General features: G+C 37.8%; 6 protein-coding genes across 8 annotated transcripts; 4 read left to right on the top strand and 2 right to left on the bottom strand.

Moving 5' to 3' along the window:
* The first annotated feature begins 623 nt into the window (after window positions 1-623).
* chn1 (chimerin 1) lies at window positions 624-11,078 on the top strand. The gene is made up of 7 exons (XM_044132007.1): window positions 624-1,403; window positions 3,377-3,461; window positions 6,228-6,401; window positions 7,746-7,823; window positions 8,494-8,631; window positions 9,782-9,887; window positions 10,048-11,078. Exons 1-7 carry the CDS (start codon window positions 1,152-1,154, stop codon window positions 10,217-10,219), a joined length of 1,005 nt encoding a protein of 334 aa, XP_043987942.1. The 5' UTR covers window positions 624-1,151; the 3' UTR covers window positions 10,220-11,078.
* A 10,437-nt stretch (window positions 11,079-21,515) lies between these two features.
* On the top strand, window positions 21,516-36,035 carry gpr155a (G protein-coupled receptor 155a). The gene is made up of 16 exons (XM_044131305.1): window positions 21,516-21,762; window positions 21,953-22,438; window positions 24,308-24,707; window positions 24,969-25,134; window positions 25,232-25,387; window positions 27,295-27,378; window positions 27,498-27,618; window positions 27,717-27,801; window positions 28,457-28,547; window positions 28,665-28,863; window positions 30,367-30,456; window positions 30,664-30,794; window positions 32,217-32,312; window positions 32,403-32,464; window positions 33,209-33,346; window positions 33,510-36,035. The coding sequence occupies exons 2-16, from the start codon at window positions 22,024-22,026 to the stop codon at window positions 33,709-33,711; spliced, it is 2,436 nt and encodes an 811-aa protein (XP_043987240.1). The 5' UTR covers window positions 21,516-21,762; window positions 21,953-22,023; the 3' UTR covers window positions 33,712-36,035.
* Window positions 36,036-36,307: 272 nt separating this feature from the next.
* Window positions 36,308-41,298, bottom strand: scrn3 (secernin 3). Of its 2 annotated transcripts, none has more exons than XM_044131309.1 (8): window positions 41,228-41,298; window positions 38,671-38,821; window positions 38,394-38,575; window positions 37,844-38,043; window positions 37,100-37,312; window positions 36,832-36,994; window positions 36,569-36,749; window positions 36,308-36,483 (listed from the first exon to the last, which is right to left on the bottom strand). In XM_044131309.1, the coding sequence occupies exons 1-8, from the start codon at window positions 41,296-41,298 to the stop codon at window positions 36,322-36,324; spliced, it is 1,323 nt and encodes a 440-aa protein (XP_043987244.1). In that variant the 3' UTR covers window positions 36,308-36,321. The 2 variants fall into 2 exon arrangements, with proteins under 2 accessions (XP_043987244.1, XP_043987243.1); XM_044131308.1 differs by lacking the exon at window positions 41,228-41,298 and adding an exon at window positions 38,969-39,081 and having other exon boundaries at window positions 38,671-38,838.
* Window positions 39,586-47,021, top strand: cir1 (corepressor interacting with RBPJ, CIR1). Its single transcript, XM_044131306.1, has 10 exons — window positions 39,586-39,778; window positions 40,431-40,525; window positions 40,629-40,702; window positions 40,839-40,852; window positions 41,225-41,277; window positions 41,354-41,402; window positions 43,481-43,601; window positions 44,239-44,345; window positions 45,514-45,599; window positions 45,918-47,021. Exons 1-10 carry the CDS (start codon window positions 39,707-39,709, stop codon window positions 46,624-46,626), a joined length of 1,380 nt encoding a protein of 459 aa, XP_043987241.1. The 5' UTR covers window positions 39,586-39,706; the 3' UTR covers window positions 46,627-47,021.
* A 1,382-nt stretch (window positions 47,022-48,403) lies between these two features.
* Window positions 48,404-51,064, bottom strand: sp9 (sp9 transcription factor). Its single transcript, XM_044132395.1, has 2 exons — window positions 50,898-51,064; window positions 48,404-50,354 (listed from the first exon to the last, which is right to left on the bottom strand). The coding sequence occupies exons 1-2, from the start codon at window positions 50,916-50,918 to the stop codon at window positions 49,056-49,058; spliced, it is 1,320 nt and encodes a 439-aa protein (XP_043988330.1). The 5' UTR covers window positions 50,919-51,064; the 3' UTR covers window positions 48,404-49,055.
* Window positions 51,065-53,877: 2,813 nt separating this feature from the next.
* On the top strand, window positions 53,878-106,148 carry LOC122840229 (obg-like ATPase 1). Of its 2 annotated transcripts, none has more exons than XM_044132484.1 (11): window positions 53,878-54,025; window positions 54,114-54,205; window positions 57,156-57,299; window positions 58,720-58,847; window positions 73,759-73,934; window positions 78,146-78,226; window positions 78,520-78,617; window positions 94,964-95,104; window positions 95,661-95,757; window positions 101,448-101,570; window positions 104,642-106,148. In XM_044132484.1, exons 1-11 carry the CDS (start codon window positions 54,011-54,013, stop codon window positions 104,870-104,872), a joined length of 1,326 nt encoding a protein of 441 aa, XP_043988419.1. In that variant the 5' UTR covers window positions 53,878-54,010; the 3' UTR covers window positions 104,873-106,148. The 2 variants fall into 2 exon arrangements, with proteins under 2 accessions (XP_043988419.1, XP_043988420.1); XM_044132485.1 differs by having other exon boundaries at window positions 104,638-106,148.
* The last annotated feature ends 914 nt before the right edge of the window (window positions 106,149-107,062 follow it).

The following is a 107,062-nucleotide window of genomic DNA, read 5'->3' as shown; positions in this document are numbered from 1 at the left end:
TTTTTAAAAATGTTAAAGTAGCAAATAAACACCAGTCATTTGTAGATGACTTGGAGAGGTATCCATACAAAATTAGACAAAACATTTGGATTGTAACAACAAAGCAAGATTATATTTTAAAGACCTTGAGGCATCACCTAAATGGAGGAGTTCCTGTAGGTGGGCATTAAAATTTGGGAGGCCTTGCTACAAATGATTTGAAAAGTAATGACTGTGTAATTTACAGAAGTTACTTTATGTGGACATATATATGCGATGGTAAATTTTAGCCTGTCTTGTTTGAATTTCAAACTTTTGTTGCATCACTCGGCATGATGGCACGCAACCATGTATTTCCTGTTTCTGTCTGATGCTTTGTGCTTGTGCATCTTTGCCCTTGAAGGCTCCAGTCGTCACTGGTTTCTGTGGCAACCCGGTTTTGAAAATAGCTTCGCCTCTAACGGCCCACATGCTGTCGCAAGTTCTCCAGGCTGGAGCCCACTCTGGATGCATGACTCATTCATTGCTCATTATCGTCCCACTCTCATTTCATGTCATCCTGCTCGAATGGCGTGCGGGGGGGGGGGAGGGGGGGGCGGAGTAGCGGCTACTACAAAGCTGGGGTAGCCACGCTGCGATTGGCTGGTGGGATCCATTTAATCTTCTGCCACTACTAGAGGGTCCACCTCCATCCTCCTCCCCCTCTCTCCCTTTCAGCCCGCCCCTGTCAACATCCACACACAACAGTGTGCTGTCTCTGTTCCAGAGGAGAATATCAGCTCTGCGCAGGGAGGAGAGGATTAGCTCAGCCACTCATCTCATCTGCATTTACGTTTCTAGGGAAGCACATGAACATCCAAGGCTGCACCCCTTTTGTATAAAACCTGGCACTCCAATCATAGAGGCTGCACTTGATCTGCTGTCTTGACTGTGTGAAGATTCAAAGACTACAGTATTTTTTTTTTTCTTATTTGTAGGTGTCTTGTATACTTTTTCGTCATACTCTAAAAGGACATTTATGTTGGAGATGCGCTTATTTAGCTGGAAAAATGCAAGTCATATTGTTTGACAGTCACTTCTTTTAAAAAAAATCAAGGAGACTATCCTCATTTTTGGGACTTTTTTTCCCACTTCTTTTATCTTTTTACCTTTTTGTGGACTGAAGCTTCAGAATGCCATCTCGAGAGGCCTACGATGTACAAAAGAAAGACAAGCCTCTGGTGCAAAAGGCCAAGAGAGAAGCCAATCAGGAGGACATTCTGGCCGCCGCGCTGGGAATGAGGATGGGGCCACAGAAACCTTCAGCCACTTTTTGGCAACCACTTAAACTGTTAGCCTACTCTCAGCTCACCTCACTGGTCCGCAGAGCCTCACTGAAGGAGGTTGTCCAGTCGCCCAGGTCTGAAAAAGTCCATAACTTTAAGGTAAGATGCCTCTGCAAAACTGTGTCTTCATGTCACCATGTGTGGCCGGAGGACTGCTGCTTGTGGGGGATGAGGGGTTTTGGCGATGGGGGGTGAAAAACAGAGCTGTTTTGGTCTGTCCAGAGAGATTTTATCAAAAGAAAATCTGTTGGTCGAGCTGTAGAGCGCTGCTGTCAGTTGGAGCACCAGATGGGGAGATTATGATGCTGGACGAGGGTGAAACAGTGGAGGACAGCATCCCTGTTTGCCTTCAGTTTGGTTTTTAATGGGACACAGAGTAGCAGCAGAATGTGACTATGTTTTTTTGTGCTGGTCTCTTCCTGCTGCTTTGCCCTTTCAGTTTGCTGATTGCTGCATTTTATCCTTTTGCATGTGTGAAGTTTGTAATTATGCACAGTATTGATGGTGTTTCGCTGCCATAATGGAAAAAACATAAAATTGTGCAACAAAGCTGAGTTTTTTTTTTTTTTTTACTGTTATCATTTAAACCTAATTAGGCATCTTGACATTTAATTAAACTAAAAATATTTTGGATTTGCAGAAAAAAAACAATGTGTTGCTGGTTGAAACATAAAGTTAAATCCTTTTGATTTCATGATTTCTAACACCAACAGATACATTTAAAACAAAAATTATTGCTTGAAGTTCTTGTCTTAATTCATTCTTTGTGATTATGATTTCTGCTTGCATTTTAAAGGGTGTTTACACATTAGACTGCAGTTAAATCTGGTTCAACTCACCTCTAATCCATCAATTAAATCTCTGTTTGTGGAGTGGTTTTCATGCACATCGAGGGAAACACAAAGTCCTTTGCATCAGTTAGAAAAAGGAAGCAATAGTAAAGAAACAGACAATGGCAAAAAAAACAAATAAACAAATAAATAAGGGTAAAGAATAAGAAGAAACATAATATTAACAATGGAAGAAACACATTGTTGTTGATGCAATTGTAATAATGAGCAAACATAAGAAGCACAAGATTGCAAGAAGCATAGAGAGAAGAGAAAACAACAAATCTCTAGAAGCAATAAATTATTATGTGTTTATGAAAGTTTTTTTTTTCTCAAAGCCTCTGACAAATACAAAAACACATTTCCGGCTGTGTCTTTTATTAACTTGCTGCGGGAAAACTGGCAGAGCACTGTTTTTTTTCTTGTTTGGCTCAGGGACCTCTCTGATTGGTTGGACTGTTGTTACCCGCTGGAGTGTGGGAGCAATCTTTGCTCTGTCTCCACTGAAAAGTCTCTCAGCAACTTATTATACATCCACTGTGTGAACATCTCACAAAGATGCAAGATTGCCCATCACTTATCCACAAACGCCTTCACCTTCTTCTTTAAGACATTTACAATATGCCCTTCATACTTGTTGTTGCAATGAAACTGAAATACTTTTACTAAATGCTGCCCTGGGGAAATGCCAGGTATGCAAAACATTTTTTTAGCATTATCCTTATTAAGTATCCAACTTGTAATTTTTGTGCTGGTGACAATAAAAGATGATCCTGATTTCAATGATAAACATTTTTTTTTAAAGCTCTATTTTAGACAAATAAAAGAAAAATGGTTAAATAAAGTATGTTTAAAATAGTTTATTTTATTTTTGAATAATCCAGATTAGGTTTGCTGTATTTACTACAAATGATCAAATTTAATCCAAATTCCTTAAAAAAACAATAAAACAATATTTAATTGCCTCATTCTCTTACAATTTCCTGTCCCCAGTGACATGAAATCACAAAAGCAACTGAAAACCCATTTGGACTCAAATGATAGATATAGATTTTCCTCCCAAATTCACTCCTTCATAGATTGTCACTCTGAGTAGTGGGCCATGTACAAAAACAAACAAAAAAAAAACCTGGTTCAGGGATGAGAAGAAGGGGAAGGAGAGGAAAGAGGTCAAATGTTTTTTTTGTAAATAAGATAGATCAAATGGCTGGACTCGTCTGACTGTCCTCCTTCCTGCTGCAGGTCCACACCTTCCGGGGGCCTCACTGGTGCGAACACTGTGCCAGATTTATGTGGGGGCTGATGGCTCAGGGGGTCAAATGTGCAGGTATGTTCAATTCATCACAATAAAGTACCACATTTCTTTGTTACTGGTGTTGCTCAAAATGAGCATTATGCTATATAGGTTACATGGTTTATAGTACATCTAGAGCTGGATTATTGAATTTTAATCCCAAACTCTGAACTCTTGTTTGGGGATTATTGATGGTTCAACAAAGCTGTGATGCAACATATATGCAATGGGATCTAAAACCTTATTTTTGACCTACTTTTGTTTGCACTAAGTAGTATGGTTATCAGTCATGTGGAAAATGTACTTTCTGGGATACAAATTCACAGTTTTCTGGGGCTGAAGATACAAAATAAGTCAAATGGACTTGATGCATTTTACAGCTCTCCTCATCATCTCTGTTGATGGGTTATGCTGCCCAGGCTGAGCACATTTGAAGAACATTCACTGGAGAGGCACGGATCCGTGACCAGCCAGTTGGAAACTCAAAAATCCCATATTTTTCCAATCAGTGGAGGCACCAGACTGAACACTACCAGGTCATGCTGACAACCACCTTTGGTGTAGAAGTTGTTGCTGAGGAATAAATATGATTAACTATGTAATAATTTGATCTTACTTTAAAAAATAGCTTCAAAGGTGGTTGCTCCAAATGTAAAATTATGATCTTTCAAGCTACAAAAAGATCTTTAAACAGCCTGCCATGCAATCCATATGAGGAAGTCAAAGCTTTAAAAGAAAAAAAAAACGTGAATAAGAAAACGGCCACAAAATTCTGATCAACTCGTTTTACATACTCACCCACTTTGTGCAGTAATTTTCTGTCTTTCTGAATTTGCTCAGTCCTTTAGTTGCGAGTAAAATTCCTTGAGTGTGTTTCATCTCCAACATGTCAAATACTCCAGGTGAGATTTCTATCTCAGCACTACAACCCAGTCTGGTGTGTGTCTTTGATGTTTTATTGATGCAACAAAGTGTGTCACATAAGTCTGCAAGAGATCTGATATTAATTATTAACAACTTGATGCTGAGCGCTGACAACAATCTATATAAAGCCTCATATGGTGGAAGCTAATCTTTATCAGCCACTCACATACAGACACATCATTCCTTCAGACTCAACCCCAGCTTGCTGAATCTGGGGCAGCAATGTCTCCCATGATTCTCACATTTGCATACCAAAAAAAAAACCCCTCACTGTTCTTCCAGCCCCTCTTTTTCCTTTTTTGTATGTGTGAACTGTTTTTGGCCCAGAGCCAGAAAGCGAGGCTCTGCTTGTGGTTGTTGTGGCACATTTTCTCATCAGAGTAAAAGTCCCCCAACCCGCCGACCCACCCAGCCTTATCCCATCATGCCTGTGAAGGAAAACAAAGCTGGCATATCTCTTTAATGAGGTGCAGAGTTGGGACTGTGTGGAAAGGAGCTTTTTCTTTCCCACTCTCTCTCTTTCACACACACACACACACACACACACACACATTAAAATTCAGCCCCTTTCAATCATAGAGCTGGGTCAAGCCCTATTTAACCCAAACACTTGAAATAATATATATAAAAATGAGACCTGCCTCAAAAATCTTTCCAGACAGAAAGGCATCCCATACATTTTCTAGACTGGGATGATAATGTGCTGATAAGAAAATTCACAACCCATTCTCAAATGGGAGAATAGCAAGAGTCAGCTTCTGGACTCCCTTGGGATCAGCCTCCCCCACCTGAGACCCCGGACCACCACCGTCCTCACATGGACAAGGGTAGCTCCGCAGGCTTGCAGCCGATGACACGCACATCCCTGTTATACGGCCTGTCTCGTGTCTTTAAGAGAATCATCTCTTAGGGTAATTACATTTCTGCATCAATGCATATAAAAGCAGGCGGTGCGAATTTCTCCGGGGACCCGTATTAATCAAAATATCCTCAAATGCTAAAAGCTTCCAACGCTGTCACAGCTTTTTTTCTTTACAACACAGAAAATGCAACATTTCTCTCCTGGTTCTCGAATGTATATTTCTTAATAGCTTTTTGTTTAAAACGGCTGACTGCATTTATGAAACATACCCCCCATTACAACTTGAAGACACAAGCTCATCTAAGATCTAAAGTGCTGGAGAGGTGGCCCATTTTAAGCTGGGAAAGTAGGTCTTCTGTAGCCCGCAGCGCCTCGATCGCTGCTTCCACTTACAATGAGCGCAAGCTTAGATTTGGAAAAGAATAGAGCCCTGCGCTGACTGGCCTTCCTCTGGGCACCAGCATTTTCACAGAGCCTCTAACTCCCTACATGTGTCCCTGTTAAAGAGCAGAGCTGCAGCCTCTCTCTCTCCCTGCTGATGCTCTGTTCTCAACACAATGAAAGAAGCTGCGCCTCAAGGCCTCATATGCTGTGACTGAGAGAAAAACACAATATGTTCTGCTTTTCCTGATATTCTCCTCAAACACTAGTCAAAGAGTGTATTGTGTCTTGTAGATATTTTTGGGCAACCAGAACATTGCACTGCACATTCCCGTCTTGTTTTTTTGGTTTTTTTTAGCTTATCTTTCTTTAATTGGTTCATCTGAATTCATCTAAAGCCATCTGGAAGGGAATGGATCTATTCTGTACTCAAGGTTACTCCAATGCTGTGAGGAGATGAAACAAATTCTCCAGAGGTGCTGTGACATTTTAGAAGCTAATATGAAAAAATAAACAGTCACAAATCATCCAGTGAGATTTGGATTATATTTGTTGCCAAGTGAATTCAAGCAAGCAAGAAAGTTATGTCAAAGCATCTGCTTATTAATGATTTGACTCTTCTTTTTTTACAGACTGTGGTATGAATGTTCACAAAGAGTGCTCGGCTCAGGTGCCCAACGACTGCAAGCCTGACCTGAGACACGTCCGTAAGGTTTACAGCTGCGACCTCACGACCCTGGTGAAGGCCTACAACACAGCCCGACCCATGGTGGTGGACATGTGCATACGAGAAATCGAGTCCAGAGGTTAGTTTTCATGCATTTTATACACAAGCAAAAACTAGAAGGACATTTCCCCTTGACATTTCTCACAGTTAGTCACATTACATCCATAAGTCATTATTGGGATTTTATGTAATGGACCAACACAAAGTGTTGATTTAATCATAAAACTGATCAATTAAATGGCTAAAATGATGCGACAGTTTCAATTAAAATCCAATAATTGTGACTCAACATGTTTGTCTTGGAGTATCTTTACAAATAATGCTGGTGGAACAAAACAATTAAAAAGGGGCTTCTTAAAGGGGCCACCAAACCCCTTAGGTCTTCTGGTCTTATTTAACCAGAAGAGCTTCGTCCTTGTGTTTGGAGTGTCCCCTACATGGGCTGTGGCTAATTTTAAACATGATATGGCTTTCTTTTAACACCAGGTTAAAGTGAATATCTGATAACTGCTAATACTTGGTGTTTTTGCACTTAGATTGAATAATTATAGACTCTAAAGGCTGGACTGGATTTTATTTGTCAGAGTAACGGCGGCTACAAATGCACATCAAACTTGTCAGATTTCTATCAAAAAAATTAAAATAATGCTTCATTTCCTTCTGCTGCAAGAGCGAGCACAATTGTTTGTTTCATAAAATCACAACAAAATCCATTGAGCCTGTGGTTGCAACATGGCAAAATGTGGAAAAAAAAGTTCAAGTGGTATGAATATCTTTGGAAGGGAGTATAATGGGTAAAACATATACGGTAGTAAAAGCTTAAATAACAGAAACGTTAAAGGTTCTTTGATCATTGTACTTGAATACCAACTCTCCTTTTTTTTGCTAATTTCTTAACAGATAAAAGTCTTTGAGTGGCTTTAAGACTTTTGTTTCCTATATTTTTAAAACAGTTTTCTTTCAACTCATCTTCAATGTGTACCCTTTTGGTTGTCGTGCTTAAAGTCGGATTCAATTACAGACTAATTTAATGTTTTTGTTTGCAAGCAGAGGCTGAGTGGAGTGATGACATTGCTGGTAATTGTAAATGTGTAATGAGGAAAACATTACTCTGTTTCCTGCTGTCTTAGCTGATTGCATTTCAGTTAAATCATTCAGAGAACTCTCATTGTCTCCCCTCTAATGTCTGTCTGTACCTAAGTTTGATTAATGGCTTTATTATTTTGCCCAGTGATGCAGAAAACTGTTTCCACAGACCCATGTTTCCTTTATTGCATGATACTGAGAATGGTTTGACTTTAATTTCCTCTGAATATTTCTGATTTATTCCTAAATTAGATGTTGCTAAATGCAGGTGAAAATGGTCTAAATCTCTCCTAGGAACTCGTTTGATATTTGAAAATTTGCTTGTTTTTTCTTAAAGGACTGAAGTCAGAGGGCCTCTACAGAATATCCGGATTCAGCGATTCGGTAGAAGAAGTCAAGTCGGGATTTGATAAAGGTTTGTCTTCTTTGTTTTATAGATTATCAAGTCAAGGATGACACTTGAAGCCTGCTTGCATGCGTCCACAAGACATTCAGATCTCTTCAGATTAATGGAAAATTGAGAGGATTAGAGTCCACCTGGGAGTGCAGATTCTGACATCTCCAACTTCTGTCGAATTTCACTGTGTGGACAGACAGGGAGGGCCCTCCGAGGGGTCACACCGTCTTAAACGTGACTGTGTTGGGATTCAGTAGTCAACTTAGTGAGAATAAACCTGTCGTGGCCGAGTGCTGTATGAATTTTAACTGTAAGAAAAACCCCACAGCAGCGGACTGAATCCTGAGCCAGATCCGCATGCAGGAGATCATCCATGACAGAGTGTCATTCCAGCTCACAGCGCTGTGATGTTCAGTCTGCCAGCACAAGTAGGCCACGCTCTCCTCTGGAAAGCATGCATAAATGAACCAAAGTCAGAATTAAACAGGCCAAAGGCATGATATCTGATACTCTGGGAAAAAAATAAGAGAGAGCGCAAAATTGAATTATTTTTTTCCAACACCATAACACAGTGTCTTTACTCCTCAGTTCACACCGTGATGTGAAAGTGCTGATGTGAGCCATTTTCAGTACAAGCACTCTCATTTTCCCACTCTTGTCTCCCTTATCCTACCACATATCTCTGCAGATGGAGAGAAGACAGACATCTCAGTGAACGCCTACGAAGACATCAATATCATCACAAGCGCACTGAAGCTGTACCTCAGGGATTTGCCAGTTCCTGTAATCTCCTATGATGCTTACCCCAGGTTCATCGAGGCCACAAGTAGGTTTAAGAAGTCATTTAAAGCATGCAAATGTTATTGATGAAGAAAAACGTTGCTTTTCACTTCACATTTCTTTTGCACAAGATCTCTAGATGGAGCAAATGTGGCATATCACATCTTTGATAAGTAAAGATGTGATATGCCATCAGTTTACAGTTTACAGTCCTGTAAACTGTAAACAAAGGAAATCCACCTGCAGACAGTGATAATGTGGACCTCAGATTTATATAAATTTATGACATCGGATCACTTTGCTGAAATACTTGTTGAAGTTATTTAAAATACAATACAATAGAATAGACATTAATAATGCACAAAATAATGCACACAAATTCTGTACTGCACATCAGCTGTGCTGTACAGAATTATCCAGACACAAGGAAACCCATCTGAAGCACATTATCAAGTTCTACCTTGTCCTTTTTATTTCCAATAATTTACCTATTGTAACTATATATGTTGTTGGTGCAGATTGTGCCTTTTACTTAATTATGTTTTCCCCCAAAAAATACAGTCTTGCCTTGTTTTAAACCACTAATCTCCAACAATATTGTCCATTGCTCTGATAAAAATGGCTTTTAGCCAACAACAGGAAGTACTTTTATCCCTGACTGCTTCCTCTGAGGCTAGAGTGATGCCTGACCACTTCTAAAGGGATGAATAATTTAAAATGCCAGATACCTCAGTAGGCAGTTTTATCTAGCTTTAGCTATTTATTCATTCCAAAAGATGTAAACATTTGGAAAACGGTAAGGTTTGCTGTTTGTTTTGACAATAACTACTATTATTAGCAAAATAAGCCAGTGACATGATGTTTCTCTGCACAAGACGAATATGACCATTAAATGCATATATTTTCTTTTTTGAAATTACATATTTTCTAGATTTGTTCTATAGACTACCATTAAATGTAAAATGTGCTGTAGTATGAGTATTTTCCTTCTTTACTTTTTTGGATAGGTTTTGCTTTTCCCTGTGGTTGACTTTCTCTGGGTATTTCCTAGACTTTCCAACAAGATATCTCTTAAATAGAAACTCTTTCATGTCGATGTTTTGAGCCACTTTACCCCTTGGGCCCCTGAGCCTGTGCCCCTCTGTCCCTTTCAGTGATCTTTTCATGCTGATCACGTCATCCTCTCTGTTTGGCAGAGCTAACAGATCCTGAGAAGAAGCTGGAAGCTTTCCGGGAGGCTCTCGCTCTGCTGCCGCCATCACACAAGGAAACTCTCAAGTACCTCATGGCCCATTTAAAAAGGTGAGTAATGCAAACAAGCCCTGTAAGAGCTAATGGATGGAATGACATTTAAAACAACTTAAGAGAATGGAAGAGGAATGAACACAACACCAATGTTATTTTCACTCCTCTCACACTGGCAAGGAGTTGTTTGTATGTCTAATTGTAATAAATATTTCAGGGTAACACAGAACGAGAAATTCAATCTGATGAGTGCGGAGAACCTCGGCATTGTATTTGGGCCCACCCTCATGCGTGCGCCCAACCAGGACGCCATGACAGCACTGAACGACATCCGCTACCAGAGGCAGGTGGTGGAGGTGCTCATCAAAAACGAAGACGTGCTCTTTTAAGCTCTGATCAAGGCTGTTTTTCTGTTTTCCAGCTGTTCCCTTATGTGAATACTTTTTTGTATTATAACGATGGATACTTTTTTTAACGCCTTCCATCTGGACTAACATCTGTTCTAGGTGCACATGATGCACCTTACACCTATTTACTGACTCCCCATTTTTGTCGGGGGGTTTTTAGAAGCTGATAGGCCCGCATGCATGGTGCAAGGTCTCTTTTGATTTGTTGTTGTACCTTAGCTCGTGTTAAGATTGTGATTTTGCGTTAGTCTGTCCTGTAGGTAGTAGTTGTCATCCACATTCCTTTCTGCTGGCTCTACAGTTACTTCTGTGAAACTTTGTACACCAAGATGGAAATAAGCTACTAAATTTTCTTAGGTGATTTTTATGACGCTGTATTTTTTTACCTCCTTGATCGTTTGTAAGTGACCCACAGTTTTTGGTTGAATCAACTTTGTGTAGGTAAACGCTGGTGCATTTGCCTGATGGTAACATTTTTAATGTGCTATAAAACGGCATTATTTGTGAAATTAATTTTGTACTGTATTGGTTTTTTTCTATACAACCTGTGCATGATCACTTTAATTTATTAAACCCTACTTTGACAAACTCTTTATGAATTATTGCCTTAATAAAGAATCAACATCATATTGTTGATTAAAAAAAAAACATTTCTTGTTTATGCATTTCTGTCTTGTTAGTCTTGCGCTTCTGTCTTTTGACTGGGAAACGACAGAAAAAACTGCAAGCTCAGTCTTGTGGTTTTGGCTTATGTTCATGCGACGACAAAGACAAACTGCTTCCAGTAAATAATACTTGATTATTGTTCATACATCAGGAAAATATTACTTGTCCTGACATGATGAAGTTGCAGACTGAACTTTACGCCTGTCTAACCAACAGGATACGTGTGTAAAGATGCAAGGAAGGAGCATCATAAAATAAATAACTAATCCAATCATGTGATGGTACACATGACTGAAATATGCACCCTCCCCCCTTGCTTTCTGCTGCTGTGCTACTGCTCCTCCCCCACAGCAGAGTCTGCTTTGAATCCGCAACTTTATGTTGATCCTTCGCCATTTGCACAGCAACAATCTTGAGTTCGTATGCTCAAGATTATACATTCCATATTATACCTTGAGATCATAGGGACAGTTTTAACAATCGTGTGAAAAACATATTTTTATAAAAGCTTTCTACTGCAGCTTTAATGGTGGTATTTCAAACATGCATACACACAGTGCAACTATAAACTAACCCACAAATCAATAAAGATTTGGCCTCTTTTTCCCTGACTCTACACTGAATCAAATTCTGCTTAGAGCCTTACGCATGAATAAATCATTCAGTTGGAAAGCTACCAGTGGTTTGTTAGTCCAATATAATAAGAAAATAATATTCCAAGTCTTTTGTTCTGTATCCCCCATTTGGGAAGAACTTTCTGTAAAGATGTGCCTCCAGTGTTGCCATGTTTCAAAGCAGAGAAGCTGAAAGTAAATAAGGCTGCAGTCACCTGGAAAATGAGATAAGATGCATGAAAACGTTCCTGTGTAAGACTAAGACAATAAATGATAGAAAAATGTTTAAATTTGTGAAAAAAGTGCATCTAAAACCCCTCACACATCAGATGACTTTCCCAAAAGACACCCTCAAAACATCACTCGTATAGATTCCCTGTGTGATTAAAACCTGATCCTTGTTACCTGAAGCTACACTCCTGTGCTCAGCAGAGGGCTTTAATTACTGGATAAATATGTAAACACTGTCACACAGAATTAATAATGTCTATCCAAACAATTTACAAAAACTTGTCGTGTTCATGATCTGGGCTTCATTGTACAATTTCTATTCATGCTATTGAGATTCAGAACACATGCGAAAACTGGTAGAGAGTACTATTTCTAGTTTATTTGGACATGTGGATATTTGATGTACATTTTAATAACACTGTAAAATGTAAAGAAATGTGTAATATGACAAAAATGTGTATGCATACAGTCATTTGAATCAAATATTATAAACAGCTTGGAAGTAAGCAACACAAATATCAATTTGATACTAATTATAAAACAATGCACTCAAATGGAGTTTATTTAAATAAATGGGTAAAATCTCTTCTTTAAGGCAGCCAGATGACTGCATAAAGTCACAAACGCTGCAGCAACTTCTCTCTCCTAAGGAGCTGTCTGAAGCCTTTAGGAAGAAGATTATAGCAGCTAATGAACCTGGAAATTGGTTTGCATTGGTCTTACAAGAGTTTGAAAAAATTAACTTTGACTGTATGGGAAATGATCTATAAGTGAAGGACATTCAAAATAAATACCCCCATGCTCTAGCAGTCTAGAGCATGGGATTAAAAACAAATGAAAAGTCCAGGGGGAGAGTCAAAGCAAAAATCTTTTAATATAAAGATGCCTGTGTCCATTCACTGGTTAATCAGTATTCCTGGTAACCACTGGAGCATGAAGACAAAGGAACACAAATTAGAGAGGAATTTACTGAAAAGGAAAACTCAGGAGATGAATACAAGAAAATCTCAAAATCACTGAATCTGGAGTTCAGTTAAATCCATCATCAAGGAATGGAAGGAATATGCCACATGTGTAAATCTGTCTGGATCGGATCGTCCTCACAAACTGAGTGACCGTTTCCCAAGGAGACCCATGAGAGAGACCATCAGATCCCCACTGATCCCACTGAAGAAGTTACAAGCTACATAAGCTGAAATAGGGGAGACTCTGCAGGCAATAACTGTTTCATCGATTCTTCACGATTCTTCATTTGAAAGCCACCATTGAACAAAACTTAAATTAAGACTTGACCAGAGTTTGTGGGAAACTGATCACATGGAAAAAAGTTCTTTGATAACAAGAACTTTCTTCAACTATCTTTCTTCCTCCATTTTGATGAGACCAAAATGGAGGTTTTTGGTCAACAAATAAGATTCTTTGTTTGGCAGACATCAAACTCTGCTCATCAACAAAATACGCCACCCCACTGTGAAGCATGGTGGTGTCAGCATCATGCTGTGGGGCGCTTCTTGATAGCTGACCCTGGAAGACCTGTGAAGGTAGAAGATAAAATGAATGCATCCAGCTAAAGCTACGCAGAAATGGTCTGAAGACAACAAGGTTGATTTTATAGAGTGGCCTAGTCAAAGTCACTTTGACATGAAAGAGGTTTCGTTGTTGTTGGTTTTGATAAAAAATAATGTGTTGATCATGACTGATTTCTGAAAACATGCATGTGAATAAATGTATGTATGTATCTCTATAGATAGATAGATAGATAGATAGATAGATAGATAGATAGATAGATAGATAGATAGATAGATAGATAGATAGATAGATAGATAGATAGATAGATAGATAGATAGATAGATAGATAGATAGATAGATAGATAGATAGATAGATAGATGAATGAATAGATAGATAGATAGATAGATAGATAGATAGATAGATAGATAGATAGATAGATAGATAGATAGATAGATAGATAGATAGATAGATAGATAGATAGATAGATAGATAGATAGATAGATAGATAGAGAGATAGAGAGACAGAGAGAGAGAGATGATGAATATATGATCTGTCATGTCAAATTTTCTTTTTGGCAGCTGTTTTTTTTAATTTTCTTTTTTTTTCTTCCTTAATTTTATTTTATTTTATTACTTCTTTTTGCAGCATTTCAGCAGCAATCAAGACTTGACATTTAATCACTTGGCTGTTGGGACCACATCACATTGAGTTAACATAAGCCAAGCCCAGGCGTGTCTGTTTACCCTGCCCTTTCTAGTTTGAATATATCCTACCTTCATCCATGATCTGCACTGACTGCAAAAAGAAGCAAATCGCAGCAATAAAGCTATCAGGGTCTTTATCTCCCAGGCAGATAATGCCATGCAAGAGTGGTGTCTCTTCAATGCGCTGTTCATTGGATGTGCATCATTCAAGGCAACATGGCAATGAAAGTAAATTTAAAAGGCTGTGATCCATGAGAAAACTAACCTTTCTCTTCGAACTTGATGTTAATTTCTCCTCCCTGTAAAATCCTGACTTGAAAATATGCAAATGTTTTTAATTTTACAGATTGTATTCTTATTCTGTTAAATTATGTTGCCATCATATTACAATTATTCATACTTATAAACAAAGCACATTGGAAATGCATGCAGTGTCGCCTTTATGGTCTGGCAGCTGATTCCACTAGAGCCGTCATATTTTTGTCATAAGTTGTCTTATGTCCCCATCTCATCAGTCTCAAGTCAATCCATCTCTTAAAGCCAACATTAATTTTATTTATTTATTTATTTATTTATTTATTTATTTATTTATTTATTTATTTATTTATTTATTTATTTATTTATTTATTTTTTGCAGTGGGTTAGTAAAAATCCAGTTTCTTTACAAAATTACTTTTAAAGAAGTCATTTGCTTTCTTTAAAGGACCAGATGGCAACATATAAGTGCTCACAATTTTTTTGTGTTAATACAATAAAACAACCATTTGGCATATTCTCTATAGCTACAAAGTTTATTTCTGTTTACACCAACAGAAACGAACTACAGGTCTAAAGGAGCCTTTAGACACGTCCTCATCCTGATCCATGGCAGTGCTTTTCTGTTTTAAGGAGGTGTGGCTCCAAACGTGCTGTTTTTGTCAAAGCAGAACATTTCAAATGATCTATCTGCTTTGAAAAACAGTGGAAAGCCCAAGTGTATATTATGTCTCTTTTCTACATTGGAGATTTTTAGATTTTCTGGCTCTAAAGCACACAGTCAGTCCTCAGAGGCCGGGGTTCTGCATGTTTCAGATTTTACCCTTTTTTCACACATCTCAATTAAATGAATGGCTCATTCGTTGGACTCTTTAGAATTAAGGTAAATGTTGGTGAGGTAATTGTTGGAATGAGCTGAATGCATCTAAACATGCAATGCGTTGACCATTGAGGGCTGGAGTTGGACACCCCTCGCTAAAATATCTATCACATAAGTAACAAAGATGTTGTTTCTTTATTTATATAAGAACACTGTGTCCTTTGCATTGTTTGACGAACATTATTATCTCTCCAACAAAAGCTCTTTAATCCTCTTAATCTCCATCCAGGCCTAAAACTCTAATGTGTGTAGTTTTCATCAACCCCCTGCAGATTGATGCGTCTATTCAGATTCAGTGAACGTTTAATCACTTACAGAGCAGATGTAAACACATGAGGTACAGTCCTCCAGAGGGCGGAAACAGAGAGGGAGCTATAATCAGAGCACCAAGCATGTCAAACATCTGAACACAATAAAACGTGAGACATGAGGCGGGCTTGGATAACTGGAGCTTAAATGCTGTGAATTCAGGTGACCAGAGAGGTTGGATGGAGAGGAGGAGGGGGAAGGGTTAAGCCAAGTCTTTTTAATTCAAATGTTGCCAAAATGGTCATTTGTCACTAAGTGAGATGAATGAGGCCTGTGGATGAGTGACTGGCTGATTGAACAGATCGAGGATGTGTGGAAATTGAGTTGCTTGACCCATCACAGGCCTGACGGAGCGGGCGGGGCAAAGCAGAGAAGAGACACACAAGCAAACCTCCTGGCCTCTTGGAGACACGGAGATTGATAACTAAATGAATTATATTGTTTATTATACTCATGTATAAATATTGTTAGGTGCTGTAGGAATACTTTTAGAAATAAAAGAAAGTAAGCCTTCATCTGTAATTAATAGTTGCAACTTGCAGACCACCTGTAGAGATTTTCCCCAGTCTTTGATTTATTTAAAAGTGAAACCCTGCCTATATATTATTCTAGACACATAGATGAACCTCTTCTAATGTAAAAATAAATCCTCATCTAGATGCGACGGTCGAGCTTCTCATATAGTTAATCAAAACATGAACACTGCCATGTTTGTTTAAACTACTCATGTTCTGAATGCCTATTAATCATCATACATTACCATGCAAAAACAAAAAAAAAGAAAGAAAAAGAAAAAAGAAAGAAAATTTTAAATCTGTATTTTGTTTGACTACTTTTCCATTAAAGCTTCATCAGTTCTTCTGCTAACACTCAGATATATATTTTTTTAACAATTAGATTTAGGTTGTTTCTACATATATTTGGAAAAAATATATCAAAGTCTGATTTTCTGCAAATGCAGGTTTCCTCACAAACTTCTGTCTTTTCTTGCAATCCGAGACATGAACAGTGATGCTGGTCATCATGAGGCTGGGCAGAGGTTCATTACTGGGTATCTGCAGGCAACATCAAACCACGGAGGAGGTTCCTTGTGAATTTCAGAGTGCTTTTCTGCAAACTAAGCTCAAAATTTAAAAGAAAATAGTGTTTTTTCCTCATTCATGAAAACTACAAGGAGTGTGATTGGTCTAAATATATTCTGCAGCAGGTCAACAACCCAAAACGTTTCTGTATTATTTTTATTTATTTATTTAATTTTTTGAGGTGGGGGGGGATGGAGGGGTAGGTAGGAAGGTTTGATGTCATATTTAAATATTAGATGTTTTCATTGACTGTAAGTGAAAATGTAACGCTTTATACAGAAATGTCCGCTTAAAATCATCAGTCTGTGTGTAATTAATTTACATATTGTGTTTCGCTCAGTGAATTGAGTAGCAGAAATATATTAGATTTTCAATAATATTCTAATTTATTTAATATGACTGTTCCCTATACATATTTTTTCACACCAGCCTAAAATCTTTGCACAGTGCTGTATCTCCACATGCTAAATAGTAATCCTTTCTCAACAAGTTTTCGCCAGAAAGCAGCTTCCTATATTGAAGTGTTGAACCAACTGCTTACAAAACTGTGTCCAGCAGAATTCACCTCAAGTCCTTTATTGGAACAATAATAACAACCTTGCAGTGGAGGGAAGAGGATTATTATGGCATTAAAAGGATCTCAGTTCTATCATTTGACATTTGATGACCAGATCTGGTTCTCCACAAGAAGCATGCTGTCAGGCTACATTTAATCCAGATAATGTCAACACTTCTCTCAAAGCTTATTGTTTTCATTTTCATCAGCTTCATCTGGCCTGCAAATCGTAACCTTTATAAACAATAAGTATGTGTGTATGTATGTATGTATGTATGTATGTATGTATGTATGTATGTATGTATGTATGTATGTATGTATGTATGTATGTATGTATGTATGTATGTATGTATGTATGTATGTATGTATGTATGTATGTATGTATGTATGTATGTATGTATGTATGTATGTATGTATGTATGTATGTATGTATGTATGTATGTATGTATGTATGTATGTATGTATGTATGTATGTATGTATGTATGTGTATGTATGTATGTATGTATGTATGTTATTTTATTTTATTTTATTTTTTTTTTGTCTGGGCTATATAATCCCACCAGTCCTACAAAACAACTAAATCCATATATAATCACTTTCTTGCTATTAGTCTGAGTCATGCATGTTTGTAAACATGATGCTCAATCCAGCTTTTCATAAATAGGTTAAAACAGAAGAGTGAAAATCCAGTGCTGGTGAAGCTTTTTGGTTTAATAATTACATCTCATTTCATCAACATGAAGTTTTGTGGTCTTTTATTGTCTTTGTTGCTTCATATGAAGAGGTACACTGAACAGGTTCACAGTTCCTGCTGGAAGTAGAACTACTGGCTTGATTTGTATATCTAATAAATCTGTGTAATATGCACGTCTCACTCATATGTTATATATATTTATAACATGCACGGTGATGTATTTTAAGGATTTATTTTTGTGAATTTTGAGGATTATAGTTTGCAGTTGATGAAAACCCAAACTTTAGTTTGGCTGAAATTTAGAATCATAAGACATACAATCTAAAAACTGAACAAGTTAAAAGTGGGGTATGCTTATGAAAAATAAAGCTTAAAAGGATTTTTGTATATCTGTGCACATTCCTGCTGATAGTGCTGTAAGTTTTCTGCCAGATGGCAATGACTTAAACAGTGAGTGAAGAGGATGAAAAATGTCTTTTCAGACCTGAGCAGCTTTCCTCTGCATGATTCATCATATAATTACTGAAATGAGAGCTGTTTTAACTGATTGAAAATATAGAAAACATGGGCCACTTTAACTGTTTACATTTATAATGCAAATTTGTCTTTTAGTGATTTCTCTCGACTTTTGTCAGTAATCATAAAAACGTTCTCCAATGTTGAGTACTGCTAGATACAATGAGAACTTACCCTTATTTTCTAGGTTTTGTTTTTATTACAAACTCTATACATTTGACTCATCCTTATATTTAATCCTGTTTATCAGACTAACTGCCCCTGCATCTGCTGCTGCAGTAACTTCCCAGCTTATGTGCACATCTGGCAGTGTTCCCAGTGTATAAGGCCTGCCTCATTACCCAGTGTCCCTCTGTGCTGTCATGTCTGAAAGCAGGCCTTAGCTTTAATGTATAATACATCACTCGATCCCAGTCTCTGATATGGCTGCTGACAGGAACGTGTGGAGGAGAAACCAGCTCAAGAAGATTATCTCAATAGGATAACAGCAAAATAAGAAACAACATGAACAAAACATTTCTGTGTAATATGCCAAAATAAGCCATTCATTTATAATTTTAGAGCTTATAAATTAAAATGGACTTCTTACTTTGTAATTATAATTTGCTATGCGATAAGCAAAGCACTGATTTTGGTGTGTTAATTGTAGAGGGTTTATTTATTTATTTATTTATGATTGGATGCGGGAAAAGCTCCCCCTTTTTGGCGATTCAGAGACATCGCCTGCAATATCCTCAGATCTCCACATTTTTCTTAGAAAAAGAAATATGATTTAAAATATTTACAATTTTTTTTTACTTTTTAATATAAATCTGCTATTATCTCCCCATGTGTATTTAATATATAAACATCGGAACCTTCTAAAGATTAGATAATGGTATCTTTATTTAAACATTTCACAAAATGACAATAAATTACTGAGAAAGACTGCTGTCAGCTAAAAGGAGGACTTTGAAATCAGCTTAGCAATTCCTTTCTGCTTCCTCTTTAACATGAACCTTTTGCTTGGGAACAACCATTAATCTCCTGTTGTGTAACTGCACACAAGTGCAGCTTAATACTCTGGACATCTTAGAAATAATTTTTATTTATTTCAATAACTCAATTCAGAAAAGGGAATCTGTTTATATTATCCATTTATTACGCATTTCAATATATACTTTTAAAAAGTTATTTTATAATCATGTAATAGCCTTACACAATCAAGAAATACTGCTGACATGTATACTTTCCATGTCAATACCAAAAAAAAAAAAAAAAAAAACTCGGTTAACTTTTCTATGTTCTGGACCACATGTTCAGTTTGTGATAGAAAAGATTAATATCGGACAAACGTAACAGGGAGATAGAAAAAAAGAAGAGGTAGAGGTACACTTTAATGCAATTTTGATTTCTTGAAGCTTTGCAGTCCTATTTTCTGTATTATTCTGCCATCTAGTGGCAGCCTACAGAACAGATGAGTTGCTATGTTCTGTTTTTCTCTTCCATCTGTTCAATAGTTTTTGTTATGCTACTCTCGTCACTTGAAAAATAATTGAATAAAATAAAATATCTGCGGCTCCTGTCAATTGACCCTGCCTTATTTTTTTGACATTTTGGTTCTTCTTAGATATTGTTGATATTTAATAAGTTGTAATTTTTCTTAAAGTAAGTGCACAGGTCTATGTATTCAAAGATTATAGGGGAGGTCTACATATAGCCATATGCGGCTTTGGAGTCGCAAGTTGCAGGCCCCTATCTACAGTATGCATATTGATTCACTCAGCTACACAGCTTTGTAGAAGTCCAAAGAAGTTCTTCATTGCTTACATGTTTCTACATATTGCTTACAATCTTCAAAACAGATCTCAATATTGATTGTACATTTTTTGTTCCGTTTTTGCATGAGTTTATTTTTTTTTGTTGGTTTGTTTGCTTCTGGGTTAAACCCTTATATTTGACCTAGAGTCACATAGCAGAAAAATTTTTGTAAACTCAATGGTGCAAGACAGTGCAGCATATAATAGACAGTTTAGCAAGTAAATAACCAGCTTTTTAAATCTCTTGCCACTTTGTTAACCAAAATCTGTCATAAAAACATTAATTAAGCCAATTTTCTATTTATTTGTATTTGGCTTGATCAATGATCATAAATATGTGATAAGATTCTTTAACAGACTTCAAATAATATTTTAGCATCAGCAAGATGGTTCCTATTCAGCTCATAACATTTGTCACAGAGGATTAAATGAAGGATGATGTAGCAGTTGCTTTGTCAAGTCGTTGCTACATTTCTTCCCTCTTTTGTTAAGAAACGACTTTCTAACGCTCTTTCAAAATGTTTTTTTTTTTTTACAGCTTTGACACTTCTTCTTTTGTCTTCCACTTCACCACTTCCCTTTTTAGGCACTGCACCAACTGCTGGAGTTTGACTTAGACCAATGTTTTCCAACCCTTGTCTTCAAAGGCCGTCAGGGAACAGGGTTGGGAAACACTAACTTTTAGACAGTCTGTCATCTTATAGTTAGCTATTTCAGGCCTGAGCACCCACACAAAATGGAAAAATGTTTTCCATCATTTTCAACATTATGGAAAACTGTGGAATTTTGTGTTTCTTCTGAATAAATCACTGATAGTAATCGTGAAGAAATTCAAAGCGCTCAAAGTGTTTCAGGTACTCCACATCAGACTGTCAAGAAAAGTGTTTGATATGCTGAACAACGTGTGATTGAAAAGATAAAATACATTATTGTTTTAACAAAACACAGCATCAATTTTGCAGAAGTGTTTCAATGTTAAATGTACAAGTCTTAAGTCTAGCCAATTGTTTGATTATTGGTAGAAAATTGTTCCAAATTGGAGGCCTGTTAAATGAGAAAGATTGTTGACCAAAATATGGCATCTGACTGCAATCTGTTTCCAGCTCTCCCTATCTTCCTGGAGAATACATTTAAACAGTTGAATCAAAGTCTGTGCTTTAATAAGGCAAACACAGAAAGGTTGTAAAAAAAATGTTTGTCTTGCAGATATGGTTCTGCAAATAATTCTCTACCAATGCAGTGGTTAATTGAGAACCTCGTTGACTGCAGTGTTACATATTCTACTCTTTAGAGTATTTTCTAACTAATAAAGTATTTGTCTGTAACTCTCCATGTTTGTTTTTCAGTTCAGGTTATCGCTAGTTTTATAACCAAGTGTGATAACACTTGAGAGGTTGCGCTGTTAAGCCCCGCCTCTTCGCTCTCTCTGATGAACGTGATTGGTCGGGTTGTGTGACAAATCAAGATTAAGAAAAGCACAGGCAGTGACGTTAACCAGTGACTCCGTATGTAACAAGGAACATAAACAAGCTAGATTAATTGTTTCTTAACCACTTTAACGACTCTTTTTTCGTAATTTAGCTCTATTTTGTACTTTTTGTTACTCCAGTTAAAGATTAGCTGGCTGTTTTAACTCTCAACGACTGCTTCTAGTGAACAAAAGCCGACACATGGGGCAAATAGGAGGGGAAATCGGCTGTTACAACGGTAAGAGTAGATATTTTTAAAGACATAGCAGTTTAAATTAGGTTACATAGTTTATACATCGCTTTATTTGTTGATATTACGGTGTATATTTGAGGAATTATTTAAAATATGTTTTTTGGTTGCAAAATAGTAATCATAAAATTAAATCAGAAGTTTAAAGTACCCTCCTCTCTCTGTCTTCCGCCATCAGTGTCAGGTCGGTGAGCCTCTCCACTTAGCATGATAACAGATCACTTTCGATAGAAAACACACGGAGAGAGCATGGAGACAGCAGGCGGCTACAACGAGGAGGGAAGCCCCAGCCCCCCTGCTTTGCCCTCCACCATGTCCATAGACAGGCTGCTACCTGCTCTCCTGGAGTGCTTTGGGATCATCCTGTGTGGATACATAGCAGGAAGGACCAACATCATCACCTCCACTCAGGCCAAAGGTTTGGGCAACTTTGTATCAAAGTTTGCTCTCCCTGCTCTCCTTTTTAAGAACATGGTGTTACTGGACTTTGGAAACGTCATCTGGCCCTTCCTGTGGGGGATCCTCATCGCTAAAGTGTGTGTATTTTGCATCGTTTGCTTCCTCACTCTAATAGTGTCCAGTCCTGACAGCCGCTACAGTAAGGCTGGCATCTTCTCAATATTTGCAACCCAAAGCAATGACTTTGCTTTGGGCTATCCAATAGGTAAGTGTAATCGCGTGTAAACATCTGCATCATATATTATTTTGGGACTTTAGATGCATTCTAAAAAGTACACATTTTGATTCATCAGGCATTTTCAAAATGGTATAAATTTCCAATTGGAACAACTAGTTGATGATTGCAACTATCTGGTGATTTGAGGGGAAGTTGAAAAATTTGGAAAAAATACCCTCAGCATGATTTTACCACCATTACTGTGAAAACAGTTGTGTTATATTTGAAAGCTTCACCATGATTTCTTCTAACATACTTCAGTGTTGTGGCCAAATAGCTCAGTCTTTATCTGATATGAGCTTAAATTTCTCTACACAACTGCTAAGTTGCAAATTCCAGTCGTGCTTTAAAGTGTTAATTTTGGAGGAGGAAATTCAAATTGTTGTGGTTTTCTCTGAAACAGTGTTTCTCAACCCTGGTCCTCAAGGCACACTGTCCTACATGTTTTACAGGTTTCCCTGCCTTAATGTGCCTGACTCAACTGATTGCAGTTGAACAAATGCCTGTTAATCAGTGATCAATTGAAATCAGCTGGGCAGCTAAAACATGCAGGGCAGTGTGCCTCGAGGACCAGGGTTGGGAAACACAGCTCTAAAACACACAAATTTTACTATTTGTGCATTACCAATATTTTTTCTACTCTATTTAAAATAGAGTTTAGGACTTCATTATATCAGAAAAACTTTTAATTCTCATACTTTTACGGAATATTGCAATAGCAATGTTCTCTGTTTTTGTTCCTTCATCACAATCTTTATTGTGTAACTCTAGCAGCATCGTACTGGGATTGCTTATCTGCCATTACAAGTGCATTTCGCAAAATGGCGGAACTAATGAAGATGAAAGGCTACTTTTAAAGTCTTCCCCTCAAACCAACAGCTACACTTTTGCAACTTTTCAACTAGATATTCAGTAAAGAGAATCAAATAAAGTAGACAAATTCTAGTCTTAACCAACATCTGTAGTTTTTTTTATTGTCATGTAATCATTCCACCTAGACAAATGAATAGTTATACATCTTGAAAGCCCATTTATATGAACCTCTCACCATCACTACAGATGTAACAACAAGAATCAAGGATTGATTATTTCAATCAGCCCTTGATTGAAATAATTTAAGCATATATTCAGAAAGACTCCTTCATGTTCATGACAGGTGTTATGTCATGTTTATGACTGAGTCATGGCAGTCTTACTCACAACCCGTCAAATAAAGTGTTACCACAAAGGGTAGTCTAACCTAATAGATTAAACAAGTGAATGCACGTGTGATAGAAAAACAGAAAATGCCTGGCCCCTTTTCTGTAGGCTGTGTTTAGCAGTTGGAACAGGGTGAACCTGTTTCAAATTCATTGTCAGAGTAGCAAGATTTTTGCCTACAGTATATCTTTGTGTTGCTGCCAGTGAGTACCACTTCAGTTTCATTTGCTCAAGTAAACATTTTTGAAATAACTCTGGAGCTTTTGGTCTGACAAAAATATTTCATAAACAATTTAGGGAAGTCATCAAATATTTACTGGGGAGATAATTTTATGCATTTAGTTCATTTGACTGGATTAGGTATCCATATCCTCCACTTTAAGAAATACTGCTTCATATATTTATATTATTTGCACAATATAATTTTTTTTTTTTAGGATTCACAGTTTCTGTAACTTGCTTTTCTTGTACCAGAATTAGTGGATTTACATTTGTCAACCTGATTTTTCTAAAAGTATTTATTGTAAATGCTGCTTGCATGTGTCTAGAATGATTTCACTTCAACATTTTAGACTAAAACTATAGACTAATTAGATCTTAGATTTACCTGTTTTTGTTATTTTTCTTTGACTCTCTTGCCTTCATCTCTGTCCACAGTTGAAGCCCTCTATCAAAGCACATACCCAGAGTACCTCCAGTACATCTACCTGGTTGCACCCGTGTCCCTGATGCTCCTGAATCCCATCGGGTTTGCACTGTGCGAGATCCAAAAGTGGAAGAATCAGGGAAACCACCAGCAGAGAAAACTGCTGATTGTGGGACATGTAGTCCTGCAAGTCCTGAAGAACCCCATTGTATTCATGGTTATCGTAGGCATCATTGCCCACTTTGCCCTGCACCAGAGAATCCCTGCTTTCATGGCTGAGTTTATAGACGGCTTGGCCAACTCTTTTGGTGGAGCAGCTTTGTTCTATTTGGGTCTGACCATGGTGGGCCAGTTGAGGAAACTGACCAGATCCACTGTTGTGACACTGATTTTGCTCATTACAGCCAAACTGTGAGTGGAATTTCATTGCACCTTATGGGTACTACTAATAAATGCCTTGGTATTACAATTACTGATGCATGGTGTTAGAGACTGAGTAAAGTTAAGGGCTCCCAATGTGTTTTGTGCTAATGGTTTAGATGACTCAGACCTTCTCAGACCATAGGTCATTTCAGAATTACATGTCTGCATTTTAACCACAGTTATCTAAGTGTTTCAGTTCCTCCGGTTTGGACTTTTAACTATTTCATATCTTGTTTTTTGGACTTCAAGGCTGGTAATGCCACTTCTCTGTAAGGATATGGTGGATATTTTGGATAACAGCAGCAATACCACAAACCACTCCAGCCTCTCAGATTATGCCTTTCTTTACGGAGTCTTCCCCACTGCACCAAGCGTGGCCATCTATGCTGTTTACTATAACGCAGAACTAGAAGTTGTGAGTTACTACATGAACTACAGCTCAACTTTCTTATTTGCTTGGAATGTTTTTTTTTTTTTTTAAACTTTCCTGAACATGTTTTTCATTGTGACAGGTGACCTCTGGGATGGTGATCAGCACTTTTCTCTCGGCTCCAATAATATATGTCTCAGCCTGGCTACTTACCATCCACTTAATGGATCCCCAGTGTCTGATGAATTCACTTGAGAGTGTCAGCTTTAATATAAGCATAGTGAGCTTAGTGGCTCTGGTAAGTAACTGTGTAACATGCACAGACTCATTCATAACTGGCTGTACACCAGATTGTTCCTTACTTTCTTTGTTTAGTTTTTATTCTCCCAAGAAGTGGATTGGCAACTTCTGGAACTACCAGTCAATCATGGCTTAATCATGGCAGTTTAGTGTTTGGATTACATTTCTCTCACTCGCCCACAGTTGCTTTTTTTTAAAGGAAGTGATGTATACTTATAAAGTCTTATATTTTCATGTTTTAAAATACTAAACCATCTGTCTTTGAGAGGCTCAGCTGTTCAGAGGATGAGTTGCCTCACTGATTCGTCACTCACTCAGGCCCGCTTCCTCATTCTCACTTTCTGTGCCACTTTAAGAAACATGTAGCCCTATCAGTAACTAACTGCTTCTGGTTCTGCATTTTGGCATTCTCGCACCGTAAATGGACAGCAGAGTGAAACCGCTTCACTCTGAAACAGTGAAGCGGTTTCCGAAAACCGCTTCACTGTTTTCTGAAAGACAATGCTTCCTTCTTTCAATCCTGTGAAAGAAGGATTGTGGCTTGAGGTTCAAGATGGATATTTTATTTAGAGGCCCAACATAAAAAAAAAAAATCTATACAAGTAAGAAAGGCAGCACAAGAAACAGATGCTAAAGCCAAAGGAGTGATGTATGTAACACTAAACTTGAGCAAATATGCATAACAAAATGGCCACCCTAGAGGAACATTATAATAATAAAGCTGCGAGTTGGAATGTGACAACCATTATAATGATTTGTCCAGTGAAGAGGGGAAAGTCAGGAGAAACACCAGAAAGCAGTAGATTAGAGATCTAATAGACCAGAACCCTACCAGGAATAAAGTACTCTTTGATGGATCCAATTTACCCGTAATTTACCACAGTCGAGAATGCCTGCTTGAAATAAAAATAAAATAATCGAAAAATCTGACGTCATTCAGTTAGGAAAGTTTTACTTTTGCGGATTTAATTGGACTAAAGCAATAGCTGTCAAAATAATGACACCATCAAGTTATCTTTGGTACAACAATATGGTATTTGACCCCATAAAATAATTTCCAACCATTTTTATGCATGTAAAGTGTAAATGTGCATTTGTGCTGATGAAATTAAGTCAAAGCACTGCCATGTCCTTTGTTGATTTAGCTCAAGCATTGAGGGGAAAAGGCTTAATCTAATTTTTGTAGTTAAGCATTGAAGTGCAATGTACCAAACCAATTCACTTTCACTCATTGCCATAGGTACTTGCGTCATCATCTCAAAATAATTTACAAAACATCCCAATCATGCATACATTCCAGCTGATCCAAACAGTCAAGTTCAATTCATGTTTAAAAAGTGTTTTAAAGTTTCTATGTAAGGAAATACTGCAGATTGCCTTAACAGCAAACTATCATACTGTAGCACATGTATATGTAAAGATAGTGGAGAAGAAAAACTCCCCTTTAACATGAACGGTTATTTGTATCCTTAAGGACAAAATAGAGGTGTTTCAGACAGAAATGCTGTTTATGTTGGGTGAGCAGAAATCTACCGTCTTCACATAGTAACTCACAAATCTCAGCCACCTTCCTTTAACCAGGAAGGTGGCCGAGGGCAAACAGTTTGTTCTTCATTCTCTGATGTTTACAGCCAACATGACATCATCTATTTATGGCTGTGTTTTTCCATTTTAGCAAGGCATGTCTCGAAAGGATATTATCGAATCTGCCTTAGAAAACCAATGTCAACTGTGATTCAGCCATGTGTCATATTTTCATGATTTTTGCTGTAAATTTTAAAATGCTGTCAAATTTTTCCACGTTTTTTAAATAAAGTGCATTGATGTTTAGTTTTAGCAAACAGAAGAGTTTCATAAGTAAAATGTTTGTGTAACTAATTTAAAAATGTTTTTATTTTCTGCCAGCTGTGGACAGTTGCTGTCATGTTTTTAAGTAAAAAGTTTAAGAGACTTCCTCACATGTTTACAGTCAACCTGTTCTTGGCGCAGGTAAGCGGGCAGTCCTAGTTTCAATTGTATTTTCGTCTGAAAAAAAAGAACTGTAGCTCCAACTAACTTTTATCTTCAGCAAAACCTTTAATTGTGTGTTTGGTGATGTGGTTTTCTAGCTGTTCAGCTGCATTGGGATGATTCTGTGGAACTTTGTGGTGAAGGAAGACAACTTTGTTGCGCAAGTCCTCATCTTCACGTTGCTGTCTACTTCACTCTACAGTAGTTTTTTGTGGCCAGGTAAGCCGACAACGCATTTATCCATATGTGGAGTTAGTGCTACTCCAGAATCTGAATTTTATTGTTATTTTTGTGAATAAAATGTCTTTTTTTTTTAGGATTAATAGCACTCTCAATTGTGCTTATGAAAAAGTATGAGGATCTTAGAGGAGCACCAGGTGCGCTGGTCATTGCAGGCTGGGGGTAAGTCACCTCTAATTCACAGAAAATTCACAGGTTATATCTGAAAATATAACCTGGATTGATATAACAAACATCTGGTTTCTTTAAGTGTATTGTATTAGTTTGTGTTTTCTCAGCCTCTAATCTATGCTTGTATATTTGTTTTAATGGACTTAGAACTAAAAGCTAAAATGCATTTATCATTTTTTTGGCTGCTTCAGTGACTATTAACAACATTGTCTGTGTATTGTTTTGTCTTTTTTTATTTCTCTGAATCATGGTTTCTTATTTTTATAGGTAACTTGTTATTTATGCATGAGTATATAAAGAAAAAAAGCCTAAATACATTTAAAGACACAGAAAAGACAAGAAAAACATGTGGCAAAAATAAAAATAAGTTAGAGAAAATTATCTAAGTCATCCAATTAAAAAAAAAAAAAAAGAAATGTAAAGAAAATGCAAAGAAGCAAGATAAAGTAATCCATTTTATGGTTTTATGTGTCAGTTTAATAGTGTTGCATTTTTGTGTTTAACTGTGTGTTCTGTTGTTCTAGTCCTCCAATCTTCCTGCAGGTTTTTAATCCAGAACAGTGCCACAGCCCCATGTTTTATGGCAGTGTTGCTAAGTTGTTCCTGTTTGACATTTTAATTACATGAACAAACTCATGTTTTACAGAATCCCCTCTTTGGTAACTTCTATTCTGCTCATCTTTGGCGAAAAAAGGTCTGACGCTATTGATTTTTTGTTCTTCTATGGCAATCTACAGGTATAAAACACACAAAGCAAGAATAATGCTAATAATTTTTGCTATTTATAGTAAACCTTCAAAGCTCCAAATTTTGACAAATTTTTATTGTTTTTTTTTTTTATTATTGTTTTTTAGATAATTTGCACCACAGTAGTGGTCAGCTTCAGTATACTTCTCGGAGGAGGCTCTTTGGTGTGTCTTAGTAGAGGAAGTTGGGAGCAAGATGAAGAAAACGAAGACACACGAAGTTCATTTGAACCTTACCAGGATCAGGTGACTGAGGTTGAACCAGAAACTCAGACTCTCATAGAGCCAGGAAATGGAACAGGAGGAGGTACTCTCTACTCTGAAAATGTTTTAGATTTGATTTCTTTTGTCAAATAGCATTATTTGAATGGTTGAATGAATACTTTTATTGCCATTGCACCAGCAGTGAAATTAATTGCTATGGCTGGAAAGGTGTAAACAGTTCTCACGCCATAAATGGAAAGCAAATTATCTAACAACCAGGCTGGTCATTTCACTTCGTTTCCATTTTATAGTTCTGCAGTCTAATTCTTTTCTACTCTACTTCCATGGATATTTGCAGCATGTGTATTAATGTTACTTTCGGGTTGAGCTGCACAAGCTATCAAATTACAGCCACTGCCGACGGCTTTGATGCAATATTTGCTTGTAACATTTCAGGAGTCATGTAGGAAACCCAAGATCAGAAAGCTAAAGGAAACAGTTGAGTGCATTATTATGATAGGAAAAAAAGAGCAGATAGGAAAATATGTTAATCACAATCAATAACATTTAACAATGATGTCAAATTGTCATGTTTTTCTAATATATGCAGCCTCACTTTTATGTATCAAAACCTATCTTGCCAAAATATCCACAGTTGATTATTAAAACACTTGAGTACTAGCAATAAGGGCAAGAATCAGTAATACCAATTAAGATTTATCATGAGCTGCCATTGGCAAACAATTATGGACTGTTTTGCATTTTTTCTTTAATATACGCATTATGTTGCGTGTGTTTGAAACCCTTAAACAGAAAGTAAAATGTGAGTCATTGTAGCAGAATCATAAGATTATTTCACCACAGAGTGCATCATCATGTTCAACTGTACTTACACTGACTTGCAAAAATATTTCTGTCTTAAATCTGTCACATTTTAGCATAAAACAACCACAACCTTCTATGTATTATATTAGTTTTTTCATTATAGATTAGAATACTAATCTGGAAGGAATGGAGAGATATTGTGTTCAGCCCTCATTACTCTGAACTTCCTAAATAAAATGTTAGGAATGTTCTTCAGAATTTTCCTAATATACTTTACAACAATATTCTGTTGGTTGAAAAATAGATGAAGTTAAATTAAAGATCCTGATAGAAAACTTGCATAAAGCATGAGATCAGTTCAGAGGGTCACCTTCCAGAAGGACAACAAGCATTACACTAAGAATGTTTGGCGAGTCTTTAAAACTTATGTTCAAATGGAATTTGCAGAAAAATAGGAAGCTACTTCCGCTTCACAATCACCTTCTGATATGTTGGTTCATCATATGCAATCCCTATAAAATGCATTGAATATAAGACATGTAATCGATAAATTGATTCTGTTTGATCATGGCAATAGTATAAACTTAAATCAGATCAAAAGCAACAGAATATTGTTGTTATTGTCATTGGATAAATGTTTTTTGTAATTTTACATCAAGCTGTCAAATAGGAAACATCAGATGTTGGATTAATGTAATTACAAAAAAACCAAAAACAAACACTGTAAATAATACAGACACAAAATGTAATTGTATATTAAGATAATTATTCTTCATATCAGAGTGTTTCAGATGTGCCTGTGCTCCAGCCACGCCCATGCCTGACATGATCATCAGCACAAACACGAACAACAGCCTAAACTCCCTCCCAGGTATTTCGACTGACTGCCGACTTTCACACATTCTATCTTGCATAAATATGTTAAACTCACTAAAACCCACAGTGGACGTCCCAGACCTGAATCATCTTCCTTAGTTTTTAACATTTTGCTTTGAGGACTGCAAAGCCACATTTGGTCTGTCAGCCCTTTCTCTTGTGAGCCGTTTGTTCATTTTCTGTGCGCTGCCGCCCTCTGCAGTTCATTGTGAGAATGGTTGCGAGTCGACAGACTGTCTCCTTGCTCAGATGGATGAGCTCCAGCAGGTGAAGGACAGACAAGTGGTCCGTCATGTGCTCCTGTGTCTCCTCCTGACTGTCTTCCTTCTGGCTGTGAGTAAAAGACTGCAGTCATCACAAACCATACAAATTAATGGTTCATTTCCAGCTCATTTCAGTGAAATACTCCTGTTTTAAAACCACAATAGAACACCTCATTTTTCTATATTTTTTTCAGTTAAAGGTTTTATTAGTTCCTGTATATCTAATAATAGAATAACAAAAAAACAAAAAAACTTGTTTTAAGAAATTAAATTATATAATTATTTATACAAGCTTGAGCTAAAGCAGGACTGACCTATTTTTCAAATATACAGATGTGGACAAAATTGTTTCCTCTCCTGAAAAATATGTGTAAACTGAGGGGAAAAAAAATTATTCTTTTATTTCGGTGGCATAATCTGAAACTGTAAATTTTAGACAAAATCCAGCCTTTAATTCATGTGTTTATATTTAAAAAAAAGAAAATGTTTCAACCTTAACAACTGATTTTTTTGCACAATCTATAGTGGCACAATTATAGTTTCTCCTCCTGTTAATACTTTTTAAAACCCTGCCTTGCTATTAGGCCAGCACTTGTTCTCTTCCTGTAACATTTCACATGGTTGGACTAGAAAGAAAGACTTTTGACCTGTTTACAGGAATGAGATCATCCCGGGTTCTCTCTTACAATGTCTTCCCTTCAGCTTGCAGGTTTTCCTTGGGTTTTAGGCCTGGAGAGTAAAATTCCCATTGAAAATGGTGGATTTTATGTCTTTTGAACCATTTCTTTGTCATAGAATTTGCATCATTACTTCGTTGAAACGCCTACTCATGACCTTTTTTTCAGTTCATTTATTTAAAATCTTCTGATATTTTTGAAAACCTCCTGATTCTGCACACGTTAACAAGGATTTAAGTGAATTTAGAAGCTAAACGAGCCCACAATATCATAGATTCTCTACCATGACAACGGTGGCCATAAAGTGATTTTTCATGCCTGTTTGTTGCTGAAAAGCACAATATTTGTCTAATCTGAGCAAAGCACATGGTTACAGTTCAAGTTCAGAAAGAGTTGAGCAATTACCACCTTTGCGTTTGTGGCACTAACAGAAAATGTTTTTCCCAGACATGCCATGCAAATGACTATATCTGGACATGGAAATATCTGGGGGGGGTTTACCTTAGTTGTTATCCTTATCATTAGTTCCTTGTCTAGCCTTGTAGCCACTGGTCCAAAGACACAGACCTCTGTATCTTGACATATATTTTTGAATGAAATAGTGGATTATTAGTTGGAAGTTTTTTTTTCAGTTTAAAAAAAGTTCAATCTAAATTAAGTAAAATTTAAAAAAATGTTCTCAAATGTAAGACTTTTGTTTCTAGTCTTCAGTGATGCTATGCAACTGAAATTACTTTTAGATTTGATGCACATCTTTACCAGAGCCACCAGTGAATCTGCAGAGTATAACCTATCTCATGTTCTTCTAACCACAGAACTTTTCCAGTGGTCTGTGGTTGCTTTACAACCACCTTCATGGGAGACTCTACTTGGAGCTGCAGTTCTTCTGTGCTATAGCTAACTACGGACAGGTCAGTCTAATAAATAAAGAAGTCCCCAAATCATGTAAATTTACTCCCACACAGAAGCACAGCAATAATACCCCTTCTTCCTGTTGGCAGGGATTTATCTCCTTTGCTCTTTTCGGGTTGGACAAGCATTTTATTTTACTGCCATTGAAGAGGTAATGTAATAAATACACAAATAAATGCACATTTTTAAAGAAATTTACTTACACTCCCCTGGGGTGATGGTGGTGGTCAATCTGCCCTGGAGCAGCTGTGGCTACTATCCAGTAGCTTGCCACCATCAGTGTGTGAATGAGTGAATGTGTAAAACTACAGCTTTGAGGTCCTATAGACTTGATAAAGGGCTATACAAACACAAGACATTTACCATTAGCAGGAATGTCATACTAACTTCAGATTTTTACAAATTTATTTGACGTATTATTGAATCAAGTTGGATTGATTTTGCTACATACCACTTCAGTGATTTTTAAAAACAAGAACTGTAATGTTATTGTGAATATAAAATGTAAAGACAGCCCCACAAATTATTGATAACTTGTCTCTTTAGTTGGAGAGAACCCAAAAGCTTCTTTTAGCTGTCCACAGTGTACTGGAATCAGTCCCGTTGTTGTTTTGTATCAGAATTGCTAGAACTTATTTAAATAGGTTGGTTTAAAATTTTCAGACATTTTTAATGAGATTCACATCTTGGCCTGTTTTATCTATTCTAAAAGCAGCTATGATGGATGTTTGAAACCTCAGCATAGCTTAATGTTTGTCTCATTTAACCACACAAAATTGTAAGTAATATGACTTTCTTGCCAATGTAAACTTCTGATCAGAACTGTATTGTACCATGTATATCGTATTAAGAACCTACATTTATTTCTTTTTTTATCCTTTCATGTGTTTTTCAGGTTATATAGTCGCTGGTTTGGAAAGAAGAAAAAAGAAGAACCAGATCTGGATTTACCAGATGACATCAGGATGACCTGCCTTCAGTTCACCAAATACCACAAACAGCAGTGTTTCCATGACATTGTGAAAAAGAGAAGGTGAGAGCTGCCCTGGTCTGAAGTTGATTGGAATCCATCTTGAATAAATGTGCTCCTAGGTTTATGTTTGTAAGACATTCTTGCAGGTTATCTGAAAATACCTGTGAAAATATTCTCTAAATTTTGACTCACACTGTACCTCGAATGCGTTTATGTCTTACAGGTGTGGTATGAGGACCATGCTGGACTGTTTCCGCGGCTGTGAGCTGGTGGATTGGCTTCAGCAGGTGGGCTTGGCGCAGGACCGCGGCGAGGCGGTCCTCTACGCGACACGGCTGCAGCAGGGCGACGTGCTTCAGCACATCAAGCAGGAGTACAGCTTCGAAGACAGTCAGCTTCATTACTACTTTACTGCACCAAACTAAGGCATCAAAGTTCACCATCATTTTCTTCTCAAAGGGACACATTTCAGTTTAGACATGAACGACACAGTTGGCACACTGTACAGAGCAGCTCTCTGTGAAGGATGCTACGTGACATTAAAGTCTAGTAGAGTAACAACAAACTCTTACTCTGCAGTTTATTCCTATTAAAAAAGGGAAAACAATATACATATTAGGGTACTTTTAGAACCACCTCCGGCATTTTATCTAACATTCATAAAATAATTGCTTTGCTTAACTGTGACTTGGTTCAGAAGCATATTCTTTCAGATGGTCATGCATGTTCAGTGAATCCTTATTAAGCCACACAACCAGAGCCAAATACTTGAAGATAAAACTGAATGTGCATATACTGCAATTATTTATCCTTGGTTGTGTGGGGAAAAAATGGCATAAGAGTTTTTACATTACTGAATGGGATTGTTGATCCTGTGCGATAAAACAAAAACTCTCATATAAGTAAATTTTTATGCAGTAATTGCACAAGTCGTATCACTGTATGATTGAAGCACAAAGAGGCCAAGCTGATATTGCAGGGAAAAAGTGCTACCCATCTACTGAATGTATTTATTTTTTAAATCTGTACACACATTATAATTCATCGACCTAAAGCCAGCCCCCTAAATCCGGGGTCTGCAACCTGCAGCTCTACACTTGTAGGTCATCAGACCCTTTAGCGTGGCTCTTTATGGCTTAAAATGCATGAAGTGACACAGAAACAAGCAAAAATGTTGTACTTGAATAAAAACCAATAGAAAATGCACATTTTTGGAGGCATTTAAAATATTTCCTTTGAATTTATAAAGAAGAATGACACAATACGAAAGCTTAATTTTCTTCTTCTTCTTAGTCCTGTTATGTCATTCAGCTGCAAATTGTGCTTTATTTTAGTTTTAAGTGACCTATCATTTCTAAATATAGTAAAAAAATATATATAACTTTCCTGCAAAAATCTAATGTTTTTGTTCTAAGACCTGAAATTAGAATTGAAATATATAGTGGTTCTTTAGTTTAAAAAATATTTTTTTAACAAAATCAATTAATTAAATGTTTATTTCACTTAACACATATTTTTTAAAGGTGAGGTAGGTTTTAAAGCTGTAGAAAAAAATATTTAGAAGGAAGAACGTTGAAAATGTCTGGATCGTAAAGGCTAATAAACCCTGACCTAAAGTGATAAAGGGAAGACAGGATTATATGTTCAGCATTTATTAAAGTAAGCACGGGTATTGTTATTTAGAAGTTTACAGTTTTCTGAGCATTGAGTGGAAGGGTTAAATTTTACAGATAAGGCTACCAGTAAAAAATGGTCATAAACTGGGTTTTGCCTGCTTTACTGAATGCACTGAAAGTCTGTCATGTTACACAATTTGATTTAGAGATCAGTAAACTGGGTTTTGCCTGCCTTACTGAATGCACTGAAAGTCTGTCATGTTTTACTCATTTTCAATATTTATAGAACTGCTGTCCCATATTCTGTTAACTAAAAGCATTTAATTAATAGCGATATTGAAACATTGTTTTCGTTTACACATTCATGTGTACTATTAGGGCCGTTGTAGATAAAAGAAGAAAATTATTGGCCAAAGGGGAGTACATTTCTGACAAAAAAATCTCAGAAATTTCAAGATTAATTTCACATATTTACAAGAAAAAAAAAGTTGATATTTTATGATGTTGAATAGTTTTAAATTCATAAGAAAAATGTAGTTTTCAGTAATTAAAGGCAGAAATTTCTGCCTTTAATTATGGATTTATTTTTTTTAATCTGCACCTTTTTGACATCAGAATATCTATTTTCTTGTACATATGCAAAATTAATCTAAAAATTGTTGTTTTTTTTGGGCAGAAACATACTCCTCCAAGAAGTGCATCTAGATAGAAATAATTAATCTACCATCTCCCTAATGCACCGGTACTACTGTATTTCTTTCAGCATATAATACTGAAATCTTCATATTTGTTATGTTAAAATATTTGTTCTTGAAGGGAAATGGGGAGCTTCTTGTCCATGTTTGTGGAAGACACATTTAAAAAACAAATGAAAACCTGGATTGATTTGCAGCTGAAGACCAAGACGATCAATATGTCCAAGTAGTCAATCTGATGATTGAATGGTAGAAAAATGTTCCGTTGTTGACTTGAAAATGCTCATCTTGACTAACCTCTAATGCATAAATCTTGTTAAATAAAGTTTAATGCTGCTATTTTAATTATTTTCAATAAAGAGATGAATTGTCTGTTTTTTTTAAAAATTGTTTTATTAATTTTGTTGCAAGTTTTTAATAAATCCTTCTTTAATAAACTTCCATTGAAATTTGTAGTGTGTTCTGCCAAATACTCCACGTCTGTTTAACTATAATATAAATTAAATATACATAAAGGTTTTTTTCTGTACTTTTACAGTCAATGGTTCACTTAATAAAAGTAACAATTTTATGATGGATTCATGTGCAGTTCTGTGCAATGATTTCATTAAGTTCAGTTATGTTTGTTTACTGGTTCCTTCAATATGCATGTTGGTAATGAAATCTGGCTCCAAGCAGCACATTAGGAAACACACTGCTGCACTTTTTTAATCTCACACAGCTCTTAACCTTTGCTGTGAACACTCAGCTCCATCTGGACACACTCAGAGAACAGGTTCACATAGTCATCAGGCTGTTGCACACCCACTGCGAGAATATTCTCCATCTTTTTTATTGTCTCTTTCTCAAGCTGCCTCAGATTTTCTGTGATTTTCTGTCCTTTTTCCTGAAAATAAAAGAATATATTAACACCAAACCTCTCTACAGTAAATGATGAGGCAAGAGCATTTTGTGACTTTAGAATGACAAACCTTGTAAGATTCAATCTTGGCGGCGATAACCTCGTGCTTCACAAACAATGGATGTCTGCGGTCCGGTTTGCTCTGGAAGCGAGGTTTCTTCTTCACGGGATCATCTGGACCAAAGCTGGGGGAGGATGTCTCCTTCAAGTCACGTGCGTTTTTCACAAACACAAATGGTTTGAAAACAGACCTGTTGAACAAAGAAAGACTGTTATAAATCTTCGGTAGCTGCATTTGTTGCGCATGAACTGAAAGGCTTGCAATCGAAGAACCTCTCTGGATCTGGAGTTGCTGTGAAGTAGTGAACTCCTGGCAGAGTCGGATTCGTGGGCACCACAGACACCATGCTTCCTGTTGTCATGAACATGCCCTCCATGTTGATGCCACTGTCTTTATCTCGCAGAATATCCATCATTGCCTCTGCAGTAATGTGGCCTTGAGAAAAAAATAAAATATGACCATGAAGCCTCTGTCAACGTTTCCGAAATTCTTTCTGTAGAGATTCTATCTTTCTGCAGAGACTCGTTGGAGAAAACCAACCGTTTCTCTTTTCCAACAAGCTCTTCCCCTCGCAGTACCGAGTCCCAGCAGACTCTATTCTGGCTGTCGTCAGAAAGGAGTAGACCGTGGCAAAGTTGAACTCTGACTTTCCGTCCCACCATCCTTTGCTCAGAGCGTATTCCCTCATTCCTGGATGCTCCTTGTCTATCTTTGTTGTTATTCCATACTGGTTGGAGATGTTCCGATATCCCTCTGGAACAAGGCGTGAAATTATGAGATTCATCAGTAACTGAAGCAACATGTTAAAGCTGGACATAGATAAGGATTTGGACATTTTAAAGGCTGAAAATACATTTAACATATTACTGGCATTGGTCAAGTAACAACACTGTACTCCTAGAAAACAATTTGATTTTTTTCAGATAAATTCAGGTGTTTTTTTTTTTTTTGCAACACTTTTTATTTAGCTTTCATATAACCTTAACATAATGACTAGCAGTTTTTGTGCTTTCCATTAAGGGTGTACCTTTTCAAACATTTTTCATGTCTCAGTCACAAACTTTATACTAACAAGATTTTATTGAATAAACCAGCCCAATAACAAAAATAATCTTAACAAAACTACATCGGAATCTGTGATTGTAACATAAAAAATTAGAATATTTTTAAGGGGTCTGATGACCTTTGCCAGATGTTGTAAATGATTATGACTAGAAGTGTGGCAGATCCGTTGGGATGCAAATTAAACATTTTCTTTATTTCCAATTGCAGTTTTCTGATTACCTTCCACTCTCTCTGCTGCCCAGTACTTCCCAGATGTTTCCAGTACCCACGCTTCCTTTCGGTCTGAGATGAGGAAGCTGTTGTGGTAGGTGAACTCACTCTGATCTTCCATGCATGAGCCTCCTTGACCGTACATCTCCAACAAAGCAGCGATAACATCAACAGCTTTCTCAGCCGTGTCAGCTCGCTCAAGACCAAGTCTAAAATTGAAGAATCACATTTTCCTGTTATTTCACAAACTTGATCAGAAATCATTACAAAGCCTGCACTCAGATGAAAATGTCATTGTAATAGTTGTCAAATCTATTTTCCAGATTTGTCAGATAGCTGTAAATGCCACTACAGATCAATTCATAAAATACTTTATTTATACTGCAGTGCATGGCTGAATACAAATGGACACCACAGATTTTCTTAGGTAAAAAAGGAAAAACTAAACTTATAATTAATTTTTCCTTCAACTGCACTATTATGAACAATTATTTCCATAAAATCCATGACAAAAGTGAAAAGATTCAAGGGTTACCAACATGTCTGCGTGGCATATTACCTGACAAGGTCCATTCCAAGCAGAGCCTCCTCTCCATCAGCGCTCTCTCTGCCCCATACTGCCTCATTCCCAATGCACACTTGATGCTCATTTGCACCCATCTCAGCCCCCCACAGCCATGCTGGCTTGCTCAGCACAATTGCATAGGTGTGGGCAATCTGCTCGATCTGTATGTATGTGCACTTTTTCACAAAAAGAAAGGGAGATTTTAAAAAGTTATGAAGTTTCATACTTAGCAAGGAGCAGTCATGAAAAACTAAATGAATGTGACACCTACCTCAACCTTCTCCTCTGGACTATAGTCTCTGGCAGGAAAATACACAACCTCTTGGACTTCATCGCAGGGTCTGTCCGAGTTTTTCCCAAAGATGATGCGCTGTCCCTCAGAGGAAGGAGGCAGAGCCACAAAGGTGTCACAGGAGGATGGAAACATTTCAAACACAGACTAGTAGGTGGGAGAAAGTAGTAAAGTTTGTCAACCCGTTTACTTTATGACAATCCCAACAAATGCAGTCACTTATACACAACAAAGAAACGATGTACTTTTAAAAGGGTATACAAGAAGGCCATACTACCTGAGGAGTCGTCTAGCAGCTGTCAGTATCGGTTTCTATTCTTGCTTGCTTGCAGGATTTCAGCAGTCAATCCAGCTCTAAGTACTGATACGGAAGCAGGAAGACACGTGACAAAAAGATGAAGTCAGGCTTAGATTCGTAGTAAAAAGAAACATCTCCTATTTTATTCGGAGAAAAATTAAATATTAGAAAAAGAAGACAGAACGATAAAATATTAGAATACAATCACTAATCATGATTTGATAATCATCCCTAATAATTATTCACTCAAAAATGGACTCAATAACATTTGATTAAAACAAACCAGAAGGAAATGTTCCATTAAATAGTAATTATGTGGTGTATATAATGGAAAGACAAACTTCATATAATATAATATAATATAATATAATATAATATAATATAATATAATATAATATAATATAATATAACACAACACAACACAACACAACACAACACAACACAACACAACACAACACAACACAACACAACACAACACAACACAACACAACACAACACAACACAACACAACACAACACAATATAATATAATATAATACTGCTAGTGCGCGTTTGATGACGAGTTTTACACGTGACCTTATTTATACCATCAGGAAACCAACTTCATCTCCCTCATTAGGTTTTATTTACAAGCGAAGGGAAGTTAAGCTACTAGTGGCTCCTTTAGCTCAACGTAACCGAACAACTTACTGTCTTTTGACAGTGCTTAACAGCCGCCATGGGGAAGTCATTTGCTAATTTTATGTGTAAGAAGGATTTCCATCCTGCTTCGAAATCTAATATTAAAAAGGTAAGAGTTTTTTCACCGTAAACGTTAGCATACTTGAGGCTAGAGAGCTTTAGCTTAGCCATTTAGCTGTAGACGTGCTACTCACGATCAGAAACAAAAGCCAACACTTCACTAATCACAAAATATCAGGAAATACACAGCAGCAGTTGATGTGTGTTTATTGTGGTATTGGTTTTAGGAATAGTTTAGCAGATTAAATTAAATGTTTTAACTGACGAGTCGATTTTTGAGTGATTTGCATCATAATAGCAGTTTGTTCTATTAAAGTGAAAATTATTCAACCCTAAAATAATATAAAGATGTTATCTATTTAAGTTTAATGCCTTCAGTTGAACATTTAGGTATTTAAAAAAAAAATGTCCAAATGTACACTTTCTGGAATATGAAAAAAATCTATTTTTAACTAATATCAGTACCAACAAAACACATTCCATGCTTTGAGTGCTTTTCTTACTTAATGCCATGAACTTGTTTATTTTCTTCTTGATACGTAATAACTGTAATAACAGATTATTGATGAGGACGTCTTCAATATCTTTAGCACTATTTTGGTCTTAAGAGTAATTTATGTTTTTGAGTTTTTGAATGTTATATTTATGGAGAAATAGAGAGAAAAATCTGCTATGTATACTCTTGTCTTTTTCTCTTACAGGTATGGATAGCCGAACAGAAACTGACATTCGAGAAGAGGAAGCAGGAAGACCTTATGCAGGCATATTTGAAAGAACAGGACACATACAATAACAGGTTAGTGTTGGCCTTTTGAAACAAATCTTCATATGTTGTGCATCTTAATTATGAGTTTTAAAAAGGAGTGAAATATATATATATTTTTTGTTTTAACCTGCAGGCTGTTGATGGGAGATGATCGTGTTAAAAATGGACTCAATTTTATGTACGAAGCTCCTCCTGGAGCATCCAAAGGTAAATTATCTCTGGCTCAGAGCAGCTCTTGAAAATATTATTACTGCATTTCAACTTCTTGTTAAGGTGAAAACTTTGAGGGTTTAATATTTGTTTTTCTTTTTTTAATTCTCCAAAACTTGCTTCTGACCTGAAGAGGAGAAGAAAGAGGTAAATTAAATACAATTTAATTAAAATTAAGGTTCAACTTTATATGTTTCTCAAAAAGAAAGTAAATCATTGTTTTTGTCTATTAGTAAATACCCATGTTTTAATACATCTCTTCTCTCAATGTTCTTATCACTTACAAACAAGTATTATAAACATGGTGTCACATTTTTGAACAGGATGTAGCTTAATACAAGCCAACTGCTAAAATTGCTTTATCCCATGTCCTCTGGAATTATAATTGTCTTCTTTACAGTCTTAGAAAATTCAAATGTCTTGCAGATTAAAATGTTATTTTATAGATTAGGTTGTAAAATCATCTGAGTAGTAGCAACCACTAAAGAGAAATTAATACTGAAAGAGTTTGCTTCCTAGGAAGGAGAAGAAGAGTGCAAATTTGAATGGCAGAAGGTGGCTCCTCGAGAGAAGTAAGTGGTGGTTTGTAACATTTGTAGTCAGAATTTCAATCTGTTGTTTTCATCTCGTCTTATTTTTATCTCGTAGGTATGCGAAAGATGACATGAATATTAGAGATCAGCCATTTGGTATCCAGGTAAGAGATGATTTTTATTTTTTCGCGGATTTTCTCATGTCAGAATTGACTAAAAACTTCTGTCATCAGCGAACCGATGATGTCACAACAGAGGTTTGCCAAACACAGCCCACCCAGACATGTGCACACTAAAAGTCCAAGGCCTTGCATCACTGTCTCACTGTGTTTACATCGCGGTCTCCCGACAACGATGTTGGAGATGTCTACACATTAGACTTACGGAGAGCTTAAGCTGAAGTCATACCAGTTGTATTTCCATTAGCAATGGGCGCAAAGCGTATTTGGTATATTAATAATGTTGAAAACGCACAATTTCGCAATTGCGTTTTTTCCATCAAATAAGAAAGGCCATTAAAATCACACATGAAAAGCTAGATAATAAGTTCCTTCTTTAAATAGCATGGACACTGACACATGATTCCCACTTGAACAAGCAACATGCAAAACCACTTTATAGCATTCAGCAGTTAGATCCAACAAATCTTGACTTTAAAAGAAAAAAAATGTGCCTCGGGTTCCTTGATAGAGAGAAAAGTTTTATTTATACAAGTAAAAACAGAAAATGAAAGGATTACACCATTAACAGACAACAAAAACCTATATCTAATTCCCACTAAACATAACTGAATATTTTTGTTTGTTCATCCATGTACAGATAAAAAAGTAGAAGTTTTCAGTTTGGGTATTTTATTTTTGAGTGTTTTCTTTTACACCGATAGTCCAAGGCAACCATGGAGAACTCTGGAGCTTTAAAATGTTGCCAGATTGAGTTGATCCTCACTGAAATACAGGTAGCGGCACAAAGACGCAACGGTTCTAAAGTTGAGAAACTATATATAAAAATATCTATAGAGGAGGAGAAAATTCCTGTCGGAACTAAAGCCAAGAAAGACCTGAGGGTAATGAAGTCTAGAAGTTCAGTAGAATTAGAGAGAGCAGAATAAACATTCAAGCTAAAAAGGAATGAAGTTCAAAGAATGCTGAAACGGCAATTTATTTTTACAGCCTTTTAGTATAACTATATATATGCTAATCCAGTTTTATTTATACATGTAAAACCAAGCTTTTCACCACAGCACTTTGCTTCATTACCATGTTTGCTTAACTTTAATTTTTCCAGGGAAAAAAAATCATTAAGTTTAGTACCAACTCTGGACAGGTTACGACTCATACACATAATCAGTGTTTGCCTTAAAGTCATGGAAACATCCTTAGAGCGTATTTTAAGGAAACCACTGTAAACATTGAGTTTGGTCTTTCTTTTCCTTTTGCCCATTTACATTTGAATCCGATTGAGCATTTAAATGCAACATTTCCTTTCATAAAGTTACCCTGGTGACACAGAGTGTTGAAAAAACACTGAGAGCAAATTTGTTTTTTTGGTGATGCACCGGTTAACAGGGCAGAGATTGGATTTAGCCAGTTTTCCATTGATTGCTTCTGATCCATGGTGAACATGTCTAATACACAAAATCAAAACATGAAATGCCTCAGAACTCTCCCCAGTCGAAAAACAACGCTTAGTTTCATGCATTTTCCGACTTAAGTAAATATCTTGGACTTATGCTTCAATGTATAAGTCCTTGAATTCTTTCATTGTGGTTTGGATTAAAAGGTACTACACTTCATTAGGGAACCTGCAGCATGTTTTTCTTGTTTAATATTTTATAGTCCAACGGAAAAAAATGGAATCAGTTAAAGCTGAAATCTGGGAATCAGTATTGGACTGAGAAAGCCTGGTTGTGCATCTCTGCTTGTAGTTAAGTAATTTTGACAAACCCTCTGGTTTTAAGAGCACAATTTCAAACAACTATTGAGCTTGTTCTTGTTTTTAGAGTACATTACCTAAATCTTCAGTTTTCAGATAGTTATATTAAACTTCAACAATTTCTTTTTGTGCTATAATTAGAAAATAATTGTATGTACATAATTCTGGCTGTAAGATTTGTCTGTATTTTGATTAAAATTTAGATATTTTTCATATAAATTGCAAATGTTCGTCTTGTAAAGTGTCTTGAAATGATGTTTGTTGCTATGTAAATAAACTAAATAGGCTCTAAATGGCTCTGTTTCTCAAGGTGCGCAACGTGAGATGCATCAAGTGTCACAAGTGGGGCCATGTGAACACGGACAGAGAGTGTCCGCTGTTCGGACTGTCAGGGATCAACGCTAGCTCAGTGGCCACAGACGAAACAGCAGGTAATACGGTTTTAAATATCTTCCTACAATATTGTTGTCATTTTTGTCACAATCCAGCCCAGTGCAAGATTTATTTGGACATCAAACAAGTATAGGTTGTTAGGTGCAAGTTTATGTTGCCGTACAGGTGAGTTACGAATGATGAAACATGATTTCTGCTGACATATTTCTGCAACATGCCGTCTGTTGGTGAGATTGAGAAGCCTGCACATGGCTTAGCTCTTTCATTCTGCAGGAGCTTTTATCTGTCTGGCTTCTTGCTGCACTTTCCTCCTCAGCTTCAGCTCCAGCTTCCCTGCCTTGAGCTGATTCTGAGTTCTGCAATCAGCGAATTGAGTTGTAAAGTAATAATGTTTACCCTGGGAGAGTCCAGTCAGTGGGGCTGATGGTGGAGTGCCGTAATGGTCCCCCTCCTGTGCCAGGAGAAAAAAAATGTAATTATTGTGTATTCTGATTCCCTTAACTGCTGCTTTGGCAGAGAATGATATTGTATGATTTGCTCAGCCGGAAGTGGAGTGAGTTGATTTGATGTCCCATTTTGTTAACAAAGCCGCCTCTGAAATTCCCACTGTGGAGATAGCGGACTGTATGCGTTCCCACATCAATGGGACTCTGAGGCTGTGATTTGTGCCAACAGGCCCGTCGATGCACCCCTCCGAGTTAATGGCTGAGATGCGGAACAGTGGCTTTGCCCTGAAGAAATGTGTCCTTGATAGGAGTTCTACTGTTTGTGATCCAGCACAGGTAATTGTCTCACTGTCATCTTGGTGTGCACAAGAGAATATACAAACACACGCATATATACATGTCTGGAAAAAAATAACTAACAGACCACTGCAAAATTATTAGTTTCTCTGATTTTACTTTTTATAGGTATATGGTCCAGCAAAATGAACATTGTTCTTTTTTTTCTATGAACTTCTGACAACATGTCTCTGAAATTCTAAGCAAAAATTCTGTATTTATTTGCATAAAATGAGAAATGGTCAAAATAATAAAAAAGGTGCAGTGCCTTCAGACGTCAAATAATGCAGAAAAAACAATTTTGCATTCATTTAGAATCAACAATACTAATGTTTTAACTCGGGGGAGAGTTTGGAAATCAATATTTGGAGGAATAACCGTGAGATTCTCAATGGGGTTCAGTGCAGTGGTCTCTTAACTTTTTCCAGAGCTGTATAGTAGCTCACCCTAAAGACAGACGACCTGCTCAGTTGTTCTGTGAAGCCCTGAGGTGTGTTAGAGCACATTAGTGAACAATCAGCATTATGAAAACCCAAGGATCACAGCAGACGGGTCAGGGAGGAAGATGTGAAGAAGTTCAAAGCGTAGTTTTGGTTTAAAACAATTGCAGAGTACATCTCAGTTGTCACCTGAAACCGTAACGACTGGTTGTCATCCTGAACTGATCAGCCGGGTGAAAAGAGTGTTAATCAAAGAGGCAGCCTAGAAGTTGATGCTAACACTGGAGGAGCTGCGTGGATCCACAGCTCAGGTGGGGAACTTGGTGCCTCTTAGTGATCAGAAAACATTCGTTATTAAAATAAAACCATAAGTGATACTGTCTCTGCATTGCCACAAGCCGTGTGGAGAGCAGTCTCTCTATACCTACACCTAGTAGGATGATATCTCAATAGCCAAGTGGATATATTTTCTCAACTTAACAATGGTTCACGTAGCTTTGCTCTAACATCTAAAATACCTAAAAATGCATGAATGTTTGTGGTTTTATCATAAAGTGCAAGATCTGATGATGCCTTCACTTGTTGGTGGTTATTAGCCTGAAATAAAACTGCTAAAATATCTATTTTTAAAAAATTTATTTAGTCCCTACAGACAATTTTATATTCATCTGAATGTGCAAACTAATATTCTCACTGCGGCAATAATTTAAATGTTTATGCTTTATAAGGAATATGTTGCCAGTGACGAAGACGATGATCCAGAGGTGGAGTTTCTGAAATCTTTAACGACCAAGCAGAAACAGAAACTACTCAGGTAACAACAAATTCAACATTTTCTTTTTCTTTTTTTCTTGCTAACCTCTTCATTTTTAAGATACCTGAGAAAGTATATCAGAAGCTGTCATTTTGATAAAATACACAATCATGTTTTTGCATCACAAAAAAAACACCAATCATTAATAAGTTTGTGTAATAAAGGTGTATTAAATCTTGTTGTTTTTATTTTGTAAATAAATTTTGACTAGTGTTTTTCATCTACTGTAAATATGTAGCAAACTTTGCAGTTATTTATTAAAAGTAGAAAATTTGAAATGAGTGTTCTTTGGGTTCCCCCCCCCCCCGCATTTTACAGAAAACTTGACCGGTTGGAAAAAAAGAAGACCAAGAATAAGAAGAGCAAAAAACAAAAGAAGAAAAGCAAAAGAAAGCACAAGAAAAAGCAGGATAGCAGCGACAGCTTGAGCAGCTCCTCCAACAGCAGCAACAGCAGTGACAGTGACTCTGATTCAGACGGCCACGGCAAGTCCAAGGGCCAAAAGAAGAAGAACAAGAAAGAAGGTTCCCGTCGGGCTAACAGCTCAGAGAGCGAGCGAAGAGTCAAGAGTCAGAAAAAGGCCTACTCTCACAGAAGCAGGTCACAGAGCCCCCACGCTGGACAGAGGAGGGCTAAAGAGGACTCTGGAGATTATAGACAAAGAAGGACGGAAAGGGGAAGGAGCAGGAGTCGCAATCGCAGCCCCGAGAACAAGATCAAGCTGGAGGGAGGTCAAGAGAGAAGGAGGCACAACAGCAGGGACAGGCAGGAAGTCAGCAGCTCTACGGCTGGATTGGACAGAAGTGGAAGCCGCGAGAGAGGCAGGGAGGACCGGGATAAAGACAGACGTCACAGTGGAGACGGTGAGAGGAGCAAAAGAAGCACAGACGGAAACAAAGGCAGAACAGCTGATAGGAGGAGCAGAAGCAGAGAGAGGAGAGAAGAAAGAGAAGTTCGAGGAAGAACTAGGAGCAGGAGTAGGGATAGGAGAGAGAGAAGCAGGGAGAGGATAAAAAGAAAATATTAAAAAAATTTTACCTAAAATTTTCTCTTCATACTTTTAATGCAAGAAAGGGAAGGCATGTTTTTGTTTTTGTGTTGTACATGATTGATAAAATTTGGAATTTTTTGTGCACAAACTGCGCGGTAGTCTAGTTTATCTCCACTAGGGGGAAGCAGTGAACAGAAAATGTCAACAAGCGCCTCGGTGCGCTCTCAGCCGTGATTTTATTAGAGATGTATAAACTATTTATCATTGGAAGCAATTTTGTTCGTAGAATTGAATTGAATACTTATCAACAGTCTTCATGAAAAACAAGTTTCTGTGATTTATTCTCCATCTGTGATCGTTTTCTTTTACTCCACAATGCAGAAGCCTATTAATTCCTTTCAAATAAATACTATACATTTAATGTGGAATAATTCTTATTGTTCTCTTATTTGCGTGCAATGATGTGTGTGTGTGTACATGGAAAAGATTAATAAAACAAATTGATAAAAATGTCAAAACAATGTAATATTATTTAATGTAAAACAATTATATATATATATATATATATATATATATATATATATATATATATATATATTAAAAAGTATTTCTTTAGCTACTGAATAGAAGTGAAATTAATCCATGAGACGCTTCTTTGTGTGTCTAAAATTAAATGGTCCAATTATTTTTCCTCTTAAACCAAAAGTAAAATTTGGCATAAAAAAAATACATTAAGAAAAACCTCTGGTTTTATATATTTTCTGCAGGTCATAAAGTAATTTTATGCACACACTGTGTGCAATTTTTTTGCTCCATTTTTTAAATATATGAAATAATCGAGATATTAACAAAAAAATGTTTTTGTGTCAATTGTAAAATAATTTTGATATTTTGCTAAGTCGGCCGATTGAACCAACAAAATCATACAGTTTACTTTTGTGTTTTTTCTTTTGTTTTTTTAAATGTATTTTTGCTAAAAACAAATTGAATACCTAATGTCAGTTTTACAATCTGGCCGCTTCCTTTTAAAAAACGCAGTTGCACAAAAGGAAATGAAAATAATTTCCCTCCCTATTGCCTTCTGCTCAATTTAACATCCTACTTATGGGGGGTAAAAATGGAGGCTTGTCTGGGTGAGATGCTCTTCCATGATGTATTCCCAGTCCTGGATTCATGCTGTAATTATTCCCCGTCTCTCTCCCTCTCTCTCTTTTTCTTTGGGAGTCGGACGCTGCACTGGGTAAGCACAAAGAAGTCAGAGAGCATCCTTGAACCTTTTCAGTGCGGGGCCACTGATATTCAAATAACACACAGGGACCATTTGACTGCGGCGCGCAGAAAGCATTTAAAATTCAACATTTGCATTTGACTTTTCGCCCCCTTCTTTCCCTCGCCAGGAAAAGAAATAACGCTCTTCCCGTTACATCCATGTTTTCCTGCGAAAAAAAAAAAAAAGTGATGTCCATAATTTTTGTAGTAATATTTGCTATGCAAATTAAAGCAGTTAATTCGGATAATTAGAATAAAAATCCGGGGACTTTTGTCAGTGGAGCCCCCGATAAAGTGAATGTGAACAATAGATGTCTCGGAGATTAATTAGATATTTGATAAGACACGAATCCCCTAACCGCAAATACAAGACACATGGGGCTGCGACCTGCTCCAAGTCACAATTAATACCATTTAACAAGATTTTCATTTGGGCATGAAATGTCTGTTCCGGGGAATTAAACATTAATTTATTCCATAGGGGAAACCATGGAAGCAAAAAGTATTTTAGGGGTTAAATAATAATAATAAAAAAAATTATATAACATATTTTATATATTTAATCCTGACAAATAAATATAAACTCTACATCACACGGCATGTTTTAAACATGTTTTAATTACGATAAATGAAGGTTTTATACGTGTGACTTTATACAGGTAAACATTTATATATAGATAATTATTTTTTTAGCAAAGAAATAAAAAAAAATGATAAACAGAAGTTTTGAAAAGCTGTGTTACATACATATCCACAAAAGTGCGTCGAAAAGCAAAACTCCCTGATTTCCAGGATACCAACACGAAGAAAAACAATCAGAGCCTATAACATTTACATAAAAAATAACACACTTGATTTTTTTTGTTTGTTCGGGTTTTTGTTTTTTTTAAGTCTTCAATATACAACACTGTCCAAGCAAAGTTCAACAGGGTTTGGCGCAGCATTTTCTCAACATCCTTTTTATTTTTTTCCCCCTTCCCAAATATTCCTACAGTAAATAAAAGTTTTCTTCAGGATGAATTTACGAATGACATACTCATCACGCCAGAGGAGAATATATATATTTTTAAAATTTTGCAGTTGCTTTTGGAAATATGTTCCCCCTTTTTTTTTAAAGTCTGTGAAATTGGACCCGTTTTCATTGTGCAGTTTATTTAATAAGCTGCTGTCTGTTGTTTGTTTTGGAAAATTAAACCTCACGGTTCGTCATGAGGAGACGGATCCTTAACTGTAATTCTGGGGTTCACCCCCTCTAAAATAAGTTCTGGGGATTCGGACCTCGGGGTCTCCAGGTTACTGGTGTCGGTGTCACTGTCGCTGCCCTTTTTGCCCCCTCCGCCCGCTGTGTGCGTTTTGATGTGCTTGCTCAAATGGTCACTGCGCATGAAGCGCTTGTTGCACACCGGACAGGCGAACCTTTTTTCGCCGGTGTGGGTGCGCAGGTGTCTCTGAAGCTCGTCGGACCGAGTGAACCTTTTGCCGCAGAAAAGCCAGTTGCACACAAAAGGCCGCTCGCCGGTGTGCCACCTCAAGTGCGCCTTCAGGTGGGATGTTTTCCCATAGACTTTACCGCAGCCCGGAATGTGGCAGCTGTGCAGTCCCTTCCTCCGTAGGCTGGCCCCGGCGGGCCCCAGCCTCTCGGCCTCCTGGCAGTTCGGACAGTCACACGTCGCTCTGCCGGAGTACCGCCTGGAGGACCGGGATGAGCTACTTATTCCTGAAGTGCCGCCTGAAATCATGGCGTTGGCGGCGGAAGCGTCCGTGTAAGTGGGAATGACTGTCTTGAAGCCGTCCTGCGTTAACAGGTGCTGACTGGTGGACAGCAGGTGAGACGCGGACGGGCTGATCCCGGTGGAGCTGAACGCCGAGTGCGTCAGCGATGAGAAGTCGGGGTTGTAGCCGCTGAGCTGTGAGTGGATGGCCTGGGGCGTCCCGGAGTGCAGCGAGGTCTGGAGTGTGCCGGCGGGGTTCTGCACGTCCAGCCACGAGCCGGGGTTACTGTGGACGTCCCACCACGAGGATGCGCCGTTGGCGACGTCGCCGGAGATGGTGGAGTGGAAGCCGGACTTGTACCACGACTCGTATGGGTGCGCCATCCCCACCCGCGGGTACAGAGTCTCCGCCGACGTGTGCACTTTGGAGATGAAGGCGGACTGGCCCGAGTCCTGCGTCGTGACGCCGGCAGAGTTGGAGAACAGACCGCTGTATTCGGTGGAAAAAGCGGAGGAGGTCGGCGAGGTGGAGGCTAAGCAGAAGGCGCTGTTGCCCCCGCCGCTGGTCGGCGTCAGTCCAGTTGAGGCTCGGCTCGTCGCCACCGTGAAACCGGGCAGACTGGAGCCCAGGTTGCAGCTGGAGGAGGACCTTTTCCACGGGTGAAATCCGCCTTTGGAAAAAGCACTGGAGTCTGGCAAAGTTGTCAGAGGACTGGTGTTGCCGATTTTGTTGCAGGTTGCGGCCAGCATTGCGAGGGGTGTAGTTCCAAACCGTGGCTCTTCCTGAGGGCATACAGAACAAAGTTTCTCTTTAAAAACAAGCAGTAGCAAATACTGTGAGAAGCTATAGCCTATGTGGAGAATTTATGAAGTAATTATATTTATAAGACATGCCACTGATAATTTATTGACACAGAAATATATGTTCTGAGCACGTTTTAATACGTTTTCTAAAACGCATTAAAACTGTATTAAAACGTATTGAAATATCAAAACCGCCACACACTTTTCATACTGATGGTTGCGAAACTTTAATTATAAGAATCTGCAGAAAATGGTCAAATAGAAGGTTGATATAGATCTGCAGTCTGTCCAAGTTTGCTTTAAAGTGCTACAATGTGGACACTTTTCTTCTTTTACAAACTTTTAATTTGTGATTCTCTACAAAAAAAACCTGAAACCAAGCAAAAAAATATTTACAAGTGACAACAAACGCAAACATGCAAAAAGAAAAAAGGAAAAGAAAAAAACAACAACAACAACAACAAAGCTTCTTAGGTTTCGCGAAAGATAATAACTTTTTTAGGCGACTGAAGTCAGACTCACCCCGAGTATAGACGTAGCCATATCCGGGCTCTGTGCAGCGCCGAGAGTGTCCGCGGTGTCGAGGCTGTATGACTCCAACGTGATTGAGATTTCACCGCGTTGTGACTCGGGTCACACGGGTTTGTTTCTCTCTTGGCTCGCTGCTACCCCGACACTACCTAGTTGTAGCGAGCGTGTTCTTTGAAGTACAGCTGGAGAGGACGCGCAGCCAATCTCGTGGCCGCATTCTTGGTCGGGGGTTCGTTGTCAGCCAATGAGAAGCACGACCGCAGAGAGAAACACCAAAAACCCCGCCGTCAATCATGTGCCGTGCAGCCTCTTGCCTCAGACTGTCACCCAAAGGCGCGATTTGATCAAATTTTTTTTTAAATGCACGCAGTTTATTTTTACGCATTCTCACGCGAAGGGCGCAATGTCCCCTCTCTTTTTGATGGCAGAATAGAGTTCGCTCCTCAGATCTCCAGGAGGTAAGCGTTTCGCTCATTTTATTAAAAGCATTTGGCGGCACTGCTCTGAGCTTCCATCCTTATTTTCGATATTCAGATCATGGGCAATACAGCTTTTAACATTTGTTTTGGTTTAACTTGGAGATTACTTAATGCAAACAGGCTGGTTGCTGCCAGTGATATGTGTCATGCATGCCATGCTGCTGGTTGGGGAAAAAAAATCAGCTGCTCTCAGAGGATATTATTTATTCTATTAATTTGATAAGTCGTATTTGAAGAATTTATAAGTGGGGGGGATGGATGAAGTTTGGAGTGGGCCTGTAGCTGAGCGCTCCCATGAGACCGGAAGGTGTAAAACCGGATGTCAATCCACATCAGATTTAGAGACTCACATCTCAATGGATTAACTTTACATTTTTTTTATTACCTTCCAGGTTGCATACGTGTTGATCTTTTTTTTTTTTTTTTTTTTTTTTTTTTTTTGCTTTGGCGCACGCGTTTCCTCCTGCGCACTTGTCGAGAAGTGCAGGTGACAGGTTACTTACCAACGACAGCTTGTCTTATCAGCGGTTGTTGCAAAATTCTTCAAAAGCCGGAATTTAAATTCTGCATCCTGCAAAGGGCCATTCACTGCATGCATTTAACATGCATTTCCAGCCTAATTGCACATCCAATTAAACGAGCACAACAAAGAGGACGCCGTATTATTTTTATTTATTTCTTTTTAAACTGTAGATGCTTGCAATTGACTCGTCAACAAGCACGCGTATAGAAGCTTGTCAAAAGGCTCGGAGATAATGACGCAATGTAAAAGTGACCTGCTCTGATGCGATTCGTCTTTTCTTTTCTTTTCTTTTTTTTTTTTTTTTTTTTTTTTAAGTTAAAGCAATTTTCCAGTGAAGAAAAAAAAAAAACCCAGCTTGACCAAAGGATGTGAATCACCGTATTCAAAAACGGGCAGATAATGCTCTATTATGTGGTGTAAATGCTGCCAGTAAACACAGGCGCAATTTGTTCAAATGTTCTTCCTTTTCTCCTGCTCCAGAGCCTCCATGCACCTTTGGAGGGGGTGAATAAAAATCGTCCTCATCAGAAAGTGAACGCTGCCAAGAAAGAAATTAAATCGTTTTATTTTGCAACCGTGACAAATTATTGTTTGGATGCTGGCAACTTTTGTAACACGCAGAGTTGATTGTCGATTTTTGTGTATTTTAGAAATAAAGTTGGATTCGTTTGGATTCTGGAAATACATCATTCCATCACAGCAAATACAACAATAGTAATAAAAAAAACTTTAAAAAAATAATTTACAGCAATAATTGCTATTTTAAGGAGATCTGTGATCAGATTAATTTGGTTTATATGCAATAATTAAATAAATTAATAAATTAATAAATAATAAAATTAATTAATTATTGATGCAAAAATAAATCCATTTGTTTGGAGAATAAAAGCCTTTTTTTTCCTTAATGGAACTAGAAGACTGAACACACTCTTTTCTCGTCACTCGAGTGAAAACTCAGAGTTGAATCTGTAATACCGCGCTGCATTCGTGAGCACTTCTCTGTGGCAATTAGGAGCCCATTACAAGCCATTAGATTGATCAATGTACCTTAAACAATGGGAATGATTTATTTGGTCGAACAAAACGCTCTGCATCTATTGTGACGAGTCTAAGTGGGGGTGCATCCATCAACAAAAGATAAATGATTAATTCAGATCTATTCATTTCTGAGTTTTTCCCCGCAAAATGCACTTTGCCTCAAATCCAGATTATTAGGAGCTCATTTTCTGCAATCTTTACTGGATTGGGCCAGGGCTCGCTGGTTGCGCACGCCTCAATTTATACGTCTGTGGAAGGAAGTTTATATGAGGATGTTTAACTAATTGTTGTAATTTCGTGCGCCCATGTGGCTACACCTGTTCCTCTCTAAGGTAAACTGTGTGTGAAGGGATGTTGCGCTGTGAATCTGTGCTGCTTCCTGTCGTACAGCTCCATCTACTCCAATGAAAAGTGTATGTTGTTGATTTTCCCCTGAAATTTGTTCTTTTTTTGTTGTCTATAAACGGTTTCTACAGTTTAATTTTGTTTTGTCTACAATGTTTTGTCTACATCAGCAACATTGTTCATCCTGACAAAAATGCCAGTATCTCTTCCTGGGCACCACAAACAGTATGGGCCTGCTTGCCTGCAGGGGCAGATCTGCAAATTTGTCTCCATTGAATGAAAGCAGGATATATTTCATCTGACTGAGGCAAAACTCAATACAAAAAGACAAAAAGACGACAAGGCAGAAAGTTGATCCATAACTGTGTTACATAAAGGTGCTGCCTTAATGCTGCCAATCCTCTAACCAGGCCTAAATGGCCTTTTCCAAATACATTGCACAGGGTGGGTTTTATAGCTGCTCATTAACCCACAGTGATACTATCGACAGCTAAATATGGAGGTGCAGGTCAGCTCGCCAGCTTACAGTGTCAACTTACTTTTCCACATGCTGCATGTTTCTATTTTGAGTGCACGCAGACAGCGTTGGAGCTGAAGCGCTTGCAGTCAGGCTGGTTATGTTTAAGGACTGAGCTCCCCCCTTCCCCCTGAGAATGAATATGCTTTTCTGAGTGTGTCATCTGGTGTGGAAGTCAATTCAGAGTTTAAGAGTGAGAGACATGGCTCCGAAAAAGGTGTGTTTTGTGAAAGAAGAAAGGTTTCATTCAAAGAACGTTTATGTGCTGACTTTGACTGCAGACATGTCCACTCTGTCTTCGTTAGGCCAAAGGAGATGATGCACCAAAGCCACCGCCACTGATTGGAAGGTTTGGGACTTCTCTGAAGATAGGGATTGTCGGATTGCCCAATGTTGGGTAAGTATGGCTCTAATCTGTACATCGCTGTTGCATTCTTTCTTATCTTTAATCATAGAAACAGTAATATAAACAGTAATATGTGCAGATTCGAACATTGTTGCAAGTCATGTGTCACTGTAATAGCAGAACTTTAAAAGTATGAAGAGGTTTTGTAGAGTCTTTTCTCCAAAACAAATGCATGCCTCACTGCAAACAAAACTTTGAAAAAATGATCTTCATTTCAGTGGGGAAGATGTACCAGTCGCCTTACACTGTAAGGGCTGGTAAATGTCTGAAGCCATGTGCTCTCCTTTCGCTTGTCTTTTCTTTTATGCCTATCAGATTCCTTGAACAGCTCCAAGCTACTTGTCCTGTCTTCTTTTATATGTTTTTTTTTTTTTAGGTAAGAAAGATAGCAGAGAGTTGACGTTTACAAGAATTCATTATTTATGAGTTAGGATTATTGCCGCCATTTGGCTTGAACACAAAAGATTACGCGAATGCCATGAGACATTTTCCGGAGGTCCTACAGTTGTTCTACAAAATGCTAATCTTTTTCTATAAAAAATCTATGATTAAACGACAGCAAGCAAAACGTTTCACACTTTCTCTTTGATTCAAAAGTGCGCCAGTCAACCGACCAGAAACATAAACTTTCCTTGGATCTGAAAAGAAAACTTTATAGAGTGATTTTCCTAATCTGTGCATGTATCAGAATTTCTCTCACCATTTCTATTCAATGAACACATCAACATTAAATGCCCATCCTAAGTTTCAAATACAATAATAAAGAGCAGTATATGTTTTGCTGCATGAATGGGATTTATCTTGGAATTTCTTAATTTTCTATTAGATTCAAAACTGCTAACTCTATCACATGTCCTGGGTCTAAATGAGAGGAAAGGGAGGGAACAATGTCCCATGCGCAATCCAGTCATCTCTTTTTAAGGTACTTTTCTTTGAAGAGTGCATGTGTATTGGGATCAAGGATGTGGAATTCATTGAGTTCTGTTGCATCTGGAGGGGTACATTACTTTTATAATGCTGTCAGTGTCTAATTTTGATTATTACTAATCAGAAAGTTGGGTAATTCTAGCCTGATCACCCCCTCATTTCACAATTTTGCTTGATTCTCATCTCCCTTCAGTGCTCCTTCTGGGATTTCTCCCATGGAGTTAAATTTTTCCCGTTGAATTTCAACCAGGGAAACCAATAAACAAGGGGAGTAGTTTCTAATGATTGATGTTGATTTTCTGTATTGTTTTAGAATTGTAGTCTACCTAAATAAGGTTGCAGATTGACAATGGCAGCAGAGAAAGAGAATGAAGCCATTCAGTCCGTGTTGGCCGTGCTTCCAAATATTGAGCAACTGAAATCGGATCAAGAGGAATGTATAAGTTATTTTACTGCCAGCAAAGATTTTATGACCCTACACCCCATGAGGTTGGGTAAAATCAGATCCAATCGTTTAAAGCATCAACAGAGCCCACGCCTCTAGCCAGCAATCATTTCTCAATAGTCGATGGTCCAGACCCTCTGTATGAAGCAAAGATTAGAACAAGGGGCTGGTTTTTACCAGGCCTTTAATTTCAGTCTGGAGTGAGCGAATCTGGATCAGTGCAGAAAGAGCATCTGCATAGTGTAGCATGACATTAGTTTGTGAAGCTCATATGATAGAATTATGTTATTTGCAAAATATTAAACACCTTGTCTGACTAGATTGTGTATGCTGTAGTGCATACGACTTTATTGTGCATGCATACTACCTCTCTATAACTTGGAAAATCAGATATGCAATAGTGTGATGGGGCAGAAGGTCAGAGGTGGAGCTATAACATTTTTTAAATGGTTGTGTAGGGGTCATCTACACAAAACATTAACAAATTAAAACAAATCAGAATGAAATGATCTCGTCTTTAAAGGTCTTTAAAATGAAGTGGGTTTTAAAAAAACTTCCTCCAATATTTGGGATATTAGCCCATGCTACGGTGTCAGGGTTTACCCTCTGTGAAATCGTGTTTGCAGGTCAGGACGTAATAAACCAAGACACATTCCCTGTTTATTTTTCAGGTACAACTTTGGGATTATGTCATTTAATCAGCTGATGGGTTAGAACTTTTTAATATACTCATAAAGAATCTTAACAAAAACAAAGGGTTTTATGTAAAGCTGTTGTCTAATTAATTTATTATGTTTTTTTTTTTTTTTTTTTTTTTTTTTTTTTACCAATAAAGTCATCAGGATTGTTTTAATTAAAGTTTTGACAGGTCAAGGGTTTGTTTAAGGAGTTATTTAACTCCAGTTTGGAAAGTGGTTTCCAGCGGCGAAAAGTGTTACATACAGCTCCAGTTTCCTGCAGATGTCTGTCCATATGCAGGAACAAGTTGGTAGCATGCAAGTTTCTGAAGGCTTCTGCAACTAGATCCCTTTTCACTGTCCAGTGTTTTCATTTCTCATTCTGGCTAAACCACAGTTTCTTCCTTATGTAAGAAGTAGAAGTTGTGAAGTTGTGGCCTGCCACTATATATTTATGTCAAAGTAGAAACTGTCCACCCTCCAACTTTCTCTTTGTGAATGAACTGGATCCAAACCATCTGCTATTTGGGTATAATTTAAAATGATTTACACTTGAGAAACTTTCTGACTTTATCTGTCATGAACAGATAAAGTCAGATTTTTGTTTAAATTAAAACAACTTGTACAAAGTAAAGAATTACCCTACCCATGTGATCATAGCATGACATTTCATGTTCACTCGATCTACCTGAGAATTATCTGGAATGTGTAATTAGCTCTAGAAGTAAAATCACTGGATTGTTCTGAGTTACTTTCTGTTTTGTGTCCCGAAGAAGAAGTCAGTTTACCTCAGCATTTACCTCAGTGTTTCAGGTTCATCCTATCAAACCATCAAGGGTCTACCCAGCAGCATTTTCAGCTGTCCTGACCTCAGTGCTGTTGTTGTTTTCAGGAAGTCAACCTTTTTCAACGTGCTGACAAAGAGTCAGGCTCCAGCAGAAAATTTCCCCTTCTGCACCATTGACCCAAATGAAAGCAGAGTGCCCATTCCAGATGAACGCTATGATTTCCTCTGCCAATTCCACAAACCTGCCAGGTATGGGGTCTCATCCTTCACGCATTATTCACACCTCGCATCTGTAGCCTCTGATGGCCCCCGTGCTATAGGTGTGAGAAATCACACAACAATGTTGTTGATATGTGGCTATAAAATGTGTGCTGTGATGTTCAATTGGTGCTCTATTCTCCTTCTTTCAAAGAAAGGGAAAAATCAAACACGCGGTGATAATGCACATCTATTGAGGCTGTTTAAGCAGACAGAATTCAGTTGTTCAGGCTGCAATATGATCTAAAAGTATTCATCAAATGCATGAAAAATGAGACCCACTTCTTTTTTTCATCTGCAGCAATACAAATAATCCCACGAGCTTCTTTCAAGAGAATATTTGACATGTTTTATATACAACACATAAATTGCATCTTACATGACTTTATTTGTTTGTTTAAAGATAACCCACTAGTCTCTACTGTATCCTTTACAAACATTACAAAAAAGACATAGTGGCATTACTTAAAACATTAACAAAATTAAATTAAGCACAAAATTCAAATCAACCGCTTCGACACCTTGCAAACATTACGGAAAGACATAAAATACTACACAAAGTATTTTTACTTAGTTTAAACATATCTGACCTGCAGATACTAAGACTTCACTTTTAGTATGGTATTTCTCCAAGCTACTGTGGGCAATGATATCCAAACAGTTTAACTTTGGACTCATCTAACACAAATATATTCACCCAGTTTTTCACTGGTGTGTCAAAATCTTATGAATCTAACTTTAAACTTTTCAACATGCTTTCTCTTCGGCAGTGGAGTCTTATGCAGTGAGTGTGCACAGACACATTTGCAGCTGAGTTTATTGTTTATTATTATTATTATTATTATTATTATTATTATTATTATTATTATTATTATTATTATTGGAAAAGCAATACTTCCTATCCTCAGGTCATTCTGAAATGTTTCATGGCTCTTGGACAAATCTCTTGATTACGTTTTTGACTAGACACCTGGCTATGACCGTTTCATGGTGAAATGATGTTCTTTCCACTTCCGGATTATTGTTCCAACAATGTTAGCTGTAATATTTGAAATCTAGACAAGCAGCTGTTAACGTTAGTGTCAGTATGTTTTGCAAGGGTAAGATTTTTTGTCAAGATGTCTTTATTTGCACCCATTGGATCATCCTGAACAATATTTTCCTCTTTTTAGGCCACCAGGTGTCATTCAAATTTTTTTACCTGTTGCATCCCTGATTTGCATGGATTTTATATATTTGGGGTTTACTTGATTTGTTACCAATATTTTTTGAGAAATTTAGAACAGCGCTAACATATGCTAAAAAATCTCAACCTATAAGATATCTGCTTTCGAATGATCTTGAAACTATGCAAAGAAAATAAGACAGAGTTGAAGAGGTTTCTGTTTCGTCCATTTTTTTTACCTTGTAGTAAAATCCCAGCATTCCTTAATGTTGTGGACATTGCTGGCCTGGTCAAAGGTGCTCATGTCGGCCAAGGCCTGGGAAACGCCTTCCTCTCCCACATCAGCGCCTGCGACGGCATCTTCCACCTGACACGTGAGTCGTAACTTACTTCCTTATATGGAACTACATATATTCAGGAATGACATATATTAATATTGTCTCAATAAGACAGAAAACAGTATTTTTTGAAAACAGAGTTGTAGTTTCTCTTAGTTTTACTCTAAGAACATCTGGAACTAAGATCAACTTTATAGTTAGAATAAATGAAGGTAAATCAAGCATTAGGTTCATCCAGAAAAGCCTCTTGGACAAAAATTGGTCCTTTACAATTTTTTTTTTAAACTGCCTGATTTAAATGGGAGCAAGGGAGGTAAGTGTCTTGTTTCTTATCAGATTGTTGTTTTTAAAAAAATTATTTCCATTTATCTTTATAGCCTTTCTAACATTGTTCTTTATTCACCTTGTTTGCAAATATTGCTTTCTGCTGTGACAGACTTTAAATCATTTTCACTGTTTGTTCTTCACCTCTGGTTCTTTTTCATTCTCATGGTCTTTGTCTTGGCCAATTAAAGTGTTACGCGCTAGAATAATTCACATCACAGTGAGTAAAATGAAGAAGAAGAAGAAGAAGGTCCTTTTAGAAAGAAATTGCAGACTTTGTTTGCTGATTGTATTGACTTTCCTCCTGTGTGAAAAGAGCTCTGATTGGAGCAAATGAGAGAGCGAACAGATGAAAAAAAATGTTTAAAATGCAGTCATTCTTTTATCTTGTTCTTAAGTTATCACAGACACATTATGTCTCTGGAAGGGAAATTTTCCTCTTTGTTTGGTTCATCTTCACATTTTAAGACGTTTAAGTTAGAAAAACCCCTCACTGCAAAATGTAATAATGATTTAAAGGACCTGTCAGGTGAGATTAACTGTTTCCACTTGAGTTGGCAATGAGTTTTCTTGTAATAAAAGTCACATAACAAGATTTATGTTACTCCATTATTTTTAATCATAAGCAGATACCAAAAATATGATTAACTTAGAAACTTTATAACTTAGTTATTATGTCTGTGGCTTTTCAGTCAATTTTTGGTCCCTTTGTTCCCCCATAAAAGGCAGTAACCAACAATGAATGGGCACTTTTAAACAGTACAGCCAATGTTTCTGAAACAAGATTTATTGTACTGTTCTGCCACAAAACGGAAGAGTTATTGTCTAATTTAAAAAGAGGATAAAAATTAGAGATGCCAAAGACGCTTAGGTTATGCACAACCACAAGACAGAGAGTACACACCGCCTTCAGTTTTATGGTTTTATATACAGTTGCATCCCAAAATCATTCATCACCCCCTCCACACACACACACACACACACACACACACACACTGCTGCCCTCCACCCACTGCAAATCAGGATTATTGACATAATACAGAATGCTTTTAATTGACAAAATTGAATTACACAAGAACAGATTAAAACTGCAACAAGTTTATTCAAATTCAACACTAAACACATAGATTATTGACTTATGTTAATGACTACCTCAAAGTTAATCAATCCTCTGAACCATCCAGTAGTCTGAGGCACACCTGTTGCGTCATGTTAGGGATGGCTTTGCACAAACAAGGAAAATGGTTTTTTTTAAAAGATACCAAAGGCTTTCAGTCTCCCTAGAGATACACTTGATGGCATAATTTGCCAGGTTAAAGTTAAAGGAACAGCAGCCAGACACCTTAGTGTCAGAAACAGGAAGTTATCAACGACTGCCAGCAGATTACTGAGGAAGTCCAAAAACCTTGACTGACAGGGAAAGACCTGCAGCTGCTTTCTCTAAGAAATATAAGGCCAAACGCTGTAGTTTTAAAAACAATGTCCTGGGGAAATTGAACAGACAGAATAACATTTTATTTCAACACAACTGTAAATTAAGTGGCTATTATTCTGAAATCACATAGGTTTGTTTTTTGAGGTTGGTAAACTGATTAATCATGTCCACTGTGCAGGTTGGTGTACTCATGATTGCAAAATGTTTGGGCTAAAACTATTTATCAATGTAAAAGTCTTATGGTAAGCTCAGTGTCTCACATTTTATGGTCTGACTCCCAACAAGAAAAAAAGGGCAATTTACTGATTCAAGTTTTAATTGCAAAACAAATTGTTTGCAATGGTAGAGTCTATTAATGATCTGTTTCAGGCAGTCCAGCGAAAACCAGGAGAGTCTGACAGTCTTGAGGTACTGAAAGAAAGAGTTTTATCAGAACCTTTTGGGGCCAAGACTGGGAGGAATGTGGGTTTGTGGAGTACAAAAATAAAGGACATAAAAAATCTGAAGTTCTGAGTCGCATTGTTAAAAAAAAAAAAGCCATTGGATGGCAAAAAGCTACATTAGTGTCAGGCATTGCTAACAAGAAGACATAGAATTTCACTGGCGAAAATCAGTAACAGAGAAAAAGAATAGAAATGCACTAACGACTTGCTAATAAAGAAGGAAATATAAAAATAAATAAAAACTGTTCAAATTTTAACATCTTGGATGGAGTAGCTTGTCAGCTAATAAGCAATTTCCTTTTGGGATCAAGAGGAAATTTTAGATTTTTACCAAATCTAAAATTATAGTTTCCTTTATTAGGAGCTACCTATTGTTGTTACACATTTGTCACATTTCTCCAAGTATGTTTTTTTAGTAGGAAATGTTCATCTTTGTAATGGTTGCCAGATATTTTCTTGTTTGCATTCGAGTTTGTCATTCTTACATTGTGATGGGTATAATGGTGTTTAGTGCAATATATGCAGTAGCATTACTCATGTTGAGTTATGGATATTTCATATACTCTATTGTAAATGTGGTCAAAAGGACCCACTGTTCCTTTTGTTTTTGACTGAGGACCAAATGTATATATGCCAGATCCTCACCCCAAAACCAACTCTTTTGTTTCCTCTCAGTCAGAGATGGCAAACATAGCGATCGGAAATAGAAATCGAAAGCTTCTTCTGTGCAGCTATCTGCTCTGGCATGCTATTGTTTCCACACTTGTCAAGTCTTTAGAAACAATGCGGTTTGTTTCACAAGTTAAACATTCAACATAGCAGCTTTGGTTTTGTAATTATATCTATCTGAGCAGAGTGCAGCACAGAAGCCTCTTCTTTTATATAGCTTGATTATATGCTTGAGAAAATCTCACTTCTTCTGTTCAGAGTGGGATTTTTTTGTTAGTCTTTTTTGTTTGTTTGTTTGATTTTTGCAGAAGCATTCGTGGCTCAAACTTTCATTCAAAGCTCACAGTTATTTTATTGTTGCTACTGAAATTCAACTTTATTCGCCTGAATCTGATGTGATTAAAACATGAATCAAATCAAATTATTTCATTTTACACGTTATTTTATTTTTAATTTTTTTACTGAAATATAAGCGAAAAGTCTACAAATCACAGTATATAGATGACCCCCAAAAGGTAGAAATGCTTTGATTTTTTTGAGTTGCACATACATGTTATCTTTGTCTTCAAATTAAAAAATGACAAAAAATGTACCTTTATGTTTTAGAACCAAAATGTAACAATTCACAGAAGAATAGAGACCAAAAAAAATCAATGTGCAAACTTCACTTTAAAGGAAAGGCCAGCAAAGGTTCACTCAAAGTGCAAATTACTAGACCATTATGTCTTTCAAGAGTTTTGACAGTCTATTAGCCTAAACCACAAAGTTATTATTTGCACAATTATGTATCCTTACTTGTTTTTATTGTTAATCAAAAATGCACATTGACTTTATGGATCATATTTTTAGTTTTATGTAACAACTTTTCTTATAGTTGTTCTGATCCTTGGGTAAAAAATAAATAAGTAACCTTGATACTGTTGAAATGAAGATGGATTTCTTATCTTCTCCAGAATAGCGCTCACTTTCCTCCACCTTTAGACAGAAGCTGTCAGTCAGCTGCTTAAGAAGGTTTAATTGAGAGGATATATCCAAAAGTTTTTCCTTACTCTCAGATAGATGGGAAAAATTTTTAGAAAAAGTTTGATTGGTGAAAGTTGCAGAAAGTTGTGGCTAAGCTAATACGTAGCATGCTTTGAGGTAATGCTGTCAAGCTTTAAGAACTAACATACATATGCGTAAAATGAAGACCCTGATAGAACAGGTATCCCTACTATGGGATACCTGTTACAATGGTCTCAATGTAACCTTAGAAAGAGTAGAGCAGTAAAGACATAAAAATCAACATATAATGATTCAAAACCACAACAAATTTGAAGTTCAGTCTTTTATGTCAGGTTATTCACTTTGCAGTGTTTTAGCTGATTTTTATTTTTATTTTTTTAAGTTTAATCTGTGTCAGGAATTGGGATTTAATTGAGAATTTGAACCTGATCCCTAAACTATCTATGAAATATTATAAATCCCATGAAATCACTATTATATTATATTTTATGATTAAATAATAATCAGAGTGACTGTCTACAACTCAGCTATGATAATAGCATACCTGTTAAGAAAACTGTGGTAATAATCAGTCGTATAACAATATGGAATGTTATTTTAGTAAGTAAATGCCTTTAAGGAAATTATATTATATATTTATTTTACCGTTTTATCATTTTACTATTACTATAGTTCACTGAAATCACAGTGTTTTTCCTTAAGCAGCTCGTGTCGACTGCTTTCTTTGTGGGAGTTATGAAACACTTAAACCTTAATGGGAAGTAAGTTAAAATGAATTTTCTCTTGAAGTTTCCCCTCTTCAACATACATATTTTTTGAAATTCTCATTAGCTTTGAAATGGCTGTATGAACTCTCCTTTGTGATAACAGCTCTAAGGCTTATTCTATTAAACTCACAAGGCTTCTGTTCCCATCGTAAAATAGTTATCGGGATAGATGTTACAAGTCTCTCTGCAGTGACTGGAAAGCAATTGGAACCCAACAGTCTGAGACAAGACACAGACATGTTCTACTTCATCTCCTCTTCTGTTTCAAACTCACGACTCTGCCAGTTTACCTGGCCTTATTCCCAGATGTTTGCTTTCCAGCAATTAGATGTTTGAACGCTCACTCAGAGCCCACCACTCCTCCCCATCATCACTGCTGGAAGCATTGAGTTCAGCGCTAACGAGGACTTATTTATGGCTGCATGATACTCAGTAAGTATCTAGCCTTAAGATACCAATGGTAAAGCAGCGACCTTCTCTTAATCTTAAGGGACCTTCTGTGGTTTTGGGGCGGCCAAGTGGAAAATAGCTGTTACATTTGGCAAAGACGTTTCTGTTACTGTAATCTTCATGCTGTCAGGGCCCAAAATACCCGGCTAAGTTAAAGCTTACCAAATGTTGTACAATTTCCTTCAGAGTTGTTGTAGATGCTGATTACTATGAATATTACAGGAAATCTGAACATGCCTCTGACTGAAGACACTCTGCTATTGTGTAACAATCGAATGAAGAAGATATTATGAGTTGTCCATAATTTTATTGACTTTATGAAGAATCCTTCTTTGCACTGTTATCTCCAGTGTTTCCACAGCAGCCTCCAGAACAGAACCAGGCTTCTTTATGAGCTTGTTTAGCTTTTCTAGCTCTCTGTTTCTGATGCTGCTACACCAACAGATCTTGCTGAAAACTCAGATGGCTTTTCACTTGCTCTGTGTCTTCCTGCACACAGATTCACTGCTGCATTTCTAGAGAAGTCTGTTAACCTCACCCTGAGACATGTACAGAAATTCAACCTTTACTTTCAGCTCATGTACTTAGTGAGGGAGATATCCCTCTCAAAGAAATAATTTTTAATATGACCACTAATGCTACAATTTTTGGCCCCACTAATAAAGATGAATAAGACTGTCATGACACCGTCATAAACATGACATAACATAACACCTTTCATGAACATGAATAAGTCTCCATGAATATTTTTGACTGTATTCATAAAGTGTCATTCGGTAAATCATACACTTTTAATACAAAGTTGACATTATTCAAAATGTCTTTGTTATGACAACTTGACATTAACCAAGAAATCATGATCTGACATACATTAGTTATAAAAGTATTACTGATTAAACTTTAGCTTTAATAACATAAAACTATATAATTTTTAATCAACTTTGTATTAAAAGTGTCATGATTTACTGAATGACGCTTTATGATAACCGTCATAGATATTCATGGAGACTTACTCATGTTCATGACAGGTTTTACGTGATGTTTATGACGGTGTCATGACAGTCTTATTCACAACCCGTCAAATAAAGTGTTACCATAATTTCAATTTCTATTAAAATTTCTATGTTGACCAGATCATTGAGAAACTTTTGTTTAGTAATCCCATTATCTTTTGTCTATGTGCTGGCTGAGTATCATGTGACACAGAGGCCCTTCTCCCTTACACTCTCTTCAAAATAAGAAAGACAAGAGAAAATACCATTCAAACAAGGAAGGTATGAGCAGAGCAGGGATCGTGTTAACCAGATATTTTCTGTACTTGTTTTTTTTTAAAATAATAATAAAATACATTTTCTTCTTCCCTGAGATTAGTTACCTTAGAGGTATATTAGAGGTGTGTTAATTTCCTGTGACTTTAGGTTGTATGAGTGACTCACTGGAAAAAAAAAGTACCTTATTATCTCAGCCACAGGCGTTAGAAGCAAACTAGACTGACTATTCAGGCTGAGGTGATTTATAGGTGGCCTTCCTCCGTTCTGACGCCAGTAATGGCTGCTCTCCGGGCATTCAGCCCTATCACTCATCAACTCACGGATTCTCAAACTTGACAAACGTCCAGGATGCCTCCGTCAGCCCAGTGCGCTTAGCAATGAGTAAATATGTCATCTGCTTATACAGCTTAAACAGTCAATATTGGCCTTTGCTGTTGCTGTTGTTTTCATAATTTGGTACAAATACAGCCTCAAAACAACCTAAGCTCGTCACTCCATCCTATGTAATTAAGGTACACCTTCCAAAGATTTCCATTTTTTTCTCCCCATGTACTAAAGTGTTATATGTCTTTCATATGTGACCAGGTTAACAGGATAACAAGGACTTCTCAGGCTATAAATACCTTACAATGGTGATAATCTCAGTTGCCTTCTTATTCTTTATCTTGTGAAAACTCTTGAGCAAAAACAGCAACACTGTATTATAAACAGGTCAGAAAAAATATCCTCCTCCCTGAGCGTCATGTGGTTCTTTGTTTATGTTGGTTCCTGCTTTAAGCAATATTCTGACTGTAAAGTCTCAATCATGTCTCTGTGGTGGGATCGTCCTCCCTTTGTGTGTGTGTTTCCAGGCTGTGTTGAGGTGCTGTCACAGCATTTAAATGAGCATTTTGCTTCACCGAGAATGAAGAGTTTTTGTCAGCCTCCACTCATCGAGGATGATTAGAGAAAAATGTCTACCCATCTTGACTGGAGATCGCCACAGCTCCAGATAACATGCCCAGTGATTGAAGGTCGCAATATTTTGAATTCTAATGGGCCCGCAAGATGAATTGCCTGAAATAGACTGTAGAATCTTCCTGCTTCCTCTTCACACCTCCCTCCGCCTGTCCGCCGTGAAAGGAACCACTGGGAATGGCGAGGCCCGATGATCATAGAATTATTGGACGGTGATTCTACACCCTTCAAAAGGGAGTTGCTATGGAGATCTCGTTCCAAACTGTGAAATGATTCACCTTTGAAAGACTGGAGGGCCTGAAAGCCGAAGACATCATTGTTCAGGTGGCAGTTGGTTAGGAAATTGCCGGTGTCTGTGCAATCAGCAGCCCTGTAGTAGTTAGGGATCTGAAAAGGTTTGTTCTCTGGATGATGTGGGACAACAGTTCCCTGCATAGGACTGATCCTTTCAATCAAGACGCCCTCATGTTTAGAGGTTTAACAAAATAAATGGGATGACAGAGGTTAAGCTAATGAAAAGAGAATTAATACAGCTGCTTTCCCTGTTTTTAGTTCCAAATCACAGACTTCCTTGGACTTTCAGCTGCACTCAGGTCAGACATGTCTGTACAAGTTACCATAAGCAACACTTTGTCTCTTTGCCTTTCTAGGGTTAATATCATGATGGCCATACACACGTTTAAAATTCAACTTTTATGGTAAACCTTCCAGATTATTAAGAAATTACACATTTATAGAGGATGAGGAACTGAGAAACAATAATTAAGTAGTGAATACACACCAGAAATTATTTTTTAAAAACCATTGAAGCTAAACAGAAATATGCCGATACATAAATATTTGTAGAAAAAGCTATAATTTGTCGTGTCTAATCTTTAGAAAATTCACTGTCATCAATGCTTTTATCATTAATTGGTACATCGGTGCAAATGTCAGTGTAGAGTTGCGTGTCATCAGCATGGCTACTTAAATCAATTAAGTGTGTTTTGATGTAATCTTCATATGCTAATGCATAAAAGGTGTGGGGCCCGATATTGAACCTTGAGGTTTTCTATGGTCATGGTAAAATAGTGAGATATATTCTGAGAATCTTACGGGGCTTTTAAAGAGTGATTTAAGTTTGCCTCAACTAACTGTGAAAGTTATTGTGAAACCATGAATGAGTTTAAAAACTGTGGTATGTAAAATTGAGCCTTGGGATATTCCAAAGTGTAACCTCTTACATCCCTTTAATTAATTTTCTTAAATTAGAAAGAATTTGCTATGAGTGAGACATTAGCTGAAGCACTTAAGACAGATCCACAGATTTTTCTGAGATGTGTAGTGAATGACATGGTCATTCATAGTCTTTGTATGTGCAGTTTCTGTACCAAAATTAGATCTTAAACCTGACTGGTATTTTTCTGTAATATTTTGATGGTTTCTGAAATTTTTAGGTGCTCTACAATTTTACATTAAAAAGGAAAATTAGAAGTAGACATTCATTATTTTATTTTTTTTTTTTTAGAAAAACAACATCTGAAGACAATAGTTTACAATATTAACAGCATAATTTCCAAAAAAGTGAAGACATTTTTGTAAGAGGAAATAGGCATTGGGTCTAATATCCAACTTTTTTGCCTGAAATATAAAATAAGATTATATTTCCAAGTATATTATCCACACAAAAGGAAGAATCTATATTCTGCTGATGTTGCGGTTTCACAGCGATCATTTTTGAGAAATAGGACGCTTAAAACATCAGTAATGTTTGATGGATTGACACCATCTTTTGGTGTCAAACAGTTTTTTAGTACATAGTTGCCGTAATTAACATGTGCTGTAAGACAAGTTACATGAATTTAGTTCTGGAAGCCAAATTTCTATCAAATTCATGGATCTAAATAAAACTGACTGAGTACAGGAGGTTTCCTGAATGAACGTAAATACCCTCATGTATATTGCTTGTGTTTTTTATGCTTGGAAGTCGTCCATAATGTGCTTTCCCCCGACAGACTCATAAAATAGCTTTTACTGCCCTGAATGCCAGGAGGATTGCGGCGCTGAGTTTGCATGAACATTTTTAAAAGGAGCGTCAGGAATGCAAGTTCTTTAGATGTGCTCTCACCCATCCTGCATGTGAAAACACGCACAGGAAGTAAGAAGTCAATGAATACTGTAATTTACCTGAATTATGTTGACCACATATCCTCCCAATCCAAGTAGGAGCTTCAGAGGAGGCACCTCAATCAGTATTGATCTTCCCTTTGCACGGATAACTGCCTGGTCTGTGTGCCTTGCAGAAGAGCAATGATTTAGGATAACTTAAGATTACATGATGTTTTTTGGTGTTAAATTCACGCACACTCTAAATGAGGAGACTTTTTCCAGAAGCCGGGTTGCAGAAAACATAATGGAGTTAATGTAAAATCATGAGCCTTCTTTGTTGTTTTGGTTTTCCTTTTAAAAATCACTCTCATTTGTAAATGTCAGAATAAGTTATTTCTTCTCGGGCTACATCTGCCTGGGGTGCTGCTGTAATTTTGAGCAGCTTAGCCTGATCCCTAATCAGGCCATTGAACGCAACTCGCTCTCCAGAGAATAATCCCATTGTTCTGTCAGCAGAGGAGCACCTGTTAATAGTGTCTTTATGCATGTCTACATACACTGCTTGAACCGAGGCAGTAAGAATTGAATCATGGGATGGCGCTGACTCCTGAAAAAGGCCCCCTTTCAATGTCTTCCCTTGTTCTCTCGTGTTTTTATTGTCTTACACGCGGCTTTGTGCGGCGGCACCGTTTCATAAAGCCTGTCTTCACTGCCCTGACCCAGTTGTTAAAAGGACTAATTGTGGAGATTGGCCCATCAGATTTTTCTTCTCCTTCATGCATTTGTTGTCCAGCTCTAAGCCCTGAATGGGAAGGTGGTTAAAGTGGATGTGAATGTTAAATTAGGCGAAATGAATTGAGGAAAATTACTCTGGAATGAGAGGACTAAATATTGAGTGGTCAGCTGCGCTTGCTCTTTCAAAGCTCGTTTGAATTTTTGATTTGGAAATTTTTCTTTATCAAAATGTTCATGAATTGCTGATTATCTTGGGAGTTGTTGCAAACAATCATTTTATTATCACTCTTAAAAAGCTGTATTTTTAAATTCTTCATATTTTCATGAAGCTTTTTAACACTGATTAAGAATCAGTGAACATATACCTTTACTGTCTGAAAGACAGTGCCTCAAAACTGTACATCCTAATTCTTCATAATGTATGCATGTTCTTGCAGCTAACAAAATGATTACTTTGCATTATATTCCCAGAGTTCATGGAGACACAATGGCAAATTTTTATTCCAATCAGTGCTAAACAGCGAGCTGCTAAATTGGAGCGGCAAAACAATAATTCCACTGATTAGCCCCTTTCTGTGTGGCGTAAGTGAACTGTTTATACTGTGGAGTACCTCTGCAAGAGGAGAGGAACCAAAACAGCCTGATTAGGCAAAGAGTAATTGAATAAGTTCATTTCACCATGAGGACAAGGCACAGGATGACAGCTTGCACCAAAGTCTGCAGCTTCTGTTGACTCGCATGAGTAATAAGGTGTTGGATGTTGGGATGTGTTGCGTTTTGACGTTGATTGTAAAAGCTGCCTGGAGGGCTTTTATGAAAAAATCAGGTGTTTATCACTGCTTCAGCCAGTAAAAGGGATCATTTTGGTATCTGCATATTTGAAAAAGATATAAAGATTCAATGTTGCCGAGCCCTTGTTATCAAATAAGGCAAATTAAACCAAAGTGCAGCAATTCGCTAATCATTTTAACTGTATGTGTCCTTGAAAGACAAATCCAACTTGTGACTTTTGAAACTATTTTTTGGATATGCAAACATTGGAGTCAGCATTGCTGCTTTCCTTTTTTGTTAAATACTTTCACTACTCCCTCTGAAGCGCCCTTTTGCTTTACTTTTTGCTAACTGCAAATGTTGAACATAAAATAGACGAAAACCTCGTTATTATATTTTTAAACAGAATCATTAAGAGCCAGCTATGGCTCAACATAAAATAAAGGAAATGGTGAAAATATAACTTATTCAGAAATGATTAAAATTCATTCTTAACATCTGAATATTATTAGTCAACATAAAAAGAAACGACAGTAAAAGAGAAACATTAAACTCTGATTTATGTTGTCCATGTAGTGTTGACAGATGCTGTTTTGATCATGAATAATAATACTAAAACTGAATAGCTGTAAATGATTTTGCCAACAAAAGTTTTAGCTAAAGTATTTTTATTTCTTCTATGCTTAATTTGTGCTTTGTATTCAAGTAAAGAACTAAAATTGTTATAACAATATTTATCAAGTTTTATGTTTCCCTATTCTAATTCATTAACATTCAAAGTGGCAATTTTCCAGACGGATTTGTCATACAAGCACATCATATTTGTAATAATTTTTTATTTGTGCATTAAAAAACTGAGTACGTATCTTAGATTGACATTTACGTCATGTCACAATGTATGCCAAAGTTGGCAAAGAGAAAAGTTAATACCTCATAATTTATAGTCTTCAATATGTACATGGCTCAACCGTTTGCGTCATATTTAATGGCAGACACATATAAGCTTTTGCTAGAAGCCACATATAAAATTATGTTGATGACCTGTAGCGTGCAGCTACATGCCTGGCCATGATCGTCACCAATAACTCTATGACACGATCTGCTGTTCTTTACAATTAGCTTTTAGCTAATTTTTTCCAGCTTCCACGTAAGTATGTTGTATTCTTTACTACACGCTTACGTGCCACTCATGCGTCAATAAGCATAAAAACTTCAATGCTGAGGCCACACCTAATCAATGAGTTAGACCTGAGTCAGTGTTGATTCTAGGTGTTGCTATGTTTTAGGCCAATGAATTTTGTTTAGGTTTAGACTAATCAATAACCACCTGGTCAAAAAAGTGATTTGAACTTAGAATTAAAAATGCATAAGGTTGGCAAAAGACTTTGAAGCGAAAAATAAAATAGCACAATAAATCTTTAATGGTTCCTATAAATTTCCACAAAATTTAATTATTTTATTTATTTATTTTTTTAGAAAAGTGACACTGTTAATAAAAATGGAAATAAATATAAAAACTTACAGAATAACTCAGTCTAGTTAATGCTTTCATTTGGGCTCTCTTGTATTTTAAATAATACTGATTATTTTATTTAAACTGAAGAACTGAAACTGTTTCTTTAAAGCTAGGAAACGTTGTTTCCCGTCACTTCTTTACAATTTTCTGCATGTGTCACTGCTAGACCTTGCTTAGATGCAATCTCACAGGGCCTCACCTGTCAACACCTTTGCACAAACTCAGGTGTCAACACATGAATATGGATTCAGTGACTCCCCCATACGCATTCCAAGCATTATGTCTCTTAATGCTGCAGCCGCTAAAGGCAAGCCATCATTCAACCTGACATCCACTTCTTTGTCTGAGACAGCAGACACATTACGCTGCACTGTAAAACTTAACAAGCTGCTGTTGTTTTCTCTTTTACTAAAGTATGTGCACTTCAAATCCAGCTCCACTGTAGACCTTACCAGCCAGCATGAACTATTAGAGAAGAAAATAGGTTGTTTTTGTCATATTATTTGATTATATCAAGCAGCTTCCATCAATTATGTACTTGTACGGTCATTTCTCAAACAATACTTCTCAAACAATGTTTTGTTTTTGAGATAGGCATTATGGAGGGCAGCTTGCAATTGGGAGTGGAAAGAAAAAAGTGACTGATCAGTGTCAAACAAGCTTTGCATAAATGGTTTATATATTCTTTCATTGGGGAGTGGATGTCTGCTAATGCCGCGTAACAAAACAACGTGACTGTCCACGACAACACTGGAAACAAGTTTCAGTAGGGAAGTGTGAGCTATTTATAGATTCTGAAAGTGCTGATCCCAGGATTTCTAATGATGCGAAATACATGCAATTTAGAAATAAAATGAATAAAATATGGCCATTTGAATGTTGCCAATCTAGAAACCAGATCAGCAAAAAAAGAAACCAGTCCTCAAACATTCAGAAGAATTGTCCCCAAAACTGATCCCTAACCCGGGGGTGGAACTCAGTCGTCTTTGAAGGCAGCCAATCCTTCAGAATCCATTTAAAGAGCCATTCAAAAAATCCATTTCTGAAAATTAACATTTAAGCCATTTTATTCCCAATATGGTTTTTGTGTAGAATAATAGGTATTAATTAAGACTAATATTTATTCAAAGTTGCAAAACAAAACCACGGTATGTTCTTGCAGAAGAAAAATAGTTATGTACTTTTAGAAAATGTAATGTTTTAAAATGTTAATGTCTTCTGCTTTAGTTTAAAACTGTTTTAATGAGTCATTAACTGGAGATGATCACATGTTGCTCAGAAGCATTAAAAATTAAAATAAACTAAATTTAAAAAGCCAGTCGATTCAGAGCCACAGCAGCAGATGTTAGCTTCATCTTCGTTAGCATCTGATCTAGTCGCTCTAGTTTACAAACATTTTCTGCTTTGTGTACAACTCTGTCACCGTTTTTCTCTACTAAGTTCCCAAAACATTGCTGAAGGATTAAAATATGACAACTTTTTCCTGGTAAATGAGTGTTGTCAGGCAGCCTGATGAATGGGTTTTATTAGAAACAGAGGAACACCTCAGGAACTACTGCCTTTCATAATTTAAAACAAAGATACGACAGTGGAAAATATGACACATTCAGCTTCATATCTTCATAGAGAAAAAAGTTCTCTTTTTTTAAAACTGGGTGCAGCTGAGATGATGATAGGTTCTGACCTGAGTCATTAACTATTTTATGAAGTAAATAAAATAATGTTTTTGAGTTAAATGTATTACAATCCTCAGGTTTAACAAATGAATTCGACTTTTTTACTGCCTGACGCACTGTTAATGTTACAGGCTGGCGCTCTCATGTGGCAGATGCACTCGCTAACCCCTCTGATCACCTGCTCCCTCCCTGCCACAGAATCAGAAGGAGTCCTGAGAGCCCGCTGCAGGCTAAATGGTCTGCTTCAGAGCCTCATTACTGAATCACCAGCAACGCCACCATTAAGATGCCCATGATTAGGAGATTAGGACTCTTTTCCTTTATTTATGAATGATGACCTGCTTTTTCTTAAAGTAAGCTAAACTTTGTAAATTCACACTGCAGTTTCTGTTTCTTATAATAACTTTCTTGTTTTGCTCCACTTAAAGCCAGTTTTAGATGAGCTTACTATCCTGTTGCACCTGAAGTTGGTTTCTAACATTTCTGACTGATATAAAAAAGTATCGGGTGTATTTCTAAACTCCTGATTGTGTTTGTTATGACTTTCCTAAAGCTCCCACAGGGCTTTATATGTGGATGTCTATTTTTCCCACATTCTCTGCATCAACTAATGATTTTTTTCTTTCTTTCTGAGCTGAATCACATCACTGTTTCACATTTGATCCCAGAAAGTCAATGTTATTGATTTTGCTGTTCCGATTTGCTGCTCTGTATTACACGTTATTCACATAAATCAGAACAATTGTTGTTGAGATAAAGGAATTTTTTTTTCCCCATTTGTGTGTGTGTGTGGGGGTATGTGTGCGTGTGCGTGTGTGTGTTTGTGTCCTGTCCCTGCAGGTGCTTTTGAGGATGAGGATATCATACATGTCGAGGGGACGGTGGACCCTGTTCGAGACATCGAGATCATCCACGAGGAGCTGAGGCTGAAGGATGTGGAGATGATCGTCCCCATTATCGACAAGCTGGAGAAGACGGCCGTTAGAGGCAGTGACAAGAAACTCAAACCAGAATATGTGAGTCAATGTCCCAGCAGGCCCTTTGCTCCCCCTCACAGCAAGGCACAAATAATAACCCTCCCACACACATGGCCGTGGAGAAAAAAGTATGTTTTTTTTTTTTTTTAATCTCCTTCCAATAGGCCTTACCCCTCCCCCTGGCCCATTTTTTCCCTCTCTGAGATTGAAAGTGATCAGGGGTCAGGGGTTTTCTGCTGTAGAAATCATTAATAGAGTGTTACTTATTCAGCTGCTGACCCCGGGTCACAGCACTGGGCTAATGAAAGTGTTTCCACACAGCTCTTTTCATCTAAAGTAATACTCAAATCATGGCACAGCTCTTGCTCGTGCTTATCCTCCTACAGCAGCTTGGGAAATTGTTTAAGGCCATACAGTGGCTGACACATATGCCTATACCTGGTTACAGATACTGTAAATGTTTAGAATAATCCATGACAGTTTGTCGAAGGCGTGAGGTTAAAAAAAAAAAGAAGAAAAAAAAAAACAAACAAAAAAACACAGGTTAGGGCGAGAAAATAAAATCCGCATACTGGATGTCGGATCAAGCTGAATGAGGGTTGTTATATTGTTGCAGTAATGAGGGCGGGAGGGCAAACTCAGTGATGATTTGATGCTGACCTATCATTGGACCAGGAAGGAACAGACTGGTACGCAAGGAATATATTTGGCCTTTCACTCACAGTGGAGTCCAATTCCAGATCTGACCACTCATTACACTAACGAGGGGGGCTATTTCACCTGCTGCAGACACCCCCGTCACTGGTTGGTTTGCCTCAGACATCCTACCCTCATCCCCCCACTCCTCTTGCCCACAGCCACCATCCTTTCCCTTTCAGCCTGCAGCCCTCCCCAACGCCCCACAGACAGGAGCCATTCAGTCTAGGCAGGTGGCCGCTTACTGCCATAATTGCTAACAATTTTAGGCAATGAATAAAAATAATCTACATTACTTGTCAAAGGTTGCACACACGTCGGCAAGTGAGAATCTATAGAAGAACCTCTCTAGACGTTCTGAAGAATGGCGACCATCAAAGGGCTGCAGCGAGCTCTCAGGCGGGAGGGGGATTGTGTGATTGCCTCGCAGGCTGAGCCCAGGGTTCGACGTGCTCAGCTGCTTGCAGGCGTACATGCGTGTCTTTATATCACCGTCCAAGCAGAGCGTCAAAACACAAGAGGAAAGAGGAAAACGAGGACTGTACAGCTACTTCAATCCTGCTCCTTGCACTGTAATTTTCAAAACATTTGAAATAGAATTTAATCATTGTGCCATGAGATTTTATAAGAAAACCCCCCCCACCTATTTTATCAAAGTACATTTGGTAAAATGTAATATGTTAATGAGAAGGACTTTTATGGTGCCAAGCAACGCTACTTGTGTTCCTTGAACTTTTATTTATTGGGATTGTGGTCTGCAGACCAACAAAAAGTAGAAGATAACGGTGAAGTGAAAGAAAAAGGTTTTTCACAATTTTTAACATTAAAAACCTAAACAATATGTTACACCATATAAATCTAAATGATTCTAATAAAGCTCTGGATGTAGTTTTTTTTTTTTGTTTGTTTGTTTGTTTGTTTTTGTTTTTTCCCATTGCACTACTTGATCCTCTGTCACAGTACCAAGTCTTTTGCAGCCTTCATCAGGTTTTCTTGCAGGATTGTCCTGCATTTAACTCCAGTCATCAAGTTTTTGGATGGTCTGTTCAGGGTAAATTGTAGTGCTAGTTTTTTTAAACACAGGCTACTTTGAATGTAGGTCAAGAAATACAACTTGGGCCTGAGTAGAGCACCTTCTTCCACATGATTCTTCTTCCAGTGATGATCACAACTATTAAGTGTATCGATAGATTTTCCCACTAGCTGTGAATCTCTGTGTCTCCTCCAGAGTTACAATGAACTGCTTAGCTCACGCTCTTATTAATTCTCTCCTTGCCCAGCCTCTCAGTTTTGGCAGACTCCTATGTCTTGGTAGGTTTGTAGTAACGCCAAATTAGGGTTTTTTTTATTATTATTTTAGGATAAGAGGCTAAAAAAAACTCTTTGAGATTTCCAGCACTTGGGATAATATTCTATAACCCAACTCTGCTTTTAACCTCCCCTCAACAGCCTCCCTGACCTGCCTGCTGCCTTTCTTGGTCTTGATGATGCTGTTGGTTCATTGATGTTCTCTAACAAACCTCTGAGGCCTTCATAGCAGCGTTTGTGCACAAAGATTAACAGACAGAAACAAATCACTGATTTCAAGAGGCACGTGATTTTTTAGGAGTTTGCATGTGAATTGAGTACACATTTATACCACATATATTTTCTTCCACTTCACATTTATGTCTTACTTTGCATTGATCAATCCCATGAAATGCAAAAAAAAAAAAGAAAGATCTAAAGTTTGCCGTTGTAATCTGATGAAATGTGAAAAAGCCCAGTGGGTTTGAAGACTTTCGTAAAGCACTGTATTTCACTACTTGTGTGTGTATGGTTCAAGACAGTGGCATAAAACAATTCAATATTTCATTATTTGACACTGTAGATATTTACAGAACTAGAAGATGCTTTGTGAGAACACATCTCATCTCTTCCTGTTTATTGTTTAAAAACGGGCAAAGTAGTATAGTGGAGAAAAGACAATTTACGGTTTAAAACCATGAGAATCTATGTGAACTTGGACACCAGCACATACAATACACAAGAAAATGCTAACTTAAATTAAAAGCATTTTAATGAACAAAACAGATTGTGAATGCAAGACAGAAACTTGAGGATTTCAAGTATAAAAGTCAGAAAAGCATGATTGAAAAAAACCTGTAGATATTCTTTAATCGTCTTCAGACATTTATTTCTGGGAAAAGGAAAAATATTTGCTATCATGATAAAAAAAAGTTATATTTTTATAAATATTCTGCTGAGAATCCATGATAAATGTGCGCGCACGCAGAAGCACAGACCTCATATGTATGCATCATTGCAAATCCATTCTTGCCGGCGCTGTGTTTACAAAAACAACGTTCCATCATTTTCAGTCCGCACGGATCCTCAAAAATCCCTCTCCTCTGCAAAACAATAATAAGAAACCGGCCCACCAGCGGCGCTCCATGGTGGCAAGCGTATGTGTTTGACCCCTGTGGGACCTATATGCCTTTTATTAACACCTGCCTGTTAGAGGAGCGCTGCAAGGCGGCTGCGAGCTGATGAGGGAAACCTGGAGCGGGTTCAGCCCGTGTCACCGGCCGTTTGCTGTTTCCATTTCACAGATGATTAATCTCTCTGTGAAGACTTGGGCCGGCGCGGGCGGAGTGTATGCAGCTCTTCCTGCGCTCTCTCCCGCTGGCTGCACTCTGGCTGCCTGACTAAAAGGCCTTTAGAATTCCTGCAGAGAGAGATGTGCAGAGAGTGAATGCAGCTGGCTGGGGGTCAGTGTGTGGAGCTTTTTCTGCCATTGTGTAATTGAGGCTCTGGCAGGATTTTTTTCCTCAGTTCTTTCAAAAGAGAGTATGATTGTGAAGTGCTGCAAGGGTTCGGGGAGGGAAGGAGGAGGCAGTGAGAGTGGTGCAGGAGGTGGGGGAGTTTTTATATGAAGGGGGAGGTCAAGTTGACAGGAACAAAAAGAGTGTGTTCCGCTAATTTCTGCGGGGCTGGATCAACAATAATAGGCTCAATTTCTTTATTACAAATTTTATAACTACCCCCCTCCCATTTTCCCACCCTTTTCCGCTTCCAGATCCTGTCAAGACCCAGTCGCGCCTGTGGTCTCAGCCCACAAGTGCGTCAGTAATGAATGTGGCGTACGTCGCGGTAAATGCTCAATATTTTCAGAAACAGTGAATAATTAGCGCCGCACCTCACAAGTGCTTATTCAGTATGACTGCGCTCCGCAAAGTGCCCGAGGAAGGACCAATAATTTACACCTTTACTAACCAACTTCCAATTAGTTCCCCTGCTCTTTCCAATTTTGTCTATCCTTTTCATTAAACAGTCCCAGTGGAGCTGAGAGACACCCCAGAAGGCATTTTGTCGGGGCTTAAAGGAAGGGGTCTTGTTCTTGCCTTCCCCTGTCGAAGCAGGGCCACTCCTGCCTGAATGCGAGCTCAAGCCATTGTTCCCTTTGGCATCAGGATGCCATGCATTTAGGAAATAATTACCCCATACCCTGCTGGGTTTATTCTGTTTCATCTCCTTTAATGGCTTCTTGTTCATTCTGTTTCAACCCCAAACAGGACGTTATGTGCAAAATAAAGAGCTGGGTCATGGATGAAAAGAAGCACGTCCGCTACTATCTTGACTGGAATGACAAGGAGGTAAGACTTTGATGTGAATGAAATTTATTAAAGTGATTTATCTTGACGATCTTTTTATGTGACCTGAAAGTAAATCTTCCACATTTATGTTCTTTTTCGTTTTTCTGTTAAATCCAACTTTTGTGCAAGTTAATGACATCTGGCCAGTCTGATCTTGATTTAGGCTCTTCCTCGCTGACCCCCTGCAGAGCTTATAATTTCGTTTGGCTTCATTTGTCGCTGTCTGTGCTCTCCTCAAAGACCACTTTTGGAAAGTTTCAGATTCTCAGAACTCGTCTCTCTTTCCTCCACAGATCGATGTGCTGAACAAATACTTGTTTCTGACATCTAAACCAATGATCTACCTCGTTAATCTTTCTGAGAAAGACTACATAAGGAGGAAGAACAAATGGTAAGTGCTCAGAAGAAGGGCGTGGGCAGACTCGCCGCATTCACTAATCACCACCAAAGAGCTTTTGCGCTCTTCTTATATGAGGAGTTGCATTCATTTCAACTAACTTTCCACTGATGCTGCAATCAGCTACAGAACATGCATGTGCCTCCCTCTGCGTGCATCCGTTTGCTTGCACATGAGGCCAACTGTAGTCTCCTGCTGGTGCAAACGGTCACATCTTTGAGATAGATTCTGCCTGGAGGTGGCAACGAGTAAAACTCCCAACACAACATCCAGATCTGCAAACCGTAACCACAGCCCCCAGACTGTGCAATTCATTAAGCGCACACAAGCACATGGTCCTCATTTTGCATCAAAATTTCTCATTTCCATGCAATATCAAAGCAAGAGGAGGTGCTTCCAGTGACAAAATAAGCATGTGTACATTTAAAGCCAAAACAAGTGATTAATATCATCTGGAGGCGATGAATCATAGTGACACAAGCTAACTGAAGGCTTTTTTTGTGCTCCAAATAGTTGGGTTTGTCTTCACATGTTGTCGCTCTTGCTTTACAAGCATTTTTTTGTTACTGCTAGGAAACTCCCACGCCTCAACACAACGACTCAGGCGGCTGTGATGAACAGATGCACGAGTGTTTTATACCTAATAAACTGTTATGAAACTTTTGAGAAACAGAACTTTGTTCAAATAGCTTTCCAGACGCTTAGTAATGTTGATGCATTGAAGATAAGGTTTAACACTGTAATGTGAGCTACTTATCGGTCTACAGCACATTTTGTCACTTGTTGCTGGAGAACAGGTGAGAAGAGGTTCTCAATTGGGGAAACGTCTTGTTGTGTATTGTTGCACATAAGTGTGGATTGGTTAGTTTTAAGACCACCAGAATTTTTTATCACCCAGTTTCTTTGGCCTCAAGTCTTTTCATTGAGGAGTAGAGAAAGATGAGATTCATTTCCCCAGCTTTGTGGAGCATAATGGTGTTTCTACCCCACAGGTTGCTGCTCGTTCCCAGTGAGATGACTGAATAAAGACTCCTAGATTTTTCTCTTTCTTTCGAAAAAGAATAATTAGGCAGAGCTGCAGATATTTGCAGCTCTGCCCGACCCCAGTTCACTCGGCCGATCTCTACTCTACTCCAAAGTTGTTTCCACAGACCCAGGAATACCTGTAGGACGGGAACTCCTCCTGGAGGTGGAGACTTTAGGCCACACCTACAGATAATACCTTAGCAGATAATAGCAATGCATGTCATCATTTTTTTGAGACAACTGAAGAAGAGTGAGCTATGAAGGTCATGGAGTCTGTGCTGTTGCTATTTTGTTTTAACATAATTTGCTGTTATTTCCCTGGATTGCCATTCTTTCTGCTACTTTGATGAACATCTTGTCATTTGTACAGAAAAGTTGATGCAAATAATACAAACTTTTCTTATTTCATTTTCTTGCACCAATGGCTACATTTGCTGGTAGCTCCTGACGATTTTATTGTTTCTCTCTTCTCTGCTGTTGCAAGTTTGAAAAAAAAAAATGGCGGCTGTGTTCCTGCTTACTCTACTCACACGTCTGACCATGCCCATGGGCCATTAATGAACTACGGTCTGTTCATGTAACATGGAGTACCTACTTAGCTCTGACTGTACGAAAAAAGCCAGTACAAGTACAGAATGGAACAGTAATGGAAATGCTTGCAAAGCAGAATGAGCAAGGGAGCCTCTTTAAGAAGAGCCTGAGAAAATTGGCATAATGTGTTTATTTGGAAATATATTTAGTCAATTAAACATGCACAGTCATGTTTGAGTTACTAAAGGAGCATCAGCCATTACCTTTTATAGGGTAATTGTTTTAAAACTTTTAAAACTCTTTCGGCATTGAGAGAGCAAGCATTGAGAGAGAAGCCCAACAAACACCCAGCTTGATTAATCAGCTACTATCAATTTATTTTACCTCTAATAGTACTTTAGATAGAAAAATAACAAAAATCCTAAACATTTTTTGCAACCAGCACTTAAAACTAGAACCAAGTTTATCTGGTGTTTATTCCATATCAGTGACATATTTGTGACATCATTACTTGGCTATCTAAAATCGGCCCATGTATTGCTGATTTGTTTCATTTTAATTCAAAATAGAACCAAGTTTACAAAATGGGGCTTTGGTTGTATCCAGGTTTGCTAACAAACTGAAGTAGAAATAAAAATCTTTAAATAATTCACAACAGTACAGTACAATAAACTGAACAGTGTACAGTTATGTGGTTTTTGTTTCACTTAAATTAATCTGTAGTGTGCAACTCATTCTTAGATGTAAAACTATTTTTATCACTGTGCTTTTTATGCAGAAGAAATAATGAGCATTTAGATTGCATACGTTGGGAAAAATGCACAGTATTTTGTATTTAATCATTTGTTCATGTTCTAGTTATTTACACCCCGCCTAAATAACAATAGCTGTTGAAACTAAAAAGAAATGATGACAATTGCTCATTCTTTGTTTTTTGGTAGAGTTTCTTGAGTATCTTTGAGAATCTTGCACAGATTTTCTTTATTATCACATATTTAATGTTTCTGAGCTCTCTCAAAAAGTAATTTGGACTCTTGTAAAACGTTTGTGGTATGCTACAAAAGCCATAATTTTCAGTTTGTGTCTTCTCATAGTTCAGAGAGAGTTACCTTTCAAGCGTCTCTACAGTATTGAAATGTGGATTGTTATCAAGGTTTTCCAACTGGAACAAAACAAGCTTGTGCTGTTTAAAGATTTGAGCATTCTCCTCATGCAGGAACTCTCAAAAGCATTAAGGGGTTATGAAAACATAGATACAGATCAGTAGGAAGCCTTTCTTGATATTGACAGAAGTAGAATGGAATCTTGAAAAAAACTTTCATCGATTTCTCCAAAGGGTTTTGAAGCATTTTGGATATCGCAAAGAGCAATCCCATAAAACTTCTGCAATGTCACAAAAACAAACTCAAGAACTTGTACATTATTTCACCAAAAGTGATCTGTCATCTTGCCAGACTTATACAGGACATTGCAAAAGTAATGATCCTAAATGTTTAGTATGAGTTTGGATGGCTACCTTCCCACACAACAGCTGTTTTGTCCACAGAATTAACCATGCGGATTGTTATTACACTTTTTCAACAGGCCTCCAGGCTTGTTGTGTCAGGTTTACAAACGAATGAAAAATGTATTTTGCGAGTTTTGCTTGACAGCACTGTAACACGAGAGAAGTTGTTTATCTATGACTGTTTGTTAAAATTTTCCTGTCACAAATGTAAAACTGTCAGAAAGGGGGAGGAGAAAGAGCTCATAAATCAAATGATTCATGACAAGACGAACATCCATCGTCAGGCGAAAATAGTTTTTTTTTTTTTATTTTGCATGTGTGTGTTGTTTTTTTTTTTCAAGGTGTGAAACGCCATAAATCTTTCAGGGCTTTAAACAGGCGAACAGTAGCACTTCCCTGAGGGCTATGCGATGAACAATGCTGACATCAAAGTGTTGATGTCTGACAAGTGATGAGTCACTTCCCTTGTCCAGAGAGGAGCTCACACCTGTATGGAGATGATTACAGGTAGATCTCACTGGCCCTAATTGTACAATAAATGCTGCTCTCAGCCCTAATGGCAGCCAGTCTGCTGCAGAGACGCCAGACTGCCATTTGGCTGTCGCCATGCTCCCGTGTTTTTCCACCGCCGCAGTTGAGATGATGATACGGTTAAGGACTATTCAAAGCAAACAGCAAGACAAATTGCAATCTCGGCTTCAATGTGCCGAGGAAAAGACGGTAGATCGTAGAATTAGGCAAATTTTATCGGTGACTTTTTGGGACGCCCATACAGGCCATTCCACAGGTTCCCGTCTTTCTCCAAGAGCTGTTTTCATTTGAAGTGTCTCTTTGAGTGCATGCTTCCCAGAGAGATTTGGGTCAATTTTAGCAACGTACCCTAGAAAACATCGGTTTTGCCCATGTTGTCGCGACCACTGACCATTTAACCACATTTTAGTGCACACATTTGCCTATTTAACAACTTGCGCCGCGAGAACCGAGTTAGATCATCTCGTTTGGAGTATGGGAACCACAGACCAAGCTGCCCTTGTTTAGACAAGAATACACAGTATTAGCTTTAGCAAGCCATCATTAATGGAGGGATCAGACGAGGAGCAAGGCCTCCTTTCATCCTCAGGTTCTCTGCTGGAGACAGAACATCATTTACTGTTGAGAGGAGCACATGGCTCCAATCCTATACCGTTCATGTGTATGAGAATGCGTACATGCGCATGTTTGAAGTCTGTTTCAGAGGCGACTCCACGCTCATTTGGATGCTGGCGTAATTGCGGTGCGGAGATCAAAGGCGCGCTGGCCGAGTGATGTTCCAGAGGAGACTTTACCACACAGCCCTCTCCTCTGTGCAGAGGGGGCCGCCTGCTGATCACCGCTCCCCTCTCCCCTCCAGCCATGGATGCCCCCTGCACATCCCCGCTCGTAAAAAATGATTAAGGCTGTATTTGTCATGTGTTTATGACTGAGAGGCATTGCGTGATAGGGAATGGCATCTACAAGAGACTCTGTCAAGAGGCCTTCTCCTCTTTCCCCCACTGTCGGTAAGCTGTCTGGAAGACTATTTCTCTGCTACGCTTAGTGAAGTTTGTTTTGTAGAGAAGGTCATTAGAGCACAGCTGATGATGTGGTGGCTGCACTCTGGCCCATCATCTAAGACATTGTTTATTTTACAACCATATGAACATTTTTATCAGTCCTCATTTCTTTTGAAATCAGATATTTATCCAATCATCCTCCGAGAACAAAGAGCAGCCGTAGTTGGGAGAGAAAAGGACACGCTTGAGAATATTCCAGCTATATGCTGTGATGTTTTTCTTTCTTGTCATTTCCTTTTCTTTTGGCTTTTATTTTTTTCTTCTTTTGGACAATGTGCATTAAAGTAAATTGGAGCCTCTTAAGTAGATGAGTTGACCTTTAAGGAAACCAGCAAGCGTGACCTGTCTGTGAGTGCCTCTGCCGAGTGGTTTCTCCCGGTGAGTGGAAGAACTGCAGGGTACCATCACAAGGAGCTTTTATTAACTCTGTTAGTCCAGCTCTGTTTTTCTCCCTCGATGTCTATATGTCGCTCCTTATGTGTGTGTAGCAGAAAAAAAGCATATGTAATTCTTTCTTTACTTTACCACTTCTTACTTTGCTCCAAACTTGTGTGTTAATGTATTTTGTGAATAGCATTTGCCACTCAGTCTGTGTTGAATTAAATATGAATCTTATTATGCCACAAAGCCACAAGAGTCACATACCACAGCTTCTCATCCACTCTGTTATTCTTTAATCAAACACAAATATTTTTATGTTTATTTCCCCATGATTATTCAGTCATGGTGTAACTCATCTTGTGACTGAATTATATTCATCTTTAAATCAAGACGTTTAAAAAGATGGAAAATGAGTAGACAGAGGTGTGGACTCCAGTGTTATGACTTGGACTTGACTCATTATTTTAATAACTTTAGATTTAACTTGGTGAAAGATTCAGACACACACTTTCACACCAATCACTCATGACTTCTCTTGTACTCAAACTTTTTGACCTGGAAATGCTTGATGATGTACACCAAACAGAAAGTTTATTTTAAAAATGTGTGGTTCATGCATTTCCTGACTTAACCATATTAATATAGCCAAAGTTAAACACAGCATGCTGTCAAGTTACAGAAGAGAAGGATGAAGAGGAATAGTGACACTAATCGTCAATCAAGAAAAAATAATAGGCAGGTGTTTTATTTCTTTACAGAAATGTGCAAATGTTCAACAACAAACAAACTGCAGCATTTGAAATAAGTGGGTCAAACTCTATAAACTGAGAAGAAGTGATTATTGTTTAGACACATTGTTGTAGAAAAGTATTAACCTTCCAAATGATTTCGTCCTTTTTCGCTTTTTAGTCACATTAAATGTTATTGATTAAAAAACCTGACATCTCTGACCTCAGTAAATACATGAGTTTAAAATTATTCATAAGAGGGGAAATCCAACATATAGCAACATTTCTTTATGTGTAAGTATAATTAACCTCTAAGCCTAATAACTGGTTGAACTCAGTGTGGAGGGATTTTGGTAGAATTGTTATAATTCAGCAACAACTGAGAGCTTTGAGCATGAACATCTTTTTTGAGATCATGCTACACTGTCTCTACCAATTTGTCCAGCCTTTGACTAGGCCACTCGAGAACTTACCTTGCTGCAGCTCCCAAGTTCACTTGAACTTAAGGTCAAGAACTGATGGCTGGATGTCTTCCTTTTTACAACAGCAGAAATTATGGTTCCATCACTGCAGACAACTTCTTTAGGTTCTGAAAAAATTAAGTGGCTCCATTTTTGGAGCCACTTCATGGAGCCATGTTATTTTTCTGAACCGCTGTTAGTTTTACTCCAGATGAAATGAAATCTCACAGAACTTTTTGTCTTGCAGTTCAAAGAACATTTTCACTAAAAGTCTTGAGGATCATCAATGTGTTTTTCTATAACTGAGTCAGGTGTTCATGTTATTTTTGGTCGACAGGGTTTTTTTCATGGGAACTTCTTCATGAAGGCCATTTTCTTCCAGTACTTTCATGTTGTTCCATCCTGAATGATGACCTAAGCTGAAGCAGGTGAGGTCTGCAATGCTTTAGATGTTGTTGTGGGAACATTTTGTATCACTTGGATTAGTGTTTGATTCACTTTTGGAGTATTTTTGATAGATTGGACACTCTAAGGCTCTCCCCTGTTCCACATTTTACTGTTTATGAATGTGGTTCACTGGAGTCACAAAGCCTTAAAAACTTTTAGAAATATCAGTGTTTTAATTTCTCATCTTGATTTTTTGGGATGGAAACTTGATGTTTTGGGTTTTTTTATTTATTATATGCAGCTAGAAAAGTTATTTTTTGGCTGGTTAAGTATGTCAGTAAATAGGCTGGTCTGTGGAAAGTGAAACTGAGCGCAAAGAAACGTGATTCATCACAGTCATTTTATGATTTAACAAGGAGGGGCAAACATAATATTTTCCACATAAAGCCAGGTTGGCTTGGGTAGATGGTTTTTTATTTTCATTAAATTCAATCATGATTAGGAGACTGTATTGCTCTGGGTTATCTTTGTCTGGTATTAAAGTTAGTTTAATAATCTGAAACATTGAAGTGTGACAAAAAAACAAAACAAAGAAAAAAATAACGGAAGAAATACAAGAGGTCAAACCGTTTTTCTAAAAAGCAGGTGTCAAGCAGTTACAGGATACTGTTCATACACTGATGCAGACTCTCTATTTGGTGAGGCAGTTGCTATTTTGAACCTCTCTCACTCTCTAAATAATGCATTATAACTTTCTATTAATTATTGTAATGTGTTTACAGCTTCATTAATAAGTACTTATCAGTCATTTGAAAGGTAAAATCTTTCCACACATAAAAATGCAATTTACCTAACAGCGCTCTTTGCCATGCTGCTGGTGAAAATACACTTTGGACACTATTTCAAAGTTGAAAATGAGTCACAAAAATGCCCTTTTATACACCACTGAATAGCTTGTAAATACAATATAACTAATTTCTTACAAAGCCTCTTTTTAATCTTTAAATATAAAATGATTTCAAAAAATGACATTAGAAACCATTTGACTTTGATTTAAATTCACAGTAGAGACAAAGGATAGGATTTTTTTTTTATGTCTGGATTGCATTTGTTAGCAGATAGCATAATATAATTAACTTTAAGGACCAGTACTGTGAAAATATGTAGTAATAACTCTGCTTTGCTTGGATCTGATACTCAGGTCGGCCTGTAGGAGGAGCTTGAACAATTAAAGTGAAGGAAGCACTGACTGCAGCAGCAGCCTGCCAGAAGAGATGATCTGTTTAAAACAACAGATTAACATCTGTATTTTGTTGCTTTCACATTTATTTAAAGAAATATTTTCATAAGATAAATAATTTTCACATTTATTTTATGATTTGTTCTTCGAAGCGCTGAAGAAATAAAATAAGATGTTCAATTTTGGAATAGGATTTTTCAGCCCTTCACCAATTATTCCCCATTCATTTTATTCTTAACTTCTTACATCAGGGTTGATAATTTGGTTAAGGCCCTTACATAGAATAAAAACTGAAATCACATTTTAAACTACATTTCCTGCATTTGCAACTGCCAGTCTTTTGAGGTATGTCTCTTTAGACGTTCTTATTTTGCAAATTCTACATTTTATTTAACCTCCTATAAAATATGACACATTACAACCCCTGGCCCAATCAAAATAATTAAAAAACTAAGCAGAGATTTTAGAACATGATTAATATAAACTGATGCATGAGTTTTAGGAGCAGCAGCAAAAATGCCATAGATAAACTTGAAAGGACCAGAAAGCAAATCTTTGTTTGAATGGTTTTTAAGGAAAAGCTTGGCCTTTGGAAGTAAAAAAGACGCACATGAGGGGAGAGTGAACATTTTCATGCACATTGTAAATGATCTATCTTTTTCAATGGACAGTTTTGTGGCTTGCCACCCTGGGTGGCAGATCCTAAGGGTCACCACTATATGGCTCATAAAGAGTGTAGAGAACATGATGATGAGGTTAATCTGTTGCCATGAGGTATGAGTGTGTTTTTCCATGGTTGGGATCTCTCTGTGATAAAAGGGCAAATTCTCCAGGGTGTAAACAATCTCAGTACTTCATCTTTTAAACAGCTGGCAAATCAGCTGTAGATGGATCAGCTCCAACTACTGCACTGGAGTGTGTGCATCAGAGGTACAACTGTGTCAGAAATATGAAACTGATAAAGCTTGGATTTTTCAACAGACAGTTTTATCTGTAAATTATTAATTAATCACCTGAACATTGAATATATCCATAAGTTTTTTAGTTCTTACAGCTTCTGAGATGTCACATGATGAAACATTTATGATTTTTTGTGTGCGTGTGTGTGTGTGTGTGTGTGTGTTAGTAAGAGCTTAACTGTGACATTCAGATTTCTGTATTTGTTTTTTCTGACTGTGAAAGAAATCAGTTTGTTAAAAATTTTTTAAAAAGTCAACAGACAAAGTGACTCCTTCCCATTTAATCAGACCCAAACGTGAAGGGAGACGAAGCGGGTCCCCTGCAGTTCATAATGCATTTAGACACCTGTGCAGCAGGATGGCATCCTGAAACTCTTTTGAAGGCACCCTGGGAATCGCTCACCTGTAAAGCCTAAGCTTTGACATTTTACAGACAAAAGAAATGTCTGCAAGAGTCAACTTTGCCTAATGATAGATTCCCATTGCTCCTGCTTTGTTGCACGGTGCTTCACATTTTATTTTTTTCTGATAAAGTTAAGAGCAAACAGGCCTGCCACAGAGAGTCTCCTGCAGCCTCGGTCGCCTTAATGAGACAAATAAATGAATTTAGTGTTGCCACATAGTGCTCCTGAAAGCTTATTACCAGGATTATTATTGAACTGTTATGAATGGTGGAGGGAAAAAATAAGATGTTGGACTGTAAGGAGGGGGGCATGATGGGCTGATGCTACATATGTCCTTGATTACCTTCCTTCGGCTTTTATTCTAATAAGTGGCATTCTTTGTACTCCCTAGGACAGCTAGACAGTCTGACACACGATGAGAATAAATATTGCATGTGGTAGACATTAAGCTGTCATCCTGAAGAAGACAAAAAAGGAGACGAGATGGAGAAATCTGTGTGGTGTTCGCCGGCGCTACACTTTGCCTGCTCTTGTCACAATTGTCACATCTTGATGACTCCCCCCTCTCTACCCCCAGCCCCCTTATTTTCTCTCGCCCAGTCAACCGCCATAAATGACAGCATGGATACCCCACATAGAGAAAAATTTTGGCGATGCAGATTGTACTCTTTCGGGTTTGAATTCATAATGTTTGCCTTCTCCTTATCCTCGCTTACTCGTAAATACCCCTAAACACTGATCCAGCTCTGAAAACGTCGCCTCGACAACCATTTTGAGGACCGAAAACTGAAACCGGTTGGTTTGTTAAGCGTTCACAGTCGGTGTAGATTTCTAAAGTTGGGAAATTTCATGGGTACAAATATCAAAGAAAATAAAGTTACTTTAAAAAACTTGTCACCAGCACACCCTCAAGGTTTGTTAGCGATACGATGCTCTTAATTAAAGCTGCTCCCATTGTGCGTCCACTGCGTTCCGTTTCCTCCTGTCTGCGATTGCTTTGAAGGCCATAAGAAGTTGATAATATTGGGAATAAAGCATGTGCGTGCATGTGTGTGTGTGTGTGTTGCTCAGCGGCTGATGTGTAATGTTTTTTCTGTGCAGCTATGGCCACAGGGAGTAGAGAGCGTCTGCACTCTTGTCGCTCAGGAGCTCACCACTGGGAGGATGAAAAGCATCCCACAGAGATTCTGACTTCCTAGCCTCAGAAGCCACCATGAGCTCATACCTCTCATTTCTGTCTTCCTAAACAGAAGAAGAAAAGGAGGGGGTCGTGTGCTGCAGCATCCTAACATCATAAATGACTCATCTTTGCCAAACTGTGACCAGCAGAACGTAGAGGACTTTTGGTTTATGTGTGAAACAGCTTGGTTTCAGGTGCTGGAGCCTCTACCTGTAGGCGTGGAGCAGATTAATCTTTCAGCTTTTCACCATTCAGTTGCATCTGAAAGGAGAACCTAAACTAGAGGAGTTGACCCACCTCTCACTGGGTTAAGTGGTGCGTCTCGTTAATAAAGTCTACCTGCGTCCAGACGCAGGTCATTGTCTCAGGTAGAACTGTCCCTGCGCTTTAAAAGGAGGAGGCCATTGTTTTCCCCCTCCCACGCCGTTTAAGAAGATCAAAGCTGGGACAAAGCCTAGGAAAGCCCCGGGCATACAGAAAGACAGGAATTATCCCCCCTCAGGATTCTCACACAAAAAAGGACAAATAAGCTCCAGAGGGTGGCCCCCTGTGGGACGTCACTATTCAGAGGCAATCTGTTGTGGATGGTTCATTTGTTTTTTTGTTTTTTTTTCCTCATTATTTGCAATGTGATGTTTTAAAAAGCACTGTAAATGAAACAGGCACTGAATCAAAAGCCGTTTGTGTTGATGGGCAGAACCTCGTAAAAATATTAGCTTCCCTTGAACTTTCACATGTTGTGGTTGTAACCTTTTCCCACATTACAACCTCAAATTTATGTTTGTTTTTTTGGGATTTTATGTGACAAACTGCCCAAAGTTTAAAGAAAATTACAAATCGTTTTTCTTACAGATGAAAATCTCAAAAGTGTGGTTGGCGTTTGTATTCAGCTACCCCAGGACTTTTGTGGGTTATGCCAGTCATATTACATGCACAGTCTATCTGAACAAAGTAGTCCAGACTTTGACTGGAGCATTCAATTTTACCACTGTATCTCTGACTGTTTGTTTTTGTCCTGCATGAAAAGTCTCAAGTTCTTTGCAGGTTGCAACAGGTTTTCTTCCGGTATTATCCTGTTATTAGCTCTCTTCATTTTACCATTAACTCTCAGAATCGTTTCTGTCCCTCCTGAAGGAAAACCTCCCCTCAGCATGATGCTTCCACCACCACGCTTCGCAGTGGAAATGTGCAGAGTTAGCTTTTCACATAGTGGTTTTCATCTCTGTTTGACAAGAACCATTTCTTCCATCCATTTGCCGTTCCCGCTACATGACTTGTGCATGCATATGGGACTTCTTGTGTATTTTTTTCAACAACAACGTTCTTCCACTCTATTTCTTAAACATTAAATTGCACAACTAATATTTGCTCTTACACCTGAGCTGTGAATGTCTGCAGCTCCTCCAGAGTTACATCAGTCCTCCATGACGTTTGGTGTGTGAATCTATCTTCATGATGCTCTTTGTTCCCAATAAACCCTTAAGATCTTCACACAACAGCTCCATTTAGTATTAAGATTGCTGGATTATATTTAGGGGTATCAGACTACTGGGAGATGAAAACAAATAGATTTTTTCTTCTCCTTTGTAATTATTTGCTGTGATTTGTTGGTCTTTTACCAAAAGTACGTGTGAAAACGTTTAGGTATATGAGTGTTTGTGGAAGGCACTGGAAGATAAACACAATGTTTTCATGATGACCTGTTTTATTAATTTAAAGAAAAACTAAACATTCTGGAAAAGTTTGATCAAACTGTAAGTGATAGCAATTTCTCTGTGATCTGTGAGCAAAGAGCAGCAAACATGGCCCGCGCCTTAGCCTTGTTTGAAGCGTTCATGCTGCTGAATGATTAGCAGAAATAATGTCCCTGTCACCCTTAATCACATTAAAACGTGGTTAACATTTAATTTTTCCCACTTGATATGCAAAAATTTCCACTTGATTTGCAGCCAAGGCCATTGAAGTTCCATTATAAAGAGAATAAAAATTTCAGGCATCATTTGTTCAGAGGGGGATATCAGGACCAGAAAGTGCTGAATCTGTCTATTAGCAGAGCAGTGAGAGATGGCACTCTGCATGGGGACATAAAGGGAGACTGACAAGAGACACTTACACTCAAACAGTCTTTCTTCAGAGTTGTAAAAGCTTTCAAAAGTGAACCTAACTAAGGGAACGGGTTATTCAAATCTTTTTTTTTTTCTTGGATTTGATCAAATCTAACTAAAAGGGATGAAATTAGATTGTGAATCTGCTCTAAAAACACATGAAAGATGAACGGAAGCAAAGTTTACATAAATATTTCATCACATTAGAACATCCACATAAGTAATTGGAAGCCACATAAATACATGGAGGAAAGTAAGACCAGGGCATAGTGGAGATGCTGACAGAATTGGTTTCGGGCTCCGTGTTGACGGCGCATCAAAGCTCTTAATTGACAGCGCTTTGTTTCTGGAGTTGAGGCAAGGGGGTGTTTCATGTTCCCTCATGGCGAGGTGTTTGTCTGCTCCTATGTCAGTCAGTGCAAGGACCCAGAGACCCCCGGTGCTCATTTGCGGCTCACATTCTCCGTCTCGGCTTCACATTATTAAAATCATCCCTCAGCCCTCCACCAATAGCCTCTTTGTTACCCGGCCGGCTCGGCTCGGCTCTGTCAAAGTCTTCACCAATTACAGTCCCAGGTACAATGGTCTATTCAAAGGATCACAGCCCTTGACTGGTGTGGAGAGAGTGATTTGTGAATCATTATTCAAGCCGCCTGTAGAGAACGCAATACCTGAGGAATGCAAATAACGTGCCACCAAATAGACAGCTGTGCTGCTAAAAGTGACAAACTACAGCTGTTATTATCTCAGATTGGATTTTTCCCCCCTCATGGAGCGCACCTCCGTCTCCCATGTTTTGAGGCTTTTTGGGCTTTTCTTATTTTCCTGTGAGACTCTGGTTGCCACCTTTATTCAAAATGCAGAAAGAAAAGGGAAATATTAGGTTATGGCTCTTAATAGCTGTGCATGTAAACTGAGAAACAAACTGACACTTAAACAGCATTCAGTCAAAGCAAACTGTGCCGTTCCTGTGTGTGTTACCCTGTCATATGTTGTATATTGATAATCATTAGGTAGAAGCGGTGATCTGGTGCTGCGGCCGATAACGGCGGGGACATTGTTAATGGTACAGATCTGATATTGAGGTGCACTGGGTACCTCCCAGTCTTTGATTCCTTATGGGGCCTTTAAACAGGAAACCAGGATTACACATAATGACAGGGCCCCCCTCAGAATCAATCCGGGGCCGACGTGTGAAAATGGATTTGTGCGACGCTGCTCTTTGCCATCCGTCCAATCCCAGCCTCGGAGCTTGTGGAGCTAATCTCATAATTGCCCTAACCCCCTTGTATTGTTCTGACTGAGGGTTGCCATTAAGTGTGAGGATATCTTTGTCCTGCCATGTCAGGTGTCCCACTGGAAGAGGGAGACAAAAAAAAAAGAAGTGACAAAGACATTTAAAAGTAAGGAAACACTTAGTGGTTATTTGTCCTTTTCTCTTTTCTTCTCCAGGCTCCAGGCAAAATGTTTATTTAACACCCAGCAGGTAAATTTAAAGTCCCCCATAATAAAACATTGGCAAAACAACTGAGAGTTTGGGTTTTATCTGTGGAAATGTTCTTCTTTTAAACTCCTTTTTGGCTGAATTTCAAGTTTTTTACCTGCCATTTGTTTGGTTACATTGGTTTTTCTGATAGGCATACAGCACCCTCAACCATTAGATTGCACCCTTATGTACGCTTGCCAATTTTTTTTTTCTCCTGTCCCATCATCTTCTCTGTGCATATCAGGAAATTCATCTTTTTTTCTTGCCAAGTCTTGCTTGCCACAGTTCCAGCTGTTTCAAGCTGTTTAGTTATTGCACTGACTGTGTTTTAAGAGCAGGTGTAGGTCAGTAACTGTTTTCTTGTAACGCTTTCCAGACATATTAAGATCAACATACATTTGTCTACTAGAACAACGTGTGGCTAACACCACATCCATACTGCATGTCCAGTCAAAGCTGAGATTTTGCACAGTTGATGCATAAATTAAATGTGAATCAAACTCCAGCGGGAACCTCTGACGGTCCTGAAGTAATGAAAAAGTTTTGACATCATACATGGCAAAGAAATGATGATGCAACAAGATCCAGAGTGTAGCAGACACAATTCTGACAACCTCCATCTACACAGCGTCTGCCATGCTTGTTTGGTTCATTATTTGTACTCGATGGGAATGCTCCCCACTTCTACCAGAATAAAATTGTGATGTGTGTCTCATTTCAGCAATGAAATAGTCTGATGTAAGACAACATGAATGCACAGACTGAGATCCTTTGTGTCCGCAGTGTGAATGTAGATTGTCTCTTTATTAGGTCACATTTATGGTGTGTTCAGTTTTGACTCCGAATTTGGAGATGGGACCTGGGAACGACGTGACGCTTGAGCGTCTTCTCTTGGCAACTTGGACAACATTACCATTAGTGTACAAGATGATAAAACTGTAATTATCCCTATTTTAAGAAACATGTTTACAAGCTGTGCCAGTAGTTTAAAGAGATTTAAAACTTCCAAAGAGCAAATAAATAGTTTAGATTTTGCTACATTACCTGTCCCTATGCACTAAGTGGGAGCAAGAATTACCACTTAGGTAATTTATTTTATTACTTCAATTCAGAGTGAAATTCATGTAGATTTGTTAAATGGCTAAATAATTCTACATTTTGTTTTCTCTTGCTTATTTTCTGATTACAATTATTTCTGAGGAAAACCCAAAATTCAGTTATTTAGAAAATTATAATATACCAAAATAATTTATACCAATATACCAAATAATGAAATGAGTCCTTGGTATGGCCTACATAATCATCAGGAATACAGAGTTGTGTCCAAGTATTGCATTAGAAAATGCAATCTAAGAAAAACATTTGGTTCACTGTGATTTTGTAGATCATGAAATTAGTAAAACAGCATCTTTCAGTGTTTTTCTATTGATCTTATGGACAGTTTTAATTTTGTATGAGACCAATGTTTGAGTCATCATCAACTGTAAGTATAACATGAACACAAATATTACATGGATATGTATGAGTTTCACCTTTGTTTATATCGAATGACTAAAATAAATTCACTTTTTTATGGTTTTCTAATTTATTGTGATGCACTTGTATTTCCAGTCAAGATTGACTAAAGCCTAGCCTATATTTGCATATATGCACCATTATGGTACAGGCCAGCTAGTTATAGAAAACTAACTAACTAGTTAATTTTTTAGTGGAAAAAAACAACAACAAAAAACACTTTATTTACATTTGTAAGTGCCTGTTGGGCACTTACAAAGAAAGGCAGAAAAAGGATAATGGAAAAAAATCTAACATCAAATTTCTTAAAATTAAAGTTTTTTTTTTCATCGTGAGTTGATTCCAATGTTATTAGACAGTTTTTAGTTCTCTGTATGAATAATATTTAGAAGTGAATAGTGGCTATTTTTCACTTCCCCCTAAGATAAACTTTGAGCTTAAGTATAAATTACAACCTTGTAGCAATGATTCAATAATGCTGACAAAAAATCCAGGTGTAGATCTAAGAAATAGGGGCATGTAACAAAGCCAATATTATATGCTATTTTATATCTACAGGTACAGAAAATGTATCAAATAAATTTTAAAGCATTTTTTTTTGTATAAAATGTATTAGTTAATATGAACACTAATAATAAGTTTATTGACTTCTGGTATAACCATAGGCCTTTGAAAAAGTCTTACTGCTTTATTTACGTCACTGTCTCCATTCAAACGAATCCATTTTTAACTCTAGATGTTCATATTCTCTGCTGCTCTCATGAATATGGACTTCCAAGGCCACAACAAATACCCCCTTCTCAATCAAATCCTCTTTGGTTTGCTGTTTCTCCACCAGGTTGGTGAAAATCAAGGAGTGGGTGGACAGTCACGACCCTGGAGCTTTGGTCATCCCCTTCAGCGGCAACCTGGAGAGTCGACTGCAGGACATGAGCGAAGAGGAGAGACAGAAGTGCTGCAAAGAGCACAAGACGCAGAGGTTAATTAGCATTCAGTCTCCCCACACTTTATTATCAGCTGTGTCCTCCATGCACTCCTTTAATTGCATGTGCTGATAGAATAATAAATGGCAGAGTAATTACCATTATAAAGCAAAGGATCCCTCTTCTTACTGAACAACTCAGTCAAAGGGTTTTCCTCCAAATTAAGTTTTTAACTGTCATCTGTCATCTGTAGGTATAATTATAACTTGGTGCATTTTGGGTTTATTGTTCTCGTCTGAAAACCTCTATGGAGAGAAAAATTGTGACAGCAGACTTTTTTTTTTTCTTTTTTTTTTTCTTTCAGCAAAGACCGAGGCATTGAGTTGAATTCTTAAAAATGTTAAATGGGACTACAAGCATTCTAATTAATCATGCAAACCATTGGAGAGTTGAATGTCTCATGTGAAATGAAGTGACCCATCTTGCTCACTTAATGAGTTTGCATTGGAATAAACGACGCCTTGCCGCTGAGGGGAACTTTTTCCAGGCGTCAGCGAAGTATAACAAAACGATTCAGAACCTTTGATTCATGATGAAATTTCTCCCCACCAGTGCCCTGAGCAAGATCATCAAGGCGGGCTATGCGGCCCTGCAGCTGGAGTACTTCTTCACCACTGGCCCAGACGAGGTCCGTGCCTGGACCGTCCGGGTGAGAGCCGGCCGCAGTGAACACGCCTGAACACACACCGCATCCTACGTTCCACCCTGCTGGCACCTTCGCTGATATCACACACTTCCAACTTTGTCATGGTCGTGCTTTAGCTAGTCATTACAGGCTGAGGATAACTTCAATTACTGGTGAGCTGCTGAACGGTGAAAGTGGGGGCCCACATTGATTGAGGAGGACAACAATTGATTTTGCCCATTACGTCCGTGAGAATGTTTCCATCCTGTGCAGATCTGCCTGCCCTCCTCCTGCCGCTGGAGATAAGGAGGCCGTCCATTGTGCCTGCCTAATCTGTGTGACGGAGGGTGTCTGTGCCAAAATTGATGTCGCTTTTCATCCGACTGTTTGTGGGCCTTGCCGGGGGCTCCTCCTCCATGTGTGTCTCAGTTTACAGAGCCCTGCCCGCCAAGAGCTCCGTGCAATGGGATCATAGGATGTACATCAATACAGATGTCGGCTCTGCATGTTGGTATTGTGCGTTTTCTCTCTTTTCTTTTTCTTTAAGTGGACAGAAGTACAGATTTAAAAAGGTCGCATTTTAAAATTTAAATGGAAAACAAAATGGGTTATTTGTCATGTATTATTCAAGCTGTTTTGAATCACAATTTTGCAGTGCAGAATGAATTTAATCCATTTAAGAAGAATGCACACTGAAATATTCTGTGCATTATTCCACAAAGAAATTGTCACAAGAAGATCAGAACAGGTTTGTTTTCTGAATTTCAGTTTTTCTTATGATGCCATTTTTACTATCTCCAAATGGGTAACAGCAAATTCCTTGTTTTAGCATTTATACATTACAAAGTCCTTATTGAATTTTAATTTTAAAACTTGATCAAAGTTTGTGTTGTTTATTCCCATTTTTAACTAAAAGTTTAAAGAAACTGTTTGTTTCATACATTTGCACTTTTTCCCTGTCTCTATAATAACCTCTCATCACTATAATAACCATGAAGCAAAGTGCTACTTAAAATCCCTGTGAAAACAGACTAAAGAACAAGAAAAAAACTGTTTTATGAAATATAAAAAAACATCTCTTGAAATTTTACAATGAAAATGTTGAGCTACAACCACAAACCTCAGTGAATCAATTAATTGAATTTTATTGAGATTTCACAGATAGACAGAAGAAACGTAGTGCATAATTGATGCATGAGACAAACCTTGGGACCGATCTCTAGTCTTTTGCTGCCTCTAACAGTTTTTCTTTGGGGTTCCCCAATATTTTTCTTCATCCATCTTCCAATCAGCCCTGTCCAGCTTTCCTGTCCCTGCTGAAGATAAGCATCTCCTCAGAATAAAGCTGCCACCACCGTGTTTCACTGGAGAGATTGTGTGTTCACGTTGATACACTGTTAATTTTCCACTACTGCGTGCCAGAGAACCTTCTTTCATGCTCTCTACATCCCCTAAAACTGGCTTTAAAGATAAGCTCTTGTTATTTATGAAGGCATTAAATTACACAGTCTTTTACTTAGTGGTATTAAGGTAAGGCAAAATACTTGGCTAAATCAGATTTTTACAATTTTATTTTTCTTTCTACGTCAAAATCCCAATAGAATACTTGGAAGTTTCTGGTTGCAACATGACAATATGTGAAAGATGAAGGTCTTTGAATATTTTTGCAGTGCATATGCCAGTAATTTTCTCCAAAATAAGGAAAAATGTGGGACTTTCTAGTCTTAAAAATGAATAGCGATTCTTTGGATTTCAACAAAGCAGATCCAGAAGTGTGGCTCATTCTCATCATTTAAAATTTACAAGCAACCAGTTTACTAAGATGCAACAAACCCTATGAATCCATAAATATTGTTCAGTTTATTTTAAGGCTTTGATTTTGAAAATAAAGTTAAGAGTGAATCAAATTAAATCCCCCTGACCAGCTTGGAACACAAACTCCTTTAAAATAATTTACTACGGGATGCTTTTAATAGTTTTTGTTTCATTAGATTTTGAATTTGAACACAGTCTGCTTATAAAAAACACAGCAAACTGTTTTCCGTGTTTCATTAAATTCCTCTGGTTGAACAGGTCAGTCTTTCCGTCTCGTCTCAGGATGCTTTCTCTCTTATGCATGTTATTTATTGAAGAATCTAAAACTGTGCACAGGCCTGGGGTGAAAGTGAGCTCACTTCCTGTTTTCTCAATAAGAACTTGTTATGTCTCAGTCGGATGACATCACCGGATTTATATCATGGTGACTGATGTCCTTGCTATTTACAATAAAAGCACCTGACTGCTTCAAAGGTATCCTTAAAAAACAGGCTTGTGTCTCCTCTGTGTAAGTGATTACAGCCAGCCTCGATTTGTGTATGAGGGGCATTTAGTCAGGTAAGCATCAGTGAGTAACTATATTAAGCCAATACATCTTGCATTGTAAAAACTACGCTCAGTAATGTCATGTTCCTAAGTTCTTTAACATGCTTTATTAGGCAGCCTCGAGGTGACCATTATCTATCAGCCTGCTCTGCATAGCTCTTAACTAGGACAATGTGGCTCTCCTGTAAAGCACCAGATGAAAAAAAAAAAATTCAAACCCTTAATCTATTTTTTTTTCTCCACATAGACAAACCTTGATGCTGATTAATGGTAGTTAAACACACAAGTACTCTGTCAGTGAGATTGCAAATAGATGGTAATGTATTAGAGTCATTAAATACGCATCAGTCTTGTGGCATGAAATATGTTGACCCCAACCTGATTATATACATAATTAAAACGGCTCAACAGCCCCTGAGCACGGCACTGCGGTGCGGCTCGACAGACAGGAGTCACGATGATGCACGGCAGCCATGTCACTTATTTGCCTCATTTGTCATTTCCGCACATCATTTCTGTGCATATAAATTGCGCATTTCATCATTCAGGACTTTTGTCTTAAAGTGGTTCAGAGAATTTTTACAAAACAATTCAACCTATGCAAAAAATGGCTCGAAATGGGCTCTCAAGGATGAAGCAACCTTTTGAGTCTTAGTTTTTAGCTTAAGAGAGTTTCTGCTCTTTTACTCTCTCAGCCAACTAGCGGAAGTTATTTAGTCAGAAATACCCTGTCAAAATAATATTCTGGTTTCTCAATAATAATTTGCCTTTATGACCATCAAATTGTTATGCTACTGTTTCTGAAGTTAGCAATTTTATTTATTTATTATTAAAATAATCTATAATTAATTATCATAAAATGAAATACGAAATGTTCAAAAGTGAGAAATATTTGACTGTGTTGTTATCCTGAGAACTAAATAAATGAACATGAAAATCACCTTGAAGGTGAAGAACAGTGCTAAGTAAACGGTTTGCTTTTGCTACAAACAAAAAAGTATTTGCATAAAGTTGCACATCTATGATATTGTCTGGTGCCACAGAGGGATTTTAATTGAGTAACTTTAGGGCTCCCTTTTACTCTGAGGTTGTATGATGTGATAAAACCCACATTTTCTGAAGATTATGTCCTGATAGTTAAGATTGTAGTTGTAGCTAGACAATAAAACATGGGTATCAATTTTTTTTTTTTTTTTAAAGTCCCTTATTTTCTCTGTCCATTTATCTTGGATAATGGGCTCCAAGTCTTGACCCTAATCTCGATCTCCATCCACATATCCTCTATCAAATTTGAGACAGATTCCTACCTGGTCATTTCAAAATGTTTATTCAATTTACATCATTCAAAAATACTTTATTTATCCCAAAGGAAAACTATATTTTATCGTAACTGTTATCCTCCAAGTATTTAAAATCATTGTAGATGGTGAATATGTGGGCTGGAAGGATCTCCTGCAGCAGTCAGTCTTGCAACGAATCTGAAGACACCTCTGACAGAAGAAACTGTTGTCATGTTATGACCATCTCATGGCTGTCATAACATGCTGACAGCTCTATATTTGGGCAAGCAAAGACAATATTCCCCAGTAACATGTCCTGGCTGACATCAGTTGTTGAAAAGCACTTTCTAATCCACCTCATTTGCTTTTGCCATTCCTCTTTAAATTTCCATGAAGCTTCCTTTTCAACTCCTCTGGGATATGGGGTTGTGGTTCAGGTATTATTTGAGCTTTTGAGGTGCTTGTTGCCACAGTTATGCGTCATAACAGCTACTTTTTGTCCAGAACTTCACTCTGTGATTTTCCTGTGAGTCTAAAATGAGGAGTCGTTGGACATTAGAGCAGGAACACACATAAACAGCCTCTTCTGAACCTACAGTAGGTTTTAGGTTACGTTTATGTTAATGATGATGAATCTTGCCCATCATACCCATACCCACTACAAAAGAGAATACCCCAGCTGTAACTCTTGACTTTTTAAACTGTAACCAAAGCAACAGTTTTAGCTTAACTTAGTTTGCAGCAGATTTGTGGTAAACTAATCTGCAGAGCCACACAGGCAACTTTATTTAAATAGCACCTTTCAGCCAAAGACAATTCAAAGTACTTGTAAAAGAAAGTTAAAAACAACATGCTAATAATAATAATAATAATTCAAGAAAGCCCACTGACTATACTAATACAGGTATGCACTCAAAGAGACACTGACACTTTAATCCATCCATATGGTCCCAAAAGCCTTCCTGTGAATATTGTTATTTTCAGCCCTGAAACTCTGATTTCTTTGCCTAGAAAGTTTAGTTTGTTTGGGGAGGTGTAAATGTACAATCAAACTCTGATTCAGAGCAAAGAAATCAAGGTCTGGAAAACTTAAAAGGTAGGCCTTGATTTTATCGAAGTGAATTCTGGAGTGCTTTGAAGGTACATGTGAATGCCAAGCAGACCAGAGAGCTCTCTAAATGCAGGAAGCAGACTATAGTGTAGAGCATTCTGGGTAAATGCGACCAAAAACAAACACAAGAGTCTAGGACTTGTTGGAGAAATGGCTTTTGTCTTTTAACAAATTCAAAAGAGAAATCCTACAATCACTAAAATTAGACGCCACTCCATTTTTGTTTGTATTTTGTGAAAAAGGAAGCTGTGCTCATGTATTCTTCAGGGATTTTTCTGTCATTTCCTTTAGTGGTTCTTGGTGCAGTGCCACCTCAGGCGAGGCGGTGAATAGGTTTCTCAAAGGGTCTGCTTCACTCGATGCAGTCCAGTGTGAGAGCAAACTTCACCAGCTGAAAATGTAACACGTCGTCATTTTGGTCCCCAATCAAACCGAGTCTACCAGACACCCTGAAGTACAGGATATTTGAAGATTTCTGAAGTCAAACAGCAGTTCGTAGAAACCTATCTAACATGCTGTGATACCTTTCAAGCCTAAACGTGAATTTGAATTTCCAAACTCTGGTCTGTCACAATAGTCTGACCTGATAGAGTAAGGTCTATACCACCTTAGCCTCTCACTGCAACACTGGGCCCCATTGCTGTCATGACCAGAGAGCTGAGCAGCGACCCACAATGAGGCAAAATTGCTTGGACAGAAATCAATACAGCTAAGGAATGAGAGTCAGAAGGCATTGATAGCAGCGCCAGGTCCTTATCGGTGTCCAGGCTGCCCTAGCAGGCCACAGTCGAGTGGAAAGCTATCCAGAAATCTGGACAGAGGCAAGAATACCCAGTGACTGAAAAACACCCCTGGAGTCATTACACTGCTATCACCCTATCAAACACCATGTCGCTCGCATGCTGTAATCCATCTTCTCCAAAACAATTCATTTGTCCTCTCCTCTTCTTCTTCTGTGACAGAAAGGAACTAAGGCTCCACAGGCTGCGGGGAAGATCCACACGGACTTCGAGAGGGGCTTCATTATGGCAGAAGTAATGAAATTCCAGGATTTTAAAGAAGAAGGCAGTGAGAGCGCTGTCAAGGTGAGCAGTTAGTGTGCCAAAGGAGATGAGGGGAAAGTCTCCTGTGATCAGTGGAGCTGACAGTCGCCACGCAGCTCCGACTGAAAACTCCTCTTCACCTTTACTCGGGGGAAGGAATTACTGCACACACTCAGGCACCACCAGTGACAAGCCAGCTGATTCTGGGTCTAAACACTGCCATTGTGCTCCAGCTGTGCATATCTTTATCACAATGTGTTCTAACTGGCTGATGGCAGCTCTTGCTTTTGACTTGGCACAGATGCTCAGAGGAAGCACTTCTTCAGCTCGCCAGGCGTTTATCAGATCTGTACGGTGTGCTGTTATCTCAGAGCTCTCCTGCGCCAAGTCCCCACTGTAGGCATGTGACAGTGATATAAAGTGGCAAGTTAAATAAAGTGTAAAATTCCTCAAATAAGGACTGCTTCATGGATGGGTAGCGCAGGAATATGACTTGCATGTCTTAGTTAAGTCTATCCGCCTTTGTTTTGACCTTTTAGCTGTTTGTGTGCAGCCTCATGTTAAATGCAATGAGATACAGCGCATTGCTAAATTTCCACACCTACTGAATTGTTTTTGCCACATTTCAACCACAATAACCAACAAAATGAACTGGGATTTCATTTGATAGACCAGTGCATACTTGTGGTGTGGAAGGAAGTTGCATCTGGTCATTTTTTAAAATTAAAATCTAGAGTCTCTGATAGCACTGAGCAAAATCCAATGCGACCACCTGAAAATCAGCATTTAAGTCTCAAACTCTCAATTGGATTTAGGTCTGTGCTTTAATTAGACCATTCTAATGCTTGAATTTGCTTTGAGCTGAATCATTCCACCATGTTTCACCATGAGAATAATATGTACAGAGTCGAGGTGTAGGGTTAGTTTTCAAATGTAAAAGCATTCAGCGGTTCAGTTTCAGTTTAATCTGGCCAGATCTCTATAATGTTTCCTTTGGTTCGGCCCAAGCTACAGATGTTTAGACAGGTTAGCAGTGGTGCCAAGCTGGGAATTATAAACTAACCCTGCTTTAAACTTGTCCACAACTTTATTCCTGACCTGTCTGCTGTGACCTTTTTGATTTATTTATTTATTTCAAACAGGTTTTTAAAACATAGTATACAAGCAATCAGAGGACAAAGAAAACATGTGCATACTTAACTAAGAATAGAATTATGTTTGATCTGTATTCTTCTCTAAGAAACTTGTGAGGCCATCATACATAAGCCGGATTTAAATGTAGCTTAAATGTCTTTATTAATCAAGTGATTGCAGTTGGTTGTCCAGGATTTTCTTTAGGAGTAAAGACAATCTCCTAAATATTTTCTTTAGGAAATTAAATACAAAAAATAGGGAACTAAATACATGTTTCACTCCTTTATTGGGTATAAACATTAAAAATCCCCTTTTCTTCCACTGATACATAAAATCCTGGTTAAATACAATGAAGGTCCTGGTTGTGATGTAATTAAGTCTCAAAAGGTAGTCATTGTACAGGACATGGGAATTTTTTAATTAGAAACATCAATTTCTTCCAAAAAAAAAAATTACAAATGTTTCTAATGTTTAGATTGAGTAAGAATTTGTATTCTGCAAGCTGAAAATATAAAATATGAAATTAACAAATTAATGCAGCTTTCTGATTAAACAAACCTTCGTTAAATTGTGGCTTCATTAAATGAAAGCAGAAGTGACTAACTTTGCTCAGCATAAACCTCGTCATCCGCAGCCGTAAGCCATGCTGGCGTGATCTCTTTATCAGCAGCATCGACTCCTTGTGCCCACTTACAGACTCAGCTAATGTAATTATGGTGGCACAAAAGGCCCATGGAGACCAGTGAGGAAGGAAGCACTAAAAAACCTTTAAACCTCTTTAGTATTCAAGCCCTCCTTTTCTTAAATATTTTTTTTTGTATTTAATGCAGTGGCAGTGTATTGTCCACACCCCCAATAAGCTGCTAACTGAGAGTGAATCGTGTTGGTCTCTGGGGGGGTTTCACCATTGTTATCCGGGGTTGAGATCTGAGTGTCAGGTCCTCGCTGCTTGCTCTCACTTTAATCCCTTTTTGAGCCTCAGAAGAACATGGAGCGTCTCTGACTGCGGCATTAAGGTCCATGCTATTTAATGCCAGTTGTGGGAATAGGCTGCATGAATAGGGCCAGAGTACGGGGATATCACATTATTAGTAATCATATCTGCTTAAGCCAAGCTTGCCGCTCCAGATGGCTGCTTTCAAGTGCAAATGAACCAGTTAGATGTGTCGGGTTTAATACATACTCAGGAATCACAAATAGCCATTGATTTTTTTTTTCCTGTCTGCCTCTCCATCCTGTGTTTCTGGTGGTATTGAGCTTGGATTAAATGGTCTCCTGAGCCTTTTAAAGGGACATTGATTCCTCTAATTAATTGTGCGCCGTGCAGAACCAGAATGGATAAACCTGTCTGTGTTAGCACTTCAAGTCAATTATTTTTGAGTTTGCCGGGAAGGAGAACAAACACTTACAGTACACAAAAGAAATGTTAGAACTTATTTAGTTTCCTTGAGAAGTTTCACATCGCTGTAATCAAAGACTTATTAACATTTTGTGCCTATGCACATGCAGCTCAAATGGGCAGACGAGAGGATTACTCGCTCAGTGGGAATTCAGGCAAACCCCACGCGCAAAACATGCATGCATTTCTGTGTGTGTGATGATGTGTGTGTGCGTGTGTTTGTATGTTTGATATACATGAATGACAGTGGCCCTACCCAGGGGTGGGCTTGGGGGCAATGGCCACCCCTACAAATTTTTTCTGCCCACCCAACTGTCCTCTCCCTGTCCAGACAGTCATTTATTTATTATTTGTTTAATCCTTTTTTTTTTATGCCCATGTTCTTTTTTATTTTCCACAGTGTGTTGATTGTGATTTTTTTAAATATTTTTTGGTGTGCTTCATCACCGCTTTAAAAGCTTTCTGGAAACACAGTTTAATACCACAATGCATCATGTATTAGGCTAAATAGTTAATAGACGTACAGTAGTTCTACTTGTTGTTATCTTCTTTAATCTTTCTTTGAATTTCTTTCAGGCAGCTGGGAAATACAGACAGCAGGGAAGAAACTACACAGTTGAGGATGGAGACATCATCTTTTTCAAATTCAACGCACCGAATGCCCCAAAGAAAAAGTGACTTAGGAAGAATATTATTATTGTTTACACAGCTGATTTTGTGCTTCATTTCCTTTTGGGCCCCGTACAAGCAGTGCAACCAGAAGGTATTCACACCCCTTCATTTTTTCCACATTTCCTTAAACTTATTCTGAAACCGATGTGTGTAAAGTTTTCTTTTTAAATAAATCTGCTCAGAATGCCCTGTAAAGACAAATAAAAATACATTGTCAGACATTTTTGTACATTTTCTAAAAATTTTAATATTTAAGCTTAAAGTAAGCATTCACACGCTTTGAAGTCACAGTCAAAATGGAGATCTGCATCTAATTTCCACTGATTTTGCTTGAGTTGTTTCTTCAACTTGACAAGCCTGTGGTAAAATTCAGTCGATTGAACAGAATTTGAAAAGTAACCCATTTGTCTGTAAGAGCTCTCACAGTTGACAGTGGATACTGAAGCAGAAACCAAGCAAGGCATAAATATGGAGAAGGAAATTAAGACATTTCAGCACCACTGTACATAAAAAATGCTGTTTGAAGATCTGGCTGCCTGAACAAACTAATAAATGAGGGAACTTTTTTCGGCAGCAGTAACTGGGTGATGAATATACAGAGGTTCTTCAAGAAAGGCTTCTCCAGAGAGTCCTGAAGCTCAGATTTTGTCAACGATTCATTTGCCAACACAAGAATCCACCACCGGACACTGAGAAGATAACAAAGGGATGGTTTCAGACCATACTGTGAATGTCCTTGAGTGGCCCAGTCAGAGCTGGACTTAAATCTAAGTGAACATCTTAGATAAATGATCAAAAATGGTTTTAAAAATTGATCCAAACGTGTCTGAGCTTAAAAGTATCTGCAAATATTAATGATAGATACTCAAAGCAAGTGTACAAAGCTTATAAGACAGTCCAGCAAAGACTTCAGTCTCACTAAAGGTGCTTTGACAAAATGCTCAGCAACGGGCAAGAAACACTTGATTAATTTTTACATCTATCTTAATGGCTGACTTTTCCAATATTCATTGAGTAATGTGTGTAGATATGCAGGACAAATAAACACTCAGATCTATTTTAGAAGCATATAGAGTGGGAGAATCGAAGGGGTGTCAAAACTGTCTGTTGGCACTGAAGTCCCTCTTCTTAAGTTTTGGTTCCCCACGTTGAGAGCCAAAACAGAGGTTCTGTAAACTGTGACAGATTCTCTATTTAAGATCAGCATCAGGGATCCCCCCCAGCCCCTTCCAAATTGTAGCAGCATTTTAAGGAGCATATTACTCTCCAGATACTTCATTAATCTCCATCACGGGTGCCAGCGCTGACACAGCTGACAGTGGAGACAATACCACCTGCTCTGCTCCCCCTCCTGCAGATAATGCGTGTTTTACAGTAGGCCAGATGTCTACACTCAATAAAACATTTGACAAAAACCAGCCTGTGTGTGTTTAGGGATGTCTGTATTGAGCGGAGAGCTGCATGGGGACGGTGATAGCGGTCCTGCCGACCACTGATTAGAGAATTAAAAGACACAGCTGACATTGACTGTAGTGTAGAGGGGACAATTATAATTAAGTCTGTTAAGTGATGCTGATTTTGGAAGGGCACATGGAGGATGCAGGTGCTTTTTGCCAGAAGGCAGTGGTCATTTTGAATTAGTATTTCCAAACAGATTGAACTAACCTTTCACTGAATGTGTGTGCTCTATCTATCCCCTGAAACCAGAGCTGGCCCAAAGCATAAGAAAACTAAGTCACTCGCAGTTAGAGCTGCAAGGCCAGCAGGGCGTAATTTTTTGGGTGGAATTTTGTGGCTGCTTTCCAAAAAACCATTTAAGGCTGTTTTGAAACTTCAAGGGGATCGCATATCTTACAATACAAAAAAAAAAAAAAAAACAATGCATCCTGCACATAATTGTTTGTAAGTGAGGTAGAACCCAGTTGTAATGCTATTCCCAATAAAGTAAAGCCAAAGAAACACATTGTGAAATGTAACTTAAGAATATTTTAAGAGTTCAATGTAATTTAATGTCAATTTTCTTTTTTTTTTTGAAATATGAAAAAATAGTGGTTTTTTTTAATCTTTTGGGAAATGCCTTTGTTGAATTGCAATAAATCTATATCAATATCTCCCAGGAATTTAAATGAATATTCAGGAATCAACATGCTTTATAAAATGATTTAAACTGGATATTAGATGCTTGTGGAAATTCATAAAGTATGCACAACACAGTAGAAGCTTTAATGTTGCTGTTTCTTTTGGACTTGAAGTTCAGTTTATTTATTTTATCTATTCTCTATTTATTGATGCATAAAGAGCAATTAAGTAAAATCAAGCTTCTGAAAAT

The sequence above is a fragment of the Gambusia affinis genome, linkage group LG11, assembly GCF_019740435.1.
Source record: "Gambusia affinis linkage group LG11, SWU_Gaff_1.0, whole genome shotgun sequence".
Taxonomy (NCBI): Eukaryota; Metazoa; Chordata; class Actinopteri; order Cyprinodontiformes; family Poeciliidae; genus Gambusia; species Gambusia affinis.
Note: the sequence above shows the minus strand (reverse complement) of the source record. Positions and strands in the feature narration are given on the sequence as shown.

Bases quoted from the DNA above. Each gene is read 5' to 3' on its own strand.
- scrn3 (XM_044131309.1), bottom strand. From the start codon at position 41,298: ATGTTACAAACCACCACTTACTTCTCTCGAGGAGCCACCTTCTGCCAT. The intron at 38,822-41,227 runs TTCCTAGGAAGC...GTTTGAAATGTT, and splicing joins AATTTGCACTCTTCTTCTCC to TCCATCCTCCTGTGACACCT. The intron at 36,995-37,099 runs GTTGGTTTTCTC...TTTTTTCTCAAG, and splicing joins CTTGTTGGAAAAGAGAAACG to GCCACATTACTGCAGAGGCA.
- sp9 (XM_044132395.1), bottom strand. From the start codon at position 50,918: ATGGCTACGTCTATACTCGGG. The intron at 50,355-50,897 runs GTGAGTCTGACT...GTATGCCCTCAG, and splicing joins TGGCTACGTCTATACTCGGG to GAAGAGCCACGGTTTGGAAC.
- cir1 (XM_044131306.1), top strand. From the start codon at position 39,707: ATGGGGAAGTCATTTGCTAATTTTATGTGTAAGAAGGATTTCCATCCT. The intron at 39,779-40,430 runs GTAAGAGTTTTT...TTTCTCTTACAG, and splicing joins CGAAATCTAATATTAAAAAG to GTATGGATAGCCGAACAGAA. The intron at 41,403-43,480 runs GTAAGAGATGAT...CTGTTTCTCAAG, and splicing joins ATCAGCCATTTGGTATCCAG to GTGCGCAACGTGAGATGCAT.
- LOC122840229 (XM_044132484.1), top strand. The intron at 95,105-95,660 runs GTTAATTAGCAT...TCTCCCCACCAG, and splicing joins AAAGAGCACAAGACGCAGAG to TGCCCTGAGCAAGATCATCA. The intron at 101,571-104,641 runs GTGAGCAGTTAG...TCTTTCAGGCAG, and splicing joins GCAGTGAGAGCGCTGTCAAG to CTGGGAAATACAGACAGCAG.
- chn1 (XM_044132007.1), top strand. From the start codon at position 1,152: ATGCCATCTCGAGAGGCCTACGATGTACAAAAGAAAGACAAGCCTCTG. The intron at 3,462-6,227 runs GTATGTTCAATT...CTTTTTTTACAG, and splicing joins TCAGGGGGTCAAATGTGCAG to ACTGTGGTATGAATGTTCAC. The intron at 6,402-7,745 runs GTTAGTTTTCAT...TTTTTCTTAAAG, and splicing joins ACGAGAAATCGAGTCCAGAG to GACTGAAGTCAGAGGGCCTC.
- gpr155a (XM_044131305.1), top strand. From the start codon at position 22,024: ATGGAGACAGCAGGCGGCTACAACGAGGAGGGAAGCCCCAGCCCCCCT. The intron at 27,379-27,497 runs GTAAGCGGGCAG...GTGGTTTTCTAG, and splicing joins TCAACCTGTTCTTGGCGCAG to CTGTTCAGCTGCATTGGGAT. The intron at 30,457-30,663 runs GTATTTCGACTG...CGCCCTCTGCAG, and splicing joins CAGCCTAAACTCCCTCCCAG to TTCATTGTGAGAATGGTTGC.